Source organism: Sander vitreus, chromosome 14 (genome assembly GCF_031162955.1).
Source record: "Sander vitreus isolate 19-12246 chromosome 14, sanVit1, whole genome shotgun sequence".
Lineage (NCBI taxonomy): Eukaryota > Metazoa > Chordata > Actinopteri > Perciformes > Percidae > Sander > Sander vitreus.
The window spans coordinates 19066285-19176225 of record NC_135868.1 but is presented as its reverse complement, the minus strand read 5'-3'; the positions used below and the strand labels follow the sequence as shown (position 1 = coordinate 19176225).

At 42.0% G+C, this 109941-nt stretch overlaps 5 protein-coding genes across 14 annotated transcripts; 3 read left to right on the top strand and 2 right to left on the bottom strand.

Moving 5' to 3' along the window:
- The first annotated feature begins 8197 nt into the window (after positions 1–8197).
- tril (TLR4 interactor with leucine-rich repeats) lies at positions 8198–12932 on the top strand. Its single transcript, XM_078267812.1, has one exon. The coding sequence runs from the start codon at positions 8568–8570 to the stop codon at positions 11070–11072; it is 2505 nt and encodes an 834-aa protein (XP_078123938.1). The 5' UTR covers positions 8198–8567; the 3' UTR covers positions 11073–12932.
- On the bottom strand, positions 12759–29144 carry LOC144528936 (cyclic AMP-responsive element-binding protein 5-like). 6 transcript variants are annotated; one of them, XM_078267818.1, is made up of 11 exons: positions 28849–29144; positions 26267–26333; positions 25646–25739; positions 23777–23886; positions 23087–23316; positions 19356–19482; positions 19009–19080; positions 15412–15729; positions 15056–15322; positions 14506–14614; positions 12759–13651 (listed from the first exon to the last, which is right to left on the bottom strand). In XM_078267818.1, the coding sequence occupies exons 2-11, from the start codon at positions 26318–26320 to the stop codon at positions 13560–13562; spliced, it is 1473 nt and encodes a 490-aa protein (XP_078123944.1). In that variant the 5' UTR covers positions 26321–26333; positions 28849–29144; the 3' UTR covers positions 12759–13559. The 6 variants fall into 6 exon arrangements, with proteins under 6 accessions (XP_078123944.1, XP_078123943.1, XP_078123939.1 ...); XM_078267817.1 differs by having other exon boundaries at positions 12759–13629; XM_078267813.1 differs by having other exon boundaries at positions 12759–13635; positions 28849–29143.
- Positions 29145–33653: 4509 nt separating this feature from the next.
- Positions 33654–49849, top strand: LOC144529184 (juxtaposed with another zinc finger protein 1-like). Of its 2 annotated transcripts, none has more exons than XM_078268171.1 (5): positions 33654–33952; positions 43063–43135; positions 44067–44263; positions 45897–46066; positions 46973–49849. In XM_078268171.1, exons 1-5 carry the CDS (start codon positions 33838–33840, stop codon positions 47147–47149), a joined length of 732 nt encoding a protein of 243 aa, XP_078124297.1. In that variant the 5' UTR covers positions 33654–33837; the 3' UTR covers positions 47150–49849. The 2 variants fall into 2 exon arrangements, with proteins under 2 accessions (XP_078124297.1, XP_078124296.1); XM_078268170.1 differs by having other exon boundaries at positions 44067–44272.
- A 67-nt stretch (positions 49850–49916) lies between these two features.
- On the bottom strand, positions 49917–71714 carry LOC144529182 (tax1-binding protein 1 homolog A-like). Of its 4 annotated transcripts, none has more exons than XM_078268164.1 (17): positions 71579–71714; positions 69892–70106; positions 66446–66548; positions 65578–65768; positions 64990–65145; positions 61726–61874; positions 61202–61292; positions 60884–61069; positions 60536–60787; positions 60207–60398; positions 60016–60088; positions 58908–59431; positions 56353–56439; positions 54091–54277; positions 53747–53955; positions 52816–52898; positions 49917–51485 (listed from the first exon to the last, which is right to left on the bottom strand). In XM_078268164.1, exons 2-17 carry the CDS (start codon positions 70078–70080, stop codon positions 51278–51280), a joined length of 2880 nt encoding a protein of 959 aa, XP_078124290.1. In that variant the 5' UTR covers positions 70081–70106; positions 71579–71714; the 3' UTR covers positions 49917–51277. The 4 variants fall into 4 exon arrangements, with proteins under 4 accessions (XP_078124290.1, XP_078124291.1, XP_078124292.1 ...); XM_078268165.1 differs by having other exon boundaries at positions 49917–51482; XM_078268166.1 differs by lacking the exon at positions 52816–52898 and having other exon boundaries at positions 51332–51482.
- A 675-nt stretch (positions 71715–72389) lies between these two features.
- hibadha (3-hydroxyisobutyrate dehydrogenase a) lies at positions 72390–94420 on the top strand. The gene is made up of 8 exons (XM_078268169.1): positions 72390–72515; positions 74383–74543; positions 74863–74972; positions 75158–75279; positions 87121–87254; positions 88559–88635; positions 93438–93594; positions 94167–94420. Exons 1-8 carry the CDS (start codon positions 72446–72448, stop codon positions 94323–94325), a joined length of 990 nt encoding a protein of 329 aa, XP_078124295.1. The 5' UTR covers positions 72390–72445; the 3' UTR covers positions 94326–94420.
- Positions 94421–109941: the final 15521 nt, after the last annotated feature.

The following is a 109941-nucleotide window of genomic DNA, read 5'->3' as shown; positions in this document are numbered from 1 at the left end:
ACACACACACACACACACACACACACACACACACACACACACACACACACACACACACACACACACACTGAGGTAGCAAAGCTGAAAATGCACCAGACATATATCAATGATGACGTTCAAACATTTTCCACTAATAGCACAATTTTAAAGCTTATTTCACAAAGGGAATAATGAAGAAGAGACAATGAGACCCTCATAAATAATTTAATGTAATGGGAGCTGATACATGACACTTGTAAGTCTGTGTTTGCCACGATGGCTATGTATATCCCCTATCACTTTACTGTCACCTACAGTACACACACAGACACATATTGTATAAGCAGATTATGTATGACGGTGTCACCTATAGGTTAGATGTGATACTGCACAGTAAGCAGCTTGTATACAGTACATGCAGGAAATTGCTGGTTGTCATTGAGCTCATGCAGACTTCTGTTGAACAAAAGAACATGAACTGCATGGAGGTCCCTAATGCTGTTTTAACTGCATAAGAAGGTATGTCATTTACTTAGTTTTATGCACTGTGCATAGACCACACCCTTCAACTAGAGAACCATTGTCTTAGAAGTTTAAGTGCCCTTGAGCATGACACTGCCAGAGTGTCTGTTCTATATCTGAACATGACCTCTGATCCTATTAACCCACTGGAGGTTTGGGCCCTACCAACCCCCTGTTTCTCCCACACTGTGTGTATTGTGTGTGTATTAGTGATCAGTAACTTGTTTAACTTGATTAAGAAAAATGTAGGTGTGGTAAATATGAAGTAACAGCCAGCAGCAGGGTAGTTAAGTTTAGCACAAAGACAGGAAACAGCTGTTTAATCCAGATTATTTTTATGTAAATTGCAAACTACCAGCAACTCTAAAGCTCACCTATTTACACATCTTGTGTGTCTAATCCCTACAAAAACGTAAGATTTTTTTTAGAAATTATAGTTTTAGTGGGTTTCTATTTCTGGGCCAGGGTTCAATATTTAATAAAACAAACTAAATATAAGGTGTTAATTAGTGAGTTTTAGAGGTGCTGGTAGGTGGATTGTGTTACCTTTGGACAGAGCCAGGCCAGCGGTTTCCTATATCTTACTCCCCCTGCTCATTCAACATGCAGATCTTAACTACAGCTATCTTGGTTTAGCTATTTCTTTGTGCTAAGCTAACCTGCTGAAGGCGGTAGTTTTGCCAGACATGAAAGGGCTTCTCATCTAACTCTCTACAACAAAGCAAAAGTGTATTTCCAACTATATTTTAACTAAAGTAGATGTTGTCTTAAGGCCTCTATCATTTCAGTTTATATTACAATGTAGTGGTGCATACATATATTTAAAAAATGCATTTAATTAAATGACACTAAACTAATTGCCACAAAGCCTGGGGTCTTTGGGGCATGTGAATTGCCCACTTTCCCTGGTTGGTAATCCAGCCTACTCTGACCTCTTCAAAGAAGGAGGCAAGCAAAAATAAAGTTTCTGAGAAGGGATCAGCACTTTACGATAGGTATTTGCCTCCTCATGCTTTAATGTTCCATGTCTGCAGAGGGCGATATTGCACAGAAGCAACTCAGAGTGGGAACCATAGTGGGGACTCAAGAGTCGACAGCTGCAGATCAGATGTCTCAGCTCTGAAGTACTGACTGACGACTTAGTTTTAATGACTCATAAAAAAACCTTTTTTTGTACCTTGTTTGTGACTTATTTTGCATTATGTTTGCTTGATTGATGCTAATCCAGACTTCATGTGCATATGAGTGCTTACTGTACTTTCATGTTTTTGTGTGCTCATGCAGCCCTATACAGCCTTTCACAGTTTTCAGGGTGCTTGAATTCCTGAGTATGAGTGTTATCTTCTGTGCAGCTCAGTGATCTTAAGATCTTAAGTCATTACGTTGGCTCAGTGTCATTATGTGATTGAGGCTGATTATGTGCATGCACACAGTTTGGTAGATCAAGGGGTTGCCCTCCCAATAGACACACACACACACACACACACACACACACACACACACACACACACACACACACACACACACACACACACACAGTCTATCCTTTACACTGCCCTCCTTATTCCTCTATCTCCCCCTCCACTCTCTTCACCCTTTCAACAGGGCAATAGCATGTGCTGTAATATTTTCCAGATGTTAAGTACCTCCCTTCCTCCCTTTCCCTGCTTTATTCCTTCCATTTTTAACTCTGACAGGGGGGAACTGAAACCCGGAAAGTTCTGCCCTCCCTTGCTCTTTCTCTCCTCCTCCTCCCCTCTTTCTCCCCCCGGCTCGTTCAACATGTTGGTCTCAACGACAAAACATGACCCCAGGAGGTCAAGCAGGAGAGGCTGGCGCTCTCCCAAAGCAGAAAGGAATGCCAAAGCAAATGCATTTCACACATTGCATGATGTGCTAGTATTGTTGCAATCAGCCGTTTGGTCGATGGTTCACTTTCAGTGCCAGCTGTTTGTGCCATGCTCTTTTGCTCTGATTTTGATGAAATTGTTATTATTTTCTAAGCACTGGAGACGGTTTTTTTTTTCAGTTGCTGAAACGGGACTCTGTCTTCTTCACTCTTTCTCCTCCATCTTGCCCTCCGTTTCTCCTTCCTGTGGTGGGAAGCAACTGGGGGAGTTGAGCAGAGGGGCAGTGGGAATGTGGAGGGTTTTCAAGCATGTGGCCCAGGTGTTCCCTCCACTCTTCTACTATCATTTAAATACATTTAGGTGCACCTTAAATGTGTCTGTATCTTCTCTATACAATACAGTATATACAGAGTGCATTCAATCTCTGTTCACAGCGACATGTCAGTGGAGCCACAGACACAGGTTTCACAGAGGGGATAGAGTCTTTTTCACCATCTCCCTCTAAGTGCATAAACACACTCACTCATCCACTCAGAAACGCACAGGCAGACACACCGCTAATGTGTGTAAGCGTGGACTATATCTATGATTCCTGGCTCTAGCTAAAGCACTTAACGATCCCAGCAGCTGCTGCTCATGTAAACTCTCCTCACACACACACACACACACACACACACACACACACACACACACACACACACACACACACAATCCCACCTCCCCATTGCTTCTTTTCCTTCTCTTTGCTTTGCTCTCCCCTTTTTTATCCATGCATATCGTTTCTTTAAATCAACTAAGGAACACTTCAAATATAGACTCACTCCACACAAAGAAACACATACATGCTCCTAAACAAGCAAAACTGCACACATGGACCCACAGATGGTTTCCAACTTTGCCACACAGGGACAATCTGTTATTTCTTTTCAACTGTTGATTAGCTAATCTGGGGAACAAAGCTGCTGTTCTTCATTGTGGCCCATCCTTTACAGTGATTACTCTGATAAGCCCCAGATATCTGCTGGTTTCGTGCAGTGTTATGTTACCAGGATGTGTCCCATATGGCATGTCTCTCTGATGCATGTTAGGCCCACTGAGAAAAGTAAGCCGCTGAGATCCCTGCATACTGACATACAATAGGATGCACATGTTTCCACAAGCACAATTTCCTGCAAGTTTGTGTCTCTGTGGGAGGCTCATTAGTCCCATTCGCTGTCAGTCCTGCTGCATGTGTACATTGGTGCACATTTTAGTATGTCTGTGTGCGTGGTATGAATGATAAATTATCATTGAGATGATCATCAAGAGTATCATCTACAGTACTGTGTTTAATGTGTTTTAAGTAGTCCTATATGTGCAAGTATGTGTTAGTACTAAATCTCTACTTGTGTGCGTTCTCTGTCACAGCATGGTAAGATGCAGAATTTGACCTATTTTTTAATTGTTAGCCTTGCCACAGTTGTGGAAAAGTACTCCCATCCATGAAAGGAAAGAAATACACTCATTAGCTTTCCTGCCGAGAGTCAGATGAGAAGATTGATACCACTCTCACATCTGTACGGTAAATATGAAACTATACAGCAAAGAGATGGTTAGCTTAGCTTAGCATAAAGTCTAGAAACAGGGAGACTGACCTGGAGATAATGTGTTAAAAAGGTCCTTGTTCCAGAAAAGTTCACACTTCAGAATATTGAATTATTAATGTGCTATCTAAGCAGCATTTTAACATTGTATGGTTGTGTGCGTTTGAACTACTCCGTGCTAATTTTAAGCCGATGAAAATGTGAAACATTGAACTGTAGGCGGCCAACTTAAAAGTCGCGCTTGACAGTTTATTATTGACCTTGGAAACGGCAGTTGACAAAACAGTTTCCACTTCCATGACAATTGTCAAACCTTATCTGCTAATGAAGACTGTGTGAGCAGTATGACTGAATCCATTTAATAACGAGGCCTTTTTCACTTAAACATTTTTACGTCACCGAAAACCACAGGTGTAAATACAAAAAACTCCCTTGTTCGCTCATTCACTACTCCCTACATAATGGGCCCTCAATGATGAGCAGTAGATGGAGATTTTGGACAACTCCTAATAATCATGATTTTTGCGTCATGACTAACAGGTGTAGAGTTGAGTTGAGAAAGTAGTGTAGTCCCTCCATGCAAACACACACACACACACACACACACACACACACACACACACACTTGCTCTCCCTCATTCATGGAAAAGCTGTTTTAACACCTAAAGACTATGCAGGAGAAATGTAACACTCCGAAGTGACCTACATAGGCTGCAGCATCAGATAATTTCATCCACACAAAAACTCACCTGCACTGACCTGGATATTCTTTATTACATGCAGACATACGTATACGCATACACAACATTTTGTCAGTCCTGTGAAACAGGCACACTCAGGTGCAGACAGATATACAAGCCCTTCTCTCTCTCTCCCCCTGATAGAATTAGGTTTCTCTCCCACATACAAACACACACTCTCTCTCTCTGCTGAGAGACTGAAATATCATATGGCCGGGTGGATTGGACAGTGAGAGGCCCGCTGGGAGGAGAGGGGAGTGGTGAAAGGATGGGCTGGTGAAACCAGTCTGCTGCTTTTATTGTGTGCAGGCACAGTGGCAGACATCACAGGGTCCTCAATGCTGCCTAGTGTACCTTTAAGTCTTTGTGAATCTGGTCCAGAACACTATTTCTCTCACAACAAACTCTGTCTACATCACTCTAACATTCTCACACTCACTTTCCTCCCCCTCTGATCCCTTGCTCTCACTTTCCTCATATTGTTTTATCTTTTCTTAGCTTTTCTTAGCCTGTTTCCATCTTTCATTCATTCATCTGTCTATCTCATTTACACACTGACCTCTCTTGGGAAAGAATCATTCACCCTTATCCAAATGTTACAACATTAAAGTTAAGCTCAAGTTATTTCTGATGCTACAGTTGAAGCCAATCTGTGCTGATTTGTGTATTCCTTTCAACTCTGATGAAGACCAGGCGACTGCCATAAAACCAACTGGACTGGTCCCACTGTGTCTGAGGCCAAATCTCTGAGTGTTTTGTCAATGTGTGTGTTCCTCAGAGAGACAGAACGGGATTTAGAGGGGGAGCAGAGATGCAAAAATACTATGGAGAAATAGCCAGACAGGAAATGACCTCCCAGAGAGAGGGGGCTTCCCCAAGGGTTGTATTTCTCTCTGTCTCTCACACACAGAGCTATACTGTCTATGATGTCTACCAACAGATATGCATGAGAAGGAGAAGGCCAATCAGGGAGTGTTTGAGGCATTTGCTCTGTGCTTGAAATGCAATTAGCTACAACAGTCATCCATTAGCTCGGCTCTGGAAACCATTGCATCACTTGCTTCTCAAGGGAAGTTGCATGTGCCTGCACCTAAATGTGTGTGTGTGTGTGTGTGTGTGTGTGTGTGTGTGTGTGTCTGTGTGTCTGTGTGTGACTTTGTGTGCATGAGTGATTATGACTGCTGACTGCTGACTGCTTATTCCTTCCATGGATGACAAATCTGTTAATGGACATTGACATCATGTGTTGCAATTGAGAGTGTGTGAAAACTAGATAGATAGATAGATAGATAGATAGATAGATAGATAGATAGATAGATAGATAGATAGATACTTTATTCATCCTGAGGGAATTTTTAGTTAGCAAGTGAACACAGAAGTTAAAAGAGTTAGCTGAAAGTAATGAATACACAGTTGAAACAGCTAAACGTAATTAATAAACAGTTCAAATACTTTTCAAAAAGTATCAACAAATGATTGAAACATCAGCTTAGTGTATATATGCTCCCAGGGTCCTATGTTTCCCAACTCAAAATCCTCTTAATATGACACATTAAGGACACATTTCAAACTGTTTTATGTTATGCAAAGTCTATTACTAGGTCAAATGTTCAATGTGTGTTTCCCTTTTCCCCATCACCCACAGTTTATAGCCTAGGCTACTGATGTTATACTCCTCAATAGGCCCTCAAATTTGCGGTCAAGGCAGTGTTCTTGAATTTTGACATTTATATCTCCAAAGTGGCTAAATAGATATTTACCATTCACACTGCATTTGAAACATCCATCTCCCTTTATTCTTTTGCGATTTGAGCTACAAGGATAGCCCTTACTAATCTCTTACAATGTTTACAGTCATGTAATGTTCTTCCTTAAAATACAGGGGGCATAAGTAAGTACACCCCTATGTTAAATTCCCATAGAGGCAGGCAGATTTTTATTTTTAAAGGCCAGTTATTTCATGGATCCAGGATACTATGATCCTGATAAAGTTCCCTTGGCCTTTGGAATTAAAATAGCCCCACATCATCACATACCCTTAACCATACCTAGAGATTGGCATGGTTTTATTTCAGTTAGCCTAATAGCTGGTTTGATTTGCATTGAGAGATGATTTTATGGAAAGTACCCCATGCCAATCTCTAGGTATGGTGAAGGGTATGTGATGATGTGGGGCTATTTTAATTCCATACATGACTGTATATCAAGAGACAAACATGCCCTGGGAACATATATGGCCCTATAGTGATGATCCTGCTTAGGTTTCGCCAAGTAGGCCTATGCATGCAAACTTGACCAAAGCAACCTAAACATTGATGATTCAATTGTATGAGAACATTAGCCTAACCCTAACCCTAACCTAACCTAACCCTAACCCTAACAATATCCAATTGTAGGCCCTATATAACTAATCGTGCTAAATATCACCCAGTTAGAAATTAAGGGAAACATGCCAGGTGGTGTCTATAAAGAGGTGCTTGATCTTATTTAATAGGGCTAGATACATCACACAGTGAAGGACGGGATACATAGATCTAGGCTGTGTGTACTGTATGTCAGTGGTAAGCACTCTACCTCATGTGCCATAAATGTGCAGATGTCTTGGCTGTAACACTGCATGCTTTTCAGACTGTACTGGAACATAAACCTTCATGTATGCTGCAGAGAATCGTTCTTCACTCTGCATAATTTCTGCACAAAATCTCCACATGGATGGTCCACTCACCCTGCATTTATTTCCCCACTTTCAAGTTGGAGATATTTAACTCAGATTTGGCACCTCTCCTCGTCAGTCTTAACACACACTTAACGTTCCGAATTCCTCATCTGCAAATGTGAACCATCTGTGCTCCTTGTGGCCCCGGCAACACAAGGTGCGTTAATGAGAGAATGGTAAATTACAGTTAAGCTGCATGATGATGGCGTTCCTATTGTAGGCTACATGATGCAGACTAGGCAGTTGATGTGTTAATTGTAGTGTATACTTTCTTACTTTGTGTATGCAATGCAGTGTCCTCTGGCTAGGAGAATACATCAGATAGCTGTTCACTAGGCTACAGCTGTTTTATAAATTATATTTTTTTAATATAGCTTATCAAAACCAATGACAATATAAATGTAAGGGTTTTGTTAAACTTGTTTTATGAGTGAGTTTGTTCTGTCTGCACCCTGCTGCGAGGGAAACTTCGAGTTTCTTTTGGGATTCCGTGGGAAGGAAATCTTCCTGTCTGCTTTGTCCATACCAGGGATCCGATCCAGATCTCAGACCCCCGGTGGCTCCGGGTGCGCGCAGAAAACTCGGTTAAAGGGTTTCTCAATCTCTCTCTCCCTCCCTTTCTCGCTGTAGTGACTGTAGTGTGTGTGTGTGTGTGTGTGTGTGTGTGTGTGTGTGTGTGTGTGTGTGTGTGTGTGTGATTACCTGCATGCACGCGCAAAGCTCTGGATCTCATGCGTCAAGACTTGTGCACATCTGGTTTTGGCAGGGTCGCAGAGTTGCAGAGGAGGGACTATTTCAGTTTGTGTGTGTGTGTGTGTGTGTGTGTGTGTGTGTGTGTGTGTGTGTGTGTGTGTGTGTGTGAGCACGCTCTGCGCCTGAACTCTGTAATTCGCAGCAGATGACCACTTGGGGGGATGGAGGCGTTGTTGGGGTGGTGAGCGTTCCCTCAGACAGCATGAGAGCGCACTGCACAAATTAATTTGCTTTATAGAAGATGCTGCTAAGTGATGGATCCGCGTGCTTGATGTGTACGGCACTTTTCTCTCCACTTTTCATGGTAACAAGTGGATTATGGACGAGTCGTTCTCCAGCGTGAGAGAGGAGAGGGGCGACTGCACCTGAACAACACAAAGCGAATGCCGCATCAGTTTCTGGCTGTGCCAGCCGCGCAGTGGGAATGGATACAGGCAATTTCCTGGCTGGGATATGCTTTCTCCTGCTGTCGCTCAATGGGTTCATTTCTTCCTCACCGGCGACGAGCTTTTGTCCCGACCGCTGTGACTGTCAGCACCCGCAGCACCTCATGTGCACCAACCGCGGGTTGCGCACTGTGCCCAAACCCACCACGCGGGTGCCCGAGGAGGTGCTGATCTTCAGCCTTGGGGGTAACTTCATTGTTAACATCTCCGCTTTTGACTTCACACGGTACAGTAACCTCGTGCGGTTGAATTTACAGTACAATCAAATACAAACTATTCACCCAAAAGCATTTGAGAAACTCTCCAAGTTGGAGGAGCTGTACTTGGGACACAATCTTTTTTCAAATATACCCGCTGGGACTTTACAATCCCTAAAAAAATTAACTATTCTCTGTGGAAATAATAATGACATTAAGAATCTCACATCGGAGCTCTTTGCCAACTTGGATAATCTTGTTAAATTGCGTCTGGATGGCAACTCAATAGACGTTCTGCAGGACTCTGTTTTTAAAAGTTTGCCCAGCCTACATTATCTCCATCTGGAATCCAACAAACTGCAGCATATTCACAGAAACGCTTTCTCTAAACTCACCAACCTACGCTTTCTAAACCTGGCCCACAACAAGCAGTCATCCGTGCGCAATGCCCTCATTTTCTCCCAACTCAAAGCTCTGACAACTTTGCTGCTGTCTGAAAATGAAATACAGTACGTTGGAAACCACGTCTTCCAAAATCTAAAAAAACTGTCCAAACTGTCCCTCAGCAACAACAGAATCTCTCGCCTGGACAGCGGGGCTCTGAAGGGGCTTTCGAGCCTCAGAGAGCTTCTGATTGACGGCAACGAGCTGGAGGAAATCCCCGCCGGTCTCCTGGACTCTCTGGAGCGCATCGAGGAGCTGGACTTCAGTCGCAACCGGATTTCCACCGTGGACTCTTTGGCTTTTTCGCAACTTAAACATCTGAGAGTGCTGAAGCTGAAGAACAACATGCTCACCAGCCTTTCCGGGGACATTTTTGCCCTCAACAACGTGCTTTACGACTTGGATCTCCATGGCAACAACTGGACATGCGACTGTCGCCTGGAGGAGCTGAAAAGATGGATGACTGCTGCGCATTCTCAGGGCAAACTGTTGACTGTTTTTGTGCAGTGTCACCACCCAGCAACTCTGAGGGGGAAATATTTGGACTATGTGAACAGCTCCCAGCTGCAGCCCCTCGGGAACTGGACCCAGTTGTGTAGGAGCCAACCTGGGCCTGAGGAGATCCAGGGAGGGGGGGTGTTGGTAAAGGGGGAGGGAAAAGAAAATGGAACTGTGGATACAATAAAGCAGAAGGAAAGAGGTGAAGAAGGCCAAGTGGAGGAGACAGAAGGTGTAGATTTGAGACATGGGAACAGGGATGGAGTCATAATGAGGAAAGAGGGAGAGAAGAGGAAGAGAGAAGGACAGGAGGGGGTGGGAATCCAGGGAGACCAAGGTGGTCTAGAGGTGGCAGAATCCTCTTCTTCACCAGAAAGAAAGAAACCAAAGAAAGAGTCACTCAGCCCAAGATCACAACCTGCTGCAGAGGCTGCTGGGAAACGGGCCAAAAGTAGGCAAAGGTCAGATGTAATTTCCAGAACCGATCCACCAGCTATTTCCACACCAAGCAATGCTGGAAACCAGGACAGGGACTCCACTGATGCGAACACAGGGCTCAACACCACTACTCCGGTCCAGTCAGGAGAAAAGTTTGATCTTCTGAGATCGTCAGATCAGGAGGAGGCTCTACCTCTAATCACAGATCCTTGTGTGTTCAACCACCATTTCATCACTAATGTTTCAGTGGATCAAGTGACATCTAGTACTGTCACCATCTACTGGATCACCAGGGATCATCACCGCTACACACCAGGACCTGGGCCAGGCCTAGATGAAGTCCACTACCGGATTCTGTTTGACCGCTTTGGCACTCCGGATCGTTTCCCTCGCTATGTTTACGCTCGTGGCACAGCTCGCTCCGTAACCATTCGAGAACTCAGCTCAGATGTGACCTACATGGTCTGTGTGGAGGGAGTAGTTGGAGGATCTGTTTGTCAAATTGCACCCCGTGACCACTGCGCCGGGCTGGTCACTCTCCCCGAGGGCTTCAGCCATGGAGGCATGCTCACCTCTGACCTCCAGCTGGTGACGGTGGCCACGCTGGCTGGGAACGCCGTGCTGCTGCTTGTCATTGGCGGGGTCTGGCTGGGGCGAAGCCTGAAGAGGAGGCTGCAGAGGAGGAAGACGGCCGTGCACGTGCGGCACATGTACTCTACCAGGCGGCCGTTTCGTTCTGCCGTGGCCACCGCCTCTGTGTCAGCTGACTTCACAAGCTACCAAAGCAGCCGTCCAGCACGACTTGCACCACTAGAGGAAGGGGACCTCATTGAGTTCCCGTGTGACCGTTTTCTGGACAGCAACAGTGTTCGCAGAGACAGTGACATGCAGAGATTCTCCGACTAGAACCATACACATTTGAATTGGCTTGTACTGCAATCTTTGGTTTAGTCTCCTCTCTGGACATACCACAGTATCATATTAAAAACATGGGTGTGTTTGTGGCTGTGAACAGACAAAGTCAACAATCCCACCATTTTGTGTTTTGGTTACTCACTTGACCACAAGAAAACTTTCAAAGTGACAATAGAACAGCTGAGCTCATCAGTGCCTTTTCAGACACCAGAGGAAGTACAATCCCTCTGACATCCTCTTCCTGCTTTGTGCATTTCCTCTTTCATTTCCTTGCACCTGCAAGTGTTTCTAAATGTGTGATTTGTTGATGTATTGTGTGTACGCATGAATGATTGCTCACTGATTTCAACTACGGTGCTAATGTTGAGTTCATAGACATCATATTGTCTCATATTTGTACAGTATGTAATGATGGCTGCTGGTTGGCAGAAAACAAAAGCTTGTTTTGTATCACATCTATCACGTTTTATAATTTCTATATCATTTCGCATTACATCAAGAAGTAAAATCCCCAACAATGTGATTCATTTGTCATTTGAGTGTTTATGGATGATTTAACTCTATAAATAGATGTTACTCTCTTTGTGGCTTTCAAATATATTTAACCTATGCCACTGATTATGTAAAGTGAAAGGGGATTTTATGTCTAGAAATGGGGGAATATATGAAGAGTATTCCATATATTACTGGCATTAACCGCTTGAACTCCAGATTGTGTTTCGCTCCCTTTTTTTAACTTTTACTTTCTCTTATGATAATTTTTTTTTTTTATCAAAATGGGTCATTTGCTGTTGACTGGTAATATTAGCTGTAACATAATACATTTCTTGTATTTTCAAATAGGGAGCAATTAACAAGAGGATTCCTCTACAACGACTATTTAGTGATTTAGAGGGAGACCTGAACAATGTGTGAGAGTGGGGAAGATAATTGCAATAACATGTTGGAGAAGTAATTGTATGTGTGTGTGTGTGTGTGTGTGTGTGTGCGCGTCTGTGTGTGCATCCATGCTTTTGTATGCGTGTCAAGATGAGGTCTGGCAATAGTTAAGCAGTCCCTTTGTTTGAGTAGAATAGGGTGGAGTGCAAATCAGGCACACTTGCACAAAGACACATGTACACACACACACACACACACACACACACACACACACACACACACACACACACACACACACACACACACACACACACGGGTGCACAATTGCATGTATATTAGGTATATTCATACCAGAGTCTAGATGTCAGAACTGAAGCTTTTGACATAAAATACATCTTAATAGTCTGCATTAAAGAGTTTTCAGCTGGTACCACAAAAAAGTCCTTAAGTTTGGCACACTTTGATTTACTGATTAGTCAGACAAATTAAACGTGTAAATAAAAGACAAAATACTATTTTAAATGTTTCTTCTTGAATTAAATAGTAAGAAATGTGCATGTGGTTGTATTGGCCAAACATTAAAACAGCCTATGATCTACTTTGCTGACCATTCCAGTTGTCTACCACTAACAAAATCAGTCACTAGATGGCAGACTAGACCGTACTGTATGTACAGAAGCAAATCAAAAACTATAATCTCATTGCTCACAACCACAGGCTTACTGTGTCAAAATAATTCTGACAGATTTAATATCATGAAAGATATTTTGAAAGCATATAAAATAAAGACACATGGAAATACCACCATTTTTTATTAACGGACAGGGATTGAGACATGAGGTGCAGTTTATAGATATTTAGTGTCTTAAGGCAGTTAAAAAAAGTGCCTGAAAGGAAATACTGTACAATCATGTTCTAAATGGCTTTCCAAGTTTGATTTGAAATCTTGAAATAAACATTTTTTTGTCTTAGTATGAATCATTTTTAGAAAAATACATAGTTTTGACAAGCTGCTTCTGCATCAAAGATAAGGCATAAGATGTGCACTTGCAGATTCTCAGATAGAAATATAAAACTAATATATAGGCTCTTTGTTTTTAATTAGTGCAAGATATAAGAGCAAAAGATTCTGAAAAGATGTGTTATGATTGTGCATGTGCATAGTCAGTGGGTAGCAGGCAATGGTTAGATTGCCATGAACAGAAACATTTTCTGAATAAACAGAGGATCCAGTTGCCATGTAACCATTACAGGTTTTAACAAGGCTTTCAGAAGAGGTCATTTTTGTACCTGTTATGGAAATGTATCAGTATGTGGTTCTGGTCTCCTCTCCAACCAGAAAGGATGATGATCATGTTAAAAACAAAAACCTCAGTGTTCACATGGATTTATAAATTCACCTACCCAGTTCAGTATTTCATCTACAATGTAAAGACACAGGGATCCACAGCTGAGTGTGACTTTAGTGTGACAGAAAGATAATTCAATCTGGTAGGATTCAGCCATCCAGTCCCAGACCCTCCTCTATGTGGTGAGGACTAGCGTCCAGCCTTGGGGTTGTGCCCTGTGTTGCCTCCAGCTGTCGAGGAGGTGGAGATGCTATTGTGTTGGACGGCCTGCAGATGAGACCCAGGACCTACAGGGGTGGGACTTCCTCCTGGGCTCACCCCTGCAGCTGGACACAGAGACAGCTGTCAATCAAAGTCACAGATGCTGTGGGTTGTCTGTTCTGTGAGCGGAGTTTGTTAGCACACGCATGCAAATGAATGAAACCCCACTACAGCTTAGATTAAAGGAAAATATCTCTTTTATTTTAACAAATGAATACTGTACATACAGGTAAAAAGACAACAATAGAAATATACGAAAAGTAACACATGCCAATATTGCATCCATTTTTGTTCTCTGAAGCTCAACACTTAAAAAACATAATGGCTGCTTTCAATTAAGCCACAAGGTGCAGTATTTCTTTTCTTTCCGTTAAGGTCATAGACAGGTTCAGTTATTGTTGAACATTAACTTTAGACTGCCTGGAGTGCAAGATGGGCATGATGTGCATTTTGTTCCAAGCTAGCTTCATGCAAGTCAAACTGCAAGAATATTGCATTGCACTCCAGAGTAAACACTCACACAGTCAAATAGCATCAAGGTCTGGTTCATTAAATGAGTATGAAAATGGAAATGAAAAATGCATTCTGTAAAACGGAGAGTTAGGAGTGCAGTGCTTACCCTTGATTGGCTCTCCAAAGAAGTAAAAGTGCATGTATCAATAAGTGGAGACTGGCGGGTTAAAAGCAGAGTTTTTACTCTTAAGTGCTGTTTAGCTGCACTCTGTGAGATACAGTTTAAGGTCCCTGTGTGTGTGCTGAGGGGTGGCTGCTTGTCATAACAAGACAAAATGGAACCATGGGGTATTCCCTTATGTGCACATACAAGGTATCTTAAGTATACCCTCAGTGATGGATGGAGATGATTGGTGTCAGGCATCTGGAAAAGCTGGTGAGATTTCTAGAGAGGGGGTGCAGGGTATGGGGGTTTTACTCACTGGGGTACCCCTGTGCTTCTCTCTGCCGGGCGGTGACAGGACAGTCTTTGTGGGTGAGCAGAATCTGTTTCAGTTGACCCACCTCCGACCTCAATGACGTCACCTCGTTCTGGAAACACACAGAGAAATACTAAATATCCTTGAAGTGTAGATTGTGTGTACTTTTTAACACTTCATCACTGAGTGTTAGATAAGACTCATATACATCATAACTGCACTAAGTGCAACTAGCACAATAGGTTTACTTACATCTGTATTAATACTATTTAAGTAGTTGCACATTTTTATTCCCAACTTGTATATAATTTAAATATTTGTTTAATAATTGTATTGTATTAATTGTATCCTATTTATTATTTCATGTATATTCTGTATGTGTGTTGTGTGTCTGATATTTTGCTGCTGTAACACTGTAATTTCCCATTTTTGGGATCAATACAAATCTATCAATCTATCTATCTATCTATCTATCTATCTATCTATCTATCTATCTATCTATCTATCTATCTATCTATCTATCTATTTGTGTGTGTACAGATGCGTGTCCCACCTGTAGCTGCAGGTTTGTATGCGTCAACTCTTCAGCTTTCTTCTCCAGCGATGACACCCATACTTTTCTCTTCTGTCGGCAGCGGGTGGCTGCGGCCCGGTTACGCTCCAGAAACTTCTGCCTGCGCTCGTCAGGGTCCTGCTCTGCTGTCCTCCTGCGGCGGTTGCCACCTCCCCCTCCTCCACTGCTGCAGCTATCACTTGCCTGCATTGCATGCTGGGAGTGGGCTAGATGGGAGGGCTGCATCTGCTGTGCAACTGGTGATAACTGCAAACCAAAAAAAAAAGAACATTTTCAAAAACTGTGCCTGACTGCAGAAATATGTCCGGCGTATCAGAAATATAAAGCATCTGCACCTGTGCTGGAACAGACAGGGGAGGTGCAGGAGGCGAACCCTGGTGCAGATGGGGAGCGGTTGCTTGGTGAGCCTGAGCAAGGTGGCTGTGGGGGCTTCCCAGATGCTGCGGAGGTGGAGCATGGCATCGCTGTTGAAAGGCAAGGGGCTGAGTTGGAAGCTGTGGATGATGGGGATGATGGTGGTGTTGTAGTGGAGGTGCCTGATGACGCTGTGACATCATCTCCATCATGTGACCCATGGATGTCACAGGGTTGTTGATGGCGACCATTGCTGGGTGGTGCTGTTGGAAATGATGGCCCAGCGCCTGTTTGGATCTCTGAGAGGAGATCAAATAAATACATAAGTATACATGTGATGCACTGTTCAACGCATTTAAAGTTGCATAAAACAATAAATACCAGCTAAAAATCAACCCACAGAGACAAAGAGCTGTACATGTCATTTCTTTAAAAAAAAACACAGTGGAGCCTCAGTATGTATAAATTACAACTTGTATATTTTCACATCCTCTCATTTAAACTGCACATTAATTCAGAGTTTATAATGGCCTCTAGGAATGTCACAGACAACCAATTACAACTCTTGAATATCTCAAAGGCCGGTGAACCTGGTATAAGAGGAAGATGATTGGACGCTGGGACATGTAGGGCCAAGAAAGCCCCCAGTGATGCTGAATAGGAGCGGGTTCTTGACTATTATATATCTCTAGCAACATATCAAATTATTCACAACATGTCTGGCTATATTCAGTAAACTGAGAAAAAAAAGCTAACCAATTGTCTGGAGACAACCAGTCCTTTTAGAAGTCCCCTGGGTGAAATTGTACAGGAATATTTTACATATTTGATTTCTTAGTATGTTATTAAAGTATAGGTTGTAAAATGCAGCACATTAATACGTATACATTTCCCCTATAAATAGGGTAAATTGAGAAAACTAAAAAAACCCTTTACCAAACTATCTTGATATGAAATACAAATTACAAAATAAACATATTTCAAATACAGTATGTTTAAATACTGCCTACTACTGCTCCCCACAGGGTTTTTAAACCATGTTTGAGTTGATATGTGTGACACTAAACACTATATATGAAGAGCTTGTGGGTATACATAAACATTTTCTATCCCTCTCATACTGTGTGGTGTGTGTTTGACCCCCAACACTGACTAAATTGGTACCAGCAACTTAGCTACCGTACCTACAGGCTCTTTCAGGTCAAACAAGCATTAGTAGCCCACAGTATCATACCTCTATGTAGCAAAAATATCTCAGAATTAAAATTATAACTGGTCACAGCCACAATCTTCCACTTAGCCCATCATCGCCTTTTCTCCTAATTATCCACAACCGTGAAAACAACTGTAAAAAGGAGGGATAATGTGTTCCAATAAATGCTGCAGTCTGCAGCTTGATACCTTCACACTTTATCATTCCCACATATCATCTGACTAAACAGACTGTAAGAGCTAAATTAAACTTCATCTCACCTTTCTCCTGCACTCAGCAGAGGAGACGGAGAGAAAGAGAGGTCATGTTTAGAGCATGACATCACTCTCCTCCCTGGCAATATTGCTATCTGTTCCCTGTTAAACAACATTTCTTTAAGAGAAGAAGCAGATTTTTTTCCCTTCAACCATTCAACTACGAAAAAAAGGAGCACATTTAGCGGGTGCCAAGGATGAGGTCACCGAGCTGTCTGTGCCAGCTTTACCAGGCTGACAGTCAAACACACATGCACAGCCGCACAGCCGCACACCCAATGAACAGGACGGGACACGAGTATTTCAGCTCTGTTTACTACATAGAAACACCCTGACACTGGGGCCTGTGATTACATCATAGGTCTCCTTGGCCTGGATGACACACCACGTTGATATTTCTGTCTGGAGGGATCAGTGAATGAAGACACAGAACTGTACATGAAACACTGATCCACTTGTTAAACGTTTACTTTTCCACTTCAGCTGAGTGGGGAGTTACGGTACAGCGGAGGCATGTTAATTCTCCTTCTGTGGTTTTACAGAAGCAGAGTCCTGTTTCACACCTTGGAAATGCAAAATGCTAAATGCTACCTGACATGACTAAATTACAATAGAATAAAATAAAATTGCTCTGGAGAAGAAGTGTGTGTGTGTGTGTGTGTGTGTGTGTGTGTGTGTGTGTGTGTGTGTGTTCAAAGAAGAGAGGTTCAGATTTGAACCTGCGACCTGAGCAGCTCTGAAAACTGAAACCCCTTTTCATTTGCTACTCTATATACAAGCTCTGCACATGAAGTCATAACCTGTGCGTGTGTGTGTGTGTGTGTGTGTGTGTGTGTGTGTGTGTGTGTGTGCGGCTGTAGGGCGATTTCACAGTTTTCCCTTTGAAGGTGCTTTTGATAGCACACATATATTTAACAATTGATACTACATGCACCTATAAAGAGGAAATGTAAAATTTACAAGAGGAGAGATTGAGAGCATGTTGACACAAGAAAAATAAAACAACCAAGAAAGCCAGGGAGAGCATGTAGATTGTGATTTCCTGTGGTGCAGACCTGTGTGTGTGTGTGTGTGTGTGTGTGTGTGTGTGTGTGTGTGTGTGTGTGTGTGTGTGTGTGTGTGTGTGTGTGTGTGTGTGTGTGTGTGTGTGTGTGTGTGTGTGTGTGTGTGTGTGTTAAAGTGTAAAGTTAAACTCTGGTTCCTGTCTATCCTGATTAGAAAGGAATGAGCCAAAGGCAGAATGTGTGTTTTTGTGGCTTTAATTACAGAGATGAGAAAAGTGAAATCATAAAAAGTTAAAGGACAAGTTAGACGTTTTGGGAAAACACTTATTCATTTTCTGGTGACAAAAGTAGCTAAGAAGATTGGTACCACTCTCATATTTGTCAGTTAAATATAGGGAAAATATGAAGCTACTACAGCCAGCTGTCGGTTAGCTTAGCTTAGCACAAAGACTGGAAACATGGGGAAACTAGCTAGCCTGATTCTGTCCAAAGATAACACAATTTGCCTACCAGCACATCTAAAGCTTGAATGTTATATCTTATTCATTCAAATATAAAAAACGACAATTCAATGTTTTATTATTTCTTGGCTCTAAGCAGTTGCCAGGCCATCGGCAGAGATTCCAGGAAGTTACTGCTTCCAGCTAAGAAATAGGCCGGCCCCTAGTAAAGGTTTTTTCACATTTTGCATGGATAAAGGAAATCAAATATAATATGTGAGCTTAGATGTGCTGGTAGGTGGGCTTTGTTACCTTTGGACAGAGCCAGGATAGCTGTTTCCTCCCTGTTTTCAGTCTTTATGCTAACATAAGCTAACCACCTGCTGGTGGTAGCTTCATACTTAACGTACAAATATGAGATTGGTATAAATCTACATCTCCATCTCCATCAGAAAGAGAATAATTAACAACTAACAAATGACAAATCAGCTTTAGTCCATAAACAATGGCATTGGTATCAGTTTTCCAAAAGCCACTAGTGGTCCAGCTGTACTTAGTCTTATCATATATAGTATACAGAAAGTCTTTGATAAAGCATAACGTTATTACGAAAGGAGAAAGTAATTATCAGTAGGAAACGGTAAGAAAATATTTGACTGGTCAGTACCTGAGGCGAGGAACAGGAGGGGTTGTGTACAGGACCTGGTATACCCATTATACACGGCATTTGCTTCTCTATCTGAAGAAGGAAAGAAATTGACACTAAAATAACCTTTCAACCATGACAAGGAAAAGCTATAGCACATACATAACCTCAAGTATAAAGAGTTCTCCACAAGGTCACATCCATTTGGAGTTTGACACTTTTGATTAATTCATACACAAGAGTGAAGTGAATTTTTCTGTCATCCATAAATATTTCTAACTCGTGGATCTTGACCACTTGGGCCACTATACCTGCATCTATAAATCATAATGCATGCCTGTCTGTATGTGTGTGAGTCCTTTACTTACGGGCATGTGCTGGGCAGATGCCCCTTGCATGGCGGGGTCTGGCAGGGTGCCAGGTAAAGAGGCTGGCAGCGGTTGTCTGTGTCTGTTCCGCATGTGAAGGAGGGAGGACAGCGGCCCGGGAACCGGCCTGTGGTGAGCCACAGAGAGAGAGAGAGAGAGAGAGAGAGAGAGAGAGAGAGAGAGAGAAGGGGGCGAGTCATGCCAGAGCGCTATCCACAGCTAAAGTTTCACTAATCCAGTTTAGACAGAGGTGCAAGTTGAAACATTTATAGCTTTAATGGCAGGTGGAGGTCAGGCTGGGATAGATGGACATGGTCAAAAAAGGTCAAAGTGGAAACTAGGGATGGATAAACGGATGACATGAAACAAAGGGGTAATAGAAGAAGGATTAGGTTTAAATCTACTAGAACTAACTGATCTGATCTGTTTTGTGACTAACCCAAAGAGGTATGTGTCCCATTTTTTGAAATATCCATCTTGGAGATTTCTGCCTCCACCCCAACTCAAGGGCGGTGATTTAAATTTTGTTTGCGACTCTCAAAACATTGAAAATTACATTTTAAGCTGTGTGTCTTTTCAGGAACAATGTCACAGTTACTCTGGGTAATCCACAGACCTCATTGTCAACAGTTTCTATTGGAACAACTTCCTGCAGAACAATTTGTCCCTATGAAGACTATTGTTCTGTGGATTATCCATAATAATAAGGACATCTGTTTCTGGAAAGAGTTTTCCAGTTAAACATTTTTAAAAGTAATTTTTCAATGTGGTGAGCACCACAATCTTAATTATATTTACCTCCACTGTACTGAAGTGGAGGCAGTGTTGCTAGATATGTTTGTTTTCCTCCAAATTGGGCTACTTTTATTTGATTTGATTGGGTGAGTAAAAATGGTTTTGGGCAATTTGTGATATTTTGTATCATTTGGGTACTTGAATCTGGCTTTTTTCTTCCTATGCAAATTATTATTTATTCATACCTGTGTGATAAAAGCCTTTTTATCTGTTCATTTTCTCATTATTGTAACTTTGGTGGTTTTGAGTTTTCTTAAACTAATACTATTAGAACAGAATATGTCTTATGAGGCATGTTTTAGGACTGAATTCTTATTTTTTCTTCTTGTACTCGTATAGGTGAAGGTTAAGTGTTTACTGATGTCTAGATGCAGGTTATTTGCGACCATGTTGCGTGTATGTGTGTGTTATTTAAAATAAAATGTCATCACACCCTACTGGAGAAAAAAGAGGAGAAGAAAGGTGGGTTTTAGTTTCTCATTGGGCTATTTGGTGTTTAGCCAAATAGCCAAATTTGGTTAGTCAAATCTGGCAACACTGAGTGGAGGAAGAAATCTCAGAGGTGGAAATCTGGGCCCATAAAACCTAAATTATCTGCATAGCTACAAACCACTAGAAGTACCTAAGTGAAAAAATATTCCCTTTTGTTTTTGGGTGAACCAACACTTAAAATATGGACAAAAGCATCCACTGAATGAAAAACCAAAACAAAATGTTGTTGTATGTGAGCAAAAAAAAGGTGTAAACAGAGATTTGAGGTGAAGCAATGATGACAGAAACTATTATGATGTGAAAAAAGTGAAAGAAAACAGAGTTATGGAAAACAATAACAGCTTGATAGGGAGGAGAGAAGCTCAGGGATGATAGTGGGGGATGTAGAAACCCAGGGTGCCATGTGCTGACCTAACCACTCTGGCTCTCAGCCAATCGGACAGCGTGGGCCTCCGTGGCCGTGCTGAGGTCATCGGCAATGATGTCATCACTGAATCTCGGGTATGCGGCCCGTATAACATACAACAAAGTACAGACAAACCAAAACAGCATTTCCAAACGTAACCACAACAGTTCTACCGGGCCAACAGCCAGACACTCAGAGACCAGGTCGCTATGGAAACTGGTCGTAAACATGAGGGGAAACAATCAGAGACACAATCCATGGTTCATTTTGCAACACTTTGCTGGTTTCACTGACTAACATGCTGTCTGGATTCAGCTGGTACTGATTTACGTACCATAACCACTCCCCACTGTCCTGTCCTGTCTGGTCCTGGACAGATGTTTGGAGCTTATTATGTCTTTGACTTACTTTTGGTACCTTGGTTCATCTGATCAACTGCAGAGATGTGACAGAGGCTTTGTTTGTCTATATGTAAATAAGCCGAGGCTTTTATTTTGTAAGACTGGTTGTTGGGATGAGAGAAGGCTTTAAAATGTCTCTTTAGGACCAAAAGTATTAAGGTGCTCATGTTATGCTTTTTGGCTCTTTCCCCTTTCCTTTATTGTGTTATATATCTTTTTTGTGCATGTTACAGGTTTACAAAGTGAAAAAGCCCAAAGTCCGCCCCAAAGGGACTTACCATCTCCAACAGAAAACACTGTTCACAAACTGCTCCAAACAGCTCTATTGTAGTCCAGTCTTTACTTCCGTGACAAACGTGCGTCACTTTGTAACACACGTTATAATGCTCGCCTAGCTGCTAGCGTGGCACGCCCTCATACTCTGCTTCTGACTGGCTAGTAGTGCTTACCTAGCTACCGCGCATGTGCAACTCCCAACAAAGATGGAATAGAAGTGACTATTTAAATGTATTAGATGATAGCTATTACTAGTAGACAAAACAATAAAAAAGTAATATATAATAACATAAATAATGATAAATGTCCTTGCAGCTGATAATGTGCAGTTGAAGCATTTTATAAAGTTAAAATACTGAAAGAAGTTGAAGTGGCAGTTGAATTACAAATAGGGAAAGAAGATGGCAGTGAACATTGAAGTTTTCAGTCAAAGTTTCAGCAATGAATAAAGTAGAAGTGTTAATTCAAGCATTCAATTCAAGCGTTTGAGAAAAAATTAATTTGACAAAATGAGCAGTCATTTTGTTTTGGTTTTATTCTATTTTGTAGAATGGTTTGGATGTGGGTAGGTTCATTTTTTCACATCAAGCAGTATGCTGCAAGTAAATAAAAAAATAAAATAAATTGGTTTGACATTGCTCATTAAACCCCACAGTATACTGTTTGTAATGAGATATTCAGAAGACATACATCTAAATCCAAAGCTGAAATGTCAAGAAGAGAGAAAGCAGCTGCTGGGAGCTGGTCAGATGAAAGACAGGAAGTCCTCTAATCTGTCTGTTGAACTAGGTGATAACTAGGGAGCCATGGAAGCTGCATAGGCGCTGAGAGACTCCAGTCTGGTTCTGATTCTTAACACACATAACAGAAGCAATATTTGGGTGGCAGTGTGGGTAGTGTCAGTGGGTTTGAGTGGGTGTTGTGCAGCCGTTCTCCATCTCTTTTGCTATGACTTTGTTCTCTCAGTAAACTGCTGTTTGATTTTTTTCCTTCTTTCTCTCAGTTAATTAGTGCAGTGATAAATTATGCAGGGGGAAATGCCAGTCTGTGCCAGACAGAATGAGTTATAATAAGTCCAAAACAGGAATGGGCGAGACAGAGTAAAGGAGAGAAAGAAAGAGTGAGAAAAGGCAACATTAAAATGAAATATGTGTGTGTGTGTGTGTGTGTGTGTGTGTGTGTGTGTGTGTGTGTGTGTGTGTGCGCGCGCGCGCGTATGTGTTTGTGAGTGTGCGTGCGTGCATGCGTGCGTGCGTGACGAAGAGAATAAATGTTGCTGCATGGATGAATAGATGAAGTAAAATCTGTGCTGTATGTGTGTATGGGTGCCTTTAGGTGTGAATGTGTGCAGCCAAACTCACCCTGAGTGTGTGAGGGTGGAAGAAGCCTGGGTGATGACTGAACCGGACAGCGAGGACAGAGCTTGCTGGGCAGCCAGGCTGCAGCTGGGGCCCATCATGGTGCCATGACACTGAGGGTGCTGCAGCGGCTGGGTCTGGGGATGGTGCAGCGGTGGCTGGGGATGAGGGTGCTGGAGCTGCGATTTCAGCTGCTGCGGGTTCATACAGGACGACCCATTATGAGAAAGCGTCTGTTGGGAGAAGTGAGAGCTACAATCAGCTGGGACCATTTTGAACTTGCAGTATCTACTTCCATTACGTGATCTGAGGTGATTTTGAGATGTGTGTCCATCCATGCATCCATTTGTTTAGGCATGTGTGTGTGTGTGTGTGTGTGTGTGTGTGTGTGTGTGTGTGTGTGTGTGTGTGTGTGTGTGTTTGATGTCTAGCTGTTTAATTTACAGGGGAGAATGTGATCTCCTGGTGTGTCTTTCCTCACAGCAGGTCAGATATCTGCAGTAGTCTAATTGGCTCTGACTGTTTTTATTTCCCTCACAGCCAAGTGTCACTCAAAACGTTTACCTGACAGACCTCACAAGCAAACACCTATCGGCAATACTGCACAAGTCAGCATTGTATCTTTAGGCTAACCTCAGCCAAAAGATTGAAAATGCTGCTTAACTTTGGTTTGTATTTGTGTATAAAATGTACCTGTTTGCTCTTTTCCTCTTCTTGTGCTTGAAGAAACTCTTCCTCTATCTCCTTGAACAGACCAACCTCTTCACAGTTCTGCAAAAATCGTGTTGGCGTTGGAGTCTGGTCTGGAAGCATTACATACAAATACACACAGAAAAAAAGGTGAGACAGGTTTCGCGGCCCTTTTGACACAATAGTCTCTTCCTGCTTCCTAACTCGACTGTAGTCAAAACTGTAATGGCAAGAGGAGAAACGAGTCTCCTCTCAGCTGTGCTCTGTGTGTCTCTCTGTGATAACATCAGCCTGTCTCTGTGAACAGTCTAAACATGCAGGGGTCAAAGGTCAGTTGGGCTCTTTGTTTTTGACATGAGATTTCCTGCAGGAGGCGTGGCAGGCTGCAGGAGAGAGAGAGAGAGAGAGAGAGAGAGAGAGAGAGAGAGAGAGAGAGAGAGAGAGAGAGAGAGAGAGAGAGAGAGAGAGAGAGAGAGACTCAGAGAAAGAGTCTGCTGAGGTTAGATGACATGCTCATGTTTATGTCCAGATGGACAGCTGTTTCTATGGTTACAGACAGTGTCACATGACCGTGTTCTGACCATGAGTCTGGATCGTGGTGGTGCATTTGAAAAAAATACTTGGCTAGTGAAGCTACTCAACATGCTTTGCCTTGTAGGGGCTTTTACATATACAACATTAAAGCTGGATTAGTATATTTAAAAAAAAAAAACACGTCTGTTTTTCCTGTAGCTCCAAACCTGTTTTATTTATGGACTTATGTCTCAGTGGAGTAAGAATAATTTGTTGTTGCATGCAGTGCACACCCTTTTTTCCCTGATTCTTATTTTTGCAAATACAAAAAGCTTCTAAAACAGCATTTAGACTATCATGGGACATCTCCCCACGAAATACCATGATAATTACATTCTCTTTGGGTTAGCAGCTCTTTAAAGAGCATTTTTAAAGCATAAATGCTAAACAGTAAGGCAGTGTTGTAGTTATAAAATACACTACTGTCCATCTGATATTGGTACATATTTGTTCAATAATCAGCAAACAAATATAGTGTTATTGTCAAAGAACACAGACAGAGGTATCCACAAGCATTTGGTTACATCAGCGATCAGTTTTTATGCACCACATATCTGGAACAAACTCCTTTCTTTAAATAATTGTTTATTTCTTATACGGCACTGTAACTTTTATTCTTGTATTATATCTGTTTTTATATTTTTAACTGTTTTTAACTGCTCTTTCACGTTTTATGTAAAGCACTTTGCCTTGTTGCTGAATGTGCTCTACAATTAAAGCTGCCTTGCCTTGCCTTGCCTTGCATCTACATAATTATCCCACAGAATTCTCTCCTGTACCTACCTTCACTCCTGTCCCACTTACTTTTCCCAATATCAGAATAAAAAGCACAATATCAATAAAAGGGTTGTGCTGACCCCTGCACAACTCCTCCCTGGGTGTGAATCAAAGTTGGTCTTCACTGATGGCGTTATCAGTATGTTTGGTCTAATCTGATGGAGTATACTGTACATGTTGCAACATGAGCAACTCTGTTCTCTCAGACTATCTGAGGGAAGGAAGCCTGTATTGAGCTGTCTGATTTAGTAGTGTCATCCTTTTTTTATCAAGCACACACACACACACACACACACACACACACACACACACACACACACACACACACACACACACACACACACACACACATACAGCCAGACAACTGAATCTGAACTGAGTGACATAAAGCAAGTAGTGAATAAATGAGGACGATTATTTATGGTTATGGGGAGATAAGGGGACACACAAACTTTGTATTAGCTGGTTGGTTGATGTTGGATAGAAGGCAATATGTTTTTTTTTCCTTTCGTGCTTTCTCACCTGTAAAAGCCGTATCCGTCTTGATGGAGGAGAACTTGAGGGACATCTCATGCTTGTGTCTGTGGATGAGCAGATGCTCTTCTAACTGGAAGCGCTGCAGCACACCGACAGAGTGAGAAAGATATGAAGAGATAGGTGCAGCTGCATGACATGACACATGGGATGAGATGTTTAGTTTAATCAGCTGACTTGTCAGTCATAATGCTCTGAAGTCAGTGGAGTATTTGAGAATATTTATCACTACACATGATAAATGAAAGAAAAATATAATTATAATGTATTTATTATATAATTGTAATGTTTTACTCTTATTATAGTTCCTTATTACACACTAGCCTTTATCAGCACAGTCTTGACTGCATGCCACATTGCATTTCATGTGACAAATAAAATATTTAATCTTATCCTATTATTATCAGCCTGGAATACATTGTGTCCACAATTAATAATCATATGATAAAGACTTTTCTACAATATGTAAAGCATTTTATTTCACCAACAATACAATCAGGATTTATAATAATAATAATAATTCATAATAATAGTCATATATTTTCCTGCAAAAATAATTTTCTTTACAGCTGTGGTGCAGGTGTAACACACATACTGTATCCAACAGACCTGAGAGCAGCCCGGGGCGCCGCACATATAAGGCCTGTCCTGTTTGTCATTCATGTCATACACAAGCCTACAAAACAGAAGAAGCAAGAACAACATATTAACCTGCTGCATCCACACATTACAGCAGGCAGCTTGTACTTATATTTTTAATTACAGAGAGTGAGAGTGAGAGAGAGAGAGAGAGAGAGAGAGAGAGAGAGAGAGAGAGAGAGAGAGTGCTCTGATAAATCACACACTGAGCTTGTATGATACAGTTATCCTCCTATTATCACGTCTTTATTGTGGAGGCGGTGTGTAATGAGGTAGATGCCACAGATGATGGATGTTTTACCCAGAGACATCTCGAGGAAAATGATCCCTTTAGTGCCAGTGGGAGAGCAACAGTATTGCTGCTGTATACTGCAGGTAGTCATTTTTATTAGGACAAGTACTGCTGTATAATAAATACAACCTGTTTGTGTTTTTCCTAACTATTCATTACACAGTAGGCCTAGTAATAACATGTACTGTAAGCACCAGAAGAGAATCAAAGCCTTACGGCATCAGGATCTTTACTTTTCATAGTTATTATGTAGCAAAGTGCTAAGTGTGGTGCCATTAAGCTTTCATCGTGGCATCAGTTAATAATACGAGCATGATGAAAGGATACATGCTTGCCATGCATAGCATAATAATAAAGTCATCATAGAGTAAATATATCAACACAAACACAAAATAAAGTACAACGATAAACCCGAGCTTGACCCATTCAGTTCTTCAGTGGAGATATTAAGCCAATCATGGGGGGTAATTATGACTTATTTGAAGTGCTTCTTCTGCTGACCGTTCATTTTCCACTGAGAGCAAAGGAAGAAGCCTTCAACTCCCTGGCCTTAGGCATCCCCCTGAGCTGTGTGTCACCAAACAAGATTCACACACTTGTCAAGAGGTCAACGGGTTGACCCTTGCTTGACTTTTCATCCTAGTGATTGAGAAATGTTAAAGATGCGGATGGTGGCGATGAGAAGTGCATGTGTCACTTATTTCACAGGTACACACACGCTTTCCCCTCAAGCAAACTTTGGGTTTGCGTGGGCATAATGTGCTGAGAAGACAGTAAAGTGGGTCCTGATGTCATGGGAAAGAGTGAGAGCTAAAGAGCGGAGCGAGGAGAGAGAGGGCAAAAGTACATGCTTCCATAAGAAATGGAAAGCGTGTAGGGTGGGGGGAAGGCTTAAGGGGTTGGAGAGTGGCATTAGGGTGATGGAGAGAGGAATGGAAAGGGCAAGTGGCAGTGAGAGAGAGAGAGAGAGAGAGAGAGAGAGAGAGAGAGAGAGAGAGAGAGAAGGAGGACACAATGAATGGAAGAGAGAAGGAATGAGGCAGGCGGTAGAGGGAGGGCTGCACTGCCGGCCTACTCCTGACAGGTTTGAACCTGCCTCAGCCCCCATTTTCCAACCCCAGCAAGTAGAGGTGACTTCATAGGTGTGTGAGTGATTGTGTGTGGGTGTGTATCACAACATGAACAAGCAAACAAGTGTCCACAACATCATAATCATAGCTAGATAGAGAGATAGATAATTTACAAAGCCAGTTGAAAAAGACGGAAGGTTTTCATACTTTTACAGTTTTTAAATGTAGCCTACCTTAAACGGCACTTTAGTGTGTAGCCTTTCATGGAGCAATGATATTGGGCTACATAATATGATACCCTATTTCAGAGATAAATACATAGATAGATATTTATGATAATCATGATTATCTTCCAACAGTTGTTACCCCGCTCTCTAGCCTATCTCTCTCTCCTAAAGCAGCACTTGTACTAGATAAGCAGACTCAGCACATCTTCAGCAAAACCTTTGTCAGAGCGCATCAATGCGGAATGACGTCATACTTAATACATAAATCCAACAACAGACAACATGTTGCCAACTTAAGACGGATTAATGTTACATTTTTCTTTTAATATCGTTTTTGGAAAACTAAATCATAGGAGTTTGTCCCGCCTCCTCCTCTGTTATTCTCTTTTGATGAATGACATAATACACTCACAACTTTAAAACCGCCTGTGCTTGTGAATCACCTACAACATTCTTATGTCCAGCTTTAAAAAAAAATAAAAAATAAAAATTGTCAACTTTAGTTACTTACTACGTCTCAAGGTTGCCATGTTTGATGGATCAATGTCAACGGCATCAAACCGGTCGCGCCGGCTTGGCCTCAAATTAGGCAGCGGTTCTGACCAGCAAATGGTCCAGCAGCCGGGCGGTCAGTGTCTGTCTGTGTCTCAAGAACATGCCGGTGTGTTTCCTTTCCTACCGCTCCGTATAGCAACCTGTATAACTCATAAACAAGCTCGCCACAGCTGTATGGAGAGTGCTGTCACACCCCCCAAATAGACACTCGCGCTCAACCTCGTCCGCCTGGTGATGAGACTTCACCGGGACAACTAGCCAATCAACTTCCCCCGTTAACTTTCCAGTAGGAGTAAAATAAAAAAGATTAACGTATAAAGATACATTCAGCACACTGCGTCAGCGTCAGGCGAGCGCTTGCTATTAGGTTTAAAGTTTTGTGAATGAAAGTAAATTGCGGAGGCTTACCTACAAGTAGAGACGGACAAGCGGCGCCCAAGAGAGGAACCACGTTGGACTGGAGCGAGATTACAATACGTTCTATTTACAGAAGCATTACATCACCCCACCGGTGACGTCACGTGGGATTCCTGAACTTCTAAATCATTGCGGTCCCGTACGGAGAGAGGGATTGAGGGGGGCGGGGTTACAACACCGGCCCGTAGGGGGACGGACGGACAGGACAGCGGCATGGTGGCGGACCGGGACCAGACAGACAAACCAAGTCAGACCAGCCAACGACACACCAACAGCAACGTGACGGCCACTGCAGGGTGGGCTGATGAGACCCAGCTCTCTCTCTCTCTATCTCTCTCTCTCTCTCTCTCTCTCTCTCTCCACTTTCAGTGTCTGTCTTAAACGGGACGTCCCAGCGTCTGCATTGAGTTTATGCGTCAAAATGAGCATAGCCCCCAAGGGTGTTTTTTTAAAACTTTTCTGAGGTTATACTTCTATTTATTTTAGAACAAAACTATTATTTTGAAACATAAACAGTCTTAAGGTAAAGGGAAATTAGGCAGTGCTTTGTCCCGAACTGATCCTGATAAACGAAATTGAGAACATGATAACCTACTAATAATGGTGCTACAACTAGGCTACTTACAATAGCATACTACCACTACTACTACTACTACTACTACTACTACTAATAATAATAATAATAATTATAATTATAATAATATGCCTAATAATTATAGTAGTAGTAATAATAATTGTAATAATATTACTAGTATTGTTGTTGTTATTATAAATGAATATTAATACTTATATATTAATACTAATAATAAATTGGTCCAGTGACCCTCTGTTTTAATCTCTGGTGACCCAAAAAGTTCTTTTGTTTCTCTACCCACATAGTTTTATTTAATCAGGTAGTCACATTGAGATCAAGATCTCTTTTTCAAGAGAGACCTGAGAATTAATTTTTTTTTTTATAATCAAACAACCATGTAGGCCTATATAACAAGTTATAACATATCTTAAGTCAAACAACCAACAATCAAGCGTCAAACAGAATAGAAATATTAACACACACATATAGACCTACAGATTCTATTACAATAGTCATAAAACACATAGGGATTATAAAGCTTCTCCATGGGTAATGAAATGAGCTCTCTTGAAAGCTGTTTCAAGTTCTTTCCATTTAAAAGGTGCATGTGGCCTACCTGCATTCTGCTAAGGTTATTGCAACCAAGCGGGATGGCTTCAGCAAGACAAAGTTATTATTGGATCATACCTATACTGTAGTGACGGAAAATTTAAATAAGAAAGGAGATGTGAGGTAGTTCAAAAGTTTTAACAATGTAGCGTTATTGATAAAGTGTAACACATTGTGATAGACTGGGTCTGTTGTCGCCATCAATACAGTACATCCACAGTCACTACACACCGGTAGTGTGTTTAATATGATGTCATAAGTCATGGTCAGGGCAAAGAGTCACGTCCCATTCTGACACACGTTTGTGTAGGGGACACATTTTACACAGGAACAGCTTTACAGTTTAAAAAGGTGTTACCCGTTGTGTTGTATATTAAAAGAAGACCTTTTTTTTGGCAAATGTATTCATTTTGGCAATGTTGATGAAGATGAGAGAGATGATACTTTAAATATTCAGGTTTATGTATCCTTTTAATGGTTTTTAATTAAGTTACACTGAATTACATTATTGTTTCCAAAAATAAATAAATGCCCACTGTTTTGTAACTTGTTCAAAATCATTTATGTGATGCCATGAACTCCCGTTGGTCATACAAAAAACAGGAGGGTCTTTGTTCATTCACATCTCCACTAAGCTAAGCCATGGAGTAATATCTGCCATGTTTGGTCAGGCTTTCCGGTGCTCCAGCTGAACAGAGGGATATGTTTTTGTTGTGGTTGAAGCGCAAAATGGGACCAAACCCAACTGACTCATCATCCACCAATCGCATAAAGTATGTAAATTCTGGTAGCCATGGCAACGGGAAACAGGAAGTTGTGATGATGTCACTCTGTGTTGTGAGCTCCTGACCCCTGTGGATGTGAATCACTGAGCTTTTTTTTCACTGAAGATATGGGATGTTTTACAGCACGTGTGCGTGCCCGTGAAGAGTGTGCACTAAAACACACTAAAAAGTGTATGACGGCAGCCAGGAAGTCTCTGGCTGGTGCCCTGGAGCAGACAATGCCACTGAGATTACAACTACCTCCATAACTCAGTGGCAATACCAGCCATTACCATCTGGCATCTTCACCTCAGCATGGCTCTTAACAGCCAGACTGGGAGCTTAAGAGAGCTGCCTGCTCAGAGCTGTAAAAATATGGCGTTTCAGGTCAAAGGTCAAACAAACTTACTGACCTCAATCCCCATGTAGCATTATCCTCACTGTGGCTACATCACACATCTGGCTCATTTGCCAAACTGTTTTGATTTGATACACGATGGTCTCTGACTATTAAGTAATTGAGTATTGAGTAATGTTGCACTAATGTGCGACTTAAAAAGTAACTGAAAACAGATACTTTAAACAGAATCCGAGTATACAAGTTACAGTCATCTGATTATGTAATGCGACTGCTGGAGTTAAATTTACATCCAACTCTGCCCTTACATGCAGATCCATTCAAGAGTAGACCCCTTGTGTGTGTTTGTTATGATTTGGTGTGGTCCACACTGCACAACACATGTACACTGGAGTTGTGTGTTGGTCATCACACTGGTTGGACTGTTTGTTTTCAGCGAAAAAAGGAGCTGATAATTGGAAAATCCATGCTAGAGATCTATCCCAAACTGTTACATTGTGCACCACTCACAGACCTCAGATATGATGATGTCATGCACCATAAACTCATTCTCAGTCTCTCCCTTTCTCTCTTGTATTTCACAACACATGCTACCACTTCTCATTTACGTAATGGTTTTGGGAACTACGTCTCTGTCACAGCTCTGATACACCATGTGCGTGTAATGAGTGTGTTTATGTGTGTCCTACATGTTTGTGTAAGAGATAACATGTGTTAGGCTGATGAAGTCACTGAATTTCTATACTGTACAAGTGCGTACGCTGGTGATGTCATGTTGTTTGTGTTTGTAACAGTTATTTAGTACTTATTTGCAGCTGTGAATCAGAATTCATGATTCATTGATGTTTTTGTATGTATGTGTGTCTGTGTTTAAAATGGTTGGGTAGATTGAGGGCAGTCAGAAAAAAGATTGAGTGTGTTCCCAGGTCTTAAGGTTGTTTGCTGAAGTCACTGGCCAGTGGTTTATGACAGACCATTTTAACGCTCGATTAACAGGTCCAACACAGGCCAGCCGGCCCTGGTTAGCCAACCCCAGTGATTTCAGGACATTCTCCTCTCTCTGGGAGCCACACACACATATACACATTACAAAGTTCTCTCCTCACCACTGAGCCATTACAGGGAAACATTAATCCTTAAACTCTGATATCAATGTGTTATGCAACTGCTATAGCTTAAATATTGACACACACACACACACACACACACACACACACACACACACACACACACACACACACCTAAAAAAATGGATGCATGGATGGACACACATCTCAAAATCACCTCAGATCACATAATGGATATTGCCCCTTTTAATACTCAAAGTTATTACATATACATATATATATATATATATATATATATATATATATATATATATATATATATATATATATATAAATGAATTACAGCAGAATACATTTTTTCACAGCACATTACTGGAAATGAATGTTTGGACAAAATGTAATCCAGCAGCTATTTACCATGATGAATATTAAGACAAGAATTTAGATTATCTGTCAGCATCTGTCCAGCTGACAACCAGTCGTTATTCTGGGACTATGATGCTGCCACTCCGAGATGACTGTGGTCACCGGGAGTTTGTTTCCTCTTCCAGTATCTTGATGACTGCTCGGGCCTATTCATTGGCAAGCTCTAAGATCTTAATGGGACTCTTATTTAATGTTTCTCAAGTTAAGCATCAACTTTAGGGCAAATGTACAGTGAATTACCTGCTACAGGTGGTCTACAGTAAAAACAAATGTTACAGACATATATGTACATCTTCTAATACTGATTCCTCATACTTATATATTTCATTTGGGCATTTACAATGAATGTAATATATCAAATGAATTCATACTATATTTAATTTACTCTCCCACACAATTTTGGGATGACTGCTTAATTTCTGTGTACAGTGTTTCACCAAAGACTTAAATATTTCTATATTTGTAGGCCTAATTGGCAGTTGCATTGTACAAATCATTATGAAAAAAAAATGTAATACCAATATACAGTATTTTACCTGCTATAGGTAATCAATATCTACAGAATTTTGATCAAATACAAATTCACTAATATCTATTCCTTACATATAGGGATAATTAGGGCATTTGCAATTAATTTAGACGTAAGATATAACCAAAACATATAAACACAAGGTGTTATTAAAATAAATTTTTTTTTAATTAACTGCCCTGGCTCTGCTTGATCAATATGAGCAAGAAAACAATATCTGAAAAAAAGTATAAATTAGATCATGTTTATAAAGGCATACATATAGGTTATGCATTATGTTAGATGTGTTTGTTGTCTATATAACATGCAGATGTGCTAACATTTAACTTTGATGTATTTAAGTGTGTCTGATGTCATTAATAATACTAATAATGTAACAGTCAGAGCTTTGGGGGCACAGATCCCAACAGGTAGGCAGGTCGTGACGTAGGCTGCCACCAGCCAGCCCTCCTCCTCCCCCATCCCTACCCCCACCGTCCCGCCTGTCTCCCAGTTGCGTTCGCCGCTGTCCTGTCTGGCCACCCGGTGTCTGCTCCGCCGCTCCGCGTTCTGCGGCTCTCACCCCACCCCGAACCCGAAAACTCTGCCTCCTCGTTTACCTCCCCCGGCTCCTGGACCCCCCTCCACCCGGTGAATGCACCAGCGCCGAAAACATGACGGGCATCGCCGCCGCTTCTTTCTTCTCTAATTCCTGCAGGTTCGGGGGCTGCGGTCTCCAGTTCGAGTCTCTCGCCGAGCTCATCGTCCACATCGAGGACAATCACATCGGTGAGTCGGGCAAGAGGGGGGAGACGGAGCTAGGCAGCTAGCTGGTATTAGCTAGCTGCCTAGCTAGTTAGCTGAACGCAAATAGACTCGGCTTTGCATTCCGCTATTCCTGCAGCTCGCTCTCAGTCGATGCTCGTCGGAGTGCGAGTTATTCAGCAACATTAGACTTTACTTCCTTGGAAAATACTTCTTCTCTGTATAAGAAGTTACCGGCTTGTTTTATTTTGCATTAGCCATGATAGTTACCTTTTGCAGCGGCAACTCGACTTCGAGGGCCGCGTAGGTCTCATAGGTGTAACTAGCATTCCGACCAGGCAGCGGTTTCACAGCTAACGTTGCTGAAGTGTCGGTGTGTTTACGTTTTCAGGCCTGATGCCGTGCAGCCGGATCTTTTCTCACACGGCTTGTGTATTGAGCTGCCTGACGCTTTTGTCACCTCAGGTGTCTCAACGCATCGAGACATCACCTTTTGCAGTGCTTTATGTTGATGTCACTTAATTACTGTGACCCCATACTGAACCAATTTGTGGCAGACATGCAATGAAACAATTGTATTGTCTTCCACATGCACAAGCTTCAACTTGTTGAACCTATTAGATTTTCATCTGACGGTAAACCCCCTGATAACGATCACCTGGTATGTATAGACTCAAAATCAGTTTACCCACTGTTTGACATTGTATAGACACGAACAGTTACAGGGTAAACACCATCGTTGGTGGGAATAGTATGAAATGAACGAAACAAATAGGTAATAAAGACAGAATGCTGTAGTAAACAAATATTTGTATGTATTGGTGGTAGGCTAATTGGTACATTTATCAACATATCTTAGATGCAGGCACAGTAAATACAATATTAGTAAGTCATTAGCATTGCCTAGTTGTTGATGTGTGAGTGCCCCTTTGCTATTGACCTTATCTGACTGGGAAAAACATTCCCATGTAGTCTAACTACAATGCAATGTAATGCTTGTTAACTATTTAACACTTTTTAAAGCACAAACCGTTCAAATGCTTGCTTCTGTTTGAACACAAAATGATCCACTCAGGCAGATAGACCTATAATCCACCATAGCAAATTACAGTGTAGATGAATCTAGGGAGTTGTGATCCACCAAAACACAGGTTGATGTGGGCTAATCATTATTTGCGGCGTGTATCCATCCTCAGGAGGCTGTTTGAAGTGGGTGGGGTGAAGGGGTTGAATGGATGCTTCATTGAGCCAGTCTCCATGGCAACTGGCTGTCTCCAAAGGGGTTGGGGCAGTATATTGGCTGGGTTATTGCACACCTGCTGTCTCACTAACAAAAGAGCGCTCCCGAGCAGCCAGCTGTGGTGAGGACACCTGACGTGTGATGTCACACATGTCAAATGTGGGACAGGATTCATGTGCTGTTGTTTAAAAAAGGGGTCATTTCGGTGTGACTGTGTTTGCAGGTGAGGAGAAAGTGGAGCGGTGTGATGATAGTGTTTTGGACCGCTCTTCATCCTATCATATGCCCAATGGATCACTTGTAAATTAACCAAAGAGGGGGGAAATTAACACTGTGAATGGCCATTTGATTTTTTTTACACCATATATGTTGTTGTGACAATTACCCCAAACCAACCAGTAAACAAATTAAAGGATTTAAACTGACAGAAATTCAAGAACCGACCCTGTCCTTTCAGTCACACAGTCAAAACCCCACACTGATATATGCCCCATCTGGTTCTTAGCTTGTCCTTTGACCCCAACCATCAGCTGAGCATAAAGGCAGTTTACCAGTCAGATCACTCGGATTAATGAGTTTTCCCTCTGCACGCTTAATGCCGCGGCTGGTCATCAGCAGCGTCAAGATCACACAGTCTAATCAATACCGCTCCTAGATCAGTTACCACAGGGATAAGTGTGACAGATGGAGGGGATTGAGGTGTGGGAGAGAAAAAGGGGATAGTGGCATTTAGCTTTGACCCCCCCCTTTACTTTTGAAATGGGGCATCAGTGTGCGATCTACAATCAATCAAAAGATAAGCTAATTTGATGCTCCTACGTCAGACGTCAGATGAGCTGTTTGAGGCTTTGCAGATCACAGATGGCCTTGATTGTGGTCTGTCCTGCAGTGTGCAAACAGATTATGAAAAAAACAGGAATTTACAATAAATCAGATAATCCAGAGGCGACAATTTTGGATTGCTGGATTGTGCTATCAGACGTAAACAGCTGTAAAAGTGAATCATTAGGTCTGGGTCAGGGACAGAAATCAGTGTAGGCCTATGCTAGAAACTTGGTCATTACTACTGTGCTGCCCTCTTGTGGTAGGACATCCTATGTGCTACATTGCCAAAAAAAAAGAGTCAAATTGTATTCTTCTGCCTCTGGATTGCCCTCCTGTGTATCTCAATTATCTTATTTGAACTCCTGTCTCCTCTGACACAGCACACAATAGCTGGCAGCAAATAAACCAGATGAGCCAGTCGTGATCCTTTCTGTGAGAAAATGAGGTAATGTGTGGGTCTTCAGTGCTGACCTCATTCTAGAAAAAAGGATAGCAGCCTTCCAATAACATACCCACACTGTTTAGATTACAGCTGAATGCAAGAGGAAATGGGTTAGGTGAACTGTGTTTAGTGTGGTGTGTGGTTGTCAATGGCTTTGTGCGGTGACTCTAGGTAAGGTCTGAGGAATGTAATGATGTCAGGCTAATCTGCCTGTGTGCAGCGCTGTGCTGTGTTCCCAACTACACAAGCACATACCTGCCTCTTTTACCTCAACAATGAGGAGCTGGGAGGGAGGGAGAGGCAGAAAGAGATTAAAAGTGGGGAAGAGATTTGAAAGAGAAGGTTAAGAGAGGAAAAATGTGTGGGGGAGCACAGGGAAATCTCAGCCTTGTTTAGACAGAATTTACTTTTGTTCATTTGGCTTTGGCTTTATAGCTGAAATCAAAGGAAGAGGTGTGACTTGACAAGAGGAGTCACATCAGCATTTTGTTGTAATAATGCAGTCACTGCTGAAACATGCAGATAATTGACCTACAGCAACTTTTAAATACGTAATCACTCAGCCCACCGGCCAGGTTTATCTGCCTTGCCTCAAGGAAAAGGCAAACATAATAAGGTTAAGCAGTTTTTACCTGTCTGTCATTAACAGGTAGGAAACCCCCTTCCCTGCTGTTGTTAGTTTTTTGAGTTAAGATATAATTGCATAGCAGAGGAGGTATTATGTGAATTACCGGAGTGTGTCTTGGCATTAGTTGCTTTGATGTTGCCAGTAGGTCTGAGCATGAATTGACTTTCAGGTGAAATCATTTTGTGGTGCATATGATCTTCAAAGCTGAAATGATTAGTCAATTAACAGACAAGCTGATTGACAGAAATAACCGTTGAATCATTGAAATTACTTTTTAAGGAAAATTGCAAAAGCTCCACTGTTTCAGCTTCTCAGATGTGAAGATTTGCTGCTTTTCTTTGTCTTACATGATAGTAAAAAATGGACAGGAGTGTGGTCCTAATGTAGCACCTACAGCCCCTGGCTGAGTGTGGTCCTACCTATCTGTAAAGTGTCCTACGATAACGCCTGTTGTGATTTGAATTGAATATCTTTGAGTTTTCGACGGGGGGGGGGGGGTCAGACAAAACAAACAAGGCACTTGAAGCTGTCCCCGGCTTTGACTCTGGGAAACTGTGGTTGGCATTTTTTCACTATTTCGAACATTTCTTGGTCTAAAAGTTAAATCAAGAAACGTAATAATTAATCATGAAAATAATTATCATGTTATTGTTTTGCAAACCAACTGTATATGTATAATTTAAGTTAAGGTTAAGGAGAGTTTGGTCTCATGCAGCGGAGCACATGTTCATTTGATCATTTTGTATGTGGGCTGCAGCTAACAATGATTGTTAATTGTTGATCCAGTCATTTTTGGATTGATTAACGGATTATTTGTGTGGTCTATGAAATGGTACAGAATACTAAAGACTAAACTAACTAAAGTCCACGTTGACGCCTTTGTTCTGTTTTGTCCAACCAACAGTCCAAACCTCCAAAATATTTAGAGTTTACAATGATGTAAAACCGAGACAAGCTGCAGTTCTTCACAACCGAGGAGATAAAACTATGAAATCATTGTTTTGCTTAAAAAGTACTTTAATTAATAATTGATAATCAAAATATTTGCTGATATATTATCTGTTGACTAATTAAGATAAACTAAACCATATAGCCCAGCCCTAGTTGCCAGATGGTTTCTCATCCCGCTTTCTGAGGTGTGAGACGGGAAGGGGCGTGTGTTTGTGAATGTAAGAGAGTGTGTTCACCATACTTCCTAAATGACCTGTCAGGGTGTAGCGGAGCAATTAGTGGATCGGCATCCCAAACTGGAAACTACAGGCCCTCTCTTTTCACGCTACACATACATCCGCATACACACAGTGACACAGATTGCCTTTCGGAAGTCGCAGGGCCCAAACAGCCCACCAAGCACTGAGAAGTGTAATTACAGAGAAGTTTGCCTTTTCCCCCACCCATATCCCCCCTGCTCCTCCTCCTCCTCCTCCTCCTCTGCTCTCCCTCCATCCGGTTGCCTGCTGCTCTAGAAACACGTTAAAATGCTCTCTGTGGCTTAATTAGCAGTCTGCAAAACAAGCCATGCATTCTTGGCCTGGCTTCAACACATACACACATGTAAAGAGACACGCACAGACCTATACACGTGCACATTCACTGAGGACACATGCACACAGTGTGCATTCAGCAGGGGGCAGCAGTGTACTGCTGGTTAGAGATGGACGTCTGTGTTGAAATGAGTGAAGCAGCAGTTGATTGGTTGCTGCTTTTAATGACAGGAATGCTAATTAGGGATATATTTGTAGACCCTCAGGACTCTAAAATGTCTCAGACATGCGGCACACATTCACTGAAACATGTACACACGCACACATGCAGATAAAAAACACAGAGAGTAGTCTGCAGGCAATGCGGCGTGTAGGTTAAATGTAAAACTTTTAATTAAATCAGTGAAAATTGATATTCATGTAGCTTACTGTGTGCGAGTGTACGTGTGCGTGCGTGCGTGCGTGCGTGCGTGCGTGCGTGCGTGTGTGTGTGTGTGTGTGTGTGTGTGTGTGTGTGTGCGTGCGTGCGTGCGTGTGTGTGTGTAGGTCCCCTCCTGCTCCAGAGGCAGGATCAGCAGTGTATTAGCTTCCTGTCCTGCTAGGTGAGCGGAAGTCATAAAGCCAGTGAACATTTACTGCAGCTTTCTCTCTGCACCTGGCTAACTCCATTTCCACCAACACCCTGCCCCCTTCTCTACACACACATGTACACACTTACCTCATCTTGATGCAAAAACCTGAACTCCTTGTACATCCCAAGTATGAACTCTGGCATTTCTTATTCTGATTCTTTCTGATTCTGTATTTATAAAGGACAACACACATTAATCAACATTTCTGTAAATGTGCCAGTGTTAGCCAGCTGGCTAATTTTTAAACTATAGTCCTTTGGCCAGACGATTGTAGACCAGAGCAGCAGGAAGCAACAAGATATTAGTACAGGTTAAACTATACAGATAGAAGTCAACAAGACAGGGGTTTTTTTTCTGAGTATATTGTAACATATAGAAGTTGGCCTCCTGGTTCATTATTGCAGACGGATGATTAGTTGATTAATCAATTACTCTCTGTTAAGGAAAAACTCAGGAGCAGCACTAGAGATGGCCCGATACCATTTTTTGCTTCCCGATAGCGATTCCGATACCTGAACTTGCGTATCGGCCGATACCGAGTACCGATCCGATACCAGTGTGTCATATATTTTATTATGTTTTAACAACTGTATACTACTATCCCTGTATGTATAACTCTTTGTGAAACATGAACAAACACAAACCATGAATGCCACAGAACTTTCTTTTATTATCCAGTTTGACAGTCAGTTATAACGGAAAAAGAACATAAATAAACTACTTTAACGTAGATTTTCTTTAGGGCTTTATTGCGGGGTATCGGATCGGTGCATAAACTCCAGTACTTCCCGATATCGATACCAGCGTTTTAGGCGGTATCGGAGCCGATACCGATACTGGTATTGGAACATCTCCAAGCAGCACAACTCATTTCACACACGTGAAGAAGGTTCGGGAGACTTGGATGACACTCACAGAAGCATTTAATGAATTCCCAATTGAGGAGCGAATTAAGCAGGCAGTACAGTTTAACCACGATCGTGTCGTACCGTCCCAACTCTCTGAAGTTTCTGTCTTCCTGAAGGTGTATTTAAACTCGTGCTGACGTTAAGTTTAGCTGAACCTTCAAAGTAAACAAAGATATTACGGGCGCCCAAATATCTCAGCGCAGACAAAATGTGTTATGTGTTCAGTTTTACTATGGTCTTGGCAAGCTGAGCAGCACTGTCTTATTATACTGCTCTTACGTCTCCCGTCTTCCATGGAGGCACAACTCCTCTGGGTTATGAGGTTATGTTGGACACTGACCTGAAGGAGACCTGGGGTACCACTGTCTCAACTTACCTAGCATAAGTTCGTAAGTTGGAAATTCCACCACACTTTCTCGACAGAACATTTATCAACAACATTTTTGATAACCGATTGTTGAAGTGACTTATCAATGGAAAATGCCAAGCATTCAGTTGCTCCAGCTTCTCAAATGTCAGGATTTAAGTAAAGGAAGGGGAATGAAGCTTGAGGGCTACATTACAGTCAGGTGATGCATATAAACGAGCATTAAATGCCCTAGCCTTTTTGAGCCCTATTACACATTCCCTTAATACATTTTTCTTGTACTTAAATATCCTCAGAGTACCTCAGTAGTTATCCATATTATATCATCATCACTTTATTATCACATATAATGACAGAGAAAACATATTGGGCAAAATAGTCACACTCAGTGGTTTTCAAGAAGCCAGACTTCAGGGTGCCTAGCAGGGGCTGTATAGGGGGGAAAAAGTTAGGACAATTCCAAGGGCCCATGACTGACAGGGGCCCAAAAAATAGGTAAAAACTAATTTAAAATTATTAAACCATCATCATTCAGTATATATATTTCAAATATAATAATACAATTAATGATCTCTTTGTTTTTACTTGTTTTTGGCAGTAAAAGTTAAATATCCCCATTGACCAAAAAGTAAACATCCAATAGACCGACCACCCCCCTGTATCTGCATGAAATGGTTTGGTCCTGCCTTAGCACTCAGTGACGGTGTTTAGTTGCAGTCAGTAGATGCGGAAGAACTACAGTGACCACAGTGTTGCCAAGTAACATTAAATCAAAATCTGGTTTTCAAAAAAGGAAAGAGAGAGAGAGGAAAGACAAAGGAAAGGGTGTCAAACTGTAACCCAGTTTTTCACCAAGAAAGGTGGGTAGCCTATAGTCTGTGAGTGGTATTAACCTGTTGGCTTAATGTCCATAGTGAAATAAGCTAGCTAGCTACAGATTAGTGTTAGCCTAACATTTAATCACCATTTAATCAGTGCAGGGAAACATTTAGCAAGATATTCATATTAAATCATTGTCCCTGCCCCTTTTAGCAGACTTGACTTAACAGATGAGTCAGCAGCATCCCCCCCTAGTCTCCCCCTAACTGTGCCCCTCCCTGTCCCAGTGAAGAAGGTGAGCAACATTGCAGGGAGTCTGTGGGGATTTCTCTGTCTTTCATTAATAATTATAATAAGACTTAATAATAATAATTATAATTTCGTTAAGTTATGTAAAGCTTTTGATGGGACAGTTAGGTCCTAGAGATGTGGTGACAACAGCTGCGCAGAGGGGGCCCAATTTTATTTTTTGTCATGGGGCCCAAAATTCCTGGCTGCTAGCTCTCATTGTCATGTTTCGTGACTCAGCCTTAGGTGGCGTAGGTCGCGTTATGTGTGTGTGTGCGTGTGCTTATGCATGTGCAGAGAGCTCTGGTCTCTACATCTGAGCACTAGGTAGGATTATTAAGGCTCGGCTATAAAATACTGTCAAAGACCACCTCTGTGGACCACCTCCAATGTGTGTGTGCGTGTGTTTTTAATGATGCATGCTCCTGCTATCTTTTTTCCTCACCTAGCATATTCAATGTTTTTACATATACTCAAATGTATAAGACTGGTCTACACAGCAGCAGCAGTAGTGTGCATTTTTTTTTTCTAGGTTGTTTTCGTGTTTTCTGGTCTCCTTGGTGTTCTCCCTCACTGTGGGAAGTCTGCATTCTTCTTTAATGATGAGGTGTGGAAGCCTGAAAACTAAAAGGCTAAGACGGCCAACACGCAAACACACACACAGGATTAGTTGGAGGAAGTGTCCAGGAGTATGTAGTTAATTGTTGCACAGAGATGATCCAATTCTTAGATCTGAATTGCAGTACATCTGCTAGCCATTACACACACCCCGCACACACACGCACACACACACACACACACACACACACACACACACACACACACACACACACACACACACACACACACACACACACAGAGCCATGCATGCCATGGCTTAAACCTACTAGTTTTTAGTTTAGTGTGGATCCCTCTGAATGTTCCCCCGTTGGACACTTGATGGCACTGGTACTTCACAGATGCACCCACCCGCAGTGTTTTATGCACACTTGCTCCTGTTTTCCAGGGGGTGGGAGGTGGGGCTTTGAAGTTAACACTGCTTCCCTCAGGCAATGCAAGTTGCCTACTGTAGTGTTACTGACCTAGCAAGTCAACTGGAAAAGGCGTGTGTGTGTTTCGAGTAATACACTGTGTACATTCATCACAGCCTCTAAGTCGTTTTTTCACTCTCAGACAAATTTCTTCTTTGCCACATTCAGCCGATTCAGATCATTAATCAGCCTTTGGTGACTTTGGGAAAGGCAGTTGTAGTAAATTAGAGACGGCTTGGCGTTGGCGTAATAATGTGCCACTTATGAAAGTATCTGAAATGTATCTGCACGGTCTAGCATATTATGGACTAATACAGAGAACGCAGTGTGTGAGAAACAGCCAGTAATCTATTAGCCAGTCTGGCAGGAAGAATAGATGTATGACTCAGCTACATACTAAGAGTATTCACGCAACATTTTCCCTCCACTGAGAGCAGTGATTAATCTGGATGTCTCTTTCTCTCTTCCAGACACAGATCCACGGGTCCTGGAGAAGCAGGAGCAACAGCAGCCCACTTATCTGGCCCTAAGCTACATCAACAGGTATACACACACACACACACACACACACACACACACACACACACAACCAAAGGTGTCCTTCTGAGTGCAGCATTGCTCCACCAGTAAAAGTCTGTTTATGTGTGTGAGTGTGAGTGTGCGTACATGTGGCTTGCGGAGGGCAGTTCAAATGACTGTCTTCCCATAGTCACAGCAGTGACTCATCCACAGACAAGCACAGAAAACCACACAAGACAATCACTCCTGACTCCCTGCGCTGCAAACAGCACAGCCAAAGGCGGCCTTTCAGGAATATTGCATGTGTGTGTTTTTGTGTGGTGAACCGATGTGTCACGTCTCACTTAATGCCCCATTAAATCACCCCAAGACGCAACTTCGAGAAAGATAACGGTAAAACAGAGAGAGCTAGGTTTGTTTACTGTGGTAATTGTTCAAGTGTCGAGGTTGTAAATGTCACTCGGGTTTACTGTACAAGGTCGAGATGACTGTATATTTAAATGGGCTGCTCATTCAGCAGCTCAATTATGTCTTGTCAAACCTCAGACTTCCCTCTCATAGCACCAGTGCCCAGAACAGCCATAATTAGATGAAACCTTAAATGCTCCCATTATAGCAACAAATAATACTATGAAAATATAAATCAAACTACAGTACATCAAGTTTATAAAAGTATAATTCCTGTTAATCACAACTGAACTGGGGTCATATTTCTGTAGTTTTGACCATCGTTCTTTTCAGTAATGATACCATTGGCTAGCTGGCATGTCTGTGTGTTCCGAGATCTCTGGAATTACTTTGGTCAGTATAGTGCCTCCATTTATAAGGTGCTCAAGTTGACATCCCCATAGATCAGATGGGAGGTTTGTTGGTAAAAATTATATTCAGGGCCTGTGCCTTGTCATGGGAAATTATTGATGATGATACCCCCCCCCACCCCTGCGTACCATCACAGGTTCATGACAGATGCGGCGCGCCGGGAGCAGGAGACCATGAAGAAGAAGGTTACGCCCAAACTGTCCCTGTCCATCACTGGTGGAGTGTCCAGGAACAGCACAGCCACACCTCCTCGCCAGACCAGCGGTAACCTGACGCCTCCCGTCACGCCCCCCATCACCCCCTCCTCCTCCTTCCGCAGCAGCACACCAACAGGTATGACAGGTGTGTGTCGAAATGTGTGTTTGAGACAGAGAAAGACGGATTGCTTGTACATGTGGAATGATGGAGGTGATGAAACAGTGACTAATGCAAATTAACCCTTCTGGTAGTAACAGAAGAAGCCTAGAGTGATGACTACACCATCAGGAGCCCATTTATCAAGTTCTGACTTCATACTCAGGGTTTTCTCTACCATTATAAGGCTTAGGCGCAGCACCCAAGCTGTTTTGGGCAGTTTTGTCTTTAAGCTTTTTGACTGTTATTTATTTATTATCTGCTCTAGCTTTTCCAACGTTTTAGACACATATATGGTAGTAATAATAATAATGGTCCAAGTTATGTAAAATTACATTATTTTTTTTTATTGTAAAAAGCTAACATTTTCTTGAGGGGGGACCCCTAAACACGCTGCCAAATACATCCCCTTCCTAGGGAAAACACTTATCCTGATGAACAAATGAAGATATTTGTACGTTAATTGAATCCAGCACATTTCATACCTGGTGACTGCAGAAAAGTTCAAAACATAACTTCAAAAATACAAGCCAGCTCACCTTTTATTCAGTAATGCTGATATGAATGAACTGTATTTGGAAACTATTCACTTTTATTTACTTTTATAACCAAAAACAATAATTTTGTGATAAGTTGGATATGCGAACATTCCCATGCCAATATTTCCTTAGAATTTTGAATCATGAAGAAAATGGAAACTGGAAAAGGCTAAAACCCCAACCACTGTCTACTGCTGCTACTGGTGCTGCTCTGTGTGTGTGTGTGTGTGTGTGTGTGTGTGTGTGTGTGTGTGTGTGTGTGTGTGTGTGTGTCTGTGTGTGTGTGTGTGTGTGTGTGTGTGTGTGTGTGTGTGTGTGTGTGTGTTGGCTTTGGTGGCTCCTGCAGTGAGCAGACCAGTCAACACTCTGCTAATTACATAGCAGATGTCACGCTGTGTGTTTGCATGGGGCCGTGTGTTGCACAGCCCAGAAGCAGATGTCCAATTCCAGCCCAAATGGTTTCAAACGTAGTGTTAGGTCTGGGCTTATACACCAGCACAGCTACACACACACACACACACACACACACACACACACACACACACACACGCTCTTTCGACATGTGCCAGGGTGCCATCCATTTCCTCATGCTGAGGTGCAGCATTTCCTGTGAGATGTTGGGGGGTCAGTGGGACTTTAAGTGTGTGTTTGTTTGTGTGTGTGTGTGTGTGTGTGTGTGTGTGTGTGTGTGTGTGTGTGTGTGTGTGTGTGTGTGTGTGTGTGTGCAAGCATGTGAGTGGAAAATGTTCTGTACTTAGCAAAGCACTTTTTCCAGGCTGAGCAATGGGGATCACTCCCACTTAATGATCTCTTTCTCAGTGCCAACCCCTGCATTTTGACTCGCAGAAGCACATACACACACACACACACACACACACATGCACACGCACACCACTGCTGTTTTGTCTGAACAGTGTTTTCAGTGACATGTGGGCTGCTAATGCATCCAAACAGCAGCAGAAAAGGTTTTAATAATAAGTCACATATCATTTCTGTTTGGTAAATTCCCAAGGCAAGATGTATTTTTGGGTTAGCATTTTTATTTGTCCTCCGTGTCTCCGTTGTGCCTCCAGGCAGTGAGTATGATGAGGAGGAGGTAGACTACGAGGAGTCGGACAGCGATGAGTCGTGGACCACAGAAAGCGCCATCAGCTCTGAGTCCATTCTCAGCTCCATGTGCATGAACGGGGGAGAGGAGAAGCCGTTTGCCTGCCCCGTCCCCGGCTGTAAGAAGAGATACAAGGTAATTCCATACCAGAGGACTGAGAAGTCAGCCACAGCTACACAGCCATAGGACACTGTAGCTTTTGTCTGAGTATAACATGTCTGGACATACTATTTAACAAATAGCACATGATAAATGCAGGATGTCGTGATTGGAGGCGGTGATAAAATTATCATGGTAAATTTGCAGCTGGTAACAAAAACCTCATTCAACTTGTAGTCCCTGCTCTTTAAATGATCAACAGTGTGGGAACATTTATCTATTATACCCTTTTCAGACCAAAACAGTGACATTGTTTAGCCTTCATATAAAATGGCAAAAAAGGGGTTTCTGTAATCACTTTACTTTAAAAAATTACTGTAGAATTACTATATAGTAATCAGGTACAGTAATCAGTCGTAATTTAATACTAATAATAATATTAATATTAATAATAATAATAATAATAATGGACTCTAGGAATATTAGCAACTGCCACAGCAAAAGCTAATGGCCATCCATTAAAACAAAAAGTAAAACGTGAAATGAAATGTGTTGTCGGTGATCTCAAGCCCTACAAATCCTAAATTCTGTTTCTCTCAATCTCTAAAATCTAAACATGTTTGATTAATGTGACTTGTAGAATTTATATTTCGTAACGAGACCAAAATACTTTAGCAAAACATTTGGCAAGTAGCTAACTATGTTAAGCAAATATGCAAATTGGGATTTGTCAAAGCTCAGGTTTGGATTCCTAAATGGTGTTGAGGCTACTGCCGGTTAGCGTAGCGAGTTGCAGACCTGGGTCAATAAGCGTACACAGGTTGTAAATTGCATGGTCAACATTCCCTGTCACACATGGGCTTTGTGTGTAAAAAAGGGTGCTTATAACCCTTCTTCCCTTTTTTTTTAAAATAATGCATCTCCACTTCCCTGTCTCTTCAGAATGTGAACGGTATCAAATACCACGCCAAGAATGGCCACCGCACACAGATCCGTGTGAGGAAACCCTTCAAGTGTCGCTGCGGCAAGAGCTACAAGACCTCGCAGGGCCTGAGACACCACACCATCAACTTCCACCCACCTGTCTCCACCGAGATCCTGCGCAAGATTCAAGGCTAGAGCCCGGCTCACACCAATCACTACCCCAAACACAGCCCTTTCCTGACTCTCCTTTCCCTGACCCTTTTGTACCAATCCCACACACTACAGGATCAAGTGCGTGCTTTAAGTTGTTTTCATTTTTTATTTTTTTTTTCTCATCTTTTTGTTTGGATGTTACAATTGTTTTTCTTCTATCCATGTTATATCACTTGTATTTTTTGAAAGAAAAAAAAAAACTATCTTTGTAGTATTTTTTATTGTTGTACATTTGCACATTAGTATATGCTATCACGTTATTTTTTCTCTATTGTTTGACTTACATAAGGTGCTAACTGTAAAAAACAGACAGAAAAGACTAAAAACAAACGATATGAAAGAAGAGGGGGAAACGTAAAAACATGTAAAACAGAAGTGCAACCACGCCCTGCCCCTTTTCCCTGCTCGTCTTTGAGTGGGATGAAGTTGACATTAGTGCTGATCTGAGTTCAGAAGTCGTTACACTCCCTTTCCATTAGATGCAGAGAGTTTGCTGAGCTTAGATCTGTGCCTTTGCTGTAACTTCTGGGGGTTTCAGTGTGAGAGTTAAGTTATACTTTAAATAGATATATTGATATATAAACAATAGACAGATATGTATGTGTACATAAAAATATATAAAGGTATTCATGAGCATATACATAAATAGTTACTTTATTTTCAAGCTTTATTTTATATATATCTGTCAGTGTTTTTCTTTCTATGTATCAGTAAGTGTTCCTTTCATTCCTTATTTGCTGAGACGGCCAGTTTTGTCACCTCAGAGGTCAAGCTGGCTGACTTTAGGTTCGGAGAGTTTTCCCTCACCACACCCTAAAGATAAGGAGCCAAAACGCCTTTCGGTTTGACACTCTGACTCGCGTGCAATGTTTTACTGTTGATCAGTTAGGGCTGCTCAGCGCTCAATGTATTGAACATGGCCTGGGCCAACAATTCATATTTTACACATTTCATCCCAGCGAAAAAGCCATCCATTTATTTCATATTTCCAGTGTTTCCACATTCAGAGTGCCAGAGCTGTGTTCAAGAGACTTAGCCGTGAAAGCAGGTTAAGCATCATACTGTATTCCAGTTGCCAAGATCTTTGTTGTTCTGTTTATTTTTCCATGATGTTGCCAACAGCTCTCCACTGCCAAACATTGACCATACCATGTGCCTGATGAGGGGGGGGGGGGGGGGGGAAGGGAACCTGTGGCAATGATTTTCTCTTCATCGCGCCTCCAAAATGTGCGGATGAGTGGATGTACATCGACCGAATGTTTCCATGCATGCTTTCTGTGTCATACTGAGAAGAATATGTGAAAAAAGATTTGTATTTGAAAGAGATTACCATCTACAACCTGTCAGTCGTGTGTGTTGTAGACAAGAGCATTCTAGTTCATTCTATTGTGTGTATGTATTGTGTGTGTGTGCGTGTGTGTGCGCGTGCATCAGCTCCATGCGTATCTGTTTTTTTCAGCGGTATCCAAGTCATCAGCCTATAGAGTGTAACTGTATTCTGTGTGTTTCAGTGCTCGGATCTGTTGTGTTGTCTGTGCCAGGCCGCTGGTTTGACTCCTGTGGAGCAGGATGGCTGGCAGTGTTTCATGTAGTGTAGCAATGGCCAACTTGTTGCCCCTGACTGGGATTTCATCATTCATTGCCTCTAAGAAAAACAAGAGCGGTGCAGCGCAGCCGCCGTGTGCCAAGACACATTGATTCACGCCATCATTTTCCTCATCATGCACAAAGTTTATAGTCTGCAGAACGCTCAAAGCACGAGCTTCTTCTCTTTTGATGGTACAGTGACCTCTGACATGCACACACCCTCCTGTCCTCCAAGCTGCTGTTGCCATGGAAACCAGTGTTAGGATGGCAACGATACCTTTTTTATCCTGGTATTTGTAAATTTAATTTATTTAGGGGGTTAAACATAAATTATTTAACCCCCTAATTTCTTTGTAATATCCTGTTCTGATTATAGCAATTACCAGCAATTACCAAGCGCCTGGACTGTAATCACGATGCCTTTTAAGCGCGCTACCCCAACACATGCCAAATGCCTGAAAGACATCCATGTTTATTCTGAAGCCTCAATACATGCAAGTGAACAAAGATCTCTAAAATCTTTGTCTCAGTTTCAAAGTACATCTGTGGACGTACTACCCTGAAAGTAACCCTTAGGTAATGGTTTGCTTGCGATAGAAAATCTTCATTCCTGCCTTTCAGTGTACGGGAAGCGTTTCCGTGGCTGGGATCAGAGCCGAGACAGGCCGAGATGGACGGAGACTGAAAGTCTCCCGGCGGAGTTCTGTCAAACACTCGTAAAACCATCCCTGCTTCACGGACACCGCTGTCACCATGGCAATAGTTTCAGCTTTACACAGGGGCCAAATGCAGTATTACGCTTATGGGAGAGGAGAAGCGGAGGCTGTGTGCACAAGGAGACGAGGGAGGGGTTTCAATATACTGTGTATAGTGAATGTATTGTAACGTGTCTGTTGTCAAGTGCTTTTAAATTATATTTTCGTATGTAATGTGGAGACCAATGTTTCCTTTTTGTATGGGGGGACAACAGGTTCTGAGCAGAGTGACTTGTAAATTATGTCAAACTGTCTTTCTATATAAGAGAAGCTGCGTAAATGTAAACAGGAAATGACTGAAAAAAGAAACCCAGTAAAAAATAAAGTGAAAAGCTCTGTAGCTCAGACTGATGGCCATCTTATTTCTTCCCTTTTCAGCCCAAATGGAAGAAAACATTACAGCTAAATGCATCAAGACAAGCTTACTTTATTCATAAAGATCTTTGCAGTACACAATTAAACCACCGTCCTGACATTCTCACATGAAAAGGGCTGCATCAGACACATGACATACACACACATTTGCCTTTGTGATTACTGGGCATGTGCAATTTTTAAAGCCTGAATACAACACTGTCAGGGATCACTTTGTAATGACAGAAAAGAGACAAGCGGTGATGTGGAGCCCTGCGGAGACACACGTAGAAATGACACTCACTCGTGATTTGGACTTGCACACAAAGCAATGACTTTTTCTTTACAGTTCTAACTTTAAAACGTGGAATTACATAACAAACAAAAGTGTCTGTAACTTAGTGTCCAGCAGTCTATTTGCCTAAAATGTTACAGTATCTCCAGTAAAATAAAGAGACCAGCCCAGTTTCTTACCAACTGACCAGAAAGTAAAACTTCATTGGTCCATCACTTTCATCACTCAAACATTAAGGAAGTAACAATGAAGGGAAGCAGGGTCACGACAGTAATTCACAGGTCTCTCCACAACTTATACTTATTTTCATATGTACAGTACATTCAGAATAAAGCCTTATTTAGTGCAGATACATGAAAACCTAGTGCTGTTTTTGTTTAAACCATCTGGCGTCTTGTACGTACAGTGTTACTGTAGTTTTGGGAGAAATCAAAGATCACTTCCCATTCAAATAAAGAAAAAAAAAAAATATCTCCACCACATCACTCTTCAATTATATATACACACTCAGATGACTCTTTAAGACATCGCATATTCAGATCTCACTCTGCATTTACACTTCAAAAAAAAAAAATCCCTTCTGCCTTTCCAAGCAATAGACAGTTAAAAGATGAAGATGCCTTGGCTGCTTTATCATGTGATAATCCTCCTCACTTTATATAATATTTAGTGTAGTTAAAGAACAGGGACATTGACATACTAAAATGCTTTCTCTTCAAAGCCCTGGTTCAAGCTCCTGCTACAATTCACTCTTTTCGCTTGAATGGCTGAAATTGTATTAGTTTCGAAAAAACAGAACAAATGCATGCACTACCGATGGTGCTTTAGTCCCTTGAAGCAGAAAGATGAGCATAGAAATGATAGAAAAGTAAAGGACCGTGGCACATTTCCCGAGTGTTAATGACTCCTTTCGCCCATGGTGTATTCAAGGTGAAAGCTACCCTACTTAATAAAACACAAACTCTGCTTCCTGGACTACATTCTTTCTAACCTTTGTTAAGATTTGGGGAAAAAAAAGTGCTAATGATTGTTTATTAACAAGACAACTTAACCCAAAAGCTGACAACACACATTTACTCATACGGTATGTCAAAATTCTAGGTTTGCCCTTTACGCCCTTCATTCAATCTGCTCGAAGTTGAGCACGTGGCTGTCAAAGTGCGTGAGGACGTGCCTCTCGAAGAGCTGCTGCTGACAGTTGAGGGGGAACTGCTCCGAGCACATGGGGCAGACCTTCCAGTGGCTTTCCACGTGCTGCTCGAAGCTGCGCTGCTCAAAGTGGGGCGGGAAGATCACCTCGCACAGCGGGCAGCGCTTGTGAACACTACTGGAGAGAGAAGAGGAGAGTGTAGTGGGGAGACAGGTGAGATGGGTCCGTTTGGTTCGGATCATATTGTGGTAATATGTACGCTGACTTAACCATTGTTGCATTCAGTCCAAATTAGACTATGACTTTTATAAACATCCCTAAATAACAAATGACAAACAATGACAGCATATGTTGTATGTTTTTAATTCCCCTTCCTCTGTTGCAATTGTTGCTCGGTTTGGCCGCAGTTACACTCGTCTTTTCAATGCAACTTTTGTCATCCGATCATGCCAGGATCTTGCTAGCATTGGGATCCGATCAGCCAGACCACATGCCGAGGTGGCCTATCTTTCGGATATCTGCTGTATTTTACTGTTATATATATACTGTAGGAGTTGTGTTAACTTACTGCTGATGAAAACCCAACATGTCCTGATTTTGCTGCTTCACTATAAAAGCTTTTCAATTTCATAAACGTGGTTTTTGGGAAGAATTTATAGTAAATGAAATGTGTGTGCTTTGTTCGCGGCTAGTGTTCAATAAAAACAAGGGGCTGGAGCCCAGCTGAGACCTGCTGTCTCCGCTGCTCTCTCCTCAACAAAGCATTTCTGTATGGGCCCTGACAACATTACAAGATAAACTAAATATAAAGAAAAGAATGCTCTCTCTTGCAACCAAGTGCCATTTTGAATGCATGCAATAATATAATAATATGTTATATCCGTGCGGAAATATATCCGATCACTATCCTATCAGGCAGGTCGCATTGAAGTGTCAAATGTAGACACACAACTGAGTTTCAATCCGGTGCATCAGATCACAAAAGTCGCATTGAAAAGACGAGTGTAACCACAGCCTTTGTTACATGTTTTTGACTGCCGATCCAGAACTTCTATTGTGTTACATAACATGTTTATTCCATACATAAACAGGAATGTAAGGATTTTGGTTTTAAAGGCCTTCATACTCAGACAGATATGACAGTAACGTTAAACAAGAAAATGGACAAATTGATGTATTTCGCTAGTATCTGTAGGGATGAATATTCAACCCTTGGTGTACACATGACCATGAAAACTGCCACCACTTTACCCTGTGAAGTCAGCTAGCCAACCTGGCCTGCAGGTCTAGCCAAAAAGGAAGGTATCTTAATTTCTATTTTATTTTTATATTAGCCTTGTGTGACTCACCACTGGCACTGGGAAAAGAAAACCCTCCCTAACCTCTCTTTGCTATCTGATTTAATCAATGCCCTTGTCTTTGCTTGTGTAATCTTGTTTCTTCATCACGTGTTTTGATTTTGAAAAGTCTCTTTATTCTAAAGTATGCGTGTGGGTAGGCACACTACCTGGAGTCAAAGCAGAAGCTGCCCCTGGCTTCTCTACGTCTACTGGACTGATGATCACAGGACGGCTGAGCGCCATCAGCAGCCTATGAAACACAACACAAACGCACACAAAAGGATGGAAAATGATGGCCATCTATTCGCTCGTAGAGCTGTGTGCACACACAAACGCAACCGTTTGTAATAAAATGTAATAAAAAAAATCAAATAACTGCACCACTATAGATACGTGTCATGTTGCTATTTAAAGAGCAACACACCTTCCTAAAAAAAAAAAAAAAAACCTTCCTCAATAATCTCTATTGCTCCAAAACAAGAAGATATAATCCGACAGACACTAACGGGTCTTGAGTCTGTCCCTTTGCAAAATCTCCCCTAATTACTCTCCAAGCCCTTGTTATCTTCGTCTCTCTTGAGCTCTGAGGGAGTGACAGTAATTAGAGCTTTATGCAAATTAGTTCATAGCTTCATTTTTTAAGGGCAAGCTACTATTCCCTTCATTCAGTGAGGAGGAGCACTCCAGAGACGGAGAGAGAGGGATTACTGTGACAGCAATTCTTTGGATGCTGAAAACACAAAGTGAGGGTAGGAAGGCAAAGGCTGGGATCACAGTTGGTTTGTCATGCACTTCTGTTGCTTTGAAAATGGGTAGACAGTTCTACAAAAGGATACCAGACATATTGCTGTAATGAGATCAAACTGATGCTGTGATCAATTATGGTAGTACGAAATGTTTTCATCATTAATTCTATCTTTGAGGAGAGCGGGCAGAAATAAATTATGTTTGCATAATCTGATGCATGTGAAACCTCAATTGATACAGATACTGCAAAATAATTCCAGTTTGTTGGCTTGTTAATGAATGTGACACAAGCCTGGGTTTTAGTCAGGGTGAGTCAGTGAGTTTCCGTCCTGTATGTTCGTATGCGCTTACATTTCTTGGCTCCTCCGGTGGAGGCTCCAGGCTCTCAGGGGGGCTCGTGCTGCGGGAGGGCTGGATGCAGACCACCTCTCGGTCCCAGCCCGGTGCCCCGGGGCCCGGGCTCGGGGGTGTGATTGGGGGTGCACAGGGAGGGGCGCAGGATGGGGCCTCAGGCGGAGGACGGGACATGTGCTCAGGAGAAAGCGCAACATCCACCAAGTCTAGAAAAAAAACCAGTAAGACATGGGAGGGTTTGTCCTGACCAAATTGCAGCAAAATATAACTGAAGGAGAACAGATGGATGCAGAGTCGAAGAGAACATGAAAGAGTCTTTCAAATGTTTTACTTCCTCCCACCTCTTGTGGTGTCAGTGGAGTACGGGTTGCCATACTGCAACTCAGCAGGCCTGTGCGGAACCAGTGGTGGAGGAGAGGGGTCCTGCGGGTATGGCAGGGGGTAGCGCAGCACCATTGGCTGCCTGATCTCAGCACCCTGAACACCAGCTTCCTGCTCCCTCTGCCTGGACACAAAGCGCTGCAGCTCCTGCAGGGGAGAAGGAGACAAAATCCATCCCACATCACAGTACCTCACAGGGATAAACTACATATTGTTAACACTGTCTTTTAAACTGATATTTCTGGTGCTCATTAGACTATCACTTTGAAAACATACAGATAGGAAGCCAAACTGCAAAAAGATGCCACAGCATAAACACATTAGACACACACTGTGCATTTTCCCATAGTTGCTTACAAATTCTTATTTCATACATTTATACTATAAATATTTGTCATTATTTTCTGTATTTCAGTATGATGTCAGCTATATTTTCACGTTTTCCTTTCACAGTTAATCCTCCGTTGCAGATCTTTGTTGTAGCTAAATGTGTAAACACTGTCAGCACAAGCCAACGGGATCTGTTTGAAGAGAGAGGGACCGATGACAATAGCCGTGAAAAAAGAAATTCAGTCAGGGTTTCCATGGTGCAGTTTCACTGTTGGAACCACACGGTGAGTAAGTATCTTCAGCTCAGAGTTAAGTTTCCCCTCTACATTGTTTCTGCCCTTTGTGATTATATCTGAAGCAAGAGCATTAGTACCCTACTCATTACTGTAATGGGTTTCGGACTCTGGCTCCCTCTGCTCTGGCTTTGCTGATAGAGGCACTCCCCCTTTCCCTCTTTTACTCCCCTCCTTCCTCCCGCTATTCCCCCCTGACCTCCTCTCTTGACGACTTCATTAGTGCGCAGCTATCAGGTTTAACATTTAAACCAGGGTTGGGAAGGTTAAACAGACATGTCACGTGGCATTTGCACTGTCTAATGGCACTGTACCGATGGGCGAAAGAAGCAAGTATAGATGTATTAATTAGTGGGTAGTGGGAAGTATGGAGAAGGGAAGGAAAAGCTACAGGGATACGTTCAGAAACTGCACTAAAACACTCATAATTGAATGTGATGATATTGCTATGGACTTTAGTTGAGAGCCTACATTATCTACATAGGTGATTTCTACTGTCAGTAGTTTTCTGTTAATATGGAAATGTCTGTAGTTTGAAAGCAGACGGAAGTTACAACACTGTACTGGAAACAACCAGTTGTGTTTATAAAGCTTATACTGTATAGCCAGTATCACCAAATTGTGGACCGTGGTCTGGACCTGGACCAAGTGACTGTTCAATCCAGACCTGTGACCGATTTGTGATAAATTAATGAGAATAAATAATAATCCTCACAGAGCCTTGTTTTTTTTTGTCCGATAGTCGCAGCTGTAGGCCGCGAGCGCAGCTAAACCAGTTGATATGGCAATCATTTCACTCAACGGTGCGTTTACCTGATGAAGGTCAAAGACCGAAACGTTGTATTTTTCTAAATAAATTATTGCTTGCGTAATGGTCAGTGTGCGGGACTTTCTCTAAGCTTTTGATCTGCTACTTTTGATCATATCCTACGCACCTGCCCGACAAAAGAGGTGTGCAAAAAAGCTTTCCTACGTTGCACTCAACGGTGTGTGGACATTTCGCTCGAGAGAATAACATCATCTGAGAGATGTGAGAGAGATGACAGCATGAAGCAACTGACCCTGCTACTTTCTGGCTGTGTTCCAGGCTCACCAACGAGCACCTACGAGAATGGCACTAACTCCATTTGAGTCAAAATTCAAACTACTGGCAGGGCAGTCACAGGCCCATTTCTCTGACTAGAAAAGGGAGTAGAAAAAAAGGTAAAACGAGTAAGAACAAAAGAGAAAAGGGGCTGCTCTAAGCTCTGTTTGCAGCTTTTCTAAAAGAGGCATTTGTTATTTATTTTATCCAGAAGATTCTATCTGGTTTTGTTTTTACTTGAAATGTAGGCCTTAAGTTCATTGTGCTAGAACTCATTTTTATCTATGGTAAAGATTGAATTTGTTTTTCATACAAGTGTAATGCAAGTTCAATTTGTCTATGTTAAAAGTACCCTACTCTGAAAATTGACAATAAATATTGCTGACATGACAGGACGCAATTTAGACCTCGTGAGGTTCGGTCCTTTGCTGGGAGCCAATATTAATAACTGGACCTCTTTAAATGATAATTGAATACCCTTGCTGTATAGTATGCACTTGGCGTGGCTGCTTTACCTCCTGTAGTTGCTCTTTGTCTCTGAGGGCCTGGGCGAGGTTTCGCTTCAGCTCTGTCACCTCGCTGGCTCGCTCTGCCATGTGCACCTACAGACAGGGGAAAGAGTTCATACAGATGTAGCACAGAATGATATTATGTGTACACATCAAATGACATCAAATTCAACATATAACATTGGAACTTAAAAAAGGTATTTTTCATTGCCTTAAAAGACGCCAATCATTGTGCTTAAGGCGTGCAACCATTGTTCCGTCAATCCCCATCTCTCTCCCTAGTCATCTGTCTACTGTCAACTATCTGATGATGTATAACATGTCCCCTTAATAATAATAATAATAATAATAATAATAATAATAATAACAACAATAACATTAGTGAAAATGAAAGAAGATTGTGACAAAAGATATTGGCTCATGCTGTTTTGCATATCACAGAAAGGCACACATGCAATAATGTAGCTCGCCACTGCTCCAAATAGTAGACAGGTAAGGCAGAGGTTGAATAATAAAATAATTAGGGCTGCAACTAACAATTACTTTCGTAATGTATTAATCTACTGTTTTCATTGATTAATGTGTAGTCTATAAAATCTCCCAGAGCCCAAAGCAACATCTTCAACTGTCGTGTTTATTCCGACCACCAGTCCAAAAACCAAAAATTTAATTTATTTATATCACATAAGAGAAAGAATAGTAGCAAAAGCTCACAACTGAAAAGCTGAAACTAGGGAGTGTTTGGCATTTTGGCCTAAAAGTGCTTAAACTCAATTAATCAAATATCAGAATAGTTGTTGATTAATGATCTGTACACTGACAGAAATGGTGACAGATTCTCCCAGAGTTGATGAAAAGGGTGCATCTTAACTTTAATGCCACTGATACGAACCCTTTCCCTTTATTTTCACTCCGTTTGTGTTAACTGACGAAGAGGAATCAAGGAAAGCAAGTGAACTAAATATTTGGTCGGTTGAGTTTTATTTAACCTGGATCATCGTCAAATGTGTGGTGCGTCCTGTAAAACACACAGCGAGAGCCACAGAAACAGTCTGTGCACAGGGCAGACTGGAATGGACCAGGGGATCGTAGTAAATCTCTTACCTCCTAACAGGACTGACCCTGTGGGATAGTTTACATGGCTAGTTGCCTGCTCTTCTCTCATTTTATCCCATTGCAAAGGTTCCAAATCCCCTCCCTTCCCGTGGTTTCTTTTTCTGCTTCATGTCTGTCTATCCTACTTTTTTCACTCTTAAATTCAGTTTGCTTCTTCGGCTTTCCCCGTCATTCTCTTTTATCTCCTTCTGTCCTCTCTCGCCCTCCCCCTCTTTCATAAATTTACTGCGTAGCATTAGAGGGTTAAGTTCAGGTGAAGGGATTCTGCAACAGTGGATTTCTGTGGCCCCCTCCAACCTCTCACTCTCTGTCTATTCCTCTCCCTATTCCTCTGGGCCCATCCTCTGGGTGGCTGATGTAAACAGCCGTAAAGCATGGTGCTCTGCGGCTGCCTATCTTGTCAGTCTCCGGGGCCATTCAGAGTGGCTCGGGGCACTCGCCTCAGACAGGAGACTCTATCAAAGACAGCGGAGAGCCTTATTTACAGCGTCGATAAAAACACACTAACTCATGAAGTTTAAATGCCAGTAGGTACTTTGGCAGACATTCGCACAAAAAATGCAACAGGCCCACATAGACGCAACAAGCTCAAGTGCTCGTATTGAATCACACACACTGGCTCATGTGTGGCATGGAGTAACCCGGTTACTCTGGTTAATGCATGCTCATGTAAACTGTTATGACCATTTGCTACTCTGTGTACCAAGTGTACTAAGTGTAATTGTTGCTATTTATAACCCAATTAACACAACAGTCCTCCAACAACGAGTTAATGTATCTGAGTGCTGCCAGCTTTACCCTCTCTCCTTGAGTTCGCAATCATAAGACACTTTTTCAAAGTTTGTCTCATAGTTTTTTGTTGTTGCTTCTTTTAGAATGTTTTGTAACAATTGCCATAGTAATCAAATAGAAAAGTATTCAATATTGATTATTAATGTTCAGGTAATTTATTAAGCAAAATAAAAGGAAGAAAAGCCAGACATTTCGCTGGTTCCAGCCTCTCAAATGTGAGGACTTGCCGCTTGTCTTTGTTTTATATTATTGTAAATGTAATATTGGATTTTTGCACTGTAGTTTGGACATAACGACCTACTTGAAGATGTGATTTTGGACTCTGGGGACTTAGAATTAGCATTGATTACTATTTTATGACATTTAATGTGACATGAAAATATGTCCTAAGTCCAAAGCCCTAATTTCACATAAAAAAGATACACCCTTAGAACACTGTGTTCATAAACATCTGAGTAGACAGTAAATGCTATTGTGTGATTTGTTTACACCAATATGTACTTATAAAATGAGTCAGACGTATGTTAAAGATCAAAGATGAATACAGGACAAAATAACTAAGTAGCTGCCTTGCTTCAGGGCTTGTACACAACCTCTGACCAATGGGAGAGCACTGATCCCTCATATGGTGTCCATGTTTGTGTGCGTCTTACTCTGAATCGTTCCTCCTCGTTGGCCAGCCGCTGTTTGAGCGTCTCGTTGATCGCACACTGCTGCCTCCACTTCTCCTCCATCATTGCCAGCTCCTCCTCCACCGAGCAAGTCTGTGCCTTCTCTGCCTCCACCATGCTCCTCCCCTCCACCTCCAGCAGCATCTGGTGTTCCACAACATCACTCACTTCCTCGGCCTTCCCTGCCATTTCCGCCTCGCTGTTCACTTCGGCACTCTGCCTCTCGTTCTCTACCTCCACCCAGCTCGTCATCCTTAGGCTCTCCTCCGGCAGGCTGTCCTTCTTCTCCTCTTTTTCTTTCTCTTGGTCTACTCTCTCCCTGTCCTCCCCTTGGTTTTCTTCTCCCTCAGCCTCCACCTCGGCCCTCTCCTTTGGCATTTTCTCTCTCTGTCTTTCTTCCTTCTCTGTGCTAACGTATGCATCAGTGTGTGTGGATTCCCTGTTATTAGGTTCTGGTGTGATTGTCATCTCAGCGGCTTCTTGTAGGACTGCAGTAGCTATATTCCCTGTAAAAACACCCAAAGTAAGAGAGAACAAAGCTCATACATAGTCAGCAGGACAGTTGTTCATTCAGGTATTAGCACTTGAATAGAATTGCTAATGATGGATATTTCAATACAATCACTAAAAAAATATCTTTTAACAGTGGTAATAAAAAACAGGACAAAGAAACACCGCAATTAACATGTGTGGTGTAATCACTATCCTGTACCCAGGCTCATCCACGTTTATTTACTTTCTACATTTTCAAGAAATAATCTTGACATTTTTTAGAGAATCTGCATCAATCTGTTGTTTTAAGATGTGCATGTTAGTGTGTCTTGTCATATGGAGTGATAGTAGAAGCATAGTAAAAAAGTGTATTGTCCAGTCAAGTAAAAGTGAGTCACAACACTAACGTTTCCTTATGTCAAAAACAAAAAAACAAAGAACAAATAAGAGGTGAGCTTACCTTTTCTACAATGAATATTGGAACACTGATGCAGATCAAGTTTAAGCAATTAGCCAGACATACAAAACCATATATACTGTTGGCATGGTGTCAAAACATGCATATATACTGTACATACTTTTACAGTTGAATGTGTACCTGCTGTCGGTGACTCTGGACTAGGGGTCAGTGGCTCCTGTGTTGTCTCGGTGGATGCATTTCTCTTTGGCTCCTGCAAAAAAATGAATAAAAATAAATGCATCAACAAGATATTTTTCCTACTGCTTTAGAAATAAACTGGCCTGCGTGTAATATTTCCTTTTGTAGAAGTTTTACTATAAAGTACTCACCCCCTGTGACTCAGTTATGTTCAGTTTGGCCACCTGTCTGCGGAGGCGCTGACACTCCCGGTACTTCTCCTTGTAGTGCTCAGCCGCCATGTGAAGACGCAGCTTCAGCTCCTCCACCTCTCTCTGCAGCTCGGCCTCTGCCTCTGACACCACCATCATGCTGGGCGTCATCTCCCCACTGGTCCCGACACACTGGGAGGGAAGGAAATACAGAGGACATTTTCAAAACCCTTTTTCCATGGCTTGCTTCAGAATTCCCTCAGTCCTCCTGCCCTATCATAGCATAGATAGAGAAAGACAAAACAACAAAACAGAAGATGGACACTGACCACTTCCTTCTGTGCAGTGCTCCTCATGCGGTCTAGCTGGCTCTCCATGCGTTGGCACTCGGCCTGAGCATCGGCTAGACTGGCACGGAGCTTGTCAGCTTCCAAGCGGGCGCGGTACAGCTCGGTCATCGTGTGGTCACGGGCGCTGGCTGAGTCGCGGAGCTCCGAGGCCAGCAGGGAGGCCTGCTGCCGGGACGCCTGAAGCTGCTCCTCTGCCTGACGGAGCTGCTCACGCACACGGGCCAGATCTGCCTAAAGACATGGCGAGGGAAATTATACATAAATTACATACACAGATTAACTGATTTTACCATACAGACACACACATATGGGTACGACCACCACTACCTTGTCAGCCTTGTGTGCCAGCAGCTCTTTCTCCAGGCTGTCCCGCTGGGCAACGCAGAGCCTGAGCCTGTCCAGCTCCTCCTGGAACTGGGCAATGGTCACCTCCCGATTCAGCTCCACCGCCTTCAGCATCTGCAGCTCTGCGCTCAACTTAGTGTTCTCCAACTCGGTGCTGCGCAGGTGGGCCTACACATGTGACAACAGAGACAGAAAAAAGTGCAAAAGTCAGAATAAAGACGGAATCACACAGGCTTTGTTAGTCAAAATGCACCTTTTCATTTATCCAGCCTTTCAGCTATATGACGAGCTCTCTCCCACCTTATAGAGGTCTCTCTCATCTTTCTCATTCTTCAGCAGGCTCTCCAGGCTGTCTCTCTCTGCTGTCAGTTTCTTCAGACGGTCACGCAGACTGTGACATTAAATGATGAAATTAAGTTTTGTACAGCTTCATCCTCAAACCAATCCACCCACATCATTATATTACACTAATTCTCAATGCCATTCATGCTACTGTTTAGTAACAACAAGTAGAAAACCTCATTAGAACCCTTTCTAATGGTATAATGTGTGTGTGTGTAGGTTCTCAAACTATTAACCACGGCCCACTGGATGCCAGTAAAATCTGTTTTAAGGGGGTTGAGGAAAAACTTTTTTGAGGCTGTGTTTTGTGCCTTGCATTATTTTTGTGCACACAATGTAGACGACTGGAATGATGAAGATGTTGAGGAAGCAGAAGACAGGCAAGAAATCCTCTTCAAACACAGTTATTTAAACAGTCACGTCCTCACAGAAATGGATGAGTTTGGATGATTGATGGTCATGTGTGAGCATTCTCCACTCACCAATCGAGCTCCGTCTCCTTTTGCAGGCCTCTCTGGGTGACTCCCAGCAGGTCCTCCTCCAGCTGGCGGACGCGGTCCATGGCCTCTGTCAGCCTCCTCCTCACATCCTCCCTCTCTTCTGACAGGCCCTGTGACGAGCGCAGCAGCTCCTGCGGGACAGAGAAGCCGCTGTGGATCACAGTGACAGGGGCTACAGCCAATCACAGTAGCTGAATCAGCAGGCTGAACTTGGCGGAGGAGAATTAATGCTAAACAAAGTCAGGAACTTCATCACAGATGGTACTATTTCTATTTTTATTTATTTGTGACGGTCATGTTGCATATACAGGATCTATTATATGTTGTATAACATTTATCATTTGTACCTACACTCCGTTGGCACTTTTTTAGGTACACCTACAACTAAAGTAGTCTACTTCTTTACAAAAATAAATGAATTTTCAATTTTTCACAACTATAATTTTCAAATATTTGCAAAAAATCCTAATTCATGTATATGGTCTAAAGTATTGTAAATCATATAATGTAGCTTTTAAATCTTGTTTCAACCAGGTTTTATTTTTTTTTTTATTTTTTTTTTTTAAATACTTTTTCCTGTTCCCTACCTCTATAGCCTGCTTCAAGTGCAGCTGTGACATGTGACAGTTCTCCCCTGGGGATCAGTCTTATCTTATCAATCACAAATCACCATACATAAATAACATCATGACTGATATCAAGCCTTTTGATGGATGCAGAACACCCACTCAGTGTCTGAGGTAATTGAACAAATGCTTGCTAGTATCAATGAATTCCTTAAAACAGTTGCCACGGTGGAGCACAACAGATCATATATAAGGTATTTTTTCTCTGTGTGGTGTGACCGCAGAGGAAATGCCTTGTTTGAACTTGCTGCTAATCAGCAGTAAAGGACGGTAAATCATCCACAGCCAATATTGGTTGTGACAGAACAACATTCCTCTGCACACACCCTCCTTTCAATTTGTCGCGTTCACACACACATATACACACTCAGTCACACACACACACACACACACACACACGGTTACAGAAAGACGGACACACAGCTGCACATTCAAGGACATATGGAGACAGGCAGATAGTACAGCCATCATTCAAAAAGGACACATCAATGCATACTCAGGCCTGTCTCCCTCTGGGCTTGGCTCTGCGTAGATTACTGTATGATTTTTACGGCTGGTGTTTGAGAAGCACTTTAGCAGTGCATAAAGACCTTATAAAAAGTGTACTCGTAAAATTAGCAGCCACAAAATATGTACTTATGTTTTTCATGTTAAACTCAGTATATTTTCATCAGCCTTGTATGAGCTAACACACCTACTGTAAACGCTCTACAAAAGAGACACACACCTACTCACACAAGTCGTATATCTACAGATGGACATGCCTGTTGAACGAAAAGCAGCATGGTAATAACAGAGTGTGTGTGTGTATTACCACGTAATTTATGGCGATTTTGTCCTTCGTAAAAAGAGCAGCAGACTAACTCAAAGCAGCCTGCTGTTACTCTGAGCCTAGACCGGAGAGCTGCACTAGGGGGCGATATGAGACTAGATTCAAACTCACAGATCTTTTGGCAAGTTTCAGTGTTTCACTTCTCCCTCCTTCTGCCACCCTCTCTCTGCTTTCATTGAGTTTACTTGAGTTGACTGTTTTTAGGCGTGTGTGCCAAGATATTGCTTATCATATGAGCAACTCATAACATGCAAACATCTGAACTCTGACTCATTCTGATGAGTGAGTGAACAGGGAAGGAATTAAGTAAAAAGTAGATGGAATTGAGGTAGAAGTTAACTTTCAAAAAAGGTTTTTGTTGAATTATGAATAATGTTCCCAAATGTACTGTATTTTTCATCACCTTGCTGTAGCAAAATAACTTATATTTTTTAATTTCTATAAACCAACTCCAAAATAAAAACATTGAAAATTGGGAAAGACAAAGACGGAGACAGACAGGAAGACAGACAGACAAAAAAGACAGACAGACAGACAGAAAGAAAATAGACAGTGAGAAAGCAGTGGCCACTGAATCGCGTGACTGAGTGGTGTTTGTCCCTGAGGCTGGGCAGGGCTCTTTTTTCAGGCAGGCGGTTTTGCGGACTACCCTCCTCTCATTCCACACACAGACTAAAAGAGTTTGCAAGCGGGTGGCATAATGAGTGTGTTTGTGTGTGTACGCTTGTGCATGTGTGAATGCACATTAGAGGGGCCCTGTGGTGTGCAACCTGAATGTGAGTGTGAGAGTGAAGGGGGGGCAGTTTTTGCATGCGTATGAGCGTGTGTGTGTGTGTGTGTTTGACGTCATGTTTGTTCACTCTGTGGTTGCGATGGCATCGTCCCTGACGCCAGATGCCCAAGAAAACTGCGACCCAATTCCGTTCTGGCCCACTGAGTCAGGTCGTTAAAGAGGGAGAGAAAGACTACACACACACACACACACACACACACACACACACACACACACACACACACACACACACACACACACACACACACACACACACACACACACACACACACTGTGTCTCTCAAACATGGACAGAGTTTATTCATAAATTTGAGCCTTTAAAGTTTTCGGACCTGTGATCACTGGTGAGGAACCGGCTCCACACATGCGTGCAAAGAGAGACTGTCCGTCTATGCACACATTTATCTACAAATACACATGTGCAAACACACTGAACCTTACTTCAAGTATGAAAAAGTATATACAAGTATATTGGTTCCCAATTTGCTGAATTATTGAAAGAATGTATTTGTTTCTTTTGACTCATAAATCAATATTACATTTTTTGAGCGATCATTTTTGGAACTATAAAGGTTAACTAGATGATAATGATCACCGGTGGTATAAGGAGGGGGTTTACTTGAGCAAGCATGTAGGATTGTGTGTAAAATGGGGCATCGGCACAATCTTTGACCTCACGTTAGACTCAGAAATGTTGCCATGTTTTCGGTTTGCTAAAAGACAAAATAAATCATCAGAAATGAAAGCAACAGTATCTTCTGGTGTGGCGTTGTGATTTGGACGAGAAGCGGAGCCTCTCAGAGGTGGCAGAGTTTAAAAAACAAAAAAGTGTAAAACAGGCTAGTTGTTCATCTCAATGTTGCACAAATAACTTTTGATTAGTAATATTAAACCTTTACTTGATTGTATAAATGCATTCAGAAACTATATCTGCTATATCTGTACTAATGTGCGTTGTGTGCAAAAGAAGCATAACTCCCTGCCATCACTCTAACCTGGTTATGTGTCCGCAGCAGGCAGCACGTCTCCCTCTCTTGCTCCCTCTCCCTGGCCAGTCGTTTCTGCTCCTCCTGCAGCTGCTGTTTCTCCTCCTGGAGGAGACGCATGGCCTTCAGCAGCTCCCTGCGCTCCTGCTGCGCCTCCTCCACATGCTGCCAGGCAGAAGGGAATTTAAGGGTAAATAGAAAGAAGGCGAGAACGGTATTTTGTGTACTGCTTTGTGAAGATGTTGGTGTTCAAGTCACTTAGTTTTGTCCTTTTAATGGCAACATGAAAACACCAGAAAAATGTAGTAAAATGCATAATTGAAATTGAATTGAGATTTAGATAATAATAATAATGTTGTATAATATATTGTGTGATGTATCTATTGGTGTCTTGAAGGACAATCATGTAGTAGTTTATTAATGCCAAAAGAGGGATTTACTCTACTCAGTGAGGTCAGAGGTCACATTCAGGTACAGAACAGATCCTCAGGATCTGGTAGGGCTCTAGTGCCCTGCTGTAGGACCCTTTAATGGGGGCCAAGACCCAGAAACAAGTGGAACATAGAAAAATGAATATCTTCATCTCGTGTAGCATACCTCCAGAAGGCCAGGCTTGGTGGTGACGACCAGTATGTCTGAGTTGCTGTCGTCCTCGGTAACAGTCAGAAGCTCGTCTGTGGGTGTGGCTGACCTGAACTGGAAGGGCGTACTGGCTCCTCTAATGTCACCAACATGTGTGACATAACAAAACTGGTAGAACTCTCCATCAGATTTAGGAACATAATAACCTACAAAGAGATAAGAGTTTGCTTTCCCTTTTTGTTTTTCATTTGCATTCACGTTCATTTAATCACGTAGCACTTATTTCATTTAATCAGGAAGTAGGCCTGGCCAAAACATTTCGACAATATATACAACTGTTCTGCTTCAAAACGAAAAGATACTACAATGCATAAAAACAAGCGAGCAACGCCACTTTCACACAGCACAGCAGGAAGAGTACATTTTTCTAAAAACATTCAATATTTCCATCATTTATGTATGCTTATATTTCAAGCAGCTTTTGGCTACACTGGGAGCACGTCATTCACATGTTAGGCCTGGTTTTCTGGGACAGAGGAGTAAGTATGGAACATCCGGCAGCCAACAGGTTTTACTGACTACTGACACACCACAGCGCACACTCATATTTTCACTGTGTAATATCTGACCGTTCCAGGCCCAGTAAAACCAGTTTGCAGGCCCTCAACCTCTGTGTGTGTGTGTGTGTGTGTGTGTGTGTGTGTGTGTGTGGTTTGAGAGGTTCTCAGGTCCCAGGCCGCCGTTTGCGGTTGTGTTCCCTTATTAAATAAAAGTGCTGGTTTTTATATACGCCGTAAAATGGAGGAGTTACTTTGGAATATCCTAGGTCTGTATAGTGGTTTACATAGTGTGTGTGTGTGTGTGTGTGTGTGAGTGTGTGTACCTTGAAACACTACAGCCCTGTGCACAGTACTTCCTGGTTCGTAGTCTTCAGGCATAGGAGACCAAAGGAAGGTGTAGTAATCTCTGGCTGTGCTCCAACCCACCTAAGGACGTAAACAGCACTGAAAATAGCGATCCACAACGTAAAATATATCCCTACTGGACATTAATATGTAATATTACTGTACTAATACAAATATGTACTATGTTGAAAAAAACAAAATCACAAATTTCACAAATGTTCTTCACAAATCATTAGACTTGTAGATAAAAACACACTGAATGAAGAAATCTTGAGGATTACACACAATGTTTAAGGCAAGAATGGAAACATTTAAAACCATGCCCCCTTATTCCTCTACACACCCTCCTCCTCCTCCTCCTCCTCCTCTCTCCTTCCCCTCAGTTCCTTCCCCGTTTGGGCTCACAAAAAAGAGGGGCAGTGAAGGTGTGAGAATGGGGTGGGAAGGCAGGGGTGTATGTAGCTTTGCGTGTGTGTACACACACATGCGCAGACTCGTGAGAGAGAACAGCCCACGTGGAAATTAGAAGGGGGGGGGGGGGGGGGGGGGGGTGGGGGGGGATAAGAACGAGGGAAGAAAAGGTGAAAATTTTACACAAAACGGCAAGGGAGATGTAATTCCATGGATTTCATGTGTTTTTAGGTGACAGATGATGAAAGGGAGTTGTGAACATCATAACTCAGGTCCTGCGTCGTAAATCTGTCGCACGCAACTGCACACTCTCCCTGTCTGGGCCACTCACGCACACACAAACACACACACACAAACACACACACACACACACACACACACACACACACACACACACACACACACACACACACACACACACACACACACACACACACCTCAATTCAACTCACATGTGCAATACGTGTTTGTGACATTACATAACTGCACTTCAGCTGTGGACAACTCAACCCCCTGTGGCTCGATGGGACAAGAGAAAGTTTCTCAGCTGCCATATCGCAATCATTTATTACAGTTAGTCGACAATGGTATACTGGAAATTATAGGATGCACAAAACACTGGGAGGGATTACTTGCTTTTGTTTCATTTAAATACCAAATGACTTTCAAAGATTAAATAATAACAGGCCAGTAAAGTTTTACCATGTTCACATAAAAAACATTTCTGCAGTTTAATACTTGAATAAACTATCATCAATTTATGTAAGTAAGAAAAAAGAAATCCAGGAAAAAATAAGAATGGGCCAATACCTGACAACAATACCTGGCATTGTGACGCTCAAACTTTCAACAGTAAATCAACTGAGCTACTCAAAACATTTGTCAAAATTTCAGGTTAGATAATGCTGTTGAATGATAAATAATTGCAGTGTGTGGCTTATCAACCCATTACACTCAGTATAATGCTATTCCAAACAAATGGTAATTGCCAGTGTGGAGACCTGGGCCAAGAACATTCTTTCCACATCCAAAAGGTATCTCAGTGAGAGGCTAGGCTGTGATGGGACACCTGCCAAGTTTGCTTGTGTGCTCACGTGTTTGCTTAAGAGAACAGACATAAATAATTTTGCTAATTGCAGAGTGAAGTTGACTGACATTTGGTCAGGTATGGTGAGGCATTCCAACACAGGAGTGATGTTATAAAATAATCACAGGCAAAGCAGCTATCAATCATTCAGCCAAGGTGTGAGGGAACAGCACGATGACACTTTAATTATACACTCACACAACGGGTTTCTCCCAGCCGACCCCAACAAACATGCCACGACCAAAAACCTCCACAGGGCTTTTTGTAGGGAGCTGTGTATGTGTGTGCATGCGGCTTTCAAATATTAAACTCAACCTAAACTAAACCAAGCTTTCACTGGAAAACAAATATGTTCAATTTATCATGTGTGTAACAAGTAGTACCATGCTGAAAAAGAAAAAAAACAAATCCCTAGCTTGATTAGAGTGTACACTGTTGATGTTTACTGTGTATACACACTGCATGTGAGTACTGTTTGAGTGCACCACCACCTAGGAGCAAGTTTGTTACACAAGGATCCTTATTATTGTACTATTAACAGTTACAGCCACTAGGGGGTGTCTGTGCACAACTCAAATGAACATTGCCTGTCCATGCAGTCTGAGTCATCCTCACAGCAAGTCAACATAATTGCTCGGTCTCTCTCGGTCTGAAACAGGTAACGCCTACAGATATTAAAGGTAAGAGGGAGAAAACGCTCTCTCCCTGAGTCATCTCTGCACAAAGGTATCACCTCTGGGAGGCAAAAAGACCACAATGTCATCAGTGCAAAAATCAAATCAAATCAATATTTTTTTTAAATCCCCCAAACCTGTTGATTTTTACATTAGAGTTCCCAAACACACTAACAAACTTCCAGCCAAAACATAACATGTTTTAGCATTCGATGGCATGAGTTAATTTTCTATTATAATCAAAGTGGTATTTGTAAAAGCATACAGACTTCCTGTTACATGGCCCACTGACAAAAACAAAACAAATAATTACAAGTTGAAGGGTTCATTATATCACTAATAATAATAATATATATATATATATATATATATATATATATATATATATACACACACACACATTGCCACACATATTTTGCCAGAATTAAATAGATACATTTCTCCATGAATACACAAAAAGACAGACATATACATCAAAAGGATTAAAGAAGCGCGGTCTGCTTGTTCTCTGACATGAAGCACCATCAAACAGGTTTCATTAGCGCGGATTACAACAATTACATTTTCCAATTGACTTTTTTTTTTCCATATAAACACAGCGTCTTTATTCCTTTTTAATTGAGCTGGTAGATTTGAAGTTAGTTCTTAAACAACAATAAAATGTTTGTCTTTTGACTTTACGAGACATTAAGTTTCCTAGTTCACATTTCCTGTTAATTATGTGTGAGATTTGATGGCCTTGATAAAAGGGCGCAGGGGGTGGTTGGTTAGCAGGAAGCAGAGAAAAGACTGATGGAAAGACAGAGGGGAGCGAACAAGTGAAGTGTGGGGAAAAGAGGTCCTAATAAGAATCAGAGTGGTTCATAAAGAGCACCAAATGTTTGCCCCCCAGCGAGACCTACTGCAAACCAGCCCACCACGTACACTCTTCCTCTTTCCGCATGCGGAACAACCACACCAAAGCTTGTGGTGAGGTTTTAGGCATGCAGTGAAGAGGTGAACCATTAGTGTCAAGGCGGATGTACTGTATGAGTTAATGTACCAACTGCAAACCTATGGCCAATTAATACAACCGTAACACATAATCCATTGAACAAACACTTATGTAATGGGCTGGGAATAGTTCCACCTAAATATCTCTTTGTAACATAAATCATTCAGATTAATAAAAGTCTGGGCCTTAATTGATTTTGTTTGACGATGTCTTTGAAGCATGGTGAGAGTAAAAGCTGCTGTGGTGTGTGTGATGTACCTTGAAGATGCCCACCCAGTCTTTGGGGTGGGGAGTGATGTAAGGGGTCAGGGTGTAGCAACACTCCAGGGGTGCCTGGGGTAGGAAACTCTTCCCCACGTTCTGGAAGATCACATGGGCAAAGTTGGACGTTTCCATGATGCTGACGCTGCTGCCTGGCGATGAGTCCACCACCTGGAACGATGACATTGTATCCTGTTGGTCACTTCATTTGTCTGTAAGACAAAAGAGCAGAGGACAGAGAAGTTCAGCATCACAAACAGTAGAGTGAAGGAAAGGTATAAGGCTTTCTTTCAGTCGCACACACAACAAAAAGTGAAGGTATTTACCATATTACGATCTAAAAAAAGGGTCTAGGGATAGAGGGTGGAACGTGCTGTACAGATTTAAAGCCCTCTGAGGCAACTTTGCGCTGTTTAAATAAAATTGACTCGTCTTAAAATAACCACTGGGCCTCAGTGTCCATCTTGCAGAAGAAAAACCTGCAGCCAATTGAAAAACAATGTATTTAATGTAGCCAAATCCATAATTACACAAAGAAACTTTTGTTTGATAACTTGCCTTTAGTGCTGCCACCCAAGCACCTGATTTTATTCAACTTTTTTGTATTTATATGTTGTGGTATTGTACTTACTGTACAATTGTATTTAAAAGGGAATTCCATGATTTTACTTTTCAAAGCCAATTGAGTAGCAAGAAAGAACTACTATGGTCTAAAAACAGTGGTATAATGTGTCGTCTGTGGCTCTGGAGGAGCTTTTTCAGGTCAAAGATGGGCATGGTGAGTCAAAGCCCTGGGCTTTAACCAGGCAGTGGTGGTGCAAGGCTCTACAGTGCGAGTGAAATACTTGCACTGTAGAGCCCTGCAGTGTAATGCAATAGGACATATATAGTATCCAGTGTTTGGAGCCTGACACATTACTAAAAGTCTAGATATCTCTACAGCATCAATTTGACCATTCTTTTAAAGTTGTCTCTTGCAAATCCAACAACTTTATAAAAAATACAACACTAAATTAGAGCTCTCTTTTAAGTAAAGGCTACTTTCACCAAACTAAATACCTAGCTGGTGTAGTTAAGGGGGTTGGAAGTCACATAATACCCATCTACCAAGACACTACTCTGACTAATTACAGCAAGGCAGTCGACTCGTAACTGTTGAAACTAAAGCCTTTAGTTGTGGTCAAGAGTAGAGGAAGAACAGGTGTGAATGTGTAGCTAGCTAGCTATTTGCAAGTGATGCTACCGCTTCAGCAATTCATTTTTTCCTTGATGAGAATAAGACTAAAACAACAAACCCTTCTGCCCAACATGTTCATTAAACCCAACTTCTGACGAAGATGTGAATGTGAAAGTGATTAAGTCATAACCGATTCTCAATTCTGCTAACAAGCTAACATAACATCGTCTGTATAGTGAGCCATGGTGACCAACACCTAGTCATTTGTTCTCGAAAAAAGCTCATGTAACGTTACAGCTTTGCCATATAGAATAACCTCGGTTAGTCAGAGGATATCATCTTATTTTCGGTGGCTAGGCAGCTAACATGAGCTTGTGAACAGGCCATGTCGTGTCAAGTCACTCGCTAGCTAGCTAAACATTCTCCTCGTCGGTCAGCTAACGTTAGCTTGCTGACACATGACACGAACATTACAGGCATTCATTTAGCTTGGAAATGAAAGAGTACCCTTTTCATATGAATTCCACTTGCAAAAAAAGAGGGGATTTCTGCCGGGCAGACCGATGTTTTAGCCACTGTCCCCGTTGTTGACAAAGCTCTGACGATGATGCGTCTCTTCCTGAAAGAGCAAATGATGCTGAACTTCCGGGATGCTAAGGAGTACCAATGATGCTGAGGATGCGGAGGGGGAGCAGACGTCTCGTCTGGAGAGAACTCAAATATCAACTATCAATTCTCTTTCCTTGCGTCATATACTTATATCCCTTCTGACTTACAACAATACAACAGTAAACAGGAATATATATAAAACCACACTTTATAATCAGCACTGCTCCAAACACAAGCCTGACACTCGTGCTATATTAAGGTTGACTTATCTTTGCAATATCATTATCAATATTTTATCAGTGCACTGTGTATACGGTGTATTAAACCCTTTAGTCTGTTTACTTATTATATTTGTTTACTGTTTACATTTGTATTATTATAGTTACTGATGCCTCTCGTTTTTGCACGGTCCCCTTTGCTGTAACACTGCAAATGTCCCTGTTGTGGGACTAATAAAGAATGATCTTATCTTAATATAAGAGATAATTTGCAATCGTATGTACTGTGTACTAACTATGTACCATTCATTGCGAAACAAAAGACATATTGCACAGCTAATTGATTAATTGTTAAATCTATTGATTTGTACTCAGAGAAGCGGCTAAAGGGTGAAAGTACAGGATATCCCGCCTTTGCCTCGTTCCCATTGGCTGCGGAAACTCATCGAGTGCTGCGATTGGCGGAAATCACAGTCAATCATAACAGTTCAATTGGGCTTTCCTGGCTTGACAGCTGTCACTGTACGCCGAGGTCAAGGGGAGAAGCATGGCTGCGTTGTTTAGAGGGTCGCGAAATGTATTGTTAAGGTGGAATAAGCATGTCGACCTTGCTTTCGGTAACGTATTCGCTTATGTTGTCTGTTTCCTTGTGCCGTTTCCCCACCGTGTGTTGATAGGAAAAGGCAAGCGGAGCATGCTCTGCTCCAGCCTGTTAGCTAGCTAGCTTGTTAGCCATCTGAAGAAAGCATGAATACTTACTGCTCGTGCTAGTTAAGCGTGACAGTCTGGGCACAATTCTGAGTTGGTCACCTGCTGTGTTCGGTGTTCAGTCTAGAGTGTTAGGACAATGTGCGTAATGGAATGAGCATAATGAAATGTGAAGCAATGGCCAGTAACAGCAAACTTGAACTTGCAGTGATATCTTAACAGACTTCTAGATAGGTAAGATCTACACTGGGTTCTGATTATGTTAGTCTGCTTTAGGTGTTGCTAACGTACTTCAATACAACAACAGTTGTGCTATGAACCGTTATTATATCTATTTAATGTATCCTGGCATTGCATTTCAATGGTTAAATTTGGCTACAGGAATAATTTCTGCAAAGGACCTTCCTCTAAAGGCCCAAATACAGTGCTTTCCCTCTCCCCCTGGTACTGCCTTTACAAAGTAGACATGGTCTTTCCCAGTCCTGTATAGCCAGTTTCAAAGTCCATTGTAAAGTCATGCTAGCAACTACTTTAACTGGATTATTATTATTATTATTATTATTATTATTATTATAGTAAAATAAATAGATACTTTTATAGATGGGTAATCAATAGATAAACTAGTAGCCAAGTATGCTATTTTTATTTTCAGGTTTATTTAACAGGGACAATGCACACTAATAATACATATGAAAATGTAAAATGTGCCAGAATTAGCAAGTAATAATACAAGTAAAATTTACTATAAATGTAAAAATTTAAAAAATGACAAGATCAACATATAAACAAGAACAAATTGTCATTACCAACATCAATACCAGCACACACATACACACACACACAAGCTAAACGTTCAGTCCATGTAACCGACAACTTCGTAGGCATAGCACAAGTGGCACAAACAGGCAGGACAGGAAAGACAAAGTAGCAGCAAGATTTAGTGTCGACAGTCCTGATTACCTGTTAGCCACTTCTTTAAGTTAAATTTAAAAGAAACGTACGTTTTAAAATTTCTAATGTGAGTTGGAATAAGGTTCCATTCACGAGCAGCGCTGACTGAAAAAGCTGTTTGTCCTCAACGGGACAATGCAGTCACCTCTTGCTACACTCCTTGTAGATCTGTAAGCGTTTGGTACTGTGTTTACAAACAAAACTCAAAACTCAATACATGAGGAGCCAGTCTATGTAGAATTGTAATGGACTGAATAAGAACTGTAGAGCAGAAACAGACACATTTCTTTCTGTTTGGGCTACACTATCCAGGCCTAATCCTGTGGTTGTAGTCTGGTTGGTTCACTGCCAGAGTTTCCACTCTCTTTAGTATCTGTTAACCTGGCTGGACCTTGGCTGAGCCAGCAGTGTTTAATAGCCTGGCCAGACTGCCCAAAAGCTATTCTTAAGTTACAGCAGAAAGACTTGCTCTGTTGTTAGTGATTATAATTAGAACATTTCCTTTTTGAAAATTTAAGGATAGCTGTTTTTTCAGTTGCTTTTAACTGTCATTTAAAAGCACTTTGAATTTGTCTGTGTTTTAATGGAGATATACAAATAAACTTGACTTGCCTTTATTCGGTAAGCAGAATCAAACTAATCAACTGCACTATCACATGTAAAAATTATGTTAGATACAAGTGACTGCTGTGGGCAGCCTCTCTGAGCTGTTGGTCAAGATATTGAGGATTGTAATCTGTTTATACTGCTCTGGACTTCACCTAAACAACAAGTCTCACATTTTTTTCTCACACCTCTAATGGCATCTTTGTAATCCTCCCTCAGTTTCAATGCGATCAATGGCCTCAAAAACACCAGTGGGGTTTGTTGGTCTGGGAAACATGGGCAGTCCCATGGCCAAAAACCTGTTAAAAAACGGTTATCCCGTTATTGCCACTGATGTCTTCCCTGAGTCTTGCAAGGAGCTGCAGGATATTGGTGCCCAGGTAACACTCACACATCACATATGGACATTTGAACATTTAATAGAAAGCATTGCATATGTAACATTAAAAAAAAATTCACAACATTTATCAGGCCGAGTCGGCCAAGAACTGCATATTGATGAGTATTTGCAAGCTTTTACCACCTATTGATTGAAATTGACTGCAGTTGATTTAGAACAACAGCTACTAAATGAATATATGCTCCTGAGCCAACAGGTTGTCATAAATCAGAGCTAAATCACATCCCATTTGTTCATGAAGAGGTTTATTTTGTGTTGATGACATGATGATATTGTGCAATGATGACTCCAATATTCAGGTAGTAGACTCTCCAGCAGAGGTGGCGGAGAAAGCAGACCGCATCCTCACAATGCTACCCTCCAGTCCCAACGTCATTGAAGTATACACAGGTCCAAATGGCATTCTCAAGTAAGCTAACCTAATATCACAGGCTCTGTTTGTGACATTCATGCACCTTTTTAAAAACTATAACGAAGAAACAGCCCATCTGCAGCGTGTTTTAATATACAAACGGAAAGAAAGGCTTGGCCAGACACAACTTATGTTATGCACTGTATATGAAGTGTTAATGATTTTTGTCTTGCCCTCTTTAGAAAGGTGAAGAAGGGAACACTGTTGATTGACTCCTCCACCATCGACCCTGCCGTCTCAAGAGAGATGGCAGTCGCAGCAGAGAAGATGGGTGCAGTGTTTATGGATGCTCCAGTCTCAGGAGGTAATGTGTCACTCAACAAATTAGTAAGCTTGTGAACCTTTTTGATTTGCTGTTCTTGTTTTCAAACACTTTACATCTGCAAATTCCATCTCTGCATATTTGTCTCCTTCCAGGCGTAAGCCGATCATGCGTTTGGTTGTGTGTGTGTGTGTATTCCTCGATCTGTCCGCTGCTAATCTCTCTTAGTACTGAACCCATCCGCCTAATATTTCTTGTGCAAATGTATGTTTGTATGATCAAGGACTTCTCGTGGTTGCGGTGATTCACAAAATCTTCGAAAAACCTATCTTATTGAGTGTTTTATGCTGTCATTGATTTGCTGACTCCTTACCGTGGATGTATTCTCCTCACTCTTCTTAACCGGTCAGTTGGGGCCGCAAGTGATCAACAACTGCTTCAGTGACAAATAGAGGTGTGAATCTTCACTGATCTCCCGATTCGATTACTATTATCATGTCTTTGATTCGATATCTCGATGCATCACGATGCGTCAAATACATTTTTCTATTAAAGCCATATAGGATATTTAATTCATAGCTTTTCAAGCTTCAAAAATAAATTGGCATACAGCACTGAGCACATGACACTTCCTGAATGTGCAAAACATAACAGAATATGTAAACAGAAATGTTGTTAGGCCTACATTAAATTGTAAACAGAAATAATCGATTATGGCCCGGTCGATTATCGATGCAGCATCGTCCATGGCCATGATTCGATGCATCGATTATTTGATTAATTTCAACACCTCTAGTGACAAAGCAAAAGGCATTTCTGGCAATCCGCTAGGCTAAAAACAAGCCTTACAGTTCCTAGTCTTTTGCAGGCCACATTTTGGCCTTTGTCAAAAACGGACATCTATGCAAGATCAGAATGTTTGCGGGATTAAGAAAACAGTCCGCGCAGGGCTCTAACGGGAGGGACAATTAAGTGAGATTCAACTCTTTTTTTGTTTGGATGGGGAGAGGAAGACACACGGAGATCTGCACTCTAGTGAGTTCATTTTTCTAATTGATTTTATGATTCTGTGTAGCTCGAGCATTGTAATTTGATCGCTTTGCTAATGCAAGCTACGTCTGAAGGTATCGCAGGCTTCATTTCTCTCTTCAAGACCATTATCACTGGTCAGACATTATATAAAGGGATTGTGAGTATAGGTGTAGGTGGCAGTATTCCAAGCAGAATCAAACTGCTAGTTTGTTCATTTGAGAATACCAATCATAGTGTTAGGCTTCTGACCCCTCAGCCTTACTTCTGATTACATCTTACACTCTTTTGTATATCTAAACTATGGGACCTTTTGGGTTAGTGCTAGGACATGGGTTGTAATTATTGAGCAGGCCAGCCAGTAGGTGCCCTGTTGAGGTTTTATTGCTGCTTTTGACCAGGGGTCTTGAAGGCAAGGTTAAGGTTTTAAGTCCTCATTATGTGGTGCTGTCTGCTTTTGACGGCTGCTTGACAGAGCACAGGATCACCAGTCGTTCTTAATGGGCTGAGCAGCAGTGGAGAATCCCGTGTCAGAGCTTTTCATGTTGATGGAGCCGTAATGGCGGGTATCCCATGTTAGTGCCTTTCATGTCAGATAAAGAGTCATAAAGAGGAGAGAATCTGTCCTCACATGGAGTGCAGGAGAGGAGAGGAGGGAGATAAGACATGAAGGAGACACATTGCAGTAAAACTGTCCATCTCCCTCTCTTTCACACACACGCACGCACACACACACACACACACACACACACACACACACACACACACACACGTTTATTTTCATTCAGGTATGCAGTTAAAGTATGCTACATCCTAACACTCCAGCACATCTCACTAATAACTCTGATTAAACTCTATTTGTTTTTTATTACACAATCTTTAATTCATGCACAATGCACACTCTTGCCCCCGCCATCGGCCATACAAACACAGACTTGGCCCACACTGGCATGTTTACCAGCTGGCGTCTGCAGTCAGCGAGATCAGAGCCTTGAGCCTGTTACCCTCCCAGTTAACACAGACACTGTTTACATACTACAGACAGTGCACAGTTTGTGTGTGTAGTCCTCTGTGAAGGTTCTTCCTCTCCTGTCACTTAACTAAACCTCTTTTACTAGTCTGAGATGACCAATGATTTACTTGCTGCCTCTGCAGCTAGCTCTGCAGACACTCTTTTGTCGCACACATGCTGCATGTACCCGCCCACCCAGTGTCGTCACGAGACATCCATAAGTCATATTCATAAGGGCATACAGCTAGTTTAGTGCACAAAAGCAGAAACATTTCAGTAAAAAAGGCAATTTTGAGAATCGGTTATATTATGATAATTAATGTAAGTCATTTATAAAGCAAAAATACCAAACATTCACTAGCTCTAGCCTCTGAAATGTAAGGATTTTCTCTGTTTTATATTATTGGAAATGGCAAATCTTTGGGGTTTGGACTGTTGGTCTGACAAAACAAGTTCTTTAGTTAATTTATGTTAATTTTCTGACATTTCATAGACAAAACAATGAATCTAAAAAAGTTGATTGATTGCTAAGAAAAGAAATGGTTAGTTGCTGCCCTAAAACACACACACACTCGGACATTCAGCCCCACTTTGAGCTATAGGGATTGGTAGTTGCTGGTGATGGTATGACCCTGATAAGCCTGGCTGAACCTGTGGAGGCCATAGACTAGAGACATACAGGTTATGAAGAGGGTTTCAGCATGTGGCCACTGTGACCTGTAAACCCCCATCCCCACTTTCCACATCTCTGGGTGGGATATGAGGTTACATGCTCTGTTCCAACCAGGAGATGGCACCCTACCCAAAGTGTGTGTGTGTGTGTGTGTGTGTGTGTGTGTGTGTGTGTGTGTGTGTGTGTGTGTGTGTGTGTGTGTGTGTGTGTGTGTGTGTGTGTGTGTGTGTGTGTGTGTGTGTGTGTGTGTGTGTGTGTGTGTGTGTGTGTGTGTGTGTGTGTGTGTGTGTGTGTGTCAAATGTACTCTTAATAATTTGTTAATATATGTCCACAAATGAAACACAATATAACGTCAAGCTAAATAGAAAATATTTCAATACTTAATTTTAGTTTTAAAAAAGCAGCTGGCATTGTCCTAGACAGATCCCAGAGATGCACAAAAATATAGCATTTTATCAAAATTATATTTTATTAATATAATTTATTATATATGTTGGATACACTTGATTAAATTGCCTTAAATAAAGGCGATATCCGATCAAAATGTATGTTGTTCAGTATGGATAACAATACACTCAGCACTGAAATGCAGTGATCTCTTTTTGTGGTTTCTGCATTTGTTCTTGTTTTTGATTTAGATTTTTCTTCAGAGATAAAATTAATCCTTTCGTGTGAGGTGGCGTATTTTACACAGAAGTGTGTGTGTGTGTGTGTGTGTGTGTGTGTGTGTGTGTGTGTGTGTTTTGTGCGTCACTAGAGGTTTGGCAGTCAACTGTGGGATCTAAATAGCGGAGTCATAACCCTTTTTTAAAAAGAAACTCACTTTCTTCTCATGGGCATCTTGCTGACTTTCATTCTTGCACATTGACCAGTGTCTTGGCTTTAGCCCTGCATGACCCTTGTGGTGTCCTAGTACACACACACACACACACAGTTGAAATCTCTGTGCAAACACTTTCCTGCACAGACACAGACAATGGTTCGTTAGGCATGCTAACATGTGCTTGAACACACATTTCTACCACTGTCTAGTGTCATTAAAAACGTCCGCATGCAAAGTTGACCCACAACAAAACAAGTTCTGATGTCACAGGCCCAGGGTGTTGGCACAGCGATGGCAAAAATAGGAGGTCTGGCTAACAAGCGGCGGGGTCGTTAGCAGTAATTACCCAGAATGCCTGTGTTTGTGTCTGTGTGCCCATGGTGGGCTGCCACATTGCTAACTGACGATGGCTTAAAAAAGGCCCTAAAAAAACCCTTTCATTGTGTTTTTCCCAGCGCTGGGAAAGTCAGCTATCGGTGCAAATGGAAGCAAGAAGGAGCTGTTGTGGGACCGTGGGCACTCAGGCTAATGTTGCTTGTTTGCGAGGTCTTATAACCCTCAGCTAACTACCTCTTTAGGATGAGTCTCAACACCACTCTAATGATATCCATACCACATCAACTGAAGCCTGAGCGTTGCAGTGTGTCATTTGCCGACAGTTTGAACGTCATCCTCCAGCCTGCAGGAGCTTGTTCAAACCAGTGCTGGCACCGGTTTGTTCGTCTGTCAATGCTGCCAATCCACTTCTCTGCTGACTGATATAGACTCTTTCTACCACCTTAAAAACTATTTTTTTTTAGATAAAGCATGAACTCTGATTCTTAAAGTCCCCCTCCACTCAAATAAAACAAATTATTTTTCTCACTGTTACTTCAATTGGCTGTTTGAGCTTTACTGTACATAATGATGTACAGTATGTGCAGAGTTTAACACTAGAAGCCTGTTTTTACATTTATCTGCTACAGGTATAAAGTTTCTATGTGCTCACCTTAAATAACACCTTAAAAGACATGGACATATGAGCAGAATTTTGTGACATAATCACAACTAGTTTGGAAGCCAATCGAGGTCCAGTATGTGACTTACACAAGTGTCATGTGTAAAGGTGAACCCTCCAGCGCATGACACTGAGAATGGACTTTTCAGTGACGTAGGATGCATCTTGTGTCCAGTGAAATCAACAATATTTGAGTATTCTGGATCTTTCAATGAGAGGAACAGATGTTATTTTAAGAGTTTATTACAAGGCAGAGATGTTCACAAGTCATTTTTTGGAAGTCCAAGTCGAGTCTCAAGTCTTTGAGCTTGAGTCCAAGTCAAGTCTCAAGTCTTTGAGGGCCAAGTTCAAGTCAAGTCTCAAGTCTTTTGCCACGAGTCCAAGTCAAGTCTCAAGTCTCTGGCCATCTGATCTGTCCCTAACACTGTATTGTTAAATCTTATGAATTCAAAGCATGTCCTGTAGCTACCATCCATACAGTACAGTATTAAAATCAGTTGTAGGATAACTTTATGGTGTCTACTTAACACATCCCTCTAGCCCTCTGACCTGGTGAAATATTAACCTAAAGCTGTCACATCATATGGATGTGATGATATATGCTAAATGTAACGTCTCTTTCACTCAAAAAAATCTAATGTTGAAGTGGAAATCAAGAGAATAGTGGCAGCGCCACACCAGTTACAGAACAACATGCATCTCAGTGTCAGTCCAAATTACACACAATAAGCAGTTTGAACTCACTGATCTAATGCAATTTATTTATTTTCACAGTTAGTTAGTATGCTCAATGAAACTGAGTCCAGCGCGAGGGAGACCCGACTCAGAGGAGGAGAGGTTAGTGAGGCCAGCGTCTCCACGGCAGGTGACAGTGCACATGGATCCGCTGCGCCACGCATGGATGAAATAATGAAATAGTAAATAGGACTACAGTAACATAAATATGTGCAGAATTAAGACAGTCAAGACGGCCCAGTGTTTGGTGGACCGGGTACACCTTGTTCACTTAATAGCCTACAAATCATCCACGGGATCATTTACACATCACATGAATTTACCCATCTGGCACAGCGTTTGTTCCTGGGGAGATGGATCTGTGCGTCCTGCCTCCTGTGCGCCATGGATGTCTGAGCCTCAGCAACTACTAACTATAAATATACAGTGTGCCTGTTCCCAGCATTAGCACAATACTTTGCGATGGTTAGCTTGTTACCTGTGACGATATATGCTAAATGTAACGTTTCACTTTCTTAGCGTGTGTGACTGACCTATCTGGGTGCGTTTTGAGATGCCTGATGAAGTTTGACGTTGTTGATCCGGCATCATTTATCTTGGTGCCACACACCTTGCATGTAGCTGTTGGCTTACTGCCACTGTTTACTTAGTTATTGAAAGCAAAACTAATAACAAAAGGCACAACTCTGGGAGGACTTGGTGTCGCCATCGTCAATGTATTTGTATTTGTGAGTGCGCGCACATAAGGCATAACGCATGAGTTACGTTGTACATTATGGCAAAGGGCAGGGGACATGCTGATACGTTTCAAGTCTGAGTCTCAGACTCGAGTCCCCATCTCTGTTACAAGGTAGTTGAACTTTTTGTAGAAAAACCATGTCAGACATAAATTATTATGGCAAACAGACATTTTTTCAAAGGGAGTATTTTGGTTCCAAAAAAGTATTTTTGCTTGCAATACAAACTTAATCACAAGTATTAACCAGGGCTGCTGCTAACGATTAAAACACTACAAATAGTATAAAAGGTCTGTCACAATTTCCTTTAGTCTGAGGTAATGTCAAATTGTTGGTCGTAATTGGCTAATCGGTTAATCAATTAATAGTTGCACCTCCTAGTATTAACCGTATTGTAATTTTTGTTTCTTGTCAGAGAGGAAGGAGCAGAAGAGCACTCAGGCACTGAAGGCCATTTAGTGAAGGTTAGTGATGATTCTCTGACACTAAGTTAAGGAATCAGGTTGGATGGGCAGGGGGTGATGCTGTCGCAGTCTGTCAAGTTGATGGCTTACCAGTACTAGAGAGCGTCAGTGGTCCAAAGACTAGATTAGCATAACAAGCCTCTCATTGACGGGTTCTGGTGACTTAGGGGGATTTAGGGGGGCCAGTGGGAGGGAGGGTGCAGGGCGGTAACGTGACCAGGGATGGTGATGATGGAGGGGTGGTGATGGGGGACTCTAGCCTATGCTCCAGATGGGGGTAAACCCACAGCAGCTGGGGACTGGCTCTCACATCTCTGCCCGTATGTCATCTGCTCTGTGTGTGTGTGTGTGTGTGTGTGTGTGTGTGTGTGTGTGTGTGTGTGTGTGTGTGAGATGGTATATGAGCCATTCAAAAATCTGTCAAATGTAGCCCATACGTCATACTACATGTCACTCACCTAAAAGCAAATTAGCATTCTGTCTGTATGAAGGAGTTTCTGCACCTGATGTGTGTGTGTGTTTGTCTGTGTCCCTGCCTGCTAACAGCCTAATTGTGGATCATTATCAACTTGCTTCTTCTTAGATGAGTCTAATTGGGCCAGAGAAAGGATTGATAGTGGACCTTGTCTTACCGCTCCCCTACGGGATAGAGCAGTTACTGATGATGATAATGATGATGATGAGGGCTGGCCTGGTGGTCAATGGACAGGCATTGCAAACTAAACCCTTAAGGCTGTAGTAACATATACTAGAAACTATGTTAATGCTCTAAACTGAATGAAGTCTTCCCTTTTTTTTTTTTCAAAACGCAAACTTTCTCCACTCAAGGTTCTCATGAAGTGCTTCCGTGCAGAAGTCAGTTCTCATGGCTCTGTGCTCGTTAACTGGAGCTGATAAAGAGTCTGTTTTTAACATTACAGAGGAGCATTAGCAAAGTTGGAAAACTGTTGAAAGTGCTGATTTAAAAAGAAAAATGTTCATGTGTGTGAGCGATTTTGGTTAACGTGCACCCTCGTATCGTTTCACGTATTTACTTGATATCCGCTATGTTTTTTACAGGGTCTGTTTGGGTTTTTAATTTGTTTGAGAAAAAGATCTGCCCTGGGGTGTAATTATAATGGTGGACCACATGAGGCTGCGTTGTTGGCCTGTAAACATCCTACCCCCACTGGCTTACACTGCAAGTAGTCAACTCCCATTGACTCAAGGCTGTTACACTATTAAGTGTGAAGGCTTTTTTCAGTCTGAATTAAAGAGGACTGTCAGTTGAGCCAAAACTTAACATGTGCATATAGTTAAAAACTTAGTAGCAAACAATGTAGTATATTGCCAAAGCCAGAGTTTGTTTACACCAACTACATTTGCACTTGAAGATGTGACATGAAATCAGGCGTCTCCCTAAATCTCTCCCGGCGTTCTCGAAGTAAAAACAGTTGCATCATCATCATTTTAGGAAATGAGGTGTTTGGAAGAGATCTAATGATATTATAGGTGTTGTTTTTGCTCTAAGTGTTTTTCTGTATACTGGGAAAAAGCAGGGTTGTGGCTCGTTGTCAAATGCGTCATTCATTACCAAACTCTGGGAACATCCCTTTTCGTGTGTGTCTGTCTGTGTTGTTTGCGTAGCCTCATATTCACAAATGTAGTTTAATTTAAACCCACCACCAATAAAAAGTGCCTACTGGTTTAGATGCGGCTCGTAACTCCGAGACACGGCCTCAGAAGCTCCAACTGACGTCTTATTGGCGGCAAGCTCTGGGATCTGCACCTGTCCCTGGTGCGCGCACACACACACACACACACAGGAACCCACAAACTGATACTGCTTGCATGTGTACACAGACATTCTCACTTACTTTGTACATACACACACCACTTCAAAAGAGCCCAAGTTTAAAAGGTTATAAGGCTGTCATGAATTGCTATGGTTGATTCTTTTGTGTGTAATGAAAGAAGTGCTAATGAATTGAGCGTTCACTACAAACAGGCCAAACCAAAGTCGTTTTCTCTGATCTTCCTTTGCCTTCACACAACCAGATTCACCCTCTTAATGTTCACAGTTGATGCCTGTCATCAAAGCCTGCTGTCAAGCATCTGTCCTAATAGTGCTTGATTGCCTGCTTATTAACTTGAATCTTGTTAATAGAGGAGATCAGATGAAGGATATATACATGTGTCTGTAATTGAATGGAAGTTAACTTGCATGAGCCACACACAACTACAGATGCATGCTCACAGACAGAGATATACACACTGTGCAGTGCCTCTCCATACAGTACATCATAGATGTTGTTGGAGCCACTTTCATTCTCCTAACCCTTTCACTCAACACAGTAAAAGCCACAGAGTGGCTCATTAACAGTCCAGCCAGCTTCAGCATGCTCTGAGAATATTTGCATTGGGTGATTTGGGGGTGAGGAGTTGGGCACCCACTGCTCTACCAACCAAAACTTGTCCCTTGGAGCTGAATGAGAGAAAATGACTGAGGAGAGGTGGTTCTTTCCCAAGGGAATTATTTATTTCCCAAGAAAGAACCGCTTGCTAGACATGAGAGTGACACTTTCGTCTTCATTCTGAATCTACTGTTTTTTTTCTCCCAAAAGAGGTGGCAGTATGTGCAGTTTTTGGTACTCTGGGATAATTAAATGTATTAAGTAGTGTTTGGTGTGGTATTATAACATTACTTCACTCCTTGAAGTCTTCTTAGTATTTACATCCTTTCTCTACTCTCTCTCAGCCCTGTATCTTCTATCATAGATGCCCCCCACCCCTTACACACGCACACACGCACACACACACACACACACACACACACACACACACACACACACACACCTTGCCTCCCCCCCTAGGGGGCGTTGTGTAGTTGTGCAGTGCTAACGATCCACGACTGTCACTCCCGCAGGGATGGATGAGCCGGCGGGCCCGGCGCTCAGGAAGCCTCATTAGGATTCCTCTTTAATCCGTCTCTGACAGGACCAGTCCGAGAACGGGATGTCCCCTCACACACACGATAACACTATCAAAGAATTACACATCACACTCAAATAAATACATTTTGGCCCATGCACAATAAACAGATTCACTGACACACACACACACACACACACACACACACACACACACACACACACATTGTTATGCTAATTATGTCTTATTCTTCCACCAACAAGGATCTTCCATCATCCCGGTGTCACTGCCTATAGAAATCCACTACAGATCATAAGAGCTTATTATGGGTGATTAGTTAATTTGAGGGAGGGAGAGTTGTGGGGGATGCTGGGAGGTAGGAAGAGAAAGATCGTTTTCCTTCTCTGCTGTCGTCTCTTCTTCACTCTTTCTCTGTCTTGCTCTCTTTACCTTCTTCCTCCCTCTCCTTCTTTCTCTCCTTAGTGAGAATAATTGATCAGCATGTTGACTGTGATGTCAATAATCTCCTCTTTAGTCCGTGAACAGTGATCTCCACTAATGAACCAGCACTGTTGTCACACTGCTCTTTGTGTGTGTGTGTGTGTGTGTGTGTGTGTGTGTGTGTGTGTGTGTGTGTGTGTGTGTGTGTGTGTGATAGAGAAGCTCAGCCTGAAGATGAAAACTAGTAAATGAAATGTAAGTGATATGACAAGTTGAACTTTTACAACTACCTTCTAATTAAAGAAAACTCTAATTTAGTTGTTATTATTTATACATTCCTTCTCTCCTAATTTTAATGATAGCATTGTCAAAAGCTCTATGACTTCTTCAGCTCTGTATATTATACAGTACATGAACAACAAACTTAAATCATATTAAACTAAACTAGATTCAAATAGGTTAAGTCAGATGTATAAATGAGATTAAAAAAGACAACATAAAGTAACAAGAAAGGCTAAAAATCTATCATGTTAATGCACTGTGAACCATATGTGTGTATGATTGGTGTGTGTGGCGGCCTTATGTTGAGCGTGTGTTTGCCGTGGTCCATAGGCAGCTGCCGCAGCGTGGGCTTTGGACTTCATTATGTGGCCCTAATGACCTGCTGACAGCTCAGCACTGACACTCACACAACACACATATACAGTGTAGTGGCATCATACACTTGACAACAGAACAGCCAATTAAAGAAGGGGGAGGGAAAAAAGAGATGTATGTTTATGTTTATGGGTCATGGAAATATACAGCAAGTCTCCTTCTCTTCTCTTCTTTTCCCTCCCTCCCTCCCTCCCTCCTTCCCTCCCTCCCTCTGCTGCTGATAATGTCATTTCAGCTGTTTTGTCCCTAGTAATTCCCTTTTAATTATTAACACTGACATTATTAGGCTTTCACTATTAAGAGACCTTTCATTAGAGCCAGACGACACCCTAAAGAGACATTTGAACTTTCTCCCTTCCCATCTTTTGCTTCCTTTCCTTTTTTCAGAGAACTAAGAAAGTCCTTAATTTTGCAAGCATGTTCACATTTTTTTTCTACAGTACTTTTCTAAGAATTTTGTGTGAGATCAGCATATTTAGTAGTGTGAGTGTGTGAATTCAGTATTGCTATACCTGATTTAATTATGTTAATGTTTGGGGCTATTCAAAAAAAAGCTTATAAGGGGACACTGTCATTGCAGAGGAGACTCAGGCCTGCTGGGTCCAACCCACTCTGAAAAGGGGTTACTTCTGCATTAAGGACCCGGTGGAGTGGGTGAGGTGGGGTAAGGTTGCCTCCCACAACATGGCACGCTCCTTAAGCCATCAGGCATGGGGAGGGATGCCTAATTGAACATGATAAAGTGTAAAGTTAATTACCCCTCACGCCTGTCACTGATACCCCCATGAGGGTCACTGATACCCCCATGAGGGAGGCTGGCCTCAGGCACAGCTGTGTGTGTGTGTGTGTGTGTGTGTGTGTGTGTGTGTGTGTGTGTGAGAGAGTGTGAGAGTGACAGAAAGAGTAAGGGTGACAGGACAAAAGGCAAGGGCTCCCACGAGGGTTGTGCAGAGGATGATGGCAACAATCGGCTTTTAAAGATACCTCTGTCCCTCTGGTGCACCACTACTTAACACGCCTGTCCCACTATGAGTCTCACATACACACAATAACAGAAAAGTACACAGCTGACCTTTTAGACACAGTTGGTAGTGTTGAAACAGTCAAGTGGTATATATATGATGTTCTTTTGTGTGGCAAATCCATATATTTTAGTTGGATACACCTATTTACTTTTGCCTAATTACCATATGATTTGTCCGCACCTTTTTAGTTTTGTAAAAATGTAACTGTCTTCAACCTTGTATGAAGTTTGAAGTGTATCCCAGGTCCACGGGTCTGGGTTGGACTATTTTGGAGACTGGGGATTGATAAGTTGAATGTGTGTACTATACTATCAAGCACAGCAAGTGTTCCTCTCAAGTCAACCTCAACACTGTGTTTAAACATGCGTTGTGTGTTTAGGTGTCGGGGCTGCCAGTATGGCCAAACTGACCTTCATGGTAGGTGGAGTGAAGGAGGAATACAACGCTGCGCAGGAGCTGCTCACCTGCATGGGAGCCAATGCTATCTACTGTGGACAGGTTGGCACTGGACAGGTATAGACCCACGTATGCACACACACACACAAAGCACACACACAAAGCACATGCCGTAAACTGCATCTTCACTCACATACACAACATTTTTCTCATTTCAGTAACTTTAACACATTATGTATGTACCCAAACATACTATATAATACACTTATATGCACGTCCATAATTAGTGCCTTCATTAAAAGAAAAACACAACTCAAGTTTTTTATAATCATCCATCCAGACGAACTAATCAAACATTTTACTAAAAAGTGGAAAACATGAAATTGATTGTGACCAAACCACATAAAAAAAACTAGGACAGGCATGCCCTATCTCACAATGTTAACGCAGTGTGACTTTTCCCAGTGGGAAGTGGGTGATTATTCCGAAACCACATGAATGCAGCACAAACACCCTATCTTGCAATGTTAACAAAAGTGAAAAATAATTAATTGATCCGCCCTATGTTTCGTATCTGCTCCAACGTTGATTGGGTTCTTTGTTGGACCTTCCACCAGGTTTCGTGAAAATCGGGCCAGTAGTTTATCCATAATCCTGCTGACAGACAAACAAACGGACAAACCGAACCGAAAACATATACTTCTTGGTGGAAGTAACAAAGAGTTTTATCTTCAAGGAGACCATTAAACCCACCTCTTCCTATGGCTAATGGTAATGTACCTCAAAGTACTAAGATCTTTGACTTTAAATTCTGCTTCACATAAGGCTCTACGCTGTAGTTGTTTTTGCATGAGACACTATGTTCATAATTTAAATCAGAATCAGTTTTCAAGTATGTGAACACATACAAGAAATTTGACTCCATGTTAAAAAAAAAATGGCAAATTTAAACTGTAGTAAGGAAAATGTAAAAATATAGTCTATAATGGCAGTAGGTGGATGTTGAACTGAGATTTATTTCTTTCTCCGTGAAATAAAGTGAAGTGCAGTCAGAAACGTTGAGATCTATAAATGATCTGATGAGGGAAAACAATAATTGTGAAAGTCTATTTGTGCCACATTGGGGGTTTAAATAGGACCTCACACAAATGGGCCATTTGAGTGACACTCCCACCACCGCACAACCCTGCGGCGAATCACCGGATCACTTCTCCTTGTCTGAATGGACCTAATCCATGAATGTTAATGCAAAATGTCCCAGTTAAAAATCTTCCTTTGGAGACCCTATTTAGGCATATTCACACAGTATGTCTGATGAACCTTTAAATGTATTTACATTCTGTATTACATGTTGTCTTGCAAACCTCATCGTATATATTCAGTAAAAGTCCATTTTGTGCTTTCTGGTCTATCTTCTCTAGGCAGCTAAGATCTGCAACAACATGCTCCTGGCCATTGGAATGATAGGGACCGCAGAGACCATGAACCTTGGCATCAGGTACTGTCAGCCAACGCTGCGCTAAGCTGCTTCCTACCTATTATCCTAAAGGGAAAAGCAAGGATGGAACACTAGATTTACATGGGCAAGGTTAATGTAGATGTAGTTTGGTAGAGCACAGAACAGAAAAGACACAGGAAGACCTGTGAGTGGGCTATAAAAAGTGAATATACCTAACTTAAACATATGCCAACTAACCCCTAAATTGACTATGAGCTAGTAATCACAACGTGTTTTTCACATGCAGAGCCCAATGAGGTGTAGCTACATGTGAAATCCAGCTGTTCAGTAGATCCAGTGGGGTTCCTTTATTCTTGTTGAGGGATGTGGAGCAGCAGACTTTTTCTCCTGAGTCCACAGGAGGGAGTGTGTGTGTGTGTGTGTGTGTGTGTGTGTGTGTGTGTGTGTGTGTGTGTGTGTGTGTGTGGGGTGTTTATTGTGCATGGGCCAAAATGTATTTATTTGAGTGTGATGTGTAATTCTTTGATAGTGTTATCGTGTGTGTGTGTGAGGGGACTTGAAAACTGGTTTATGAAAGTGCAAAGGGGTCAGCCCAGCCCCAAGTCAGCGCCGCCTCTGTTGGAGAGAGATGGATGAGGGGGTGGCGCCACAGACTCTGATTTACATCTGCTGATTGAGCTCTCACCAGTATCCTGTCACAACCCTGTCACTGAACAACGCCTAGAAATCCCATCATTCATCATGGCACAAAGGCTGAGAATGATGGGATATGAAGTATTCTGAATTAAACCTAAACATTTTGATATGACCTAAAATATCTGGTTCACCTCAGGATTCAAAAATGCTGGACAGTTGTGAAATCATAGTGCAGATTCCCTCCAGAATCTTCCTCTTTTGGAAGTTGGGTTCCAGTAGGCTTACACATTAGTTATTCCTTTTTAAATGAATAAATGTACCTGAGTCATCAGATTTGTTTTTCACCTTTTAGAAGTGTGAATTTATTATCTACTTTATTTATCCATACCCCCTGTCAATAATAGACAGTTTCCTCTGTTTACTGTGTTACTATCATGTGTTTTTATGGGTTTTGCAACTCAAAGTGTGTGTGTGTGTGTGTGTGTGTGTGTGTGTGTGTGTGTGTGTGTGTGTGTGTGTGTGTTTTACTACATTTGTGGGGTCCAAAAACCTGTGGTTTGCTGGACCCCACAAGGTTAAAGGGCTGTTTGAGGGTTAAGACTTGGTTTTAGGATTAGAATTAGGTTATGTTAGGGTGAGGGTAAGGGTTAAGGTTAGGAATTTAGTTGTGATGGTTAATGTTAGGGTAAGGGGCTAGGGAATGCATTATGTCAATGACGGGTCCCCACAAAGATAGTGGAACAAAAGTGTGTGCGTGCACATGTGTGCGCATGCTCAAATTGCTCTTCTCACAGTGCAGCTGTGTTAGTGCAGCTGATTTATCTGTGCTGAGACAGAGGAGGAAAATTGGCATGAGCAGTCACACATAAATCCCCCCACTAGGCCTCTGAAATATGGAGGCATTAAGGGAGCAACACAGATTTACACATTGCCACACTGTCTCTGATGCACACACACTTGGACAAAAAGATTTACACAGACACTGAAGAGCTTTTTCTACCAAACTTCAACAGCTTCTCATCTACTGGGCTCATTATTACAGTATAACGTATAAAAAATGATAAGAATACTAACTACTGCATCCCTTCACTTTAAAGGTGAATTCTTTTTTACATGAAAAACTGACCCATATTCAGTTGTGTGTGTGTGTGCGTGCGTCCCCCTCCCTTCTTACTGGCCAATCTCTGGGTCTTCATTATAGGGTTTGACAAAGACGGTCATCGTTTAGAGAGAGCCCACACCCGTAAATCTCCCATGCTGCATTGCAGCCTAACCTCTTATGCAGAGAGTGTACTCTCTTAGGCGTATGTGTACAGAAACACACACACACACACATAGTCTGACACAAAGGAGACTGAACACTCACATCCAATTTACAGGAAAACGGCAATAACATTTTATCATGCTGGACTTGGGCCTGATAGAGCTGCCCTTTCTTCAATTTGTGTGTGTGTCCGTCCCCTTACCTGTACATGCAGACACACACTCACAGTACTGTTCGTGGAGCTAATTTGTTGATCTCAGATGGAAGCTCGGGCCGTCTCCAACAGTGCGTGACGTTGTCTTAGTGCAAGGAATACGCATGACAATTATGAGCATACACACACTCCCCAACCCACATACACAGCCTGCCCGTCTGCCGTCCTTTCCATCCCTATTTGCGGTACCTCCTCATTTTATTCTTTTCTTTTAATCCTTTCATTTTTCCTCTGCCTACCGTAATTTCTGCATGCAGCCAACCAGTCAGTGGAGGAGGGGGGTGAGAAGCTGCAGTGATTTTAATGATGCACACAAAGATGAAAGGAGAGGAAGAAGAGAAGGGAGGCGACTAGCCCAGGAAGGGATATGAGTCTTTTACAACTTACAGTTCACCTTGGTTGCCTGTGTACCTGCACTCATTCATGCACGCAGCCCTGCAGTCATAAGTAGGAACACACATATTTGCTCCTTGATTCATTGTATAAGAACAGGCAAATCAAAAGGCATAACAAGACACAACCCTTTGTTTTAAAAGACAGAAATAGGTTTGCCACAACGCACATGAACACAGACACACACACACACATCTCTCCCCCCTAAATGAATTGTGAGCATATGTTCCGATGAAGATTAAAGTTGGGTGATAAACGCGCTTGTGGCCTCTATAAATGGGATAGTAAATGCTTATGTGTGTATATGTGCTCGTTAGCTCTTTAATGTAATAATAAATGGGGAACGGGTTGGGCTTCCTCTCCTGTGGCATCAGACGAGGACGAGAAGCTAATCGCAATGAAACAGACAGTTAATATCATCGCTGCAAATGAACTCCACCTGCTCAAGCTCCCTAGCATGTAAACACCCCCCCCCTACTATCTTCATCTCCATCCCTCTCACTCTCACATTTCTTTAATGTGCAGCGGCATCACACAGCAACACGTTTGTTTCACCGTTTGTGTCTTTGTGTGTTTATCCATGTCAATCTTGTTAAAGCGTGACATGTCCTCTTCTCCACGCAAATTACCGCAGGCGAGGAACAACACCACTGCGTCAGCTAATAACCACAGCTGTGTGTGTGCGTGGTTGTGTGTGTCTGTGTGTGTGTGATGGGAGCAGGAGGGGAACTTCATTGATTTATCGTTAACCGAGGACAACAGCTCCCCGTCAGCGTCTCTGGTCGCTATAACAAACGATCTGCGCGCTCGGACGCGCTTTATTGTAGCTCAGCCAGTAACCTTTTCAGCTGCTGACCCAGAACGCAGGGAGGGGCTGCCTGCGTGTGTGTGCGGAAAGATGGGGGGTTTGTGTGCGATGTCAAACATATGTCCCCCAGAGTCCTCAGACAGGGAGGTGTCAGCAGGGAAGAGGAGGCGGAGGAGAAGAAAAGCAGGATGGCAAGGGATGCTCTCAGACATAAACTGAAAAAGCCATCATGAGCTAGACTGCAGTTAAAAAATTGCAAGCTAAAACACAAGTTTACACAAACACACACACACACACACACACACACACACACACACACACACACACACACACACACACACACATACATACATACATACATGCACAGTCACTTATCCCACGTTTCCAAAAGAGTTTGTTAAAAAAAAAAAACACAAGTGCAGACACAAAAGAGATGAACAGTAAGTGAGGAGGGAGAGACATGGAGAGAGTGTAAACGCAATTCGCATTCTTAATTAGTTAGTAGACAGCTAATAAAAACTGTGGTAGTAATGGCAGAATGAGAGCCAGGTGGAGGGAGGGAAGGAGGGAGGCTGCTGGCCTTAAGGACCTATGATGGTTTAATAGTCATATTGAGAGCAGAATAGAGTTACAGGCCTGTAAGTAACAGTGAACTGAGGCAGCCAGGGCTTGATGTGGTCCGCTTTACACTGGCCTTTAAACCGTTAATATACAAAAGCTGCACTACACAGACCGACAGACTTTATAGTTACACCCTCTCTTCTGTAATGGTTGGCACTTTGTTTCAATCCCTGCTTCTGTCTGTCTTTTTGCTTTTTGCTTATTCTTATCATAGCCTGGAGATTTGTCCTCTTGCATTATGGAAGAGGGTTGTTGCAAAATGGGGCAGCAGAAGTAAGAGCGTACCTCTATACGTGACAGCGAGGTTTATGGCTCCCCTGTGCTGCTTAACCACTTCTCCTCCTCCTCCACTTTCTTTTTTCATGAAAGAGGGATGATGAAGGATAGATGTGCTGGTAAACATCAATACTGCATTAGCCAGCATTACAAAGCCTTCAGCCATTAACACTGAGGAATGGTGCACAGTCTAGCATAAGGTTCAGTGAGGGTCACAACAATCTCCAGCCGCCCCACACCCATCTTTTTCCATGTTCGTTGTTTGCTCTTTTTTGAAAATGAGTTCCATAATCGGCTTATCCCTCCCATCCCGTTTGTCTCTTTTTCTTACTACTTCAACATAATTCCTCTTCCTTTTCTATCGCTACCAGCAGTTTTCACCTATCTCGCCAGCTCCTACTGAGTCGTCGGTGTGGCAGTAAACCTAATCCTTCAGACATGGACCGACACACTGAACCTTTTCACCAGCAGATTTAGTGTGAAAGAAATACTCGGGTCTCAATCAGATAATGTTGCAGGGTTTATGTAACCAATTTGACCGTTTTACGCTAATAATGATCAACCCATGAATTTCCCTGTTACCATGTCTGAGGGACATACTGATCTCTGTTTTCTCCTCCTTTTCCCAGACTGGGTTTGGATCCCAAGCTGCTGGCAAAAGTCCTCAACATGTCCTCAGGTCGTTGCTGGTCCAGTGACACGTACAATCCAGTCCCCGGCGTCATGGAGGGAGTCCCCTCTGCCAACAACTACCAGGGTGGCTTTGGAACCACACTAATGGCCAAGGTACAACCTGCCACCCTGTGTTTGTGTCCCTCTTTTTAATTATTAATGTTTAGCATTTTCCCCCAGGATAAATGACCTAAATATTTAATCATTTATCAAAGTTGTTGCCATTTAATTTTCTGCTGATCGACTAAAGGTTTCAGCTATTACTACTCCTGTTTCCTTTTCTTTTTAGTCTTTATTTTGTCAGCCTCTTAGCCCTGTAATTGACTTTGTCTCACTTTTTAACTGTTCTTTTGTCTCTGTGTGATACACTCTCCTCTTCACCATCCCATCTGTGACTTATTGTGTGCCACTTAATTTTACTGCATTTTAACTGCATTAGCTCTTCTGTATGGGTCAGTCTGCCACTGTGTATTATTTAGTGCATCTGGGTGTCTATTAATACACTTGCAATGTGTGCTCATTCATAAGCCTGGGCAGTTCTATCACACACACCAAACCGAAATCTGATAGAATAAGGATAAACACTTTTTATTACTGTCACATATATCAGCCTTTAGATAAACAAAAATATATTGTTATGTTAGTCCCTATCTTGACACTTTGTATCTCTGTGTCTCTGTTTCTAGGATCTTGGTTTGGCTCAAAACACTGCCACCAATACTAAGACCCCCATCCCTCTGGGTTCTCTCGCCCACCAGATCTTCCGAGTCATGTGCTCCCGCGGCTACGCAAACAAGGACTTCTCATCCGTCTTCCAATTCCTACGCGAGGAGGAAGGACAGTGAATGGAGGGGGAGCACAGTTGAATGTGATGTTACCATACACACACACACACACACACACACACACACACACACACACACACGTACACACACACACACACGTACACACACTACAACTACACACCCCAGTGCCCCTATGCTCAGGAGAGACTAAGGCCTTGCCCTCAGGCACAGATCTGTGGTCCAATTAACATACTGTATGTCGGCACATGTCCCCTCATAGCATTAGCTAAATCATACTTTCAGTTCACAGCTCTCTCTCAGCATGGGGGAAATGCTAAAACTGACCTTAGATCAGTATCTAGAGAAATAAAGCAACTCTCTTCCCAGTCTGAGAGGCCAGAGTGGAAAATGAGAGGTGGGATGAGGCACTGCAGGTTATATGTACTAGTGCAAATAATATGTGGTTTTTCAGGTTGATGAGTAATAACTGCATGATTGTTAAAAGTTTAAGTACGCTTATTTTCAGATGTGTGCTTATTGCCTGTTACCCAAATGACTCAGACCTGTTCCTGTTAAATGAAAGAGAAAAGAAAAGAAAAGCTACAGTATTGACTCGTTTGCCACCATATTTCAACTCGAGTGAGAAATTCACATTTCCCTGTGTCGCGAAAGCCTATATCAGTGTTGTTGTTTTTTTTTTTTGTATGCCTACAGCTCTACATCGGCATAAAGCACGAGTCCAACGCATCCAACTGATGTGATTAAAGCGATGCAAATATTCGCTCTGCCTTGGTCTGAATGCGCCACAAGGATTCACATAGGGATGGAAATTTCAGTGAGACAGTGTAAGAGAGTTTAGGCTACCTTTTCTCTCCTGGAGAAAAAGGCCCATATTCCTGCATGCATTTCATGTAAGGTAACCAAAAGTAACCACACTGTGGGCTCACTTGTTTTGTAACATTTGTCTGTTTTTGGCAGGAAGGTGGAGTCATTCAATCACCTACTGTAGTCACCCGAGTCATCCTGCCAGCATACATACTTTCATTCACTGCCTCGACCACTTCAGCTCCTTTAAATACTGTGATATATATCTGGTTATTTTTGCACTGTGTGCATCGCCGGGCCATTTTGATACAGTTACAGAATCTCTTTGAACTTACCTCTCTTTTCAACTGTCTACATCTGCGTATCGAGCCACTGGAGTATTATGTTGTGACCAACACAATTTTATACTGTTCACTACAAAATGTTGTTTTCATTGTCTAGCACTTTCTCTTTATATCTTTGATTTTCATTAAAGTCAATCCTCCATATTTCTCCTCTCTCTCCGTCTCTCTCTCTCTCTCTCTGTCAACATGTACAACATCTGTGTAAAGTGTAAACGAGGAACGGTTCCTCCCTGCTAATGTACATAATGTATATTTCATATTCTTGCATAGTATTGAAATAATGAATCTAAATGGACTTTCACTTTTTGTAGTAAAAATCATTAATAGTGTCTACAGTTTGTCTTTGCTCTGTGAAAAGGATCCTCAGTCACACTGTAGCCTAAAATAAAAGATGTTCCGTGTATTTGGTGTTTGTCTGGTTTTGTAAGATAAGTACAGTATGCTGCAGAAGATATAGCATTGTCATTCAAGGTATAATTCATTATAACTCATGTAATGATCTCTGTTTGTTTTTTGACATAGGTGCACATTGTGAAAATAGAGCTTACAAATAACATTTGTTAGTGATAAGTTCAGTAAGTACAGAGCTTATGAGAGTGGCCATTTTACTTGTTAATTGATGAGAACTACACGCCAAAATTGTTCATAGACATGTCTGTATAGTCAACCCCCCCGAATAAACTGGAACATGACTAGCGGTTCTGTAAGGTTCTCTAACAATTTTACCAATCCATCCAGTAGATGTTGAGTGAGTGCTACTGGTGCGCTCAACTAATCTTTTTGCATTAACTTGAAAACATAAAACATAGATTTAGATATATGTTTAGTGTTTGTAGAAAAGTTAACATTTGTTACCTACTGTATGTGCTCCTTACATACATCCTGTATTAGGGATCCCTTCTTGGATGTTCTGTCTGAAATGTCTTTTGTTCTTCTGTTTTTTTCTGATAAGGTTTTATTTGTGAAGTTTTTCCTCTTCCGAATCAAGGGTCTAGTGATAGATGATGTCATTTGCAGAACAGATTGTGAAGCCCCTCTGGGGCAAACTTGTGTTTGGCTTATATACATACTTAACAGGTAAGGTGTCCAACAGGACAATAACACCTTGGCCCTCTGGTTCCATGTTTCAGAGGATGTTACAACAGTCTTATTTAACTTGGAGTCTGCTAATATCCAGCCATCCTGCCCTTTAGTCGGCTGCTGTTCCATTGTTTCTCCAAAGTTCTTCAGCAGGCGCTCATATAACTCTTAACGTCAGTCGGGGAGAAGTAGCAGCACTAATCTCAGAATGATGCCCTTATTTCCATCATAACAATGAGATGAGGGGAAAAAAAACCCGTGGTTTTCTTTTATTTAACTCTTTTTTTTTCTTCCTCTCTAAGGGCTGGTGTTTCTTAGCGACATTTTATAGAGCTGCTGTCGTCTAAGTGGCAGCCACAGTTGTAGCAGACTGCGGCGAGCCCTTGGTGGCAGGGGTTGTGTCGTGGGCTTGTGACTCACTTTGTTATTACTCCTTTGGAAGTATGCACTTGCCTCAGCTGTGTGCTTTGAAGATTATCTTCATCTGATTATACAAGAGAAGTGTTTCTAGGTTTAAATTAGGAAGCCATTGATATAACACATCTCTTCCAATAAAAATGCTGGGGTCTCTTGTGAGAAAGGATTTGGTATCTCAGCCTCCAACACCATCTTGGCCTTTGCAAACAATAGACTTTGGTCTTCCTGAGGTCTAGCTAAAGAAGAGCTACGCCTCTGGCCTGGCCTGCTGAATTAGGCAGCGTAGCTGATTCATATTTGGGTGTTTTAATTTGCCTGTGTTTTATAGAAGGCTGCTGAGCCGGCGGTTTCCTCATTAAAGGACACATGAAAGCAGGCTGTAAAGGAGCCTGGGTGAGACCGGCCTGCACTGACGTCTGAAGGGGACGCGAGCGACCGAAGGACCGACCGAGTCCTGAACCAGCCAGTCTGAGCCGGAGCCGGGCCTCACCCACTCAGCCAGGCAGCCAGTGGTGCGACACCAGACACACCACACTGAATTGTGTCCACACCAGGATACACCAGTCTGATGTGTCAGCAGGAGTTCACAGCTTTATGCTAGTCTTGTGTTTGTATTGTGGGATTGGAACAATAGTCCAATCTGACCACACTGAGCCGAGTTATATACAGTATATGGCATTATAACTTTTTCAAGCAGCATGCAACCCTTCTCCTGATCATAGATAATATCGTGATACCCACATTAACTGGAGATTAACTAGTCTTGAAATGAAATGCATGTACGTTATACACAGATGATCAAGTTTTTATTTATGCTGGTGTGTTCTCAGACTTTGAAGTTAGACCTCCCCTCTCTCTGCCATTTAGACACTGAAACAGCCTCGGCTCTGAGAGTTGCTGCTGTGATAAATACCTGAGGCATCAGCGTTCATTATTTCACCATTATAGCCGCTGGTGGATCCTCTCGGCTGTTTAACGACTCGCTCTTTAAGGAAGTAAGAGCCGTGGGGTCACAGAGAAAGTGAGGGGGGGTGCGAGGCTCCTCTAAGCACCCTGTGATTCATATCAAACGCACGTTAAGTGGCATGTGGCTAAATTAGTGGCTGGATTCTAGCAGGTATAATAGCTCAACCGGCGGTGCGTAACGAGCCACTGTCTCACTGTGTAGTAATGTAGCCTTGATATCTTTTACATGAACCCACCAATAATAGTCAGGCCATTTAGCCTTAGCCCGTATCCACACCCACAGCGTCTGCACATCAGCACAACACCCACACAAGTCTTCTTCCTGTTTTGTAGACAACATTCCCCCATCCTGAGTCATTGACTCTGCTTAGGTTCATTAGTGAAGATAATTCTATTGCAGACAGCAGGTCAGCACATAACATGTCACGACGACAGCGAGGCACATAATAGCAGCTAATTATAACTATGAAGTCCTCATTCGAATATCTAGGGGGGGGTGTAGTGAGAAACACGGACCCACTACCTGGTTAAAAGGTTGCATCTCAACAAAATGAGTGAGAATCTGAGGGAGAAAAGACCCCGTACAATCCCCTGCTTGTCATGCTAGCTTATTTTCACTTTTCCTGCCTTTTTAACTTGCTCCAAGCTGGACATGTGGTGTTCAAGGGCGTGCAAATGGTTTAATCAATGTGTCTAAGACGTTAACATCCCTGCTATCCTCCAACAGTATATTGATTCATTCATACTTCCTATCTTGTTCCGGCTTTCTCTTACTGCCCTTTCCTCCTCTTTTACAGTACAGTTCCCTCTTCAAATTACCCCCCACACACCTTCTGTCAGCTGTGAGTAACGACAACACACACACACTCTATTCATCACACACTACTGCACATGCTCAGTAGCTCTTCATTATATTAATTACTCTCATTGGAAGAGTGATCATCAGCCCCGTCAGAATTCATCACAGCTCGGTTCCCACGGAGACTTAGGCCCGGTAAATAATCAGCAGTGTCGGTACCAGGGCTTCTGGCCCCGTCGTTCCCATCGGGCACACCAGGGTGGGCCCTAAATACCCAGGGGGGTGAAGCTCCCGCCGAGCCACATTCATCTCTGCCACCAGCTGAGGTAGAAGGTAAGCCGTAAGGCCAGGTGCTAGTGCTGTTTCAGACCTGTAATGGGAGAGTGTGGGTGAGCGCACATAAGGTAGTCTGATCCAGGTTCAGCAGTCATAAGGGAATAACAAATTCTGTTTTACAACAACCCCTGGAAACAAATCAACCACAGGACCATGAGGGAAACCACAGGGTTGTGTTCACAACAAGCATGCTCTGTGTTGTTCATCAAACTTTAGAATGTTACACCATTAATTGAAGTTGAGGTGCACACTAAGAAAATGCAGCAAGACCTCCTGAATATTAGTGATCCCGATACCTCAACTCTGAGTATCTGCTGATACAGAGTACTAATCAGATACCAGTGCTCTCTTCTTCCAAAATGTAAAACCTGTATACTGCACTGCATGGAGGTCATTGAAATATTTTTTTTAAGGTAACATGAGACCAGAGGAAAGCTGTGGCACTAAAACCTGAGTTAGCAGTCAACCATAACTGAATAAATGTAAATGATTGTAGAAGCACAAAATGCTATAATGACATCCAATAAAATCCGGTGTTTTGGTTCAGTTTCCGGAAAATTGGAATATATTTCAGTGAGTATAATTTGAACCAACTCTAAGTAACGACCCCAGAATGCATGCATTTATTGATATGAATAGCCTTTTTATAGCTTGCAGTTACTTAGCAGTTAAGTTCAATTAAATTACTTTACTGAATAGAGTGAAGACAAGTGATGTTCGCTAAAGGAACTAGACTCATGTGCATTTTAAAGGATAAGGCTGGTGATTTTCTATATTTCTGTTGTCGTCAACAAGCCCCATGAAAATATCAAAACCAAAATTACGTTATTGTGACTCTAAATACTTTCTGTCTTCCTTGGCCTGTCCATGGCTCTCAGTTCCAAACCAATTTTCTTCTGTTTAAGACATAAATCTAAATGAGGCTAAATACTTTCCTAAAGCAGCTTGGCAATGTAGTTTTTAGTTGGATTAACTCAAAATAAAATACAGTGCCGTACACAATATTTCTGATGTAGAAGAGAGGACCTTTTTGAAACAGTTCAGGACTGCAGCACCATTTAAAATGCAAACCAAAATGTTTTAAACTCACTCTCAATATATCAAACTACAGCCTTGAGTTGTCCTGAGGATAGCAACTCTGTGATGGCCTCATCTTGTTCTCTTTAAAGCTCTCTTCATGGTCAATTGACCTGATAGCTCACTCTTGTCTCTTGCTAATTGAACAGAGAAGGAACGAGAGAGAGGAAGAGAGAGGCAGAGGAAGAGAAAGAAAGAGAAAATGAGGGGTACTGAGGAGAAAGGAATGATGTGATAGAGGACGAGTGAGAGGAGAGGAGCGAGGGGTGGTGTAGCATGCAAGGCCTCATTGATTAGGTGGTGAGCGGTGCAATGTTTCTCTCCTGACGCTTACATGCATTAAAGCTACATAAACACCCATAATTGGTTAGTTTAGAGCGGAGTGGAGGGAAACAGCACACACATATACAGCAATCATTGTCTGTATGTGTGTAAAGAATATATATATATATATATATATATATATATATATATATATATATATATATATATAGAGAGAGAGAGAGAGAGAGAGAGAGAGAGAGAGAGAGAGAGAGAAAAGAGGAGCAAAATTAAATGCTCATAAAAAGGCATCACAACTTTGCAGAGTGGTTGGTGTGGGTGGAAAGATGCCCATGAATGTGTGTGTGTCCCAGTGCTGTACTAAGCAGGAATGATAAAACCATCCTCAGAGACTTGAGATGACAATAGTCACTTTAGGGAGAGGAAGAAATGGGAGGGACGCTGCTGACTGTGACAAATTAGCTCTCAAATATCGAGGTAGCCGATTGGCTATGGGTGTCAGGAGAGAGAGATACGGTTGGCTGGCTGGGTTGATGGATAGTTATTATGCCATTCTAATAAAAGAAGATGCAACTTTGGGGCTTTGCAGTTCAATGATAATTGTGGAGAGCTGTTTAGCACTGTTATAAGAGACCCTGCAAAGTAGGTGCTCATCTATGCATTTGTGCAGTTCTGTCTGCGTCCTGGAACACACGAATAACACATAAATGTGGTAAAGCAAAAAGAAAATTAGACAGCTGTCCTGCAGCTGTCCTGCAGCACTGATGTCGGTGAGCCTATTTGTGTTCTTGGATAACAATATGTGCGAGAGGCAATGTTCAGGGTGTTCCCTGCGTGCCGTAGCGTCATATCCATCAGGTCATAAGACCCCCTGGGGCGTAACTGGCACCCCTTCTCTCCTGCCCCACTCCACAGGGCCATGTCACTGGCTGAATGGAGCGCTCCCTGGACGCAGAATGATGGGATTCCTCGGTTTTGGCTGTCATCTCTAATCCAACACTCACCCACACAGCTGAATCTTCATCTCCCTCTCTCTCATGCTGTGCACTGCATTCCCGCTCTCTTTCTCACACACACACACACACACACACACACACACACACACACACACACACACACACACACACACACACACACACACACACACACACACACACTCACTTTCTCCCTCCATCTCTCCACACTCTGGGCCACAAATAAATTTGCATTCACTGCCAATTCTGATGCTGTATCAACATCGCTGAATCTACATATCGTTGACGTGTCCAGGTGCTAAGTCACCATTATGCCTCTCTCCAACACACACACACACACACACACACACACACACACACTCAAGGGAAGGGGCAGGTAGGTCACAGTGGCTCCAAAGCACTGGACTGTGTTAAGCAGGTAAATATAGCGAGGACAGGCTTTATTAGAATAGAAAAAGCTCTGTTACTGTCACAGGTAAGCATGACCGATTGGGATGGATCTTTACCTCAACAGCCAGAGTCCAACAGTCGTCCTCAGCTATTCTGAGTGAGAAGCCTCCACAATTCTGCATTGTGCCTTTTTTTGTATGAATCCTTAAAGAACAAAATGCCCCATAAAGCCATGTTTCCTCCTGTTTTAATTACTTCACAGTTTAAAATGGAGGTATCTGGGGTGCTATGTGTGTACATGAGTGTTTGTGTGTGTGCACCCTCTTTAATTTATTACTAATGTTCTTGGTCTATAAAAAAGAAGGTGTGTGTATGTCATATCTTCCTAATGTAACTGCCCAGCAGATTACCATCTTATTGCCTCCAAATCAATAACCTAGAGTGGGTGAAAAATAAGGCTTGTCTCATCTCAAGTCTCCTCAGCATCTACCCTGCACACACACTCGCGTAGACGCGGTTAAATGCATGCATTTTCACATACATGTTCATTAGAATGTTTGAATGTAAAAAGGATATTGGTAAATGGAGAAATAGAACAGATAGATGGTGCGAAAGATGAGGAGCCCAGGTTGTGTAATCTCTCTGGCCTTGTCACCACCACTGAGCTTACACACAAGGAACCATCCCTCCTCAATCCTCTAAAGCTCATTGATCCTATGAACATCCAGACGGAGTAAGGATGCCCCTCTCCCCCTCACATCGCCCCACACTCACTCTATAACTGGGATCAATATTGATTATCATCTTTAAACTGCCTGTCTTTGGCCATGTGCTTCAGGAGCTGCTTTACCCTAAAGGTATTGAGGTTTGAGGAAACAATAAAGGGCTGTGATGACTTTAGTTTTGGGCGCATTTTGGGGTTTTGTGACTCAAAGCGGAGGGGGAAATGGAGCACGAGAAATGAAATAGAGAGATGAATGATAGGAAGATGGTAAAATGTGGATATTAGAGGCAAATTCAATCTTGTTAGATTAGATTTCTAATTTATAAATGGAGCCTTCAATATCTATGTTTGTGTATTTTCTTTCTGTATTGCTCTAAAAATTATCATTAGCCAACACTGAACACTTTGCCACCAAAGGCACATACATATCAGCATCAGCGTCCAGCTTCCTTCTGTCCTCCTGTATCCCACTCTCCCACCCCACACATCTGACTCCATACCGTCAATCATGCCTCTCAGATAGCCCCATGATCGCAATCGACACTCAAATGATGGAAATGAATAAAACTCATTACTGACAGTCAGCGTGAGTCATGGCCCAGCATTAAAAGTTGCGTCTGGCCCATAGCTGTTCATCCCTCAGCCATGCTTTATGATGGGGAGAACTAGTTGGGTTCCCATCGCCTTTCTGCGCCAATTTCCATCAATCCACTACATCTTCAGACACCCCCATGTCCCCTGTACTTAATGCACCTCGCATTGTCGGACAACTAACCACTTTTATCCAAGTGGTGGGAGAGTTTTTAGTTTTGGGATTTGGGTGAGGGTTATCATAGAAGTCTTGGTGTCTGGGGTTGCAAATGTGGTTGTTGTAAAAACCAAACAAGCTGCTACTTTTTATTTTTACATTAAACACCCATTGCCACTCTCTGGAACTTGGGAGTAATTATTTCTCACACTGGTAAAGGCAATGGTTGGACAAAAAATACCTCTATTAGCCATTATACTGCTGCTGTCCATTCTCCCCAGCTGACTATACTAACTGCTGCCTAAACAAGTCTTTACCTAATGTAAACTTAGCCAGACCAGTGAGTCACTCACCAGCTTAGACCCCTTTCTAACTGGTCATATGCCCATAAAACCAATGCAGAGAGAGAGAGAGCTGTGTTTACAGAAACACAGGAGCGGCTCACCTCTGATCTGCCCTGCGATAGGGGAAAAAGAAAAGACAGCGAGGGAATGAGAGAGAAGGACAGAGAGGAAAGGAGACGCCAGGGGTTACATGATTGCAGGATAAACTCATAAAAGTTCCATTAACCCGCGAGGAGTTAAAGAGGCCCTGTTTTCATCCAGCAGACAGCCGTCACAAACAGAGCATCACCATAAACTATGTCCTCCTTCCTTACCTCCATCTTTCTCTTGATCTCTACAGCCGTCGCTCCCACAGTCTCTTTGTCTTGTTGTCCTTCATCCTTCCTTTCATTTTTTATATTCTACTCATTTCTTCCCTCCTTTTCAAAGTGGACAAGCACTGACATTAGAAACACAGATCTATAAAACAAGGACCCCCTCCTCCTTAAGCTCTTCCACTCTTCCTCCCTGTCTTTCCCTCCCCCTCCTCCCCTCCTCAGCTGACCAAAACAGGACTCCCTCCTCACGCCCTCTCCCCCCTTAATCTGAGTTCCTGGTCTGTGAGTCACAACCCGAAGACGCCACAGGTCTGTCAGCGTCAGTCTGTCTTTCTTATTAAACTGGCTCACCATTCATCCATGTCTATTCACTAACTGCTTTCAGGTTGATGTGACTGCTTTTGAGAGAAATTTGCATCAAAACGTTTCTTTTGTGTGGGGACATTTTGTTTTAATTGTGTTGCCATCTTTCGTATTGAGCTCAGCATCAGATCTGCTCATCTCTGCACTTTGCAGGGTTCAATGTTTTTTCAGTCTTGCTTTCTGTTGTTGCAATATGCTAACTAAGCAGCTTGTCTGTGATTGATTCGCAGCAAACCACTGCCAGAAACAAAACGCATCACTTCCGTTTTGCAAGGGGAGACCTAAATAACACTATTTTCCTGAACAGGGTATTAGCTAAAACACAACTGTCTTATATCAATCATTAATTGGTAAGAGTATTAAGTGCAACTTTACTATAAAAAATAAAACCATTTTAGTATTACTTTTAGTAATACTTCAGATCCAGTCATAAAATTCTAACAATTATTTTTGCTCTTAGTCTTATTATGAATTAAAGGCTGTGAAATGTTATGATGCAATCATTAAAAATAACATTTCTCAGTTAGAGCTTTATTTCCTCAGGAAATCTCATTAAGATCACAACACTATTAATACAAGCAAATATAAAATATAACAAGAAGTAACACTTTAAGTTGCCTTGGAGCACTGTGTGTCTATAACAATTTAATATGCAACAAGTAATAATTACTGAATGTCTAAAACTGCATTGAATATAAAGGGTTATATCTGCTGTTATTAAAAAGACATTAATGTAACATAATATTTATATAACATTCTAACATAAAACAGACACAGTAAAATATGATCATCAAGATTAATAATCATGTATCTAAAAAATGATTTAAGGATTACTATTCAAGCCCAAATCCTGTAGCCATACATGTCATCCTACTATCTTTAACCTACCTTTAACCGATACTTTAATCTGCAGATAAAAATGCTTTTCTGTTGAATCATCCTTTGTGAATAATCCTGGCAAGCTTGTTTGTGGAGATATTTCGAGCACTGAGCAACTTGTTCTTTGTCAATCACAACAGTTTTATAGTTTTTGGGAGGTCAGCTCCCAGCCAAACAGTGAGAGTGTTCTTTGAAATCAGCCATTAAGGCACTAAGCACAGGCTCTTAGCTCCTCTTCTGATGCTCTCACTATCTGGTACCACTATCTCTTCTGCTCTCTTTCCCATGGTATAACCTTACCTCCCAAAGTTATCTTGCCTCAAAACACACACACACACACACACACACACACACACACACACACACACACACACACACACACACACACACACACACACACACACACACACACACACACACACACACACACACGCGATGCTGTTCCTGCTTGGAGTCTTGGAATCTTTAGTAGATTTACCACACAAACTTCTTGGACTTGGGTCCATTAATTTCATACAAGGTAGACAAAACAAGCCTCTCTTTTCTAGCCGATGACCATCAATTATGCCAATAAAAATGCCAACTGTCACTGGCAGATTTTACCAGCTGTAGTGGCTAATCAAGTTAGTTGGTTGAAAATGTGCCCAGCTAATGTTTCTGTGCGACTTTTAAAAACAACAAACTATATATTGTAAAAAAGGTCTTAATTGTGCACTTGATGGCTACATGCATCGTACTAAGGCTAAAGCTACAAACAGCGCTGTCCATGGTTCTGAAACAACAGCGTGATATTGTCTGAACGAGTTATTGTAAGTTAGCATTGCAAGCTGAAAGTATGCTACTTCTGTCATGTGCTGTGTGCTAGCCCGAGCTAGCTACAGCTTGCAGGCAGCTGCTAGCTAGCAGGAATTGTGTATGTTTCCACAGTATAGTAAGGCTCTGCATTCCCATATTCCACTGTAGCCAGTGCTCCAGTCTTTTTTGCTCACAGCAACAGTATATCAATACTAAACATTTAGTAACATGCATTTCATTTATGCAGCATAATAGCCCGGGATTTTTCTGTAGTATTATTATTTTTGTTTGTTGCTCAGAATTCGTTAGCCCCTGGTATAAACAATTTGTTATCTGCTGGTCTCAAGTATAATACAAAATAAATGACTAAAAATACATAGCCTACTTAGTGTTTTCCAACTGCATTCCCCAAATAGGCCTAGAGAACAGGACAGCTGCTGAAATTAGCTAAAACTCTGATAGCATCCAGGACCGGCTTCTGTACAGTAAAGCAAACTGTAACCTGACAAACTAATGTAGTTAGTCAATAATGTGCTCCTTGGCCTTGAAAGTAACTGTTACCACTGTCAGATAGTTAGCCGGACATGCTAACAATTGCAGCTTAAGTTACAGCAGATAAGCACCCCATTTAATCCATTCTTGTTTTTTGGGTTTTGAAAAGATTGGGAAAAAATAACACAACCCCCCAAACTCTTTAAATGCAGAGCGCCAGCCCAATGCACAATTGCCTCAACATGTGGAGAAATCCAAAGCTTCACAGGTCTGTTGCACGACGGTTGCTAAGCTAAGATTGAATCGCTGTTCTGAGGAGCCGTTTAGCTAACAGTCTGTTGAACCCCTTGCCAAAGAAGTAATTGGGTCCAGCCCTGTTTTTTTCTGTCCATATATTTATCATGAGGTCCTACTGACCCTCAATTCAGCTGCAAATACATTTGAAATGTAAGCTTTTCATGTTCAGTTAACATCACTAAACCGCAGTCATTGGTCAGCAGCAGTCAGAGGTCAGCAGTACGACTCAGCAGTTGGGGGATGGGGGGATTGGAGTCAGAAGGGCAGGGGGTTGGGAGATGGAGGAGCAGAGAGAAGGGGAAGCCCAGACAACCCGGTCCCCCAGGAGAGGACCAGTAGGCTGGGTGTGACAGTCATGGGACGTGGGCATAATGAGGATACATCACTGCAGCAATGAGGTGCTCTATCACAGGCACACACACCAACAAGCAGGCATACACACTCTGACTGTGCACCCATCACCAATGGCCCACACAGATGTCAAATTATTATCAAACCTCTAAGCTGATCATTGCAGAAAAAAAAGCCTCAATGTCAGCCCAATTCCCACTGTAAACAACAACGTACTGCACTTTGAGTGATGCAAGTACAGTGTGACTGTGGGAACAAACTTCTTCTTATACTCTGCTCTGGAGTCTTTTGATGATTCTCTGGGAAAGAAGGGGCACAACTTTTCCTGTCGCCTAAAGCCACCGCCGTTGCTGAGCAGTAAAGCAGCCAAAGTGCAGTAAAATAAAATGAGGTGAGGAAAGAATTGGACTGATCTGCAAAGCCATTGGCTGCCGCGAGGGTCGTAAAATAATAACCCTCTGTCGTAAAACAAAGTGCTTATTAAATCATTTTAAACAATATCACACAATGTGGTGTGCTCTGTGAGCGGCTCCACAAAACAAAAAAAAGATCTCATGGGGAAAGCAGCTGAACAATCAAATGAAATTGAATAAGTTGATCATCATCACAACGCTGAGTAAGACTTTTGGGAGGCCTTGGTGGCTGAGCTCCTCCCTGCACTATCAATAAAGTGACACTTGGCCATTATGTGGCCATTACCAGGACTTTAAGTGACAATTGTACATCAGAGGAGCAGAAGAGTACAGCCTCCCCTGTACTACTAAACTAAGCCTGTGGTTATTTCTCTCTGTGTGGTGGTGGGACCAACATACAAAACAATGCACAAGCTCATGCATGTGTACACACAATGTGTATTATATATAGCAGTATGTCATATATAAATATAGGATTTTAAACCCAAAGTAATGACATTTGGGAGACTTTTCTCCAGGTCGGTAGCTTAGTGGGCATGTACACACACAAACACACACACACACACACACACACACACACACACACACACACACACACACACACACACACACACACACACACACACACACACACGCACTTCCTAATGCCTTGCTGCTAGTGAACTAAAACTGTTGCTGCATTGAGCTGCAGTGAATGGATTTCTACCACTATCAGTGCAATAGCAAGAGGTTTCACATGGATTTGTGCATCAGTACAATTAATGAGAGAATGTAGAGTCATGCAGTTCAGGAAGAGAGAAAGCATGAGCTGCACTATAGTTAGTAAATTAACATGATCAACTATGGAATTTTTTTGTTTTTGCACAAAAGCATCTGCTAAATGAGTTAATGTTATATAGATACAGTGTATGTGTAACTTACAGTGGGTCACATGATGGGAAAGCATCAACGTCATGGAAATAGTCAAAGCAAAACTGCATTTGCTGTTTAACCTGTCCTCTCACTTTGGCCATTGCACCAATTCCTTTCTTGCACCTATGTCAAACAATTTATTGTGCACTTCCAACTCAAAGGCTTTTGTTTTGATAAAGATCACTGGTGTATTATATTACTGACATGAATGCCTCAGAATACCAAGCTGTATTTGTGACTGCCAATTGCAGTAAACTGAATATTAAACAAATCAAATCAAAGTCAAATCGCTACCATAAAAGGAAAAAGAGCTGCTAATCTTCCGATTACTACTTGAGTTTCCCTAGAGGGATGGCTATCATAAAAGGAATGGATCACAATTACTAGAAATGAAGGTCAAACAAAGGCAGCAAGTGACATTGTGTTAGACTGAGGTGCAGCTGCTGTCCTCATTACTATCACTCATTCGAAAATTAGCATTATATTGGTGTCTTTTAATTTGCTACTTTTAATTGATGTCCTGTTTGTTGTCTGGCAATATAAACATACCAAAGATCTTATATTGAAAAAAAGTAGTTATGTGTTCTTTTCTTCTTCACTTTTTATTTGATTACATTTCTAGACCTCTACCAAAATTTATAATTGTGTCCTTTTATGTCCAGAAATTATAATTCAGTTTCCTCACCTGTGAATTTCATTGAGAAGGATCAGGGTAACAAACAATATCAGTGTCAAATGTTCTTGCCATTCCCTGCTCCATCAATCAAGGAAATGGAAACTGTCCCGCCTGGAGAAAGCTACATTCCCTTTTGCAGCTGACTGAGATCAGGGGCCACTTCACAGAGTGCCTGCAAAGTGAAATATGAGCACAATTTATGAAAACTTGGAAGAAAAACATAAAAACTGCTGGATTACTAATCTGCTTAAGGGTCATAACCCATAAAGCAGGATACTGAACACCTGCATGGTCTTTGCTAATGTGTATTGCCATGGTTGTTTATAGAAGCAGTACTTCAGGTCTGGATTCCACACCATCATGCCATGTGTACTCCATAACTATCTAATCTCCAGCTTCCCAACATTTTGGAAAAATATCCCTTTTATATAATTATAATTAATATATAAAATAACCACTTTTTTCTGAGAACAGGTGCTAAATCACAGGAATGTTGAGCCTTTGTGATCCAATATATAGACACATAACACCCACTGTTGTTCCCTAACACCAACAATGAGCCAACAAACAATGGAAAAGTACACTGAAATCCCTTGAGATGATGCTCTCTCTGTTGCATCTGAAGGTGTCGGATCCTTATGCTGTTTTGAAAATCAATAATCAAATCCTTGTATCCTCTATCCCAGTCTCAAATAGCTCTAAGTCCAAGAACTAATGATGGCAAAGACGATAAAAAGGAGGAGGGATCAACACCACAATCCAAATGAGGTTCCCTCACCACTCATCATCCCAACAGCTGTTTTACAAGAGATGACACTCTTGTCCCTGCCCTTTAATTTTAATATATTTAATGAATAATCAAACTGGTTTCTATG

Bases quoted from the DNA above. Each gene is read 5' to 3' on its own strand.
- tril (XM_078267812.1), top strand. From the start codon at position 8,568: ATGGATACAGGCAATTTCCTGGCTGGGATATGCTTTCTCCTGCTGTCG.
- LOC144528936 (XM_078267813.1), bottom strand. From the start codon at position 26,320: ATGAATGACAAACAGGACAGGCCTTATATGTGCGGCGCCCCGGGCTGC. The intron at 23,317-23,776 runs GTACATTTTATA...TTCTCCCAACAG, and splicing joins AAGAGGAAAAGAGCAAACAG to ACGCTTTCTCATAATGGGTC. The intron at 15,323-15,411 runs GTGCAGATGCTT...TTTGGTTTGCAG, and splicing joins CCCTGTCTGTTCCAGCACAG to TTATCACCAGTTGCACAGCA.
- LOC144529184 (XM_078268170.1), top strand. From the start codon at position 33,838: ATGACGGGCATCGCCGCCGCTTCTTTCTTCTCTAATTCCTGCAGGTTC. The intron at 44,273-45,896 runs GTGTGTGTCGAA...TTGTGCCTCCAG, and splicing joins CACACCAACAGGTATGACAG to GCAGTGAGTATGATGAGGAG. The intron at 46,067-46,972 runs GTAATTCCATAC...CTGTCTCTTCAG, and splicing joins GCTGTAAGAAGAGATACAAG to AATGTGAACGGTATCAAATA.
- LOC144529182 (XM_078268164.1), bottom strand. From the start codon at position 70,080: ATGTCATCGTTCCAGGTGGTGGACTCATCGCCAGGCAGCAGCGTCAGC. The intron at 65,146-65,577 runs GTATGCTACACG...TCTGCCTGGCAG, and splicing joins CCAAGCCTGGCCTTCTGGAG to CATGTGGAGGAGGCGCAGCA. The intron at 60,788-60,883 runs GTAGTGGTGGTC...CCATGTCTTTAG, and splicing joins TGGCACACAAGGCTGACAAG to GCAGATCTGGCCCGTGTGCG.
- hibadha (XM_078268169.1), top strand. From the start codon at position 72,446: ATGGCTGCGTTGTTTAGAGGGTCGCGAAATGTATTGTTAAGGTGGAAT. The intron at 74,544-74,862 runs GTAACACTCACA...TCCAATATTCAG, and splicing joins TGCAGGATATTGGTGCCCAG to GTAGTAGACTCTCCAGCAGA. The intron at 93,595-94,166 runs GTACAACCTGCC...CTCTGTTTCTAG, and splicing joins GAACCACACTAATGGCCAAG to GATCTTGGTTTGGCTCAAAA.